At 42.3% G+C, this 105,545-nt stretch overlaps 1 protein-coding gene and 1 long non-coding RNA gene across 2 annotated transcripts; one reads left to right on the top strand and one right to left on the bottom strand.

The window, feature by feature from the left end:
• The first annotated feature begins 1,839 nt into the window (after positions 1 to 1,839).
• On the top strand, positions 1,840 to 76,790 carry pelp1 (proline, glutamate and leucine rich protein 1). Its single transcript, XM_060935907.1, has 17 exons — positions 1,840 to 1,995; positions 2,454 to 2,518; positions 6,163 to 6,268; positions 26,115 to 26,264; positions 26,784 to 26,855; positions 27,840 to 27,899; positions 27,994 to 28,150; positions 30,744 to 30,876; positions 31,145 to 31,232; positions 40,974 to 41,062; positions 41,190 to 41,303; positions 45,232 to 45,382; positions 69,833 to 69,995; positions 70,080 to 70,135; positions 73,041 to 73,268; positions 73,639 to 75,459; positions 76,107 to 76,790. The coding sequence occupies exons 1-17, from the start codon at positions 1,855 to 1,857 to the stop codon at positions 76,197 to 76,199; spliced, it is 3,687 nt and encodes a 1,228-aa protein (XP_060791890.1). The 5' UTR covers positions 1,840 to 1,854; the 3' UTR covers positions 76,200 to 76,790.
• LOC132895369 (uncharacterized) lies at positions 52,511 to 58,802 on the bottom strand. The gene is made up of 3 exons (XR_009655742.1): positions 58,731 to 58,802; positions 58,099 to 58,171; positions 52,511 to 52,642 (listed from the first exon to the last, which is right to left on the bottom strand). It is a non-coding gene; the product is annotated as an uncharacterized LOC132895369 (long non-coding RNA).
• Positions 76,791 to 105,545: the final 28,755 nt, after the last annotated feature.

Genomic DNA, 105,545 nt, shown 5'->3' with positions numbered 1-105,545 from the left:
TGCTTCTGTATTGGAAATCACAAAATGGGCTCAGGAATATTTCCAGAGAACATTATCTGTGAACACAATTCACCGTGCCATCCGCCGTTGCCAGCTAAAACTCTATAGTTCAAAGAAGAAGCCGCATCTAAACATGATCCAGAAGCGCAGACGTCTTCTCTGGGCCAAGGCTCATTTAAAATGGACTGTGGCAAAGTGGAAAACTGTTCTGTGGTCAGATGAATCAAAATTTGAAGTTCTTTATGGAAATCAGGGACGCCGTGTCATTCGGACTAAAGAGGAGAAGGACGACCCAAGTTGTTATCTGCGCTCAGTTCAGAAGCCTGCATCTCTGATGGTATGGGGTTGCATTAGTGCGTGTGGCATGGGCAGCTTACACATCTGGAAAGACACCATCAATGCTGAAAGGTATATCCAGGTTCTAGAGCAACATATGCTCCCATCCAGACGACATCTCTTTCAGGGAAGACCTTGCATTTTCCAACATGACAATGCCAAACCACATACTGCATCAATTACAGCATCATGGCTGCGTAGAAGAAGGGTCCGGGTACTGAACTGGCCAGGCTGCAGTCCAGATCTTTCACCCATAGAAAACATTTGGCGCATCATAAAACGGAAGATACGACAAAAAAGACCTAAGACAGTTGAGCAACTAGAATCCTACATTAGACAAGAATGGGTTAACATTCCTATCCCTAAACTTGAGCAACTTGTCTCCTCAGTCCCCAGACGTTTACAGACTGTTGTAAAGAGAAAAGGGGATGTCTCAGTGGTAAACATGGCCTTGTCCCAACTTTTTTGAGATGTGTTGTTGTCATGAAATTTAAAATCACCTAATTTTTCTCTTTAAATGATACATTTTCTCAGTTTAAACATTTGATATGTCATCGATGTTCTATTCTGAATAAAATATGGAATTTTGAAACTTCCACATCATTGCATTCCGTTTTTATTTACAATTTGTACTTTGTCCCATATATATATATATATATATATATATATATATATATATATATATATATATATATATATATATATATTCTCTTCTGAATCTCAAGAGAAGGTGGATCATGCAGCAAGACAACGACCCTAAGCACACAAGTCGTTCTACCAAAGAATGGTTAAAGAAGAATAAAGTGAATGTTTTGGAATGGCCAAGTCAAAGTCCTGACCTTAATCCAATGGAAATGTTGTGGAAGGACCTGAAGCGAGCAGTTCATGTGAGGAAACCCACCAACATCCCAGAGTTGAAGCTGTTCTGTACGGAGGAATGGGCTAAAATTCCTCCAAGCCGGTGTGCAGGACTGATCAACAGTTACCGCAAACGTTTAGTTGCAGTTATTGCTGCACAAGGGGGTCACACCAGATACTGAAAGCAAAGGTTCACATACTTTTGCCACTCACAGATATGTAATATTGGATCATTTAACTCAATAAATAAATGACCAAGTATTATAATTTTTTTTATATCTCATTTGTTTAACTGGGTTCTCTTTATCTACTTTTAGGACTTGTGTGAAAATCTGATGTTGTTTTAGGTCATATTTATGTGTGTGTGTATAAAATATAAGAAATAAACTACAAATTTAGAGATAAAAAATTAACAAATTTTCATAAATTAACAGGTTTGCAGATGCTCCCTAGTTTTTTTTTTTATACTATTGTACTATTTAAAAAAAGTCTGTGAAATATGGTTGGTTTTTTTTTCCTCTACGAGAGACTGTATTGTTGTGTTCTTGTATTAAAAAAATAAAATAAAAATAACTTGAGCGACTTTAGTCGCGGACTAAACACGTCACCAGCTCCGAACTGCTTTGTCGAGTGACAGTGACGTAATTCAGAGGAGGCAAGATGGCTACGGCGGCTTGGCTGCATGGCCCTAAGAATATGCGGCTGACTGAGGGTTTAGTGTCCGCGCTGAAAGAAGAGCGACCCGAATATTTACCTGCACTTTTAGCGAATTATCGAGAGCATGGTGTGGTCGGGACGCAGGTAAGTCGCGCACAGTGGTTACTATAGCGCTCCATCTGGAGGAGGATGGGGGGAGGAGGATGCCGATACCGTCTTTGTGTGTTCGCTGACATTTGCTTCATAAATGATGTGTGGTTGCAAAAATGTAGTGCATGTTTTTACATACTGTACATAACAACATGATGTTGACATTTTCATCACATAAATAAGTCCTGGGTCTACTCGAGACTGCTGTGTGGCTCAGGGTCCCAGCCCTGCTCCTGGAGTCCTACCTGTCCTGCACATGTCGTGTTCTTCCTGCTCCAACACGCTCACTTCAGCTGATCAGCTCAATCACAGACCTTGCAGGGCTGAGGTGGGTGTGCTAGAGCAGGGAGAACACTCACGTGTGGGACAGTGGGTATTCCAGGACCTGCAGATGTTTTCCAATCCCAACTAGTTATCATGTAACTGCTTTACACTGTTTCTCTGTACTGCAGAACTGTGGGACAGTGGGAGGACTTGTGGGCATCAGCAACTCGCGCCTCGGCTCCAGCAAAACACGGTGAGCAGCCAACATCGGTGTCGCGCCGCCTTTTTCTACTCCGAGTTAAGGCTCGTGGTAATTCTCATCTCATCTCATTATCTGTAGCCGCTTTATCCTGTCCTACAGGGTCGCAGGCAAGCTGGAGCCTATCCCAGCTGACTACGGGCGAAAGGCGGGGTACACCCTGGACAAGTCGCCAGGTCATCACAGGGCTGACACATACGGTACACTACGTTCAGACTGCAACCTGAAACGACCCATATCCGATTTGTTGTGAAATCCGATTTTTTTGTTAGGCCGTTCACATTACCAATTATATGAGACTTGTATGCGATCTCCAATATGAACGGAAAACGACCCAAAAGTGTCCCGCATGCGCAAATTGACACGTAATAAGCACATCTACGTAATACGTTAAAAAAAAAAAAGCGCACTCTTCATGTTTAATTATTTCTTTTTTGTTTGTTTGTTTAATTATCTGGTTAGTGTTAAAGTGTGAGGTCTCATGTGTGTTTTTGTTTCTGAACTGAAATGAAAACGTGTAGCCTGGTAACGAGGGTTGACTCCTAAATGTCTCTCTAATTTCTATATAAGTGCACTACATGTTACTAGGAAGTAATGGATTTTTAAACTCTGTATAGTGCACTCGAGCTTCAGTAGGCAGTCATTTGGGACACGGCCGCTGTATTACCAAACTCTTAATTCAGGCTTAATAATTTGCACATATTTATTTCGTCATATTAATAAACTTTTTCTACATTTTTATAAATATTTATTTAGATTGTTTATAGCCAGCTGAATTCTGCAACTTCTCTCAGCGCTGGCTCAAGGTGCAGAAACACCAGTGCAGTTTGCGATGGAGATGAGGCGAGACCTGGCGATGTGGTTTTTGTGGCGGCGGCGGAACTCACACAATAATCTGATTAATGTGGGCAGCAGACTAATGAGACCGAAGGTGTCAAATTACTGGAAATTTCCAGAACAATCTTATAATCTTGTAATACAGGATGGTTTAAGTTATAAATCAGTTATAGAAACTGTTTTATTTAATCAGGCTAACAGATCAACATCCAGGTCCCTACCAAATCCACAATTACCTTGATCAATTCTATAAAAGTCTATTTACGAGACTCGTAAATTCTGAAAACTGTACAAATGTTGTTGTTTTCCACCAAAGAGGCGGGATTAGCCAACGCAGAATAGTGACGTTTGTCTCTTGTTGATGACGTGTAAGTCGCATGAATGCGACCTGTCCGGTCAGACTGCAGTCGCATGTGAAAATATCAGATATGCATCGGATTTAGGACCACATATCCAAGCGGCCTGGGTCGCATGTGAAAAAAATCGGATCTGTGTCGTTCAGATTGTCAATAACAAATCGGATACAGGTCGCATATGGGCAAAAAAATTGGATATGGGTCGTTTCAGGGTGCAGTCTGAACGTAGTCATAGACACAGACAACCATTCACACTCACATTCACACCTACGGTCAATTTAGAGTCACCAGTTAACCTAACCTGCATGTCTTTGGACTGTGGGGGAAACCGGAGCACCCGGAGGAAACCCACGCGGACACGGGGAGAACATGCAAACTCCACACAGAAAGGCCCTCGCCGGCCACGGGGCTTGAACCCGGACCTTCTTGCTGTGAGGCGACAGCGCTAACCACTACACCACCGTGCCGCCCTTGTGGTAATTCATTTGAGTTATTCATTTTCATAACAGCATTCTCAGGTGGAATAGTGATCTTGAAATCCGTACTTTTTGTCACTTTTATTTTTTTTGGGTGGTGATCTCTTGTGGCAGATGTCAGTAAAATATCTGAGAGGAAATACTATTTTCATACAAAATTGTCTGTTTTGTGTACCAGACTTGGTGTAAATTGGTGGTGTAGTGGTTACCACTTTCGCCTCACAGCAAGAAGGTTCTGGGTTCAAATCCCAGAGCCGATAGGGGCCTTTCTGTATGGACTTTGTATGTTCTCGCCATGTCTCTGTGGGTTTCCTCAGGGTGCTCCATTTTCCCCACAGCTCAAAGACTTGCAGATTAGGTAAAATACCCAGGCACTGGGATTATACAAGTCAGTGCATAATTAGCGCTGGTCCCAAGCCCGGATAGATTGGCGAGGGTTGTGTCAGGAAGGGCATTCGGTGTGGCGACCCCTAACGTGAACAGCTGAAAGAAGACAACAATGACTTTGTAAACCGAACAAAAAACATCATGTGGCCCTCCAACATCCAGCTAATCAAAAGAACAAGGCCTTCTGTTCTCTTTCTGTTTGTTTTGGGTGCAAGTGTTCCTTTGTTGATATTGGCCCAGTGTTGTATTGGAAGGGCCTATATGGTTGACCCTAAACAGACAGGATGTGTGTGTTTTGTTTCTTAAGCCCCTTTCATATACGAAACCCACTAATGTATCAGGTAAAAACATGTCATGGATAACAAATTTTCATTCCCACTCCATCTTTCATAACAGTAAAGTAACGAGTGTTGTGTCTTCCCACCTGACTATATTTAACAGAATGCTACAGAGCACAAACATCTGCAAAATGTGTAAAACATACGAGACTGGATATAATGTATAATTCATGAGGCAGCAAGTCCATTTTGTTGCAAACAGCCGAAGCTGAGACATTAGTTTGCAACATGGCACCAATTTGAGCTGCATCACATCTCTGTTGAGAGAGTTCTCTTCCTGTTTTTGAATATCTATGTTGTTCAAGCAAAGGTTATATTTAGTTCTACGATACGAAGGAATTTGCATGCAGATCTGAAGGCATTAGATGAGACATATGAGGCCTTGGGGGGGTGTCATTCATCTCATTATTTCTAGCCGCTTTATCCTGTTCTACAGGGTCGCAGGCAAGCTGGAGCCTATCCCAGCTGACTACGGGCGAAAGGCGGGGTACACCCTGGACAAGTCGCCAGGTCATCACAGGGCTGACACATAGACACAGACAACCATTCACACTCACATTCACACCTACGGTCAATTTAGAGCCACCAGTTAACCTAACCTGCATGTCTTTGGACTGTGGGGGAAACCGGAGCACCCGGAGGAAACCCACGCGGACACGGGGAGAACATGCAAACTCTGCACAGAAAAGCCCTCGCCGGCCACGGGGCTCGAACCCGGACCTTCTTGCTGTGAGGCGACAGCGCTAACCACTACACCACCGTGCCGCCCGGGGGCGCGTCAGTTTATTAATAATTCAGTGAGAATTTATCATTCTAAAATCACAGCTTGTGTGTGTGGAGAGAGAGAACAATACATTTACTGATCGTAATATCACTGCATCATTTATTTCACCATCAACAACGTCACAACACGGTAATCTGATGGTTCCTATTCCCACTGGAGCCGCGTCACAAGAGTATTGTTAATGTTAATAGGTCGCCAGGGGATAGATTGTTTTATTCCCATTCCCATACTACAGCATAATAGCGATAAATAAACAGTTAAGTGTGAGTGTGAATGGGGTATCACTGTCACCAAAGATCACAGACACTATACCTTTAATTCACTACTCCAGGTACTCTTTCACCATGTAGCCTATACTAACATTCATATGTGCATCAAAACTACGATTGTTTTATTCGAGCGCTGGGGGGGGAAGCAAAATAGGTTCTGATATGTAATCAGGTTGTCTTGTATGCTTCAGGTTTGAGGGTTTGTGCCTGTTGTCTATGTTGGTGAAAGACAGCTCAAGTGAGGTGTTCCAGCAGCACTGTCTCTCATGGCTTCGCTCTCTTCAGCAGATCATCCAGGTGAGACACTTTACAGGCTTTCATCTAAACCGGGGAACAGGGGCGCTGCGCCCTCTTACTCTCGGCATGCGCCCCCTTACCGAAATGCTGATTGAACCCCAAGTCACACTTAGGCCATGCACTTGTATGCTACTGCACAACATGCAATCTCTCTCAAAACGATCTTTTCTCCGTGAAAACATTCCAGCAACATCACGTGACAATGTGTCTGATCATCAAATACATTATAATTACTCCAAAAATATTCCAGTCATAGTAGATACACCGCCAGACGGTGCAAAAACAATCCGAATTGGCGTTTTCCAGACTGAGGCGCCATGTTGTTTACTTGTCGCGGCTGCTCTCGCGAGATTTGACATGGGTTACATACAAGGTCAGCTGACTTGTAGAGCGAGATTTCTCAAGACTGAATGACCTTTCGCTCACCGGCGCGGGAGTTTTTGACAGAAGTAGTTCGCGAGTTGTTTTTGTTGACACTTGGGCATTTAAAGATGTCATCCCGCGGCACGAAGCGGAAGAAAGCCAAAGACTGTCCGGGGCAGAAGAAGATTACTTTTCTTTTTCAATGTTGACAATTTGTTACAATTTCCCTCTCAGATAGCCTCAGAATGTCCCATTGTAGCCTCAGTTTTTCAAAGGCTTCGCACGGCGGAGGGGAGGGGAGGGGAGGGGAGGGGAGGGGAGGGGGGGGGGGGGGGACGGACAACCCCCCCCCCCCCCCCCCCGTCGCTTCGCTTCCTCACCATGGTGAGCGCCCTCATACTAAATTTTTCTAGAAAAACCCCTGCTTTACACTTCTCACAGTAGGTCCCACAGCAGCGTTGCACCCAAAACAGTTTGGCTACTCTTTTGAGTGCAAAAGACCTTGGTTACTTTATTGAAAAGGGTGGTGTGTTTTTTTTTTTTTTTTTTTTTTGAGTGTGCATGAGAAATATATTTTCACCCATTAATGTTTGAGTTAGATTTTTTTTTTTCCTTGTCATTGCTTTTCCCATAATTGTAGATTAGTAGATTCATTTTTTGGTCACTTCATACTCTGATGCACTCGGGTCCAAACAGACAAAAAATCAAGCAAAGAAACATATTTATTTCCAAACATATTTATGTTTGGAGTTGTGTTTGTGTAAAGCCACATTATACTAATTTAATCCCCAACCTGCACAGCTCTTTAATTCCAAGAAACAGACACCCTTTTATTGCTTTTCCAGATTTATGGGTGTTGCGTCAAAACAAGAATAAAATGAGACTTAAAAAAAAAAAGGCGGAACCAAAATAGCGGAACTAAAGTTTCGCTAGTTCGTTTCTACTCTGACTGCTTATGACGACGCATCGCGGCCAAGACGAAGTGATAAAAGTTTTGACAACCAAGCAGATCACTCTCCTGGCACGCTGGCAGATGGCGGAGGAAAGACCATCAGTGCGATCCACTTTGAAGATGCAACTGCTATGAATCGCGTATGGACGGACACTTAATTAACGATCTGTTTTTTTAATGAACATTTATATTCACATTTATGTAATTTAAACAAAGTTTAATTTATGCATATAATCTGAATTCCGTTCTGAAAAGTCCATTTAATTGATTAAAAATTACTATCCAAGTTGAATGCATGTGAAATAATATTATGAAGTCTATATTGTGTTTAGGTTATCAACCTATTAAGCTGAAGTGATCAGTCCTCTTGTTTCAAAATAAAGAAAGATAAACGAGAACTGGAGGCAAAGAGTTGTTCCTTTGCACCATCATGGGTGGATCAGGCCGTTTTCAAGTTTGGGCAGGAGCTGATGGTTAAAACAAAACTCAGAAGAACTTGACAGTTGATAACCAGCGTAACAGTTAAGACAAGAGGATCAAGGGCCTGAAGTCAGGAAAGCTGTTCTCGCAGGTATCATCTCAATCCTTCTCAAAATGGCAGTTGAAGCTCTTGGGAAAACAGTGAAGTAGCTGAAGCATGAAAGGACTTTGGCTAACAGTGCTTTCACTAAGCAAGCCAACTTCCTGAGCAGAGGAGCAGCAAAAATGATTCGGAGTGAACTACAAGAGGAGTTCAAAAAGCTCACAGCTGAAGCCAGGAATGTCGGTGATGCAAATGAAGAATACAGGGTTGGTCTACTGGCAGACATTGAAGCTGGTACAACTGACGGTGAAGAAGTTGAACTTGATAAGCAACAGCAGGCTGACCTGGAAAAAGCAGTTCATGACTGTGAGACAAGATTGGAGGAGGTCAGAGAAATAATCCAGGCTAACCTGTGGTCTAGGTATGGACAAGATGAGCTGGAAACGGCAATCCAGGAAGCAGAGAGAGCCTGTGATGGAGCTGCAGCGACATCGGTTTCTGCTGTGAACCGCGATGGGTTTGAGCTGCAGGTGGCTGTTATGAAAAAGCTGACTGAGGATGCAATCACAAGCCTTGCAGCATGGGAGAAGTGGGTTCCAGCAGCAGAGAAGGATAATCTGGAAGGCAGAGTAAAGGACCTCAAAATACTCAACAATAAGGATGTGAGGGGAGCAGAATTTCTACAGCACAAAAACTTGCTGATGGAATTAATGCTGAGAGGCTCCAGATATCCCCAGCTGCACAGCCAATTGTGAGGATAAAGCCAATGAGTTTGCCCAAATTCAGAGGTTGTAAAAGAGAATTGTATCGATGGAAGAAAGACTGGGAGAGTCTACAAAAGCAGGGAGAGCCAACTGGCTCAGTAGAGGTGAAGAGTCAACTCTTGGACAGCATAGATGAGAGAATCCTTAGAGACCTTGACCTGTCTACATACAGCACAGCTGATGACATGTTCAGAGTTTTGGAGAACAGATATGGAAATAAATCCACAATTACTTTGGAGATAATTGAACTAGATAAGTTTCCTGCATTAAAGGCAAACCAGCCAAGGAAAGTAATCGATTTAATACAGACTGTAGAAAAAGCCCTTGATGACCTAACAGAGCTTGGCAACACAGGAGCTATCAAAAATCCACTCGTGATCAAGTCAATAGAGAGTAAACTTCCTGACCTTGTGAAGAGAGACTGGCTTGTCTATATGGTTAACCCCAGTAATGGTGTTACAACTGATATTCACTTCAACAGCCTCCTTAAATTCCTGAATACTCAAGAGGAGACTCTAGAAAAATTAGAGCAACTTGGGGTAAGTGAGAAGCCAGAGAGAAGATATGACAAAAAGTATGCATTACAAAGTATACAAGGAAAGATGGAGGATGTGTTATTTGTGGAGATGAAAGGCATAAAGACAAAATCATCTTCTGCAAACGGTTCAAGGAATTGACACCTGGTGAAAAGATGAATGCTGTGGAAAAGTTGGGAGCATGCAAAAAGTGCTTGGGGTGTCATGGAGAGGATGATGACTGTAACCTGTGTAGAAACTGTAAGAAGGGGAACTCCTCAGACCACCATTTCTTTCTTTGCCTAAAGGGAGACTTCAGAAGAGGTGTGGCAGAAAAGGGAGGAAAATGCAGGATGAAAGGGCACAAGTCGACAGAGGAACAAGAGAAGTTTGTGTCCGAGCTCTCACCAGACATGGCAGAAAAGTTTAAGAAAGCTTTCACCAACACCAACATCACTGCAAAAGCAAACTGTGTTGAAGAGAATGAGCCTAGAGTGATGGGTTCAAGTGGACTGAAAGAGCTGCCAGTTATATTGATGCTGTTAGAGGTAACCACAAATGCAGGACAGAAAATTGGGACACTAATACCCCTTTTCCACCAAATCAGTTCCAGGGCTGATTCGGGGCCAGTGCTGGTGCTGGTTCACAACTTGTTCAACTTGCGAACCAGCTGAGAACCAGTTTGCTTTTCCATAGCTCGGGGTGCTAAGGGGAGCCACGTCATTACGTCACTGTATACGTCAGTTACGTCGCTGCGTTTGCATAAACCTTGGTGCGAACATTGAAGCAACAACAACACGGAGAAGAAGCAGCAACAACAATAATAATGGATGACTGCTGCTTTACTGCATCCATGATATCTCGTCGCTTATTTAAAAATGGTGCCCTCTCGCGGTCTTGCTATTGTTGTTGGTCTTAACAACTCCGCCCCTCCGCTGACGTAAGCAGTTCTTTCCTCTAGCCCAGCAAAGAGCTGGTGCTACCCTGGAACCATTTTTTCTGGCCCAGAGCCAGTTCTTTGTCAGTGGAAACAGAAAACCTGGTTCCAAACTAAGCACTGGCCCTGAACCAGCCTTGGAACTGATTTGGTGGAAAAGGGGTATAATTGACTTGGCATCAGACACCAACTACATCACCCATAGAGCTGCCAAAAAGTTGAATCTGCGGAGTGAAAAGATTACCTTAGTTGTCCACGGAGTTGGGGGGATGGCTATGAAGGTCAAAACTAGAAGATATCTTCTCAGTGTGAGTGAAGACACCCAGAGGGACAGAAAGAGCGCACAAACTTATGGCTTAAAAGAAATAGCCAAAGTAAACAAAGCCATTAAACCTGAGCAACTCCAGAAATTCTTTCCTGAAGCTGAGCTGGAAGAGCTAAGAAGACCAGAAAGCGTTGAATTGCTTATCAGTCACAGAGAAGGAAGACTTGCTCCACAAAGAGTAAAAGTTGTTGGAGATCTTGTCTTGTGGGAGAGCCCTCTTGGAAAGACTTGGTGGAGCACATCCAGATCTCTTTGAGGAAGTTGACATGGCAGCATATAGGTCTGAGACACACTTTGCCAGATCCATGAGAGCCAGCGTGACAAAATATGAAGAGGTAACTGAATTCCAGGAGGCCAGAGCTAAAACTGGAAGGGTGGGTGCTGGCAAAGAGTTCCTTGACTGGTGGAAATGGGACAGCATCGGAGCAGCTTGTGAACCAAAGTGTGGGGGATGCCGGTGTGGAAATTGTCAGCTGGGAGGTAAGGAGATGTCACTGAGTGAAGAAAGAGGGCTTGAAATAATAAAGAAAGGTCTGACCTATGTAAAGGCAGATGCCCACAGTGATCAGCCACACTGGGACACAAAATACCCATGGATTGAAGATCCGTCTTCTCTACCCAATAACAAGAGTGGGGTTGAGGCCACCTTTTCGAGGACGGAAAAGCAACTCCGAAAGGAACATGAATGGCAGGCAGCATACACAGCTCAAGTTCATGAGATGGTGGAAAGGAAAGCAGTCATAAAACTCAGCAAGGAGATTGTCAGCAACTGGAAAGGACCTGTATGGTATGTGAGCCACTTGGTGGCGCCAAACCCACACTCTGTCACAACTCCTGTATGTCTTGTATGGAACAGCAGCCAGAAGTTTAAGGGCCTCAGCATGAATGACATCTTGCTCAAGGGGCCTGATGTACTTAATCCAATCCATGCAGTTCTGCTTAGATTCCGGAAAGGTGTGCATGCAGCCCTAGGTGACATCAAGAAAATGTACAATTCTGTGTGGTTAGAAGACCTGGAGATGCACCTCCACAGATTTCTCTGGAGAGACTCTCAGGACATGGAAATTGAGGAGTATGCTATCACCAGGGTCAACACTGGTGATCGACCAGCAGGATGCATCGCACAGCTGGCCATGAGGGAGACGGCAAAGCCGCCAATGTTCACACACCTGGAGGAGGAGCGTAGAATCTTAGAAGAGGATACCTACGTAGATGACATCTTAACATCCCACAATGACCTAAAAAGGCTAGATGAGATCATTAGCGGAGTCGGGGAGATCCTAAAAGCTGGCGGTTTCTTCCTCAAACCATGGATCCGGCCAGGCCAAAATGGGAGGCAGGAGGATGTGATGGGTAAAACAGGAGTGTTGACCGAGAGAGTCCTCATTCTCCCTAATCAAATGAAGGAAGGAGACAGTAAGGCCCTGGGAGTTGGTTACTTGGTTGAAGAGGACAAACTCTATCCAATGACTTCAATCAATTTCTCAAAAAGGAAAAAGAAAATGAGAATGGGCCAAAACCTGCTTGAAGGAGAGGTGGAAGAAAAAACTCCTAACCCCCTGACTAGAAGAGAGCTACTGAGCCAAGTAGCTAGCCTTTATGACCCAGTAGGTCTTGTCACACCTGCTAAACAAAAGGGTGCCATACTGGTCAGAAAAGCATTTCAGGAGACTGAGGACAGAAGCCTGACCCAAGAAACTTGGGATAAACCCCTCTCTGACAGACTCAGGAAGGAAGCCATCCAACTGTTTCAAGAGTATATTCGCCTTACATACCTGCAAACTAGTCACCTTTCGGCGAAATTCGCCGTTTTGATCCCAAAATAGGTCACTTGTGTGAATCGTGTAGATCCGAAGAGTTTTTTTTGGGGGGGGTGCGCGAGGCTACGTTGCCGAACATTTGGTTTCAATGTACTACTACTTCAAAATACTACTACTACCACTTTTCTCCTCACACCCACATTCAGACCATTTCCGCCTTCTTCATACTTCAAACGTCTCTCTGATTGGATGACATTCCAACGAGCCAATAGTCTTACAGAACGCTGGACAGTATCCGCGAATTGTAACTGAATAGAGGCGGGGTTTTCTTGAATACGGGTGTGTATAGGAGGATGGCAGAGATCATCCAAATGCAATGCAGAACGGGACACTGAGTCTTGAAAACAGCTCACGGAATCATATTTTCTGATTTTTTCCGGAACTCTATATTACATCTGGAGACGGAAAAACATTTTTAGTATGCGGAGAAAGCTGTGTTACGATGAGTGCGATTTAAAGAGGCTTTAGGGTGTTTTTTTTTTTTTTTTGGTACCTGTGATTTGGTGGTCTGTGAGTCGCGTTTTTATGACGTAAGACACAAGGGTCGGGGTTGTTACGTTTGAACCGAACGCGCGACACGGAAGATGTTTCTGTGGGCTGAAACAAAACAGAAAAAAATGTCAAATCAGTTTGAATAAAGTCATTTTTTGTTGAACATAAGGATCTATAAACGTGTGTTTTGGGTAAGAGAAATCATTTTTATGTGAAACTATTGGTGGGATTGTCAAAATTATAACGTAATATGTGTTGATCTCGGTTGTATTCAGAGAACCAGTTAGTTGTGAGTGAGAGAGAGAGATATTCTCTCTCTCTCTCACACACACATACACTCTCACACCATGAATTTGGCAGCACTGAAGGAAAGGAGGGCTGAATTTGGTGTCCAGCCATCTACCAGTGCTGCTGGTAATAGGGCAGAGGTGGTGAAGAAGGATAGCATGGCGCGAAAGAGGCACATGGCAGAGCAGCATAAACATGCCCTTGAACGGCTTGTTCGGGCCAAAAGGTCTAAAAAATGATAAACTGGTCTGCTGAAGAAAGTTTCCAGTGTCACACTTCAAAAATTACTTTTTTAAATTCAAATTTTACTTTTTATACTTTTCGTTCCTTAATGGTAATGTAATGAGGTGTCAGATGCAAAACTGAAAATTGCAAAGCTAAAAATGAATAAATCTTGTCTTTGTTTTAAATGTTGTCTTTTCCCTTTATTTTCCTTGATCACGCACTGTTTAAGGGGGCCGGGGGGTTACCGATAGTTTGTCACCTTTTTCAACCCTCATGAGTTTGCAGGTGTGGCCTTAGCCAGCTCACTTTCCACAGAAGCCTCACACCAATCGACTGGATTGGAAAACCTATGGGAATAACATTTTCTGATGGAAGTGACTAGAGCTATGGAGCTGTGGTGTACCTCAGGTGGGAGACAGAGCAGGGTGTTCAAGTCAGACTAGTTGAGTCCAAGGCAAAACTAACACCACTGGATCAGAAAGGAGAACCAGTCAAAGCTGAAATCTGTGCTGCAGTCTTTGTGGTATGGCTGAGGAGATGCATTGAAAAACACAGTCGGATGGAGCTTGAGCGTTGGCTCCACCTACTGGACAGCCAAACTGTATTAGGAGCTATCCAGCGGGACAGCTATGGATACCAGACCTTCTTTGCAAACAGAGTTGGTGAAATCCAGAAGGTTGGATCTGTTGTGGATACCAGGGCACCTGAACATTGCAGACATCATAACAAGAGGAGCAACTCCAGAGGACTTGAATGAAAATTCCATGTGGCAGAATGGACCAGACTTTATAAAGCAACCTGTGGAAGAGTGGCCAACAAAGTCAGCCAAAGAAGTTGCTGCAAACGCCAAAGAGGGCATAGATAAAATTCAGAGAAAATCTTTCTCAGCGATACTGACCTGAGCTCAGGTGAGAAGAGGCCTATGTGATGTCCCATAAAACATCCCTTGCAGTAAAGAACCCATGATTCCAGTCAAAAGGCGACCAGCAGGGTCCGCAGTTGGAAAGCTGATTTGACCAGAGGAAGTTCAGCAGTTTAACCAAGCTAGTAAGAGTAACTGCCTGGGTATGGAGAGCAATTACAAAGTGGAAGATGCTGGTGGCAAAGACCTCAAACAAACCAAAGTGGGAGGAGATTTCTTCAATAGAAAACGTAAAGTTCAAAGCAAAGAGAGCTGTTCTCACTGCTGGAGAATGTGAGGATGCGCTCAGAGATCTCTTCCTTGCTGCTCAAGATGGTGTAACCTTTCCAGACACTACTGTCAGCAGACTTGCTGTTTATAGGGAAGGGGAAAATGGACTACTGTTATGTGGAGGGAGAATCCAAATTTTTGAGGAGGAAAATGCTGCAGTACCCATCTTACCATATGATGCATGGATAGCCACCCTCCTTGCTCTAGAAGCCCACAACGCAAACCATGAGGAAATTGCAGGTACACTCTTATGGATGAGAAAGAAAGCCTGGGTGGTAAAAGGACGGAAACTGGCTAAAAAGGTTGTTGACCGCGGTATAACATGCAGAAAGGCCAGAGCAATAAGGTGTCAGCAAATAATGGTTGACCTTCCACCAGAGCGGACAAATCCAACCAGACCATTCCAGTTCACAACAGTGGGTCTATTTGGACCATATAAGATAAAGGATGAAGTAAGGAAGAAAGTAAAGCTCAAAGTGTGGGGAATTGTCTTCTGCTGCACAGCATCCAGAGCTGTACACGCAGACATTGTTCGTGACCAGTCAGCTGAACGATTCCTACTGCAGGGTTTCCCGCAGAAAATCAGTTAGTCAAGGTGGTGACCAGGGGGAGGGGGCATTGCCCAGCGGGCAGTGGCGGCGGCGACAGTCGAGCCGGGGGGGGTTGGGCGGGTGGTGTCCTGTTAGGGCCAACAACTTCTTTAAGGGCAACAGCCTCCTTTTATTTACTGAACTCTTTATAAATAAACAAAACAGTTAGTGCAATAACAAGATAACAACATACAATCAAAGTGCAATAACAAAATAACAAACAATAACAAGATAACAGCATACAATCACACAACATGTGCAAGTATTCTAGTGTGGTACAACTTCACATAGTTGTCTCTAAACTCTGAAGGGGCACTGTTGAGTCTTGTTTGTGATTGGGGTCAGTGTTGCCAGATTGGGCGGTTTTGAATTCTACTTTGCGGGCAAAAAATGGCTTGGGCTGGTTGACAAAAATTGGGCGGGTTTGACGTTAGTTCGGCGGGTTTTTATCAGATGTTTATAAATATTTCGCACCAACGTTCTGTGTGAGAATGCAGCCAGAGACACTTGTATAGCCTTAGAAGGACTTTGATGCAGCACATTCTATGTACTATCTACGTCCACTAGTCTACATCCAATCCATATTAAACACTTCTGTGACCCAATCAGAGATCGTGGGCATCACACGACACAGAGTGCAGTTAGTGAACGACGGCTAGTCAAGATGCCAAAGTGGGCAAAATACAAAAAAAAAAAGTACAGTATCAGGATAACAGATGAAGAAAATACATGGATGTAGACAAAAATAAATTAAGCAGAATAACTAGGCCTATAAAATTAATAAAACAAACAGGATAAATAAAAAGATAAATAAATAAGACAAATAAATAAATAACCTCAGCAATGCAGATGTTAGCTATGCATCATAGCCTAACATAGCCTACATAATAATATGCATGTGCGTCACCTACTGGTGCATGTAGGATTCAGAACACAGCAGATGATTGCAAAGTTATAATCTGATTCAACCATACGGAGCCGAGTACCAGACAGCAGATTTTTCACCTCCAGCACTGACAGTCTCATGTTGCCATTTAGAAGTTGTTTGCATTGTTGTTCGATTTACAAATGGTATACTGGTCTTTAGATGCATATTTTTACTTTACAAGATAGGCATCAAGTACATTTTACATTTTGGGCGGTTTTAAGTGCATTTTGGCGGTTTTTGAACATATTTTGGGCTGGAAAACGTCAGCAGTATCTGGCAACACTGATTGGGGTGGAAGTACAGGTAGGTGTTTACAGGATCATAAAGGAAACATCTTATTTACTCTTTATAAATAAAGAAAGCAGCAACTAAGTGCAAGGTACAGCATACAATTGCACAACGTGCAAAAACTAACTTCTAGTCTGACACAACTTCAGATAGTTGTGTTCAGGTAGTTGTTCTGACTACTTATGGCACAGTCGGCAAGTGATGTCACTACAGGCCATCCTATCTAACAGAATGCATGGGCACTACAAAGCCTATCTAACAATGCATGGGCAAGCAGTTGATAGGACATTCTAAATATGTTTAGATTAGATGAATAATTATCTTGCCTCCACATGTCCTTCCCACGACGACAACAGTTTGTATGATGTCCAGTTGTCGGATAATTAGCCTCTTCCCGTTAAAAAAAAAATAATGTTGGCGTAGCAACAGGTGATAGATGGCGCAGTAACATATTTAACCAGCAGATGCTGCTATGCGGCCGTATTTTAATTGTCTATGCATGTGTGGATGCGTCAGATTTTTTTTTTTTTCGCTGGGGGAACATAGTCAAGGCGGGGGGCAGTTGTTGTCAAGGCGGCCGCCCTAACTATAAAGCGCTGCGGGAAACCCTGCTACTGGCTTACGAATGATTCACAGCATTGAGAGGACAACCAACAGAGGTCAGATGCTGGGAAGAATTTTGTGGGAGCCAGACCTGCCCTCAAGGAGCTCTACCTTTTCTTGGACCAACTGGAGAAGTCAGGCCTTGAGAATGAGGCAGCCAAACAAGGGACTGTATGGGCCTGGAAAATACATCCAGCAGACTCACCTCACAGGAATGGAGCTGCTGAAGCAGCTGTACGAACAGTGAAAAGAGCCTTGCATAACCTAGGAGGAGATGGAGGTTTTACCTGGGGAGAATTTCAAACCCCCTCCTTGAACTGCCACCTTATTGTGGTGGAGGGGTTTGTGTGCTTGAATGATCCTAGGAGCTATGTTGTCGGGGGCATTATGCCCCTGTCAGGGTTTCCCAAGGCAGACAGGTCCTAGGTGACAGGCCAGACTAAGAGCAGTTCACCAAAACCCCTATGGAGAAAAATCCGAGGACCGTGACGTCGCCCGGGATGACGCAGCCGGGGCCCCACCCTGGAGCCAGGCCCGGGGTTGGGGCTCGTATGCGAGCGCTTGGTGGCCGGGCCTTTGCCCATGGGGCCCGGCCGGGCTCAGCCCGAAGAGCTGACGTGGGCCCGACCTCCTGTGGGTTCACCACCCACAGAGGTAGCAGTAGGGGACTGGTGCAATGTGGATTGGGTGGCAGTCGAAGGCAGGGGCCTCGACGACCTGATCCCCGGACACAGCGGCTGGCTGTTGGGACATGGAATGTCACTTCGCTGGGGGGGAAAGAGCCTGAGCTTGTGCGGGAGGTTGAGAGGTACCGGCTAGAGATAGTCGGGCTCACCTCCACGCACAGCTTGGGCTCTGGAACCCAGCTCCTCGAGAGGGGCTGGACTCTCCACTTCTCTGGAGTCGCCCGTGGTGAGCGGCGGCGGGCTGGTGTGGGCTTGCTTATAGCTCCCCAGCTCAGCCGCCATGTGTTGGAGTTTACCCCAGTGAACGAGAGGGTCGCCTCGCTGCGCCTTCGGATTGGGGAGAGGGCTCTTGCTGTTGTTTGTGCCTATGGCCCAAATAGCAGTATAGAGTATCCGGCCTTCTTGGAGTCCCTGGGAGAGGTACTGAGGAGTGCTCAGACTGGGGACTCCATTGTGTTACTGGGGGACTTCAATGCTCACGTGGGAGATGACAGTGACACCTGGAGGGGCGTGGTTGGGAGGAACGGCCTCCCCGATCTGAACCCGAGTGGTGTTTTGTTATTGGACTTCTGTGCTAGTCATGGTTTGTCCATAACGAACACCATGTTCGAGCATAGGGGTGTCCATAAGTGCACGTGGCACCAGGACACCTTAGGTCGGAGGTCAATGATAGACCTTGTAGTCGTTTCATCTGATCTCCGGCCCTATGTCTTGGACACTCGGGTGAAGAGAGGGGCTGAGCTGTCAACTGATCACCACCTGGTGGTGAGTTGGATCCGCTGGCGGAGGAGGAAGCTGGACAGACCTGGCAGGCCCAAACGTATGGTGAGGGTCTGCTGGGAACGTCTGGCCGAGCACTCTGTCGGGGAGGTCTTTAACTCCCACCTCCGGGAGAGCTTTTCCCAGCTTCCGAGGGAGGCGGGGGACATTGAGTCTGAGTGGACCATGTTCTCTACCTCCATTGTGGACGCAGCTGTTCAGAGCTGTGGCCGCAAGGTCTCCGGTGCCTGTCGTGGCGGCAATCCCCGAACCCGGTGGTGGACACCAGAAGTAAGGGATGCCGTCAAGCTGAAGAAGGAGTCCTATCGGGCCATGTTAACCTCCAGGACTCCCGAGGCAGCTGACGGGTATCGGCAGGCCAGGCGTGCTGCAGCTCGGGCAGTTGCGGAGGCAAAAACTCGGAACTGGGAGGAGTTCGGGGAGGCCATGGAGAAGGACTATCGGTCGGCCTCGAAGAAATTCTGGCAAACCGTCCGGCGCCTCAGGAGGGGGAAGCAGTACTCTGCCAACACTGTTTACAGTGCGGGTGGGGAGCTGTTGACCTCGACTGGGGACATTGTCGGGCGGTGGAAGGAATACTTTGAGGATCTCCTCAATCCCACCGTCATGTCTTCCACTGAGGAGACTGAGGCTGATGACTCAGAGGTGGACTCGTCCATTACCCAAGCCGAAGTCACTGAGGTGGTTTGCAAGCTCCTCGGTGGCAAGGCACCGGGGGTGGATGAGATCCGCCCTGAGTATCTCAAGTCTCTGGATGTTGTGGGGCTGTCTTGGTTGACACGCCTCTGCAACATCGCGTGGCGGTCAGGGACAGTGCCTCTGGAGTGGCAGACTGGGGTGGTGGTCCCTCTTTTTAAGAAAGGGGACCGGAGAGTGTGCCCCAATTATAGGGGAATCACACTTCTCAGCCTCCCAGGGAAGGTTTACTCCAGGGTACTGGAGAGGAGAATTCGACCAATAGTCGAACCTCGGATCCAGGAGGAACAATGCGGTTTTCGTCCTGGTCGCGGAACACTGGACCAGCTCTATACCCTTCATAGGGTGCTCGAGGGTTCATGGGAGTTTGCCCAACCAGTCCACATGTGCTTTGTGGATCTGGAGAAGGCATTCGACCGTGTCCCCCGTAGTATTCTGTGGGGGGTGCTTCGGGAGTATGGGGTTCGGGGCTCTTTGCTAAGGGCTGTCCGGTCCCTGTACGAACGGAGCAGGAGTCTGGTTCGCATTGCCGGCAGTAAGTCAGACCTGTTCCCAGTGCATGTTGGACTCCGGCAGGGCTGCCCTTTGTCACCGGTTCTGTTCATAATTTTTATGGACAGAATTTCTAGGCGCAGCCAGGGGCCAGAAGGAATCCTGTTTGGGAACCACAGGATTTCATCTCTGCTTTTTGCGGATGATGTTGTCCTGTTGGCTTCTTCAAACCAGGACCTTCAGCATGCACTGGGGCGGTTTGCAGTCGAGTGTGAAGCGGCTGGGATGAGAATCAGCACCTCCAAGTCCGAGGCCATGGTTCTCGACCGGAAAAGGGTGGCTTGCCCTCTCCAGGTTGGTGGAGAAGTTCTGCCTCAAGTGGAGGAGTTTAAGTATCTCGGGATCTTGTTCACGAGTGAGGGAAGGATGGAGCGTGAGATCGACAGGCGGATCGGTGCAGCCTCCGCAGTGATGCGGTCGCTTTACCGGTCCGTTGTGGTGAAGAAGGAGCTGAGCCAAAAGGCGAAGCTCTCAATTTACCGGTCGATCTACGTTCCGACTCTCACCTATGGTCATGAGCTTTGGGTAATGACCGAAAGGACAAGATCGCGGATACAAGCGGCCGAAATGAGTTTCCTTCGCAGGGTGGCTGGGCGCTCCCTTAGAGATAGGGTGAGAAGCACAGTCACTCGGGAGGAGCTCGGAGTAGAGCCGCTGCTGCTCCACATCGAGAGGAATCAGCTGAGGTGGCTCGGGCATCTTTTTCGGATGCCTCCTGGACGCCTCCCTGGGGAGGTGTTCCAGGCATGTCCCCCCGGGAGGAGGCCCCGGGGAAGACCCAGGACACGCTGGAGGGACTATGTCTCTCGGCTGGCCTGGGAACGCCTCGGTGTTCTTCCCGAGGAGCTGGCCGAGGTGTCTGGGGAAAGGGAAGTTTGGGCTTCCCTGCTTAGACTGCTGCCTCCGCGACCCGGTCCCGGATAAAGCGGAAGAAGACGAGACGAGACGAGACGAGAATTTCAAACCTTCCTGTACATGGCTGCTAATCTTGCCAACTAAAGGCCCACAGATGCCCGGACTCGGAGCCAAGAGGACTGCATTGATTACATCAGCCCAAATTCTCTGCTGCTGGGAAGGACTGGCCCTAAAGGTGACCCAGGAAGCTTTGAGTTTGAAAAATACCCTTACAAAAGGTTGAGAGCAATCCAAGCAGAAGTAAACAGATTCTGGAGGAAATGGAGTTGGCTAGCTGGACCTAATCTCTTTGTAAGGAGTAAATGGCACACAAAACAGCGAAATGTAGCTGTTGGAGATGTTGTGTGGGTGGCAGACCAAAATGCCTTAAGAGGTCAGTATAGACTTTCCAGAGTTGTTGGTGTCAACATGGACAAGAAAGGCATTGTGAGAGATGTGGACGTGAGGACTTTCCCAAGCTACCCTGTCTCATCAGTACAACCTGTTCAAAAGGATAAGACAAAGAGGCCCCAAACAAAAATCCCTGCCACAATCCTACATAGAGATGTTAGACGCCTGGTTGTTTTGCTGCCTGTGGAGGAGCAAGTCAACAGTAAAACAACAGCTGAAAATCAAGCAGAACAACCAGAGGCAAATCCAACTCTGCCTAACCAACCACGATCAGAAGACTGAGGTGACCTCCTTGGGTTGACAACCAGGAGCTCAAGTGGGAGGTGTTGCATCAAAACAAGAATAAAATGAGTAAAAAAAAAAGCGGAACCAAAATAGTGGAACTAAAGTTTGGCTAGTTCGTTTTTACTCAGACTGCTTATGACGACGCACCGCGGCTGAGACGAAGTGATAAAAGTTTTGACAACCAAGCAGATCACTCTCTTGGCACGCTGGCAGACGGCAGAGGAAAGACCATCAGTGCGATCCACTCTGAAGATGCAACTGGTGTGAATCACGTATGGATGGACACTTAATTAACGATCTGGTTTTTTAATGAATGTTTAGGCCACACCAATTTAATTAGTTGGTTCTCGGATTTTTTCAGGAAAAATATGAAGCGAGTGCGCGAAATAAAAATAAAAAAATGCTCTGATGGTAAAATTAGCGGTGGAAATAGAGGGATTTCATAATAGAGAAACAAAACAAAGACGATACATTCTTGTTACACATTTCATATGGCTCTTTTAATAGCTTATCTTATTTCCACCCATATGCATTAAGGGCTAGCTCTGGCTGCACGTCTTTTATCAGGCAAACCAGTAAACAGATAGGCTAAATAAATGATTGAATTACAGTCAATTGAACATCTACAATGCACAGGAAAAAAAGATTTGACCAGGAGTAGGCTACTTCTGATGGCTAAATACTTCGAATGATTTTTTTTGTTTGCCCCTCACATCAATCAATGAAAAATATAAATCAAACCCACCTCCACAGAGTTGTTGTCCAAGTTGGCACATCGCAGGGTAACAAGCTCACGGCATCTTGAGTACAACTGCAAAGTTTTCCCCCTCTTGAATTTTGACACACCTGTCAAAGATTTTACGCTTCTGTTCGCTGAATATCCTAACAGTCACAAACACAGGCTTTGCAGGATTCCCCTCCACGGGCATGTTTCTTCCACAAGTCTATCGAAAGTGAAAGGGGCGATTTGATTGGTTTTCAATGTCACGTGACCTCAACCTGCAGTCGATTTTTGATTTTATTTTTTTTCATTTTGCATTTTCTTCAAGCGGCGATTCCGAGAACCAACTAATCGAATTGGCGTGGCCTTATATTCACATATAATTTAAACAAAGTTTAATTTATGCATATAATCTGAATTCCGTTCTGAAAAGTCCGTTTAATTGATTAAAAATTACTATCTACTGTAAGTTGAATGCATGTGAAATAATATTATGAAGTCTATATTGTGTTTAGGTTATCAACCTATTAAGCTGAAGTGATCAGTCATCTTGTTTCAAAATAAAGAAAAATGAACGAGAACTGGAGGCAAAGAGTTGTTCCTTTGCACCATCATGGGTGGATCAGGCCGTTTTCAAGTTTGGGCAGGAGCTGATGGTTAAAACAAAACTCAGAAGAACTTGACAATGGGTTTCTTATCTCAGAGGGTTTTAATGCATTGAGCAAGTTCTTATAATGTTATTTTCACTTTGCCAAATAAGTTAAAGTTGGGTTAATCGTGTTGTTATGCTCACAAAATTTAAGACGATTGATGCTGCTGTTTTTGTTATTACTGAGACTATCCACTGGAAGTGCACCCGTGTGTTTTAACACAGAGCTGTAGGTGGCTAATGGCAAAAATTATTATAAGTTTGGAAGCTACTTTTATTTGATTAGGATTAATTCTTTAGTTTTGCCCTTTCACACAGCAGCGTTCCCCCCGGGTTATGAAAAATATTCTCCACTTTTTTCCTTGAAAAATAAAGTCAAAGAAGTATTCTTCTCTTAGTTTTGTATTTTTTTTTTAAAGTTATCAACTTATCAAAGTGGACTTAATACAGGTTTATACCAACCAAACTGGCACAATTCAAATATTTGTACAGATACAGCTAGGCCTCTCCATTACATATAAAATTGGGGCTCCACTCCAGCCTCTAATAAGAAAGACCTGATTTTGGGGAACCTGTGCACCATCAAGCTAAAATAAACCTCTTTAGCTTGAGCTTACTTAAGGATAATTTAGCATGGAATTATTCAAAAGAGGTATTAGGACTCCCTTTGGCCTTTACGTCAACACACAACTTGATTTACAATTGAAGAGAGTTGAGAAGAATCTGGGAACAACCAGCAGTGAAAGAATCCGATTTTTCTGTCAATTTACGAACCGAACACAGAATGACACCGCGTTAAACATTATACGTTGGCCCCAGGAACTCAACACACCACTCTGCCCAAAACATAGCTCCCTTCAGTTGCTTGCTGTGGCTGACAGCACTTTCACTTTGGTTGTGTTTTTTTTTTTTTTTTAATTAAACTGACCCCTGTATTACTGACACTGTCCGATGTGCTTGGGGACGGTTGGAGCTCTGAGTGTGCCTCCCCTGTGGCTGTTTCAGCCCATACATCATCTTCAGTGCTTGAAGAAGCCCGCCTGAAAACTTTGTCACCTTAGAATGTGCCATTGTTTGGTTCACGCAGAAATAATTATACCACCACACTTGGCTGATTTAAAACTCCTTGTGATTGGTCAAAAGCTTGGTGCTCATTTGGTCATTATGTGTAGTCGACTTTTATTGGTCACAAGCATGTGTTCATTGTTTACAGTCTGGGGAAGTTGCCTCACTGCGGTTGGATTTTGGCAAAGGGAGGGATTTGTGGAGGGATTTCTATAAAAAATGACTCACAATAATGATAAAGATGACAAAAACATTTGTCACTGTGACGACTGCTTGTATTTTTTCGTTATGAAGTTTATTTGACATGGACAGTACACATTAATAAACATAAAATGTAAATGTGCCAGAATTAGCCAAAATGGCTATTTTACAGTGGTGCTTGAAAGTTTATGAACCCTTTAGAATGTTCTATATTTCTGCATAAATATGACCTAAAACATCAGATTTTCACACAAGTCCTAAAAGTAGATAAAGAGAACCCAGTTAAACAAATGAGACAAAAATATTATACTTGGTCATTTATTTATTGAGGAAAATGATCCAATATTACATATCTGTGAGTGGCAAAAGTATGTGAACCTTTGCTATCAGTATCTGGTGTGACCCCCTTGTGCAGCAATAACTGCAACTAAACGTTTCCGGTAACTGTTGATCAGTCCTGCACACCGGCTTGGAGGAATTTTAGCCCATTCCTCCGTACAGAACAGCTTCAACTCTGGGATGTTGTTGGGTTTCCTCACATGAACTGCTCGCTTCAGGTCCTTCCACAACATTTCCATTGGATTAAGGTCAGGACTTTGACTTGGCCATTCCAAAACATTCACTTTATTCTTCTTTAACCATTCTTTGGTAGAACGACTTGTGTGCTTAGGGTCGTTGTCTTGCTGCATGATCCACCTTCTCTCGAGATTCAGTTCATGGACAGATGTCCTTTAGAATTCGCTGCTATAATTCAGAATTCATTGTTCCATCAATGATGACAAGCCGTCCTGGCCCAGATGCAGCAAAACAGGCCCATACCATGATACTACCACCACCATGTTTCACAGATGGGATAAGGTTCTTATGCTGGAATGCAGTGTTTTCCTTTCTCCAAACATAACGCTTCTCATTTAAACCAAAAAGTTCTATTTTGGTCTCATTCGTCCACAAAACATTTTTCCAATAGCCTTCTGGCTTGTCCATGTGATCTTTAGCAAACTGCAGATGAGCAGCAATGTTCTTTTTGGAGAGCAGTGGCTTTCTCCTTGCAACCCTGCCATGCACACCATTGTTGTTCAGTGTTCTCCTGATGGTGGACTCATGAACATTAACATTAGCCAATGTCTCAGGCCTTCAGTTGCTTAGAAGTTACCCTGGGGTCCTTTGTGACCTCGCCGACTATTACACGCCTTGCTCTTGGAGTGATCTTTGTTGGTCGACCACTCCTGGGGAGGGTAACAATGGTCTTGAATTTCCTCCATTTGTACACAATCTGTCTGACTGTGGATTGGTGGAGTCCAAACTCTTTAGAGATGGTTTTGTAACCTTTTCCAGCCTGATGAGCATCAACAACGCTTTTTCTGAGGTCCTCAGAAATCTCCTTTGTTCGTGCCATGATACACTTCCACAAACATGTGTTGTGAAGATCAGACTTTGATAGATCCCTGTTCTTTAAATAAAACAGGGTGCCCACTCACACCTGATTGTCATCCCATTGATTGAAAACACCTGACTCTAATTTCACCTTCAAATTAACTGCTAATCCTAGAGGTTCACATACTTTTGCCACTCACAGATATGTAATATTGGATCATTTTCCTCAATAAATAAATGACCAAGTATAATATTTTTGTCTCATTTGTTTAACTGGGTTCTCTTTATCTACTTTTAGGACTTGTATGAAAATCTGATGATGTTTTAGGTCATATTTGTGCAGAAGTATAGAATATTCTAAAGGGTTCACAAACTTTCAAGCACCACTGTACATCTGTTGTCCATGGACCGGTGTTAAAAGGTCAGATGCATATTAAAAGAATCAATATACATAAACTACACATACATTATGGTAAAAGTAATAGGTAAAAAGACACTTACCACATAAAACATACAATTATAGTAGGGACAGTAAAGATAGGGGGAAGAAAGAGAAGGTTAAAAAAAAAATTCTTCATCACTGATGGATTATGTTCGTTAATGACAAGCGCCACTGGGAACCCTGACAGAGTTTCTCTGTATATCCTGCTTTGCCAGATTAATGCAAATAAAATGTAAATTTATCTATAAATGAAATATTTTTCCCTGCCCTTGTGATCACACACAGTCGCAGGCCCCTCTGCCTTCTGTCCAGTTGGCAGTGAATGTGCTACAGGATGTGCTGCAGTACTCCTCTCAGCTGCCTGAGCTGGCCAGAGAAGTGGGCCTTAACTCCATCCTGGGCATTCTCACCTCTCTGCTGGGCCTCAAGTCTGAGGTGAGTCTGTTACACTGCTCTCTCCTAAGATTAGGCTTACGATAATCGAAATTAGTCTTGGTTGAAAATTGGGCCACGCTTTAGTTTTGTAGTCATTATACAGTCAAATTGCACAGCATACTGTGCAATAATTACAAAACCTTCTGGATGATTTTACTCGCTTCCTGTGTCGTCAGATGTAGATGTATCCTGCTCTCTGTCATCTCTGTCCTGCTCGTAACTGGCTTTTAGTGTTTTAGTATCTCATACCATGTTATGAATTGCATTGACATTATACATTTTAGAAATATTTCCACCCCAGTGTAAAAGATGTTTTTGTCTGTTTTGTGTATGTACATTTTATGCTACCTTATTTTTTTCTTTAATGTGCTTTCCTTCACTTTTCTATCAAATACATGCTACAATACTTGTTTTTTGCATGGCTAGAAACTGTACAAACTAATGACGGAGGTAACGTGGTCAAATATACAGTTTATACAGTTGTGCAGCCTCTGTGTTAAACAGCTGCTGTTGTTGTAGTGCCACCTGGCTGCCATGGAGGGGATGATGGCGTGTATGGCATATTACCCTCGGGCATGTGGATCGCTAAAGGTGAGGCAGGGTTCTCCACTTTTCAAAAATAAAAGGTGGTGGTGGGGGTTTGGGGGCCACCTAGGCCCCCAACAGAGTCCAGGGGCGGAGCCCTAGTGGGGGGGCTGACGGACTTTGGTCTTTTTTGACAGTGAAACTGGCCAATAAATGGATAGGAAATGCTAAATCATTGTTAGTCATTTTACAAAATTTAACCCATTCTTACTGTACATATCATTTTTAATGTCAATGTGAGACTCATAACTGTGACATTTCAGTTGAGACTGATGCATCTGTTGCGCATCCCTGCCCACATGATTGATAAATGAACTTCCATGCAAATACATACGACAGTGATAATCTTCATAAAAAAATTTCATGGACATGCTTTCGCTCAAAACTGTGTTTTGCTTTGTCGATTAACCGGAAGTAATGAAATTTGTATACCCAATTTCGTGGGAAATTTGACTGGATATTTTTGTTACTTTGGCATTTCATGATAATGTTATCGTTTTTCATAAACTGTTCCTGTCTATGAAATTCAACAATATTTGGTCATGTTAGTCTGAAATTATTGATTTAAAAGAGCAAAGTTACTTCTTCCAGCTACTGCAAGTTCTCTGCTGCTGAATACTCGTGCGAATTTCGATCATTTTAACTGTAGAATGCCCTCGTATATCTGTATGCAGCCGGCCGGATGTTTTTCTATTGCATTCGCATGGCCACTTCAGGTAGCCCTGTATTCATTTGTTTAATGGTCTTCTGCGTGTTAAATAGTTACAAAATTATAATAAAGCAAATACTTTGATTTATTTGGTGTATACTGATGGTTACTTTTTTTTTTTTGGCCACGGGAAGGGTGGTGGGCCAGAATTATAATGTGGCGGTGCGCCACTTTAAAAGGGCCCATGGAGAACAATGTGAGGGTTATGGTAATAAGATTTAAGGAATGATTTGGTTTTAATACAGCACCTAATTTTATCTTGTAACCACTTTCATGTGTAGGAGAAGCTGGGGGTTTATTTCCTCTCGAAGATGGATTCTGACAACCCTAAAGTGCAGGATGTAAGTGAAATTTTTGTGAGGTATGAAATATGTTCTTAACAAAATTCAGTTGAGTAAATTGACTGTCTTGAAATTTGGATTTCTGGGTTTCTAGGTGGCTTGCGAGTGTTATGGGCGACTACCTTGCCTGGGAGGTGTGCTCGAGCGTGGAGGAGGTGGGCGCCGGGCTGAGGGATGGACCAGTCAAGTGCACTGTCTTCTGGCATCAGCCAATAGCATTCTGGGACAGTTATACCAGGGCTTAGAAACCGGTGAGACAATCAGTTTGCAGTTCGTCTGTTTTATCTTATTTGGTAATTTATTTACTTGAAGTCTGTACAAACTGTTCAGCTTTGCACGTTATCTGCCATATGACGTGCATTGTTAACTTGACTGTGGACTTAATTACTGACTGTTTGTCTCTGGTGGGAAGAGGAGTGTATGGCTCAGCGTGGCGTGTATGTTTTTTTTTTTTTTAAAAGACTGCATATAAAGTTTGGGGGCATGAACTTAGTTTTTTTTATATCCGAAAGTTTGTAGTAAAAGTGTTTATAGTGGGGATGCAGTTCGTTGTTTTTTTTTTTTGTGCAATGCTTCCATCTTCGTAATCCTGGATTTGTGTAATGTGTTGTACAACTGCAATTTTGAGCAATAGTTTGATGCAGAAACCAGCACCGGTGTTTAATTTAGAAATGTACATGAAGGGGAAAAAAAAAAGGTGTTTTGAGCGGGCAGTTTTCATTTTCATGAAAAATCTGCAGAACAAAGAAGAGAACACATTTCCAACTTCCAGCACAACTTGGTTGAAAGTCTTAAATGACAGTGCACACATCAGTTACCTCAGGTTTACAGTTAAACTCATTTTTCAGCATGTAAGGCACAGGAGGCATATCCTTGGTAACATGCATCTCATCTTATTTATGATATACAGTTAGGTCCATAAATATTTGGACAGAGACAACATTTTTCTAATTTTGGTTCTGTACATTACCACAATGAATTTTGAACAAAACAATTCAGATGCAGTTGAAGTTCAGACTTTCAGCTTTAATTCAGTGGGTTGAACAAAATGATTGCATAAAAATGTGAGGAACGAAAGCATTTTTTAAACACAATCCCTTCATTTCAGGGGCTCAAAAGTAATTGGACAAATTAAATAATTGAAAATAAAATGTTCATTTCTAATACTTGGTTGAAAACTCTTTGTTGGCAATGACTGCCTGAAGTCTTGAACTCATGGACATCACCAGACGCTGTGTTTCCTCCTTTTTAATGCTCTGCCAGGCCTTTACTGCAGCGGTTTTCAGTTGCTGTTTGTTTGTGGGCCTTTCTGTCTGAAGTTTAGTCTTTAACAAGTGAAATGCATGCTTAATTGGGTTGAGATCAGGTGACTGACTTGGCCATTCAAGAATATTCCACTTCTTTGCTTTAATAAACTCCTGGGTTGCTTTGGCTTTATGTTTTGGGTCATTGTCCATCTGTATTATGAAACGCCGACCAATCAGTTTGGCTGCATTTGAGCACACAGTATGTCTCTGAATACCTCAGAATTCATCCGGCTGCTTCTGTCCTGTGTCACATCATCAGTAAACACTAGTGACCCAGTGCCACTGGCAGCCATGCATGCCCAAGCCATCACACTGCCTCCACCGTGTTTTACAGATGATGTGGTATGCTTTGGATCATGAGCTGTACCACGCCTTCGCCATACTTTTTTCTTTACATCATTCTGGTAGAGGTTGATCTTGGTTTCATCTGTCCAAAGAATGTTCTTCCAGAACTGTGCTGGCTTTTTTAGATGTTTTTTAGCAAAGTCCAATCTAGCCTTTTTATTCTTGAGGCTTATGAGTGGCTTGCACTGTGCAGTGAACCCTCTGTATTTACTTTCATGCAGTCTTCTCTTTATGGTAGATTTGGATATTGATACGCCTACCTCCTGGAGAGTGTTGTTCACTCGGTTGGCTGTTGTGAAGGGGTTTCTCTTCACCATGGAAATTATTCTGCGATCATCCACCACTGTTGTCTTCTGTGGGCGTCCAGGTCTTTTTGCATTGATGAGTTCACCAGTGCTTGCTTTCTTTCTCAGGATGTACTAAACTGTAGATTTTGCCACTCCTAATATTGTAGCAATTTCTCGGATGGGTTTTTTCTGTTTTCGCAGCTTAAGGATGGCTTGTTTCACCTGCATGGAGAGCTCCTTTGACCGCATGTTTTCTTCACAGCAAAATCTTCCAAATACAAGCGCCACACCTCAAATCAACTCCAGGCCTTTTATCTGCTTAATTGAGAATGACATAATGAAGGAATTGCCCACACCTGCCCATGAAATAGCCTTTGAGTCAATTGTCCAATTGCTTTTGGTCCCTTTAAAAACAGGGTGGCACATGTTAAGGAGCCGAAACTCCTAAACCCTTCATCCAATTTTAATGTGGATACCCTCAAATGAAAGCTGAAAGTCTGGACCTTATGTCCATGTCCATTATATAACTATAACTTGAATATGTTTCAGTAAACAGGTAAAAAAACAAAATTTGTCTCATTGTCCAAATATATATGGACCTAACTGTACGCGTACATATCATGCGTGTATATGCATGTGTTCAGCATGTACACTTAAAATTGCACAAAGTGGAAAGTGAACACAGCAGAATACATTACAAGTTAATAGGCCTGTAGTCGCTGAAGCGTGCTTCTGAGCAGTAAGATACAGAAAACCTACAGATAAAAATCCTGTCAGAAACCTGTCTCGTTGACAGTTGCCTGTTAAATGCTGTGCAGTTGATGGCAGTTTGAGAACGCTAGGCTTTATTAGTTTACCCTTTACCCTTATTTCTTTCATATGGTATTCTGTCTTTTGCTCTTCAGAAGAGACCATACACTATGAGGGTCCAGGAGTAGAGCTGCCCTTTCCTCCACTGGACGATGTTGATCCACTGTTGATTCTTCAGCTTCGCCATCGCTACAGAGCCGTGTGCCTGGCTCTTAAACATACACTGAGGTTGTGTGTGCGCGCGCGCACTAATAATTTGCCTATAAAATCCTCTGAGTAGCTTAGCTATGAATATTGTCATTGCACAAAGGTTGGCCGGGTTTCTTCTTTTGGGAATAAATATAAATGTTAAGAACATAATGAATCTAGTTTAGTAATGAGCAGTGTTTTTAGGAATGATGACCTTCATGAAAATTTTGTCATAACAAAACTGCTTGATTTTTGTCTATGAAAGTTTGTATCCAATCATAAATCTTTGTGTTTCTCTTAATTGTAGTCTTGATCCAGCCACCTCAGTACGTCTTCCCGTTCAGCATGTCCTTAACATAGTGTGCCGTGCCCTGGCTGTCAGCATTAAGAACATTGTAAGTTTTCAAGATCACTTTTTACACGTATAGTCAGGGGAAAAATAAGTGTTTCTGGTTTATATACACTGATCAGCCAGAACATTTATGACCACTGACAGGTGAAGTGAATAACATTTTGATTATCTCATTACAATGGCACCTATCAAGGGGTGGGATATATTAGTCAGCAAGAGAACAGTCAGTTCTTGAAGTTGATGTGTTGGAAGCAGGAAAAATGGGCAAGCGTAAGGATCTGAGCGACTTCAACAAATTGGTATGGCTAGATGACTGGGTCTGAGCATCTCCAAAATGGCACATGGTGTTTCCGGTATGCAGTGGTTAGTACCTACCAAAAGTCTTCCATGGAAGGCAAACCCGTATGGTCCAATCCCATAGAAGAGCTAATGTACCCAGGGCTCCTGCCGGTCCTTAAAAAGCCTTAAATACAACTTTCGGTTTTCAAGGCCTAAAAATGTCTTAAATTGTTTGGAATGACTGGAATTTTCGAAAGGGAGGTATTAAATTTAATATTGGACCGAATGAGTGAAATGTCTCCATCCAGTTTGGGGTATTTTTTTAACCATAATTTTAAAAGTGACCAGCGTACCTTTTGGGGGCAGCATTGGTTCTGTGCGTTCTGTGCGTTCTGTGCATTCCGTAGAACAAGAACTAACGTTAGGAGGCTACTGGAGGAAGTGCGGTGTGGTGCGGTGGTTGTGAAGAGTGAGAGATGCGCAGGTAGCTTATGCGGGCGCTAGAAAGCGTTGATAATTATGGGAAGATGTCTGTTTAACGACAAGTGGTTGGGGGATGACAAATACCCCCCAAATAAGAAGAAGAATCGTTTGCGATAAAAAGCGCTGGATCGCACAAATGTGTTTAAAGACGGTAACGCAGCGCTGGGGACATGGCGGACTGGGAAACTGGGTTTTCACGGACACGAGGCGCGCGCATGTTAGAGGTCAAGCGCTCCGGAGTGAAACACAGGGGGGTTCGCGCATGCACACAAGAGTCAGGTGGAAAATGGGACTTATAGGACATAATACTAATAATAATCAGGCTTTCGTCTAAACGGGGGAACAGGGGCGCTGCGCCCTCTTACTCTCGGCGTGCGCCCCCTTACCGACTCCGTGAAAACATCCCAGCAACACTACGTGACAATGTGTCTGATCATCAAATACATTATAATTGCTCCAAAAATATTCCAATCATAGTAGATACACCGCCAGACGGTGCAAAAACAATCCGAATTGGCGTTTTCCAGACTGAGGCGCCATGTTGTTTACTTGTCGCGGCTGCTCTCGCGAGATTTGACACGGGTTGCATACAAGGTCAGCTGACTTGTAGAGCAAGATTTCTCGAGACTGAATGACCTTTCACTCACCGGCGCGGGAGCTTTTGACAGAAGTAGTTCACGAGTTGTTTTTGTTGACACTTGGGCATTTAAAGATGTCATCCCGCGGCACGAAACGGAAGAAAGCCAAAGACTGTCCGGGGCAGAAGAAGATTAGGCCAAATAAAAAAAATAGTGTGTTTCCGGTAACCCGACCGATCGAGAATTTCCGCGTCGAAATTGCCGACCGTAAAGTTTTTATGACAAATTTCCCTCGATATTTTAGTGTAAGCGGCGTTAGTTTGTCATAATTTTTTGTTTCAACACATTCAAGTTGTGAAAGAAACGATAAAAAGTAAAATGTTTCGCCACTTCTATCAGCCCTCCTGCATAAACTGAGCCATTTTGAATCCTCATTCAAGGCTGTAATGCAAATTGCTTCCTCTTCAGTATATAAGTGCACTTCCATGGCAGGGAAAAACACTACATTTTGCCGCCTATGTAGTCCCCCATTTATACAAATAGGAGTCATTCAGGATTCAGCCATGTTTTTGCTCAACCCAAGTTCTACGGTAGGCTAGGCTAGGCCGTCTGCTTTTAATGGAAGTAGCCTAGGACGTTATTTTCACGTTATTTCATGATAAGGTGTTTTCACGTTATTACATGAAAATATCATGAAATATCGCTTCCGTAGATCATAACTCGAACTCTCGCAATATTTTTTTTATTCGTTTAAAGATTTAAAACACTTATTTTATTATGATGTGTGGTATAAAGGATTCTGTGCCAAAATACTATTTTGTAAGATGTTTACTTGTGTTAATTTTTTCGAACAAAATAAAAAAAAATTAAGAAAAAAAAACTTTCCTACCTACCGACCTTATTTTAGTATTTCATGTTACCGGAAACACACTTTTTTTTTTTTTTGGCCTTACTTTTTTCTTTTTCAATGTTGACAGACAATTTGTTACAATTTCCCTCTCAGATAGCCTCAGAATGTCCCATTGGAGCATTTTTCAAAGGCTTTGCACGGCGGGCGGGGGGGTGGGACAACCGGCACACCCCCCCCCCCCCCCCCCCCCCCGCTCCCTCGCCATGGTGAGCGCCCTCATACTAAATTTTTCTAGAAAAAACCCTGATAATGATTAGCATCATTTTTTACATAATTAACATTGTTTATTGTACTAAGTTTAATATAAATATATAAACAACCTTTAATTTAAAACTCAATTAAAAAGAACTCCAGAAAATTCAATAATTCTAAATATAGAACAATATAAATAATTTGTACAAAAAGTTTAGTTTTATTACTTATCGTCTACAACAGTGTTTTTAATATAATAATAACAATAATATTAACAACCACTAATAATAATTAGTAGTAATAGTAATTATTATTGATTATTAATCATTACTACTTATGAATTAGTGATTAATAAGTACTACGGATTACTAAATGTTATAAAATTAAGTTATTAAAATTATTACAAATAATTATTAAAAAGTAGTAATTGGTAGAATACAAACAAATGCTCATGGATTATAGATAATTTTTTTAAATAGTGAACATTGATATAAAATAACTGTACTAATAATAAACAATAATACTACTAGTAATACTTGTTAATGTTATTATCAGTTCAATTGTTATATCAATGTTCACTATGAAAAACAAATTATCTATAATCCATGAATAATTGTATCACTACTACTACTACTAATAATAATAATAATTACTACTTTTTTAATAATAATTTTAACTAATCTTATACCTAAATTTTATAGGATTTTAATAATCACTACTTATTATTAGTATAATTTAGTTAATAATTACTACTTATTATTAAATTACATTTTGATAATCACTGCTTATTAATTAAGTAGTAATTAATAATAATGAATTATTATAATTGCTACTTAATTATTAATTAATATAGCTAATAAGTAGTGGTGATTAAAATGCTATAAAATTGAGTTAATTTTTTAAAATTATTATTAAAAAAGTAGTTGTTGTTGTTATTATTATTATTATTAGTAGTAGTAGTAGTAGTAGTAGTAATACAATTATTCATGGATTATAGATAATTAATGATTATTTTTGAATAATGAACATTGATATAACAATTGCACTAATGATAATTAGTTTAGTTATTACAACACATTGATTAATATTGATAATAGAATAGAATGCCTTTATTGTCACTATCCACATGTACAATGAGATTAAAGCATCTCCAATAACAGTACAAAACAGCATGTAGAGTGAGAGAGGGGAAGGGGGGAGAAGAAAAAAAGGGGGGGTAGTGTGTCAGGGGTAAGGTGGTGTATGTGTTGTGTTACACATTATGGAGTGAGGTATTGCTCATTGCGCACATAAATTATTCCACAGAGAGAATCACATTATAAAATAAAATGTTATACATTTATGAAGTATTGCAAGGTAAGGTAGGTGCACAGACTTGAGGTGTGTGTAAGGTGCACAGTCCTGAGGTGTATGTGTTGTGTGTAAGGTGCACAGTCCTGAGGTGCATGTGCTGTGTGTAAGGTGCACAGTCCTGAGGTGAGGTGAATGTGTTGTGTTTCACATTATGGAGTGAGGTATTGCACATTATAAAAGTATTGCACATAGAGAGTCTCTTATAAAGTACTGCACATTATAAATTATTGCATGAGGAGAGTCACATAGTAAGATAACTAGATTATCAAGTCAGAGCATATCCAAGTTCAGGGTGGTTATGGCTTTTGGAAAGAAGCTGTTTTTGAATCGGTTTGTCTTTGTCCTGATGCACCTGTAGTGCCTCCCTGAGGGCAACAGTTTGAACAGATCAAAGCCAGGGTGGGAGCGGTCCTTGATAATGTTTTGAGCTCTGCTAAGGCAGCGGGAGGTGTAAATGTCCATCAGGGAGGGGAGAGGGCAGCCAATGATCATCTGTGCTGCCTTAACTACCCTCTGGAGCCTCTCCCTGTCTACAGCAGTGCAGCTGCCATACCATACTGTAATACAGTACGTCAATAGGCTCTCGATGGATGAGTGGTAGAAGGTCAGCAGCAGGTTGGAGTTTAGGTTGTACTTCCTGAGGACTCTCAGGAAGTGTAGCCGCTGCTGAGCCTTCTTAATAACTGCTGTGATGTTTACTGACCAGGAAATGTTGGTGGAGATGAGGACGCCGAGAAACCGGAAGGTGTGGACCCTCTCCACATACACGTTGTTGATGTAGAGGGGGGCTAGGTCGGTGCTGTGCTTCCTGAAGTCAACAATGAGCTCTTTGGTTTTCTTGGTGTTCAGAGCGAGGTTATTTTCTGAACACCAGGCTGCCAACTTCAGGACCTCCTCTCTGTAGGCTGCCTCGTCTCCCTTTGAGATGAGTCCGACCACTGTGGTGACGTCAGCAAACTTGATGATGAGGTTGTTGTTGTGGGTCGAACTACAGTCGTGGGTGTAGAGGCAGTACAGGAGGGGGCTCAGCACACAGCCCTGTGGAGAGCCGGTGCTCAACGTGCGGGTGGAGGAGAAGTGGGGGCCAAGTCTCACAGTCTGGGGCCGGTTAGTAAGAAAGTCCTTTAACCAGGCACATGTGAGGTGGGGAGGCCGAGAGTGTCCAGTTTTCTAATAAGGATGTCCGGGATTATTGTATTAAAAGCTGAACTGTAATCCACAAAGAGTATGCAGACGTAGCTCTGCTGCTGCTCCAGGTGATTCAGTACAGAGTGTAGAGCTACGGCGATGGCATCCTCTGTGGGGAGGTGGTCCTTGATGTACTGAAGAACTAGTCTCTCGAAGCACTTCATGATTAATCAAGCGGTAATCATTCAGGCTGGTGACGGGAGACGACTTCGGCACTGGGATTATTGTTGCAGGTTTTAGGCAGGGTGGGATGACTGCCTGAGCCAGGGAGAGGTTAAAGATCCTGGTGAAGGTAGGGGTGAGCTGGTGGGCACACGCTCTGAGCACCTTACCAGGTACACCATCTGGGCTGGCAGCTTTCTTGGGGTTCACTGCCAGGAGCACCCGTCTGACATCGTGCTCCTGTACAGTGAAAGGAGTGGTGTGGGAACTGTGTGGTGGTGGGGGCAGGGCAGGAGCAGTTTCATAATGGTTATGAAAGGTGACAGTTGTTTTTCTGTGTTTAATGTAACGCTCTGATGATTGTATGACTGCATAAACAGGTTTATGCTGTTACCTGCTATAATGCAGAAGGTACTCGAGAATTTCCTCAGCCAGCTGTATACTGTACGACACTCAGACTGATTTTGCTGTCGGACACAAAATCACACATCATCAAAGATAATCTTTGGGGATTGAAATAATGCCGGCTAAGGTTGTTCAGCTGGTTCTACTTGCCGTTTATTGTTTTCGTTTATGGTGTTTTCTCCAGTAAACACCAGTCTTCTCCTCACTGCTACAGTAGTTCTGCAGGCCCAAAACACACGACTTTGCTTCAGCTGTTTGCATGTCTAACAGTTGCCATTGATGCACCCTGTTGTTCACCAATTGTGTGCATTCTTCTTAAAGATAGTAAAAAAAAAAAAACTATTGCCGAAAACAGTTTTAAGTTGTCGTATTTATCATTTTCTTTGCCATGGTACAGTCTTAATTTTTCCATTTAGAGGTCTTGAAAAGGTCTTAAAAGTCTTTAAATTTGTACTTGAAAAATGTGCAGATACCCTGGTACCACAAACTGCTGAAAACGTTAATGCTCACACCTTTCTGTTTTAGTCAGCATTAACTTTTTGAGCAGTTTGTGCTCCCAATCTGTGGGATTGGACCATATGGGCTAGCCTTCGTGCCCCATATGAGAATCAGTGAGACTTCAACATCCATGACTGTGTCGCCGGTTCATCAGTTGTCCTTCCTTGGACCACTTTTGGTTGGTACTAACCACTGCATACTGGGAACACCCCACAAGATATGCCATTTTGGAAATGCTCAGACCCAGTCATCTAGCCATCACAATTTGTTGAAGTCGCTCAGATCCTATTTTTCCTGCTTCAAGAACTGACTGTTCTCTTGCTGCCTAATATATCCCACCCCTTAACAGGTGCCATTATAATGAGATAGGTGAAGTGAATAACACTTGATTATTAGTGGACAGCCACTGGTGTATTTTCCAGTGAGGATATCTCATCTCATCTCATCTCATTATCTCTAGCCGCTTTATCCTGTTCTACAGGGTCGCAGGCAAGCTGGAGCCTATCCCAGCTGACTACGGGTGAAAGGCGGGGTACACCCTGGACAAGTCGCCAGGTCATCACAGGGCTGACACATAGACACAGACAACCATTCACACTCACATTCACACCTACGGTCAATTTAGAGTCACCAGTTAACCTAACCTGCATGCCTTTGGACTGTGGGGGAAACCGGAGGAAACCCACGCAACACGGGGAGAACATGCAAACTCCGCACAGAAAGGCCCTCGCCGGCCACGGGGCTCGAACCCGGACCTTCTTGCTGTGAGGCGACAGCGCTAACCACTACACCACCGTGCCGCCCATGTTTTCCATGTGATTGATATAATATAAACATGAATGTTGTCTTGGGCTTTCATTGATTTCTTTGAACTGTTCTTTTTCTGTGGCAGAATGATTGTACAACGGCCATATATAGTAGAAAAAAAACAAGAATTTAATGTAGTTGTAATTTTTATTTTTTGGGTTTTCTGAAATCAGCACAGGATGGGGGAAAAATAAATTTTTTTTTAATATATATATATATATATATATATATATATATATATATATATATATATATACTGTGTGTGTGTATGTGTATATATATATATATATATATATATGTGTGTGTATGTGTATGTACAACCCCGATTCCAAAAAAGTTGGGACAAAGTACAAATTGTAAATAAAAACGGAATGCAATGATGTGGAAGTTTCAAAATTCCATATTTTATTCAGAATAGAACATAGATGACATATCAAATGTTTAAACTGAGAAAATGTATCATTTAAAGAGAAAAATTAGGTGATTTTAAATTTCATGACAACAACACATCTCAAAAAAGTTGGGACAAGGCCATGTTTACCACTGTGAGACATCCCCTTTTCTCTTTACAACAGTCTGTAAACGTCTGGGGACTGAGGAGACAAGTTGCTCAAGTTTAGGGATAGGAATGTTAACCCATTCTTGTCTGATGTAGGATTCTAGTTGCTCAACTGTCTTAGGTCTTTTTTGTCGTATCTTCCGTTTTATGATGCGCCAAATGTTTTCTATGGGTGAAAGATCTGGACTGCAGGCTGGCCAGTTCAGTACCCGGACCCTTCTTCTACGCAGCCATGATGCTGTAATTGATGCAGTATGTGGTTTGGCATTGTCATGTTGGAAAATGCAAGGTCTTCCCTGAAAGAGACGTCGTCTGGATGGGAGTATATGTTGCTCTAGAACCTGGATATACCTTTCAGCATTGATGGTGTCTTTCCAGATGTGTAAGCTGCCCATGCCACACGCACTAATGCAACCCCATACCATCAGAGATGCAGGCTTCTGAACTGAGCGCTGATAACTTGGGTTGTCCTTCTCATCTTTAGTCCGAATGACACGGCGTCCCTGATTTCCATAAAGAACTTCAAATTTTGATTCGTCTGACCACAGAACAGTTTTCCACTTTGCCACAGTCCATTTTAAAGGAACCTTGGCCCAGAGAAGACATCTATGCATCTGGATCATGTTTAGATGCGACTTCTTTGAACTATAGAGTTTTAGCTGGCAACGGCGGATGGCACAGTGAATTGTGTTCACAGATAATGTTCTCTGGAAATATTCCTGAGCTCATTTTGTGATTTCCAATACAGAAGCATGCCTGCATGTGATGCAGTGCCGTCTAAAGGCCCGAAGATCATGGGCACCCAGTATGGTTTTCCGGCCTTGACCCTTACGCACAGAGATTCTTCCAGATTCTCTGAATCTTTTGATGATATGATGCACTGTAGATGATGATATGTTCAAACTCTTCGCAATTTTACACCGTCGAACTCCTTTCTGATATTGCTCCACTATTTGTCGGTGCAGAATTGGGGGGATTGGTGATCCTCTTCCCATCTTTACTTCTGAGAGCCGCTGCCACTCCAAGATGCTCTTTTTATACCCAGTCATGTTAATGACCTATTGCCAATTGACCTAATGAGTTGCAATTTGGTCCTCCAGCTGTTCCTTTTTTTGTACCTTTAACTTTTCCAGCCTCTTATTGCCCCGTCCCAACTTTTTTGAGATGTGTTGCTGTCATGAAATTTCAAATGAGCCAATATTTGGTATCAAATTTCAAAATGTCTCACTTTCAACATTTGATATGTTGTCTATGTTCTATTGTGAATACGATATCAGTTTTTGAGATTTGTAAATTATTGCATTCCGTTTTTATTTACAATTTGTACTTTGTCCCAACTTTTTTTTGGGGAAAAAAAAATAATTTATATATATATATATATATATATATATATATATATATATATATATATATATATATATATATAAATAAAAAGCACTGAAGGCCCAATATTGCCATGACACTTATGTCCATGTGTGCACGCACAGTCATATTGATGTAAAAAAAATCTGCATTTGAATGTTCTTAGTTCCATCTTCGATAGTGGCTATTGAAGCAAATTTTATTACATTTTTGGCTAAATGGCACCCTGCTTGATGTATAAAATAAAATATTTTAAATTAAATTAGTCAGTTATGTATTTTCACATATTTTCATGTGTGTATACATATAATTATTACATTTTTCTATATAGTAAAACAACACCTACATTTCTATCCTAAAACATGCACTGCAAAAAATTTAAAACTGAATTTGAGAAGAAAATGACTTAACACTAGTGAAATTATCTTGCTGCATAGACAGATATTTTTACTTGATAAGACATTTTAGAATAAGTTGGTTGCAATCTAGAACCAAGTTTAATAATCTCAGAATTGGCATCTTGTATTCTTCTAATAGGAAATGCTAGATCATTTCAACTATTTTCAAGATATTTTCATTTGCTCAGACTTTCTGCAGTGTGCAGGCACTAGTTGGAGCCATGCATAAATGGTGGGATTCTTGAGTGGGTTCAACAATATCAGTTGCTTTAAAAAAAAAAAAAGTTAAAACATGACCGTTTGTGATGAAATTATAACATTGCCCTTTGTGAGTTTCTTTCCCTAATAATACACATTGTTCCTGAAGGTGGACATAATTTTCACCTTTTTGTATTTGTGTAACGTGTGTTCCTGAACTGAATACGGTGTAGCGTAGTTTGCTGTGTATCAGTATAAAGTTGTAGGCTTTATGTAATATTTAAATTAATTTGAATTCTTACTTGTGAAAATAATTTTTGAAGAAACCGACACAGGCTTCATACACACTAATACTTTTGTTTACTGTTGTGTAATGTTAAAAATGTGTTCATTGCGTGTGTGTTTTTTACAGAACATCACAAGTGAAGGGTGCTTGAAGCTGTTGGTTTTGCCATCACTACACAGTGACTCTTTGGAAGTGCTCTCTGCACTAATTAAAGCGTGAGTAAACACAAACCAGTTAAACATGTCACTTCTCTGAACACACTATGTACTGCATCACAGAACCGAATGAAATTGTTTGTTGACTAAATGGATGTGCTTGACACTTCTGTCTTGTGTGTTTCAGTGTGGGTGCTGGCCTAGTGCAGTATTGTAACGTGCTGTCCAGGCTTTTCTCGCAGGCACTCTCTGCATGGACACCTCTGCCCGAGGCCAGCCTTGGTCAACAGAGAGCTTACAGGTAACAGATCTGGTGAAAGTGTTGGGAACCATAACATGAAAATGAAATTTTGTTTTGTCTTTCCTGCATGTCTGTTGTACACAAGCATACAGTGACGCTTGAAAATTTGTGAATCTTTATATAATTTTCTATATTTCTGCATAAATATGACGTAAAAGTAAATAAACATAACTCAGTTAAATGAGACAAATATTATACTTGGTCATTTATTTATTGAGGAAAATGATCCAATCTTAGTGAGTCAAACGTGAGTCAGTGAGTGGCAAAAGTATGTGAAACTCCAGGACTAGGAGTTAATTTGAAGGTGAAATTAGTGTCCGATGTTTTCAATCGATGGGATGACAATCAAGTGTGAGTGAGAAGACTTTAAAGAATAGTGATCTATCACAGTCTGATCTTCACAACATGTTTCTGGAAGAGTATTATTGCACAAACAAAGGAGAATTCTGAGGACTGCAGAAAAAGAGTTGTTGACACTCAAGAGGCTGGAGAATGTTACAAAACATTTTCTAAAGAGTTTGGACTCTACCAGTCCACAGTCAGACAGATGAAGGAAATTCAAGATCATTGTTGCTGTCAGATTTAAAGCCATGATTTAAGTTAGTTTTATAGCTTTAGAATGCAGAATGTAATTTAGGATTGTTAAGACTTTATGATTTTAATATTTTAGAGCTTTTTAAGATCCTTTATTATAACAGTGATTTTAAACTATCCCTGTGTAACCTGACCTTCCTCCAGTGGAGAAGACACACACTTCTTTGCTAAGACTAAACATAGTAGAATTGTCGTAAAAACATTTCGCGCTTTGACGTGCATAAATGCTGAAATTGCTGAAACATCCGTTGATATGAAATATTATTTTGCTTATGATTGAAGGTTTCATTTCCACACACACATTAATGGAATTAAGGAACTCCGTGATTGCTGACTTAGCACAAGATATCCACATTTACATACGCACACACATAACACACACACACACACACACCCTACACCCACCCCTCTACACGCACGTACATAGCCAAGGCGCCACACACACACCCACAATACACACACACACACACACACACACACACACACACACACACACACACACACACCTCTCATACATACACACACATTCTACACACACACACACACACACGTATTCGACAGACACAATACATAAACACAGCTGCCGTTTAGAGAGATTATAATTTGTTATAAAAGGTTGTTTGTAATATTTCATCTTTGGCGGGAAAACTGTGAATAAACAGCAGTGAAACCGATCTCTGGTTCTCTGTTTTTTTTTTTTTCGCGGTGTTTTCGCTCCAGAATTCTGCAGGTGGCACGAGGGCATTGGTCTCGAGAAGAAGCCGTTCCAGCTGGGGGAACCTTAACAGTTGCCCTCCCCATGAGTGGTCAACCAACGAGGATCACTCCAAAAGCAAGGCGTATAATAGTCTGCATTGTGGGAAACAAGGAATTTTAAGCAGACTGTCACAGGACAGACAAGTCTGAAAAGTTGTCTGTCCGTCCAAATTTTGGCCTGTCCAAATAATGGACCAAAGGACTGGAACAATGCAGCCAGGGAAGCTGAAGGGCTTTAGATACCTGGAGATGGCTTCTCAGCTATTTCCAGGCACGTTTTTGTGTCAGAAGATTTAAGAAAAACATGCTTAAAGTTATATCCAAGAAAACAGTCGTCCACGCAGGTCGGTTCCATGTTTAGAAAAAAGTGGGGGGGCAACGATGTTCCAGTTGGTCACAACTTACTGGTAGTCTCGTATACGTGCTATAATAACACTCATGAAACATTGTCAACAATGACTATTTTTTTATACTATGTTTATAATAAGTCTATAAGAAATTTCGTGATTAACAATACAACTATTCTTACATAAGAGTTAAAATTTTGAGTACGAGATTCCAAGAAACTTTGTAACAAAATGACTCTTAAAATGACTCGGAACTAGACATGATCATATCATTTGGCATTCAGACTAAAATCTGCTGGACAAGAACTTAGAAAATAGAAGAAAACGCAGTGAAAGAGAAACCAATCGAAAGTGAAAGTGATTATCATGCCATTACCGTGGGAATAGTCTTTTATGAATGCCGAAGTGGGAGCTTAGCACTCTGACTCTGGTGTGACTGAGTAAGGTGACAAGTTTTATGTTTCATCTAATTTAGGTAATTTAAAAACTATAATATTATTTGACAGTGGGCAGAGAGGAAATTATAAAGTTTCTGCCAATATGTTTATCATGCGTGTATGATGATGATGATAACTCGCAAAGATATTTATCTAAATACGTGACCTGCTCATTCTAAACCTACCGAGCTTTGCCGGAGAAGCTCTCGACCCCAGATGGTTAAAATACGATGGAAAAAACACTTTGTCAGGGTCCAAAACCTGTAGTAGTCTATTTTCTTTTAACGTTAGTGGTATACCTACCCAGCTGAAAACAGCATCGCATGGTGTCATGCCAGAATGCACTCCTACTCTCTGATGAGAGGCGACTTGTCATTCATCGAGAGCGTCCGCGATTGGCGAATCACAGGCTGTGTTACGACATAATGTAACCCACTGCCCAGTGTAATGCTTGAAAGAAAATTAGAAGTAGATTAGACTCATATAGTATCTTTACAATTTTTCTTTGCTTTTGAAATACAGATGGACACATTCAAATAATTTTTTTTGTCAGCCATCTGGCCCAATGCTTTTGAAATACAGACAGACAAATGCGAAAATTACTGGTCGATGTTTGCCGGTCTGGCCTTATTTCCCACACTGGTCTGCGACATCACAAAGGAACCCAGAGTAACTTCCAGGCAACTAAAGGCCTCTCTCACATTGGAGGATGTTAATGAATAGAATGGAATAGTTTTTATTGCCATTTGCACAAGTGCACTGCAGTATAGGTACATGGGAATTCTTGAGCATTTTTCATGAGTCAGCTTCATAGACATGAAAAAAATAAATTTTCATGTTGTCCATCATCAAGAGAAGACCGAACAAGAATGCGATGCATGGCATGGTTTGCAAGAGGAAAGCTACTGTTCTCCAAAAAAAACCATTGTTGGCTGAATACATTTTATAAAAGTTCATGTGGACATTACATGTGCATTATGCTTGCCGAAAGGAAAACACTGCATTCCACTATAAGAACCTTATCCCATCTGTGAAACATGGTGGTGGTAGCATCATGGTTTGGGCCTGTTTTGCTGCATCTGGGCCAGGATGGCTTGCCATCTTTGATGGAACAATGAATTCTGAATTATACCAGCAAATTCTAAAGGAAAACGTCAGGACATCTGTCCATGAACTAAATCTCAAGAGAAGGTGGGTCATGCAGCAAGACAACGACCCTAAGCACACAAGTCGTTCTACCAAAGAATGGTTAAAGAAGAATAAAGTGAATGTTTTGGAATGGCCAAGTCAAAGTCCTGACCTTAAGCCAATCGAAATGTTGTGGAAGGACCTGAAGCGAGCAGTTCATGTGAGGAAACCCACCAACATCCCAGAGTTGAAGCTGTTCTGTACGGAGGAATGGGCTAAAATTCCTCCAAGCCGGTGTGCAGGACTGGTCAACAGTTACTGGAAACATTTAGTTGCAGTTATTGCTGCATAAGGGGGTCACACCAGATACTGAAAGCAAAGGTTCACATACTTTTGCCACTCACTGATGTGTAATATTGGATAATTTTCCTTAATTAATAAATGACCAAGTATAACTTTTTTTTTTTGTTTAATTTGTGTAACTGGGTTCTTTTTATCTACTTTTTGGTCTTGTGTGAAAATGTAATGTTTTGGGTCATAATTATGCAGAAATATAGAAAATTCTAAGGGTTTCACAAATTTTCAAGTGCCACTGTTATAATCACTTCAAAGTTAAGGAGTATTATAGATTCTTGTCCTCGTTATAGTGTCTTGTCTTATCCACAGTGCTGTGCGGGTGGCCCTGTATCACACACTAGAATTGTGGGTGCGTGTAGGCAGGGCTTCTTCTTCAGTACTGCAGGGAAGCTCCTCCCACTCAGAGATGCTCTTTGCTCATCTCATTGGTGACATTACACCAGGAACTGAGGCTGTTAAAGTGAGTCAAATGCACATTGTTGTTACTTCTCCATGTAACGTATGATCACATTCAGGCATCTCCAGAATTGGTATCTTGCAAAAGTATTGTGTTTGTCCTGTTTTGTCTCATGACAAGCTGAAGTTAAAATGGATTTTTTTTTTGGGGGGGTTAGCACCATTTGATTTTACACAACATGCCTATCACATTGGAGGTTCAATATTTATTTATTTATTTATTTATTTATTTATTTATTTATTTATTTATTGTGACAAACAATAAGATGAAAAAACAGAAATCTGGAGTGTGCATAGGCATTTGCCCCACCAAAGTCAGTACTCTTGTAGAGCTACCTTTTTGCTGCAGTTACAGCTGCAAGTCTCTTGGGGTATGTCTCTATTATCTTAGCACATCTAGCCATTGGGATTTTTGTCCATTCCTCAAGGCAAAACTGCTCCAACTCCTTCAAGTTAGATGGGTTGCGTTGGTGTACAGCAGTCTTCAGGTTATGCCACAGATTCTCAATTGGATTGAGGTCTGGGCTTTGATTAGGCCATTCCAAGACGTATTTAAATTTTTCCCTTTAAACCACTCCAGTGTAGCTTTAGCACTGTGTTTAGGGTCACTGTCCTGCTGGAATGTAAACCTTCGTCCCAGTCTCAAACCTCTGGCTGACTCAAAACAGGTTTTCCTCCAGAATTGCCCTGTATTTAGTGCCATCCATCTTTCCTTCAGTCCTGACCAGCTTTCCTGTCCCTGCAGATGAAAAATCTCCCCACAGCATGATGCTGCCACCACCATGCTTCACTGTAGGAATGGTGTTCTCAGGGTTTGCGCCACATATGGCATTTCCCATGATGGCCAAAAAGTTCAATTTTAGTCTCATTTGACTCGAGTCTCTTCTTCCATGTGTTTGGGAAGTCTGCCACATGCTGTTGGGGAAACTCCAACCATGTTTTCTTATTATTATTTTTTTAATTTTGAGCAATGGCTTTTTTCTGGCCACTCTTCCATAAAGCCCCACTCTGTGGAGTGTATGGCTTAAAGTGGTCCTATGGACAGATACTCCCATCTCCACTGTGGATCTTTGCAGCTCCCTCAGTGTTATCTTTGGTGTCTTTGTTGCATCTCTGATTAATGCCCTCCTTGCCCGGCCTGTGAGTTTTGATAGACAGCCTTCTCTTGTCAGGTTTGTAGTGGTGCCATATTCTTTCCATTTTGCTATAATGGATTTAATGGTGCTCCCTGGGATATTCAAAGTTTGGGATATTTTTTATGACCCAACCCTGATCTATACTTCTCCACAACTTTGTCTCTGACCTGTTTGGAGGCTCCTTGGTTTTCATGTTGCTTGCTTAGTAGTGCTGCAGAGTCAGGGTCCTTCCAGAACAGGTTGATTTTATACAGACGTCATGTGACTGCTCATGTGATACTTTGATTGTACACAAGTGGATCTTAATCAACTAATTATGTGACTTATGATGTGAACTGGTCAGACCAGCTCTTACACCACTGTGTCGTGGGCAGCACGGTGGTGTAGTGGTTCGCACGGTCGCCTCACAGCAAGAAAGTTCTGGGTTCAAGCCCAGCAGCCGGTGGGGGCCTTTCTGTGTGGAGTTTGCATGTTCTACCCGTGTCTGCGTGGGTTTCTTCTGGGTGCTCCGGTTTCCCCCACAGTTCAGAGACATGCGGTTTTTTCATCACACGCTTGTAAAATTCCTCTCTGCATTTAACCCATCTAAAGTAGTGAAGGCACACACATGAGTAATGAGCGCGCACACATACCCAGAGCAGTGGGCAGCCATGAATATGGGACGGCCTTGGGCTGAGGCAGCTCTCTCAATATATTTCTGAGAAAGGGGCAAGTAAGAAAGAGTAGTAGGCAGAGGTTAAGCCAGGGATCCCAGCAGTAATTGAAAAAAATAGAGGAATGTAAGAAACTATCAGCATGGGTCAAGGGGGCTGCAAGCCCTTTGCGGGGTGCAGGGGCAGCACCCCTGCTGGGGGTACAGGGGGCGAAGCCCCCTGAAGCTGTTGAGATTTTAGCATTTAAAGATGCTATAGAACACATTTTTTACATAGATTTAACATAGAAAAGCAACAGAATTTAACAATAATGTGTATCTATTTGATGCCATATTTTGTAATCTATGACATAAGTGGCAAAAAAAAATTATTTATAAAAATTAGATGAAAATGTAGCTTTGAAGAATATACTTGCCTAAATATTCCACTGATTTTATAATATAACAATAGTATCCATAGTTCATCTCATTTTATTTTTTTTTGTTTCGAGTTAATGTCAATACTAGTCTAATATAAGCCACATTCATTTTTCAAAAATCATGAATAAATCAATGATTCAGTAATATTAGATATATACATATGTACAGCAAATATTGGAGATATTTGATTTAAACCTTTCTTTTTTTTGAAAGGTTTCACTGCAGAGGAATTTAATGCTCTTTTCTGGGGTGCATTCTGTGAGCTTTCCTCCAGTTTTCTCTGCTTTTGTTTCTCTGATCTTTCCTTCTGCTCTTTCTGATGTTCCTGCAGTGCTCTTTTGGATAGTTTCTTGGCTACTCTGTTCGCATGAGCTTTTGTTTCAAGTTCTGTATTCACCACATTCATTAATCTCTTCTTGGATTCAACTTCCTCTCTGGCTAAGCGCAACTACGCTTTCCACGACATATTGAATTAAGTTCAACGCATTAGAAACAAAAGCACGAACGGAGTTAAAGCACGTTTTCTAGCAAATGGGCGCAGCCATATTGTTTTCTCGTTCTATCGTGTACAGTCTCGCCGTATTTACATCAATTTAAAGGAACAGTCCACCGTACTTCCATAATGAAATATGCTCTTATCTGAATTGAGACGAGCTGCTCCGTACCTCTCCGAGCTTTGCGCGACCTCCCAGTCAGTCAGACGCAGTCAGACACGCTGTCACTCCTGTTAGCAATGTAGCTAGGCTCAGTATGGCCAATGGTATTTTTTGGGGCTGTAGTTAGATGCGACCAAACTCTTCCGTGTTTTTCCTGTTTACATAGGTTTATATGACCAGTGACATGAAACGAGTTCAGTTACACAAATTGAAATGTAGTGATTTTCTATGCTATGGAAAGTCCGCACTATAATGACAGGCGTACTAACACCTTCTGCGCGCTTCACCAGCACATTGATACGGAGCTCAGATATCAATGCGCTGCCGAAGCGCGCAGAAGGTGTTAGTACGCCTGTCATTATAGTGCGGACTTTCCATAGCATAGAAAATCGCCACGTTTCAATTTGTGTAACTGAACTTGTTTCATATCACTGCTCATATAAACCTATGTAAACAGGAAAAACGCGGAAGAGTTTGGTCGCATCTAACTACAGCCCCAAAAAATACCATTGGCCATACTGAGCCTAGCTACATTGCTAACAGGAGTGACAGCGCGTCTGACTGCGTCTGACTGACTGGGAGGTCGCGCAAAGCTCGGAGAGGTACGGAGCAGCTTGTCTCAATTCAGATAAGAGCATATTTCATTATGGAAGTACGGTGGACTGTTCCTTTAACTTCTGAGTGTTCCCGAATGTCAACGAGAACAAACGAAGCCGACGAAAACATCGCTAAACATGCAAACCAAATCAGAACGTATTCTGCTGGTCATTTTACTTAAACATATTTTTAATGGATATACAAGAGGTTTAAAAAACAACACCACTTTGGCTAGAAAAATAGCGGAATTCCACTAAATAGCGGCCATCTGGGATCCATGTTAATTGTAAGCTGAGCGGAGCCTGCGTTAGCCGCCGCCGCAATGTATAAAAAAGAGGGGGGCCCGGGGGTCCTCCCCCGGAAAATTTGGAAAATGTAGATGTTAAATGGTGAATTCTGAGTGATCCTGAATGCAAAATTTTATTTTTATGAAGTACGGTGGGGCAAAAAAGTATTTAGTCAGTCACCAATTGTGCAAGTACTCCCACTTAAAAAGATGAGAGAGGCCTGTAATTTTCATCATAGGTACACTTCAACTATGAGAGACAAAATGAGAAAAAAAAATCCAGAAAATCACATTGTCTGATTTTTAAAGAATTTATTTGCAAATTATGGTGGAAAATAAGTATTTGGTCAATAACAAAAGTTCATCTCAATACTTTGTTATATACCCTTTGTTGGCAATGACAGAGGTCAAACGGTTTCTGTAAGTCTTCACAAGGTTTTCACACACTGTTGCTGGTATTCTGGCCCATTCCTCCATGCAGATCTCCTCTAGAGCAGTGATGTTTTGGGGCTGTCGCTGGGTAACACGGACTTTCAACTCCCTCCAAAGATTTTCTATGGGGTTGAGATCTGGAGACTGGCTAGGCCACTCCAGGACCTTGAAATGCTTCTTACGAAGCCACTCCTTCGTTGCCCGGGCAGTGTGTTTGGGATCATTGTAATGCTGAAAGACCCAGCCACGTTACATCTTCAATGCCCTTGCTGATGGAAGGAGGTTTTCACTCAAAATCTCACGATACATGGCCCCATTCATTCTTTCCTTTACATGGATCAGTCGTCCTGGTCCCTTTGCAGAAAAACAGCCCCAAAGCATGATGTTTCCACCCCCATGCTTCACAGTAGGTATGGTGTTCTTTGGATGCAGCTCAGCATTCTTTCTCCTCCAAACACGACAAGTTGAGTTTTTACCAAAAAGTTCTATTTTGGTTTCATCTGACCATATGACATTCTCCCAATCCTCTTCTGGATCATCCAAATGCTCTCTAGCAAACTTCAGATGGGCCTGGACATGTACTGGCTTAAGCAGGGGGACACGTCTGGCACTGCAGGATTTGAGTCCCTGGCGGCGTAGTGTGTTACTGACGGTAGCCTTTGTTACTTTGGTCCCAGCTCTCTGCAGGTCATTCACTAGGTCCCCCCGTGTGGTTCTGGGATTTTTGCTCACCGTTCTTGTGATCATTTTGACCCCACGGGGTGAGATCTTGCGTGGAGCCCCAGATCGAGGGAGATTCTCAGTGGTCTTGTATGTCTTCCATTTTCTAATAATTGTTCCCACAGTTGATTTCTTCACACCAAGCTGCTTACCTATTGCAGATTCAGTCTTCCCAGCCTGGTGCAGGTCTACAATTTTGTTTCTGGTGTCCTTTGACAGCTCTTTGGTCTTGGCCATAGTGGAGTTTGGAGTGTGACTGTGAGGTTGTGGACAGGTGTCTTTTATACTGATAACGAGTTCAAACAGGTGCCATTAATACAGGTAATGAGTGGAGGACAGAGGAGCCTCTTAAAGAAGTAGTTACAGGTCTGTGAGAGCCAGAAATCTTGCTTGTTTGTAGGTGACCAAATACTTATTTTACCGAGGAATTTACCAATTAATTCATTAAAAATCTACAATGTGATTTCCTGGATTCTTTCCCCCCATTCTGTCTCTCATAGTTGAAGTGGACCTATGATGAAAATTACAGGCCTCTCTCATCTTTTTAAGTGGGAGAACTTGCACAATTGGTGGCTGACTAAATACTTTTTTGCCCCACTGTAAATTAATTAATTTTGTAAATTAATTTGCTTTTATGATGTGCATGTAGCATAAAAAAGTGCTTATTGCTTTCAGGTTATTCAATGCAACCACTTATGAATTAAAGATGCATAGGAGAGACTCAGGCGGCAAGTTGGTCCAGTGTTTAGTACTGTCGCCTCAGGCAGCTGGGCCATAGAAGGTTCACGCTGCACGCTGCATGCTGCACGCTACACGTTCACGTGAAGAACCGGACCCTGGGCCATTAAACTTCATGCTTGGATGTTCACGTGTTGCGTCTGTTCTACTTTGACCGAGTAACCAACAATATGGACTCTTCGGATGACGACGATTGCCTCATTCTGCTTTTACTGAGACAGAGGAAGAGAAAAAGGAACAGAATTTGGAGCCGAGAACACTTCCTTCTGAGAGAAACCCGTGGTGAATTTCACCGAACATTCTATAATCTGCTTGACAATCCCGATGAACTATTTTTCAATTATACCATTCAATTATATTTTTTCTGAAGTTTTCCCCTGAAAGCATAGAGTTATCTCCCTAGACCCGTTCTGATTGGCTGGCGCGGCGGTGACCGCATGCATTGACTGGAATTTCCATCTTCACGCCTAGAAAAAAGTGTGCATGTTCATTTCTCGCTTCACGCGTGAAGTGTGCAGCGTGCAACGTGAACGCCGTTCTATGGCCCAGAGCAAGTCATGCTACGTTTGTCCACTTTTCTTTACACGCGTGTAGCGTGCAGCGTGCAGCGTGAACCTTCTATGGCCCAGCTGCCTCACAGCAAGAAGGTTCTGGGTTCAAGCCCAGTGGCCGACAGGGGCCTTTCTGTGTTGAGTTTGATGTTCTTCCCCTATCTGCGGGGGTTTCCTCCGGGTGCTCCGGTTTCCCCCACAGTCCAAAAGACATGCAGGTTAGGTTAACTGGTGGCTCTAAATTGACCGTAGGTGTGAATGGTTGAGAGAAAAATACCTCAATAATAATTCAGTAGAAGGTGACAGGAAACCACTAGCACAAATTCCTCTAGAAGCACTGACAGAAGACAGAGCGGCCACATCACGGCAGGGACATGCCAAATAGTGAGTGCGTGAGTAGAGTAATGATCATGTACATTTGTAAAGCCATTTAAGGCTCATTTAGGACAGAATTAAAACTTAGTTTAAAAAAAAAAATCTAAAAACATAAAACTTGCTCTCCTTTATTATCCTTGACTAAAAGTATTTATCTTACTAATATTACTGTAGGTTTATCATCAATTACATCCAACCTAAAAGCACCAGTAACCAAATGACTAAACTGTGACTGAAACTGTTTTTTGTTTGTGTGCGTGTAACGCTGTTTTAAAAGCAGCAAGGGGTCATAGTGGGGAGGAATCATAACACAGGCTATAGACATCAAAAAATCTTTTAAAACATGTCTAGGCTGTTTTAGAACAGTATCTTGCTACTCTGAATCAAAATGTATTCAAATCATGCGACACCTGGAGAGTCCCACCAGTTTTAAACAATAATCCATTAAGTTTGTCTTTACTGCTGTTTCCAAAAGCTCGAAGCAGTGCTCTAGAGTTGATGAAGTAGGGAGAGTGTTACTGTGCATTTGACATGTGGATGATGTGTGAGAGACGAGTGCTCACATAGTGCTGGAGGCCAGGTTGGTGTCCTCGTGTTTGAGTTTGCCGTCCAGTGCTAGACCTCTCTTCTCTCGGTTGTTGTTCAGTGTCGGGGTGAGCGTGTACACCTTACAGAACGTGGAGCTGGATGACACCTGATCACTGAAGACGAGTAAGATGGACATTAAACAAAACAGTGATGAGATGCTCTCTGATCATATTGTTATTGTTCTATTGGATGCACGCAAATAGCTTGCTCCTAAATGCACACAAAGGTTTCAATAGTATACATCTTATGTGTAGAAATGAACAACAGTGTTTATGATGCAACAAACAACCTGTTTTCAGACCTGGATTAACCACAGCATATTCAGAGCATATAAAGTTATAAGACCAATGAAGAAAGGGGGGGGGAGAGAACAAAAGCTCTTTCACTGAGGCCGTCACTTAATTGTGTAAACATGATGCTGTAAGTAAGCCAAGAGAAACTAATCATGGTTTTATTTCTACAGGGAGTACACAGAATGGGAGAGACAGTATGTGTCTGAAGGGCCTCATATCCATTTAGCCTGTGACAAATATGGTGTTAACAAACAGGGCCACCTTTCAGTGTATTGAGGTATTTCACTCACGTGACCAAGTCATGTGACACTGCCATTTTGGACGGCACGGCTCGAATCAGTTTGAATGCGAGGAAGGCGACAAACGAAAAACAAAAGAAAAAGGAGCGAGATGCAGAAAACACCTTCACTATCCAGCGACGTAGGGCATTTACAGGGCGAGCAGAGGGAGAGGTATTTGCAAAAATTGAGGTTAGCAGGCTTAGAGAACGTCGTTTACCTGCTTCCATCAGGATTGCTCACTGACGTACGGAAGTACACGAAGCCCTCGTCTTTACCTGACTTCGGCCCACATGATCTGTATACCTATGTCGTTAAAAACCCATCGCCATACACAGGTATTGATCTGAAAGCGTATAAGAGTTTGGATGCCTACAAATATTTTGTGTCAGGCTGGGTAACATGCCTACATCAGTGGGTCGTCCCTGGAGCCGGTGGTCGCCATCTGATTACAGCTAAGGTTTGTTCACATTTTCATTTACTTTCTGTCCTCAGGATAAACAAAATGTTATTAAATGGCATTGAAATAACTTCTTAGTCTGTTGAGACATGGCCCGTTATAAATTTGCTGTTACCAGGCAATGACCAAGAACTGTATTATTAGGGTCGGTGTCTGTGTTGTAGCAGTGTACTAGCAGCTAGCTGTTAGCACTAGCTAATGTCAACAACAGTAGCTAGTATGTTACTGTAGCAATATTTACGTTGTCATTTGGATGACTGTTAAAACCTTTCAGTCTCAAGTTTTTCCTTTACTGGATTTACTAGTTTACTGAGCTAGCGCGCTCGGCCAAACCGGGAGCCATCGCGCGCTCTCCGGCCTGGCCGCGAGCCATCGCGCGCTCTCCGGCCTGGCCGCGAGCCATCGCGCGCTCTCCGGCCTGGCCGCGAGCCATCGCGCGCTCTCCGGCCTGGCCGCGAGCCATCGCGCGCTCTCCGGCCTGGCCGCGAGCCATCGCGCGCTCTCCGGCCTGGCCGCGAGCCATCGCGCGCTCTCCGGCCTGGCCGCGAGCCATCGCGCGCTCTCCGGCCTGGCCGCGAGCCATCGCGCGCTCTCCGGCCTGGCCGCGAGCCATCGCGCGCTCTCCGGCCGAGCCGCGAGCCATCGTGCGCTCTCCGGCCGAGCCGCGAGCCATCGCGCGCTAGCTCAGTAAACTAGTAAATCCAGTAAAGGAAAAACTTGAGACTGAAAGGTTTTAACAGTCATCCAAATGACTGAACGTAAATATTGCTACAGTAACATACTAGCTACTGTTGTTGACATTAGCTAGCTTGCCGTCCAAAATGGTGGACACCGGGGCGTCACGTGACCCTGTGACGTCAGGTGAAATACCTCAATACCGACTTGCACGAGAAATTCACTGCATCAGTCATCCATTTTAATTCAAGGCGTACGCTAGCATTTTTCTACATAATCTCTGCCTGGTGCATCTGTAGTTGAATGTGATTACAGGGTCTCCGCGGATCCTTAAAAAGTCTTAAAAAGTCTTATTTTTAATATGTGTTTTTTAAGGTCTTAAAAAGCATTATATTTCGCTATTTTTTGAGCTATGGTATTAAATTTCACATGGGAGTTATTAAATTTCATCCGGGTAGCCTACGGTAAATGAAAAAAAAAAACATATGTCTGGATTTTTTTTTCCGCGCTAACGTTATTTATTCAACCAGCGTCGTTTGTTATCAAGATGCTGAACAAGTAGCACAAGAGCCGTTGTGTGTCTAGCACTAGTTCTAATAGCGCAGGAACCACGCCACAGGGGGCAGTGTGTTCTTTTATCCATGTAGTAGACAGTGATGGGAATAACGGCGTTAGAAATAAACGGCGTTACTAACGGCGTTACTTTTTTTTAGTAACGAGTAATCTAACTAATTACTTTTTACATCGTTATAACGCCGTTCCCGTTACTTACAATAAAATACTATGCGTTACTTTATTAAAGCTGTTCTCATCTGGCACGCTGCTCGTTCAGCCTTTCTTTACTCTGCTTTAGTGTGGGGCGGGGAGACACGAGACAACAGCACAGTAAGCCAATCAGAGTAGATTTGGACAACATACGTAGGTAGGCCACGCCTACTGCACTACTGCGCGCTCTTTCAATCGGAAGAGCCAGCGATGGCGAGCGGTCAGCCCAGCACTGCGCTTTCACACTGGAAATACAGCCATTACTTTTCATTACTTGAAATAAAAGGCAAGAGTGTTTACGTGCAGTGCACATTATGTCGAGGAACAAAGCGTTTGTCCTCGTCAGTGGCCAGTAATTAGTAACAATTTTAATAACTACAGAAATATATTACATTTGATAGATGTCTTATCTCACATTGTCCCACAAAAATATTAATATAGTGTAGATAACGTTACTAATTGGTTCTGTTAAGTGTCCATTTCAGTCATTAAACACATTTAACATTCACTTTTATTATGATTACACTAATTGAATTTGATTTTTTTTTTGAGGGGGAACAAAATGTAACGGAATAATTACTTTCTCTGGTAATTAGTTACTTTTATGACAAAGTAACTCCGTTACTAACTCAGTTACTTTTTGGGAAAAGTAACTAGTAACTATAACTAATTACTTTTTGAAAGTAACGTGCCCAACACTGGTAGTAGAACCATTGAGAGTAGAGCAGACGAGGAAGAAGTGGTTGAACTTGAACATGAACGGAGATGGGGAAGTGTAAGTTTAGTAACAAGTGGCTTGAGGAGCCAAAATACAAAAGTTGGCTAACAACAGCAACTTCAGAATATGAAGCGAGATGTAAGGTATGTCGGAAAGACATCAAGTTAACAACAATGGGCTGTAAAGCCCTTGACGCTCACTCGAAAGGGGAAAAGCATATGCGCTATGCTGCTAGTCGGGCAACAACAGTCCCCAGAGGCAGTTCGATCAGTAGTCAAACTTCCTTGCTTCCTCACTGTTTGTTCATGGCAGTACCCTACTATTAAAATATTGAGAAAGCAGTTAATGTTCTGTTTTGTTAACTGAAGATCAATTTGTTTCCTCACTGTTTGTTTACAGCAGTACCCTACTATTAAAATATCGAGAAGGCAGCTAATGTTCTGTTTTGTAAACTGAAGATGCACATTTTTTATAAAAAAAAAATGCTTTGAACTTAACCTAGAGTGTGCTTTTTTTTTTTTTTACTGTACGTATTTGTTCCGCAGTAGTGGTCTTATTTTTTATACTCAGTGGTCTTAAAATGGTCTTAAAAAGTATTATTTTTGCTGGTCAGAAATGTGCAGAGACCCTGGATTACCACAGACAACAATTTGGACACTGAGAAAAGACATATCTAATGATCTCTTGGGATTTTCACACACAACAGTCTTAAAAGTTTCACAGAATGGTGGTGGTGGTGGGGGGCAAAAAAAAAAAACAAAAACACACATTTCCAGTGAGTGGCAGTTCTACAGACGAACACATCGTCAGTGAAAGAGGTTAGAGGACAATAGCCAGACTCGAGCTGACAAGTCGTCCATAGTAACTCAAATAACCACCCTTTACAAATGCGGTGTGCAGAAAAGCATCTCAAAATGCACAACATGTCAAATCTTGACTCGTACACCACATTGGGTTCCTCTTCTGTCAGCCAAGAAGAGTGTGGGGGGGAGGCCTGGCAATATCAATAATAATACATTTATCAAACTAATTTATATAAATAATACTTTCTCAAAAAAGCTATTCTTGTGAAATGCAGTTTGTAAATAAAGCTTTAGATCCGTGTAATCTTTTCAGAGCTAGGACTTCTTTTCCAGAATGAAGAATCTGTGGTTATGTATTACTAATATAAATCAGTTTTCATCTGATTGAAACATTGCTACCATAAAACCTCAAGGAAAGCGTGAGAAACCGTTCAGCAAGAGGAGCTGTTTACTGTACTGCTCTAGTGTTTGAAAGTTGGATAAAACCACATAAGAACATCTTTGGGTAAACATCCCATTATTTCTGTTTGAGCCTATGATTGGTTTTCCTGTGAAAAACTTGTCTGTGGTAAATTCACATACTGCACTGTGATTGAGCTGAAAAAGCCTGGATCGTTCCTTTAAATATGCGGAGGAAAAGTCCAAAAATCATAGTGACTCAGGGGAGAGGGGGCCAACCCACAGACGTCCTGTAGTCACTGGAGCGCCGAAACAAGGTTCAAAACGAGCTAGATGTAATAAGAGTATTTTCCAGGTTTTGTTCAAGTTTTATTATTGCCACTACAATATTTGTAGCCTTTTCATGATCATCTTTCATTTGATCCTGTGCCGTTTGTTTGTAACAGCAAAATCAGGCTGAGCTATCATACATCATACAGTATAAAACTAGCTTAATTTAACCTGGCCCTGCCGTTTTTCGTTGTTACCGTAACAACCAAAATGTCGAGAAGTGAGAAAATGCGACTACAGTTCAATCAAACCATTTTAACATTTACCTTCTTGTAAAAAAGTTTAGAATTAAGTAAAACATGCTCTGCTGTGTAAACAAAGCCGGCGTATCTGCTCTGATTCTGCAACAGAATGGAAAGGGCGCAAGGTTTGGTACAGAGGCAACGGAGCTGTGGGTCTTGCTTCAAGTGAAAGGTGTTAGGCTCGAGCTGCGAGCTGGTTGCCAGGGGTTTTGGGTCAGTGACAGAGTACTGACTGGCCTTTTGGAGGCACCAACACAAAAGCAATCAGAGCAAAAGCTGGGGACGGTCTGTTAGGCCCAGAGTCACAGAATGAACCTGATTTAATTCATCGCCGCTTCTCTAAACTTCTGTATGCTAATATATGAAAGCTGTAAACATCCAGTTCTGTGTGGGGTACACAAAGGACATGTACAACCTCAAAGCACAAACACACAGAGGATGAGGAAATGAAAAATATTACAGAGACAGGGGGGATGTTGAGTCAGATGTAATGTTTATCAGCTCATAAGCAGAGGAATATGAGGTCAGGAAATAAAAGTATGGGGTGAGAGAGAAGAGAGGGTCTGAGATGAAAGGAGGGAGAAAAGGAGATGAGGGGATACTCACTCGGCTTCTACCTGAGCCACGGGGCATTTGTACTGTGCAGTGCTGAACAAACAGATATCAGCATACTGTCGCACTGTAGGGAGAGAACAGGGACATGCAGCGGGGTTAGCAACACTGGACACACACACACGCACACGCAGTAAAAGTCACTGAAGTCCATAAAACAAATTCTATAACCCATACATAAACAGCAATGTACATCCATATAACAAGTTCTCAGTATCCCTCTCTGCTAACACCTGAATGCCTGGAGATTTCCATCAACACTGAAGCTGGCAAACAGACTTATCTAAAATATTGCCATGGTGCCATCAATAACGGAAGCAAACGCCTCTTTAAGTACTTTAAAAAAACCTCAATAACATCCTCAATAACACTGACCAACAGCTGTTTCTGTTTTCACACACACAATTATTAACTCAAGACCGCCCCTGAGCAGATACAACAACATTCCAGTTGTTAGGAGGGAAACAGAGAACGCAGTGGACAAGGATAAAAAGGGTGGAGGTGCAAAGCAAGAAAGCAATGAGCTGTAAAACCGAGCAACTGATACTCAGTAGACAGTTTCACACATTTAACAAAATAGATTTGATGTCATGAAACAAAGAAATCTGGTTTAGATTGCGTTTTACCTGAGATTTTGATTCATTTGACAGTTTTGGTGGAGTTGTTGGTGACGTGGACGTTGACACTGATGGGTTCTCCATGGTAATAAAGCTGAGAGAGAGAGAGAGAGAGAGAGAGAAAGGGGCTTAGAAAAACTCACAGAAAGCAAACAACATAACATACACAGCGCTGGATGTTAATCAAAGAGGTAGCACTGGTGCTAGTAAAGTTGCAAGCAGAGGGGACGGTCAGGGCCTTCTAGGCCTTCAGAGAAGGCCCAAACATATCAGCATTTCAAATATCTCATCTCATTATCTCTAGCTGCTTTATCCTGTTCTACAGGGTCGCAGGCAAGCTGGAGCCTATCCCAGCTGACTACGGGTGAAAGGCGGGGTACACCCTGGACAAGTCGCCAGGTCATCACAGGGCCGACACATAGACACAGACAACCATTCACACTCACATTCACACCTACGCTCAATTTAGAGTCACCAGTTAACCTAACCTGCATGTCTTTGGACTGTGGGGGAAACCGGAGCACCCGGAGGAAACCCACGCGGACACGGGGAGAACATGCAAACTCCACACAGAAAGGCCCTCGCCGGCCACGGGGCTCGAACCCGGACCTTCTTGCTGTGAGGCAACAGTGCTAACCACTACACCACCGTGCCACCCGTTATGTAAATCAAATGGTGCTAATCCTCCAAAAATCCATTTTAACTCCAGCTTGTAATGTGAGAAAACAGGACATGTACCAAGAAGGGGAGGGGTAAATACTTTTGCAAGACACTATATTGCCATTGTTGGTAAAGATGGGGTTTAAAAAAAAAGCTCCATGCCAACAGAGGGTTTGGACGAATAAAGCTAGGATAAAGCATTTTCTCTCAAATCTAGCCTCAAATGTAAGTATCTTGACTTTCTAGACGTTACTACAGCCAGGTTCATAAATATCTGGATATTGACTAGTTATTTTAGCTGTTGACCACAGTATATGAAATCATGAATCGTACATGCATGTAGCATGGAAATGTGTTATTACTACATGAAGTGCAAGATCTAAACAGCAAATGCATGAACATGGGCTCTTTGTTCGCTAAATATTAGCGAAGCTTGTTTGTGGAGCGGAACCCCATACTTAAGAGAATGTGTTGACCTGATTTTTGATGGCTTCACTGTACGACATCTGTACGAATGTGTACCGTCACAGGGAACCTGGTTGGAAGTGGAAGGCAACATATGATGGAAGTGGTGGTCAACGCATTTGACCACCGAACAATGAAATTTGTATCTTTATTTACATAAGACAAATGGGTTTATATCCAGCACTCATTTTTAATTTGCTTTTTAAAAAGTAATGTGGGATTATTTACTCTCACATTTTATGGAAAATAGTCAGGACAGTTTCATATAAAGCTAGTTAAAACCGTTTTATTAGTCCATTAGCTTGTGTGACAGTTGACGGTTTCTGTCATGTAAGGGAAATAGACGGCTGTAAGTGCAGGAAATGAAAACACTGTCGCAAGACAATGCAGCAGTTTCATGACCTGAAATATACTACACCATTTGATGGTTCACATGCTATCGTATTATTTTATTCAGGTTGATTTTGTGCTCTTGTAAATATTTTGCTTATAGACTCATTGGGTGCTTCACTTTTAAATAGTGCCTAAATATCTATTATTATAGAATTATTCTTCTAGAAATATAACTGCTACTTTAATATTTACTAATGGTTATTTTGGGTACTTTTTTGGAATTTCTATTCAGTGATTCCCATTCTATTCCCAGCCTCTGTCATGGCAGGCTACAGATTTGAGTCAGTATTCTGGAACCTGCACATGAGCAATGTTAAAGAGGATGAGCAGAATGACTGCCTAAAAGAAACCATGGACTCTTTAGTGTGAAGCCCTTCAGGAAGCAACTCTTAAGCCCCTTTCACATATGAAATCCATTATTGTACGAAGTAAAAACAACATGGGATAGATGATATTTTCATTTCCACTCAGTCTTCCATCATGGGAAAGTAACAGATACCGGGTATTCCCTGACTGTATTGAATAGAATGCTACAGAGCGCAGCCCTCCACAAGATGTATAAAACACGCAGATATGAGCCCAGATATGATGTGTAATTCATGAGGCGACAAGTCCATATTGTTGTGAAAATCCCAAGCTGAGACATTAGCTAGTTAACAATACCACAGCATCACGAACAGTACCAGATATCTGACAAGCGATTTTTGTCTTTGGCACAGCCAGCGTTGTTCTAGTTTCCAGCCAGATCTGTAATGTTTTCTTTGCTTGTTATTTTGCGTTTGTTGCTGGTTGTTTTAAATTGAGGCACTGTGAGTAGTTCCATTGCATTATCATTTACATCACCGCCAGCAACATCACTGCCATTCACAATAAATTTTTCTAATTGTTCTGATTCCCACTAGACCCATGGCAAAAGATTTGCTTGGCAAAAGATTTGCTTGTTTGTGGAGTGGAACCCCATACTTAAGAGAATGTGTTGACCTGATTTTTGATGGCTTCGCTGTACGACATCTGTACGAATGTGTACCGCCACAGGGAACCTGGTTGGAAGTGGAAGGCAACATATGATGGAAGTTGTTACTCGGTCACTAGGGGATAGATTAACATGTTGACTTTGCTGTTTTGCTCCCAGTCCCACACAACACCATTGCAGCATAAAAACAGAAAATATAAAATGGTGGTTTTCACACTTGTCCAGGGTGTACCCCGCCTTTCACCCATAGTCAGCTGGGATAGGCTCCAGCTTGCCTGCGACCCTGTAGAACAGGATAAGTGGCTACAGAGGATGGGTGGATGGGTTTTCCATGAGTGGGAATGGGGTATTGTTGACATGCATCATACTACCAGCCTCACCAGAACCTGACCATCAGTAAAAGTGGTAGCTGCAAGGTCTAGAACTGTGAATTTTTGGAGTGATGGAGCCACAAGTTCAGAGTGTCTGAGCCAGTGGAAGCTGCAGCTGTCTGTGAAGTGTCCAGCTGGAGTGCCAAGTAGAGCCCTGCACTCCTGCGGGAGTCCCGCGGGACCCGACGCAAAGCAGTGCGGCGCGGGACAAATTTTGAAAGCTCATTGCGGGCGCGGGCGGGAGGGGGAGGTGATAAGCTGCAGTCCCGCTAACTAAAAACGTGTTTAAAATAAAATTTATAAATTATTAATTTATGTCTATCGTATATAATTTGTGCTGGATATTTTATTTGGCATTAATAAAAACATTTTAAGATGCCTAAATTTGCGGATGTGGTCTAATCTCGCGTACGTTTCCGATTCCTTTCCGCTCTTCCGTGTTTGAGATCTCCGATCATGGCAGAAGAGCAGAGCTCCTCTAGTGAAGCTCACAGTGCTTCAGAGTAAGTGCTGCTTTAAAAAGAGGTACATTTTACCGTTAAAAAGTCAAGAGTATTAGTCCTAAGTATTAAAAAGTATTTTAAAAAGTATTAACTAGTATTAAAAAGGACCGTGTATCGCACAGATTGTTCAATTTAAAGCTAGAAATACAGTGTATAATCTGAGGAGCTGGTTGTGGTTGCGCAGCACTCCATATGAGAGGAGAATGAAATCGCGGTTGGAATCATAATGCCACAGAGTCGGAAGTGGGAGTGCGAGTGCGCAAAGCGAGAGCTGTCAATCACAGCGAGAGCTGTCAATCATGAGCGCATGCAGCGCTCAACTTGGAATGTGTCAGCAGAATGTCAGAGTCTAAACAATAAACTTACAATAAATGAAGGATCGGTCAGTGGAGAGCTCAGCTAAGCTCAGCATGTTTAATTCCCCAAGCCAATGACCAGAACTTTCGTGAGAAATAACGCGAACGTCTGCATCATGCGGGATTTGCGGGCGGGAGCGGGACTGAAAATCATAATTCTTTGCGGGAGCGGGACTGCACAGCGCGGGCGGGAGCGGGACTGAAAATTCTGTCCCGCGCAGACCTCTAGTGACAAGCTGTCTATCCACTGACCCCCTTTCCACTAATGCGAACTAGGTGCTAGTTCTGGGCTTGTGTTAGTGCCAGTTCAGAGTTGGCTCATCTTTGAAGAAATTGTTTGCTTTTCCATGGGATAGAGTCACCATAAAGCCACATCAATATGTGTCCACTTTCCCAGCAACACTAGTGCCAAGGGCAAGTGTTTCCTACACAGAGACTTTACTTTGGTTGGTCACCCAGATATATTAATGGCCACCAAAGTATATAAGTTGGGACATTATGGAAAATGCAAATAAATAAATAAAGCAGTCATTTCTAAATTTACTTTGACTTATTTCATTACAGACAGTATGAACCCAAGATATTTCATGTTTTGTCTGGTCAACTTCATTTCATTTGTGGGGGGGGGGTTATCCAGTCCTGTGTGAATATACTGTATATCCAGGCCTGCAACGCATTCCAGAAAAAGTTGGGACAGAGGGAATTTCGGGCTAGTAATGAGGTAAAACAATTGAATAATAATGTGATTTGAAATGGGTGATGTCAACAGATGATTTTGTAGTCATGATTTGGTACAAAATCAGTATGCGGGAAAAGCCTAGTCTTTGAGGTCCAAAGATACATTGAGGATCTCTAGTTTAAACCTAGGTCACAACCGGACGTACGAATTTTTGGCCGTGCGATTTTTGGCGTTTCCCAAATCGCTGCGTTTTTTTTTGTTCATGGAGAAAGATGCACGTTGGCCGTAAGTTTGTCTTGCAACCTGAAAAAATGTAAGCGCCCGTAGAGTTTGTTTGACATGACAAAGAACCTCTGCGGCCAGTCTACGGCTCGAAAATCAGCACGTCACACGCGTGCCCTCCGTGCGTTTCTTGCACGTAGACCGGCCGTAGGAGCACATACGGCCGGTTGTGATCGAGGCTTTATCAAGAAATGTGTGAGAAAATTATTTAAATGTTTAAGATTGATGTTCATCAAAGAAAGATATGAAGAGATTTGGTCATTTCACCCTCTGTGGTGCATAATATTATTAAATGATTCAAGGAATCTGGATGAATTTTGGTGCATAAAGGGCACAAGCCTAAGCTGAACACCCATGATCTTCAGGCAGCACTGCATCAAGAGCCATCACTCATCTTCAAGCACTACAATACAGAGTTAGAGCCACAAATTCCAATTAAAACTTAACTGTGCAAAAAAGGAAGCTTTATGTTAACTGTGTGCAGAAGCACCATCGACTTCTCTGGGCTTGGAGGCATCTGAGATGGACCATCACACAGTGGAAATGTATATTGTGGTCAGATGAATCAGTATTCCAGGATTTATTTATTTTTTATTTTTTTGGAAGAAATGGACCCCGTGTTCTTCAGATCAAAAACGTAAAGGACCATCCAGATTGTTAGCAGCAACAAGTCCAAATGCCAGGGTCTGTCATGGTATGGAGTTGTGCCTTTGGCAAAGGTAACTTGCACTTCTGTGATGGTGGCATTAATGCATTAAAGTACATTTGCAATTTTGAATTTCTTTAATGCAACACACAGTCCCGAGTTTGACTTTAATGACATTCATAGGATGCATTGTGTGATGCTTCTCGAAAGGTCTTTCCTGCAACTTCCAAACAGGTTGTTACGAAATGGATAAGGGGAAGCCATGGCCTAATGGTTAGAGAAGCAGCTTTGGGACCAAAAGGTCACCAGTTTGATTCCCTGGACCAGCAGGAATGGCTGAAGTGCCGTTGAGCAAGGCACCTAACCCCCAACTGCTCCCCAGGGTGCATTGTACGTCGCTCTGGATAAGGGCATCTGCTAAATGCTGTTAACGTAATGTTAATGGATACAAAGCCTGTGAACCTGACAAGACTTAACCAAAGTGCAATTTTAAATGGATCTTTGGAGTCTCTGTGTATTTATTCACTGTCATCACAATGTATTTATGGGTCCAATTCCTGGCAGATTTACAACTGATTGAGACATATGAAACTTGTTTTTATGGATTTAATTGTGTTTAATGTTCTTTTTAACCGCTTTTATATTTTTACTCCCATTCCTTGATTTGTGAGGTTCAGCAACAATCTGACAACCTTTTGTGTTAAAAGTCCCCCCCCCCAATAGTAATGGGTGACATTGATGTTCTTTGGACTTGGAGCCCAATAAAAATAATATAGTCTAAGGTATCAATCTATCTATCTAGCTGTCATATTTTTTAAAAATAATTTTTCAAATAATGCAGTTCAACTTTGTCATATGTACTCAGGACAGTGTCACACAGTACAATGAAATTCTTATTCTGTGAGTCCTCCAGCAATATTACCTAAACATGAATAAAGACATTAAAAAAGTAAATAAAATGAAATAATAAAGTAATTAAAATAAAGAATTTAAATAGATATCAAGTAATTAAAAACAAGGACATAGTGGCTTGCAAAAGTTTGGGCACCCTTACTGAAAATGTCTGTTACTGTGAATAGTTAAGTGAGCAGAAGATGAACTGATCACCAAAAGGCATAAAGGTAAAGACGACATATTTCTTTTCAGCGTTTTCTGCAAGATTTGTGTATTATTTTTGTTTTGTACAATTGGAGAGTGAAAAAAGAAAAGGAACACCATGCGAAAGTTTGGGCACCCCAATACATTTGAGTTCTCGGGTAACGTTTACCAAGGTTCCAGACCTTAATTAGCTTATTGAGCTATGGCTTGTTCAAATTCTTCGTTAGGAAAGGTCAGATGATGCAGATTTCAAAGCTGTATAAATTGACTCCTCAAACTTGTCCCTAAAATCAACAGCCATGGGCTCCTCTAAGCAACTCCCTCGCATTCTGAATAATAAAATAATTGATGCTCACAAAGCAGGAGAAGGCTACAGGAACATAGCAAAGTGTTTTCAGGTAGCTGTTTCCTCAGATTGTAATGTTATTAAGAAATGGCAGTTAACAGAAACAGTGGAGATCAAGGTGAGGTCTGGAAGATGAAGAAAACTTTCTGAAAGAACTGCTCGTTGGATTGCTAGAAAGGCAAATAAAAACCCCTGTTTGACTGCAAAAGACCTTCAGAAAGATTTAGCAGACCCTGGAGTGGTGGTGCACTGTTCTACTATGCAGCGACACCTGAACAAATATGACCTTCATGGGAGAGTCATCAGAAGAAAACCTTTTCTGCGTCCTAGTCACAAAATTCAGCGTCTGAAGTTTGCAAATGAACATTTAAATAAGCCTGATGCATTTTGGAAACAAGTCCTGTGGACTGATGAAATCAAAATGGAACTTTTTGGCCACAATGTGCAAAGGTATGTTTGGAGAAAAAAGGGTGCCAAATTCCAGGAAAAGAACACCTCTCCAACTCTGAAACATGGGTGTGGATCGATCATGCTTTGGGGTTGTGTTGCAGTCAGTGGCACAGGGCACATTTCATTGGTCGAGGGAAGCATGGATTCGAATAAATACCAGCAAATTCTGGAAGCAAACATCACACCATCTTTAAAAAAAATGTTGAAGTTAAAAAGAGGACGGGGCCTACAATAAGACGATGATCCAAAACACACCTCAAAATCTACAATGGAATACCTCAAGAGGCCCAAGCTGAAGGTTTTGCCCTGACCCTCACAGTCCCCTGACCTAAACATCATTGAAAATCTGTGGATAGATCTCAAAAGAGCAGTGCATGCAAGACAGCCCAAGAAACTTGTAGAACTGGCAGCCTTTTGCAAAGATGAATGTGTGAAAATCCCCCAGGTAAGAACTGAAGGATTTATTAGCTGGCTACAAATAGTGTTTACAAGCTGCGATACTTGCCAAAGGGGGTGTTACTAGGTACTAACCATGCAGGGTGCCCAAACTTTTGCTTCGGGACCTTTTCCTTTTTTGTCATTTTGAAAATGTAAAAGATGAAAATAAATTGTTTTTTGCTTAAAATATCAAGGAAATGAGTCCTCTTTATGCCTTTTGGAGATCATTTCATCTTCAACTTGCTTAATTGTTCACAGTAACAGTAATTTTGACCAGGGGTGCCCAAACTTTTGCATACCACTGTAAATGGCAAAAAAGATGCAGTAAAGTGTCAGTGCAAATAAATAGGTAGTAGTGCAAATGCTACAGGACTGGAGGGAGAGGCAGTGGCTGGGTTTTGTTCACGAGCCTGATGGCGGTGGGGGTGTGTGGAACTGTCTTTCAGCCTAGTTGTTTTGGCTGCAATACTCCTGTAGTGTCTCCCTGATGGCAGCAGCATGAACAGTTTGTGTTGTGGGTGGGTAGTGTCCTTGATAATGTTAAAGGCCCTCCTGAGCGCTCTGGTTTTATAAATGTCCTCCAGTACAGGGAGTGCTGTTCCAGTGATGCTTTCTGCTGATTTTACCACCTGCTGTAGAGACTTGCAGTCCTGTGCTGTACTGCTCCCATACCAGACTGTGATAGAGTGGGTGAGGATGCTCTCAATTGTGCATCTGTAGAAGTCGCTGAGAATAGTGCTTGGCATTTGAAACTTCCTCAGCCTTCTCAGGAAGTACAGACGCTGTCAGACTTTCCCCACCAGGTGTTTGATGTGGGTCCAAGTGAGCTCCTTATGCCGCTTTTCCACTACCAACGCGGCTGAGTTGGGCTGAGTCGAGCTGAGCGGGGCTGTTGGAGTTGCATTTCGACTACAACTGCGCTGAACCGTGCTGGCTGGAAGTGGGTGGACACATTGGGTGGAGTTAGCGAAAGTGGGTGGACGTCACGTGATGATGTTAGGCGGCGCAAACAGTGACATCAGTGATCTTTTAAGCGGTAGTCTCACAACCCGGATGGTAAACAATAAGCATGGAGTCGTTAGTGTTGCTGGTCTTGGTTCTGTGGCTTGTTGTCACCGACAACGCCAACAGATACTGGCAAGAGCGTATAGATGAGGCGAGGCGCATAACGCTTCAGAAATTCTCGTAATTCGTAATTATTCTTCTTCCGGGTTTACGGTGTTTACAGATCCCAGCGTGCTCGCGGGACGTGTGTGGGCATGTGAGGACACTCCTCCTCACCAATCAGTGCACAGGGGAGTGTCTGCTCACGCCCCTCGCCCCACTCGGCTCGGTTTGGCTCGCTTCAGCCCTACTCCAAAACCGTGCGAGTTTTGGGTGCTAAGAGGGCTGAAGCGAGCGGAGTCGTGCTGCTCTAAGGTAGTCGAAACGCGAGCCGTGTCGGGCTGAAGTGAGCTGAAGCGAGCTGAAAAGGGGTAGTGGAAAAGGGCCATTAGTGATGTTAATGCCTAGGAATTTAAATGTGGTAATTCTCTCCACTTCAGTCTCTCCAATATACAGTGGTGGGTGCTGTACTCTCTTCCTCCGTGTATCAGTGATCATCTCCTTTGTTTTGCTGATGTTAAGAGGGAGATTACTGTCCTGACACCACTTCACAAGGCTTGCCACCTCCCTCCTGTATGCTGTCTCATCTTCCCCAGAAATCAGTCCAATGACTGTGGTGTCATCCGCAAAATTGATAATGATGGTGTTACGTTGGGCAGTGACACAGTCATTAGTGAGGAGTGTATACAGCATGGGACTCGGAACATAGCCTTGTGGCATTCCTGTATTTATGGTTATTATTTTGGAAATGATGTTCCCCAGCCTGACTGACTGACTGGGGTCTGCCTGTTAAAAAGTCCAGGACCCAATTGCGGAGAATTGGTGGCACACCTAGAGTGGAGCTTGCTGGTGAGCCTAGCAGGTATCACAGTGTTGAAAGTCGAGCTTTAGGCTACGTTTACATTAGACCGTATCTGTCTCGTTTTCTTCGCGGATGCACTGTCCGTTTACATTAAACCGCCTGGAAACGCCGGGAAACGGGAATCCGCCAGCGTCCACGTATTCAGTCCAGATCGTGTCAGCTCCGGTGCTGTGTAAACATTCAGAATACGCGGATACGCTGTGCTGAGCTCTAACTGGCGTCTCATTGGACAACGTCACTGTGACATCCACCTTCCTGATTCGCTGGCGTTGGTCATGTGACATGACTGCTGAAAAACGGCGCGGACTTCCGCCTTGTATCACCTTTCATTAAAGAGTATAAAAGTATGAAAATACTGCAAATACTGATGCAAATACTGCCCATTGTGTAGTTATGATTGTCTTTAGGCTTGCCATCCTTCCACTTGCAAGTGGTAAGTGATGTGCGCTGGGATCACACACACAGCGGCTCAGTCCCGAAAACACTGCTAGTGTGCTTCACTCGCACGCTCTGTGAGCTGCGCAGGGCCGGAGTGCGCACCCTCCAGAGGGCACTCGCTGTTCAGGGCGGAGTGATTTGGAGCGCAGGATGCCTGCGGAGCCGAGCGTATCCGTGTATTGGTATTGTTGTGTGCACACAAATTGTGTATTGGCGTTGCTGTGTGCATGCTAATCGTTTTAAAAACGTTAATCTGATGATCCGCTGATACGGTCTAATGTAAACATGGGCATAGTCAATGAACAGTAATCAGGCATAGCAGTCCTTGTTCTCTAGGTATGTGAGAACTATATGCAGTGCTGTGCTGACTGCGTCCTTGGTCGACCTGTTTGGTCTGTATGCAAACTGTTTATTGTGTCAGGTATGAATGTCTGAGTGTGGCTCAAGATGATTCTCTCAAAGCATTTCATTACTCGAGGAGTCAACGCAATGGGCCAGTAATCATTCAGACAGTTAGTTTTGCCCATTTTCGGCAGTGGAACGATGGTGGTGATTTTGTTGCAGGTGGGGATTGTGGCTCGTGAACGGGATAAGTTAAACATGTCAGCCAGAACATCAGCATGTTCTGGAGCACAGATTTTGAGTGCACATCCCACAATGTTATCTGGGCCGACTGCCTTCCAGGGGTTTATCCTCCTCAGAGACTTTTCCACATCAGCAAATGATATTGTGAACTGTGGATAATAATCCTTTGGGGTCGAAGGGTGTGTTTGCAGTTATATATTTGAAAGAAAATACTCTTAGAAAAATATAATTTAATGAGTGGTCTTTTTTTATTAGAATAAAGCTGAGTAGTTTGTGCTGTTTGCATGGAAAATATATATATATTTTTGGTCAACTTTATTTTAAACAATTTTTGCTGATTTTTACAGCAATTCTGGAGAGCATTTTAAAATCCAGATCTAAAATCAATAAGGCATAGTCTGACATGTACCTTAAATCTGCTTGTTCCTGCTTTACTTCGTCTGCGTTGCTCCTCTCATCTAGCTTCGTGCAGGACAGACGGCCATATCAGATCTGGTTGCTGCAGCTGGAAAGACGGGACCTCGGCGGACAAAAGGAATGGGTATAGGAGATCCAGGTGGAGTCTCCCTGCAAAGAAAGGGTGATGCATTAGCCAATCAGGACACATGTTTTGCAGCTTTACGAGGTGAGGTGTGAGAAATCTGGGGATCTATTATTTTTAATTACTTTATATTTAAAGCACTTAATGCTTGTTCTTGTTTAATTACAGTTCTTAGACAGATCATTTTGACTAGCGGCACACTCTTGAAAGAGGATGTACATAAGGTAAATTAGTTTTTATGTAATTGTGATCCAGTTACAGTAATTAGATTTCCATTTGCAGAAGTCTTGTATGTTTTACTGATACAGTGTTCCCACCCATTTTCGTGCAAATTTTAACAAATCCTGATTGAAAACGCCAGTGATTTGGAATATTGTGCATCATTTGAGGCTTAAAAGTTGGTGAAATATGGGAAAAATTATGACTTGGTACAAATTTCAGCTAACCTGTGACTACAGTGCCTTGAAAAAGTATTCATACCCCTTGAACTTTTGCACATTTTTCCACCTTACAACCACGAACTTTAAAAGTTTATTTTTTATTGAGATTTTATGTGATAGACCAACACAGAGTAGCACATAATTGTGAAGTGAAACGAAAATGATAAATGGTTTTCAAAATTTTAAACAAATAAAAATCTGAAAAATGTGGTGTGCATTAGTATTCAGCCCCCCTGCGTCAATACTTTGTAGAGCCACCTTTTGCTGCAATTACAGCTGCAAGTCTTTTGTGGCATGTCTCTACCAGCTTTGCACATCTAGACACTGAAATTTTTGCCCATTCTTCTTTGCAAAATAGCTCAAGCTCAGCCAGATTGGATGGAGAGCGTCTGTGAACAGCAATTTTCAAGTCTTGCCACAGATGCTCAATGGGATTTAGGTCTGGACTTTGACTGGGCCATTCTAACACATGAATATTCTTTGATCTAAACCATTCCATTGTAGCTCTGGCTGTATGTTTAGGGTCATTGTCTTGCTGGAAGGTGACTCTCCTTCCCAGTCTCAGATCTTTTGCAGCCTCCAACAGGTTTTCTTCCAGGATTGCCCTGTATTTAGCTCCATCCATCTTCCCATCAACTCTGACCAGCTTCCCTGTCCCTGCTGAAGAAAAACATCCCCATAGCATGATGCTGCCACCACCATGTTTCACAGTGGGGATGGTGTGTGCAGGGTGATGAGCAGTGTTAGTTTTCCGCCACACATAGCGCTTTGCATTTAGGCCAAAAAGTTCAACTTTGGTCTCATCTGACCAAAGCACCTTCTTCCACATGTTTGCTGTGTCCCCTACATGGCTTCTGGCAAACTGCAAACGGGACTTCTTATGCCTGTCTTTCAACAATGGCTTTCTTCTTGCCACTCTTCCAAAAAGGCCAGATTTGTGGAGTGTACGACTTATAGTTGTCCTGTGCACAGATTCTCCCACCTGAGCTGTGGATTTCTGCAGCTCCTCCAGAGTGATCATGGGCCTCTTGGCTGCTTCTCTGACCAGTGCTCTCCTTGCTCGCTCTGTCAGTTTAGGTGGACGGCCATGTCTTGGTAGGTTTGCAGTTGTGCCATACTTTTTCCATTTTTGAATGATGGATTGAACAGTGCTTCTTGAGATGTTCAGAGCTTGGGATATTTTTTTATAACCTAAGGCCACACCAATTCGATTAGTTGGTTCTCGGAATTGCTGCTTGAAGAAAATGGAAAAAAAACCCGAAATCGACTGCAGGTTGAGGTCACGTGATGTCGAAAACCAATCAAATCGCCCCTTTCACTTTCGATAAAGACTTGTGGAAGAAACATGCCTGTGGAGGGGAATCCTGCAAAGCCTGTGTTTGTGACTGTTAGGATATTCAGCGAACAGAAGCGTAAAATCTTTGACAGGTGTGTCGAAATTCAAGAGGGGGAAAACTTTGCAGTTGTACTCAAGATGCTGTGAGCTTGTTACCCTGCGATGTGCCAACTTGGACAACAACTCTGTGGAGGTGGGTTTGATTTATATTTTTCATTGATTGATGTGAGGGGCAAACAAAAAATCATTCGCAGTATTTAGCCATCAGAAGTAGCCTACTCCTGGTCAAATCTTTTTTTCCTGTGCATTGTAGATGTTCAGTTGACTGTAATTCAATCGTTTATTTAGCCTATCTGTTTACTGGTTTGCCTGATAAAAGACGTGCAGCCAGAGCTAGTCCTTAATGCATATGGGTGGAAATAAGCTATTAAAAGAGCCATATGAAATATGTAACAATAATGTATTGTATTTGTTTTGTTTCTCTATTATGAAATCCCTCTATTTCCACCGCTAATTTTACCATCAGAGCATTTTTTTATTTTTATTTCACGCGCTCGCGTCATATTTTTCCTGAAAAAATCCAAAAACCAACTAATTAAATTGGTGTGGCCTAACCCTGCTTTAAACTTCTCCAGAACTTTATCCCTGACCTGTCTGGTGAGTTCTTTGGTCTTCATGATGCTGTTTGTTCTTCAGTGTTCTCTAACAAACCACTGAGGCCTTCACAGAACAAGTGTATTTATGCTGAGAGTAAATTACACACAGTAGGACTCTATTAACTAATTAGATGACTTCTGAAGGCAATTGATTGCACTGGATTGTATTTAGAGGTATCAGAGTACAGGGGGCTGAATACTAATGCACACCACATTTTTCAGATTTTTATTTGTTTAAAATTTTGAAGACCATTTATCATTTTCGTTTCACTTCACAATTATGTGCTACTCTGTGTTGGTCTATCACATAAAATCTCAATAAAAAACTTTTAAGTTCGTGGTTGTAAGGTGGAAAAATGTGAAAAAGTTCAAGGGGTATGAATACTTTTGCAAGGCACTGTACATGCAAAATATACCTTTATTTTATTTTATTTATTTTTTTGGTGTGTGCAATATTTAGTAGTGTAGTATGCAGGTGTGCATGTCGCCACAGCTAGTGGCCAACCATCAGGATGGTTACGAAAGCTTTTTTCGGCTGCTTAGTTTTAGCCAAGCGTTTGCTAGCTAACACTACTTAAATATGGTGGCATTTGTGTTTGTCACTTGTAAAATACTTGGATGTAAACCTCAAATTAAAACAGTGACATTATTGGCAATGTGTGTGTTCATATCCTTGTAATATGCTTCTGCCTCTCAGAAACTGCAGGAGCTGGTCGTACCACTCTGTGTGAGACTCCAGCAGCAGGCTCAGTGCAGTAACTGGGATGTGGGCAGTGTTAGTGGTCAGTATGGTAGTGCTGCCCCGCGCTGTGAGCTCTATGCCCTACTGCTGGCTTTGGTGCTGGTCCCATCCCCACGTTGGCCTGCTCCACTCTCCTGCGCTGTGTGTGTTTTCAGCCAAGGACGTAGAGATCGTAACATCACTGTGAGTGTTATTGGTTATGTAATATTCATTGTAATATATTTGGGTCTCCAAAACTTAGATTTTCAGCATTATTTGTGAGTAATCACACAGATATTTCTCAGTGTGTGTGAGAATTCATTTCGATATAACACCCATGAGTATAAACTACAACCCCAAATCAGAAAAAGATGTGGGGTTTACTAAACAGTTGGTCAGGTGGTTTTTGTTGTTGTTGTTGTTATTATTATTATTATTATTATTATTATTATTATTGTTGTTGTGGTTGGCTTCCATTATGAGTTTGGTACATTTCAGGCTTGTGCTCATTTTTTTTTTTTCACATTTTTTTCATTTTAGCTCTGTCATTATTGTTCCGTCTTGCTCTCATTAGGTTTCTTCATTCTGTGCCGAGGCACTGACTATATGCAATGCTTTGCTTCACCCACGTACCCCGTCAATCTCCCTCTCTCTACCTCCACTGACTCCGAAGCCAACCCCAGCTGCTTCTGTCCTTGCCCCTACTCAGAATCCTTCTCTCTCCCTCCCTACACTCCTGGGGCCACCTGCAGCAGGACCTTCTTTTGCCCCCAGACATCCTCTGAGCTTAGGCCCTGCTTCACTTCTGGGCTCCCTGGAGAACCATCTACCCTTGGGTCCTCCTGTCCTCCCCACATCAGCAAGTGCCACTGGAGCCCAAGGTGAGTTGCTACTCTCCTCCCCTGCCCAGGCAGCTGAGCTGGCAGGATTGGCAGCACCCCCTGAGACCCAGCGGCAGGTGTTTGTACGCTACGACAAGGAAGAGCCTGAAGATGTGGAGATCTCTCTGGAAAGCGATTCCGATGACAGTGTGGTTATCATGCCCCAAGGTATGATGCTGGAGGTGCAGGAAGGAGCTACTAACACGCAGTCTCTTCCTCCACCACCAGGCAGTTCCATGCCTGTACCGAATGCTGGGCTGGGAAGTGAAACAGGCCCTGTTGAAGCCACTCTCTCTAGTGATCTCCCCACATCCATTGGGCATCAGATGCTGCCAGCCGATGCCAACAACATCAACTCTTTCCCAGGCTCTAGTCAGACAGAGCAGCTGGTGTCTCTGGTGCCACCTCTGAACTCTAATGCTGTGCCTCTTGCAGCATCCTCTGGTGTACTGGGTAATTCATTGCCTGCTGGTGCACAGCTTCAGCAGATGTTGATGCAGCCTTCACCAGGTGGACAGCCAAGTCAGCTTGGACTGTCTTTACACATGCAGCTCCAGAACCAACTAGTACAGTCCAGTCGCCAGCCCGCCACCAGTGATCAGGACCAGAACGTCATCAACATCAACAGCACGGATGAAGAGGACGAGGATGAGGAGATGGAGGATGAAGATGAATTGGGAGAGGAGGAGGAAGAAGAAGAAGGCCTGGAAGAGGATGAAGAGGAAGAAGATGGCAGCGATTTTCATGAAGATGGGTTCTACCAAGGAGAGGAATTTGAGGGCTTTGATGATGATGATGATGATGAGGCAGAGGACATAGAGGAAGAGGAGGAGGAGGAGGATGAAGAGGAAGAGGTCGAGACCTTGGAGGCTGAAAACCGGAGGGATGTGATTGGTGCAGAGGAGGGAGAAGTAATGATCAAAGGGCAAGAAGAGAGGGGGGTGGGCACATTCCCCATGGAAGGTGAAAGACCAGTAGAAGGGGGAATTGAGGAAATGAAGGCAGTGCAGAGCATTTATGAGGAGGAGGAAATAAAGGACAAAGGGGGTATAGAAGAGATCGAGAACATTGGTGCTGTAGAGAGAAATGAAAGCATAGTGGGAGAGCAGCAAATAGAGACGCACGTGATTGGTGCAGAGGGAGAGCAAAGCGAAGAAAATGCCTCTGTCGAAGCAGCTGATCAGGAACTGCAGCCACAAGAACAGGAAGGATCCAGACCAGAGTCAGTGGTAATCCCAGAGGATTCTGGGATACCTCCAGAGGGTCAGGCGCAGGAGGTGGCCATAGAGGTCAGAAATAATGAGCCAAATGTAGAGGCAGAACAAGAGGAGATGCATAATCCAAGCACAGCAACCACATCAGAGGACACTGCACCAGAGCAAGTAGTGGAGACAGCAGAGAAAGTAGTAGTTGAAGGGACACAGGTGGAGGAGGAAGAGACACGAGGGACAAAGAGGAAAATAGAAGACCGAGAAGAAGGAGAGGTATCTGAACAGACCAGTGAGAAGAAAAAGGTAAATCTCCTTAATTTCAGCAAAGCACCATTATTGAACAGAAGGCGGTACCATAAGATTTGCCTTATGTTTAAGGGGGAAAAAAACCATTAAGTTCAAGTAAAGCAAATACAAACACCAGAAGTTCTGTGGTAGTAAAACAAGATAAATAATTGTTTTATCCATTGACTGAGTGTTGATACTCTGCGCAAAATATGTAAACACTGTGTAGCGCGCATAAAGTGTGGGTGGAGCACAGAGGACGGCAGGACAACGTTTAGATGCAGAGAAGGATATTTATTAATCAACTTTTCAGTCGGGAGGCAGCGTAAGCCCACATACGCGCGCGCGCGCACACACTCTGCTTCCGGTCCCAGGTCGCGCTCCCTCTGCTCTCTCTCTGCCTCCTTAAATAGGGAGCGGTTACTGGGAAAAAACACACAAAACACAGGTTAACTACCGTCAGGTGTAGCGATTCTGCCACTCACCTTCCCTGGCTTCGCCCTCCTGTCACAGACCGGCGCTTGACCACGCCCCCGCTGCCACACACTGGTTACAGGCTCAGGCAGTTCTGGCACTATTAGTTTTGTAATGCACTGTTGCTTTAATGCTAATTCATCTTACTGATTTGTTTAGTAAAACCTTTTCTCTCCTACTCTATCTCCCAGCTGGATGATGAGGCCATGGCTTCCATGTTGGCTGACTTTGTGGACTGCCCCCCAGACGATGAGGACCACAGTGTGTCTCACTCACATTCTTAAAGTTAAACCATTTCCAAGAGCTATAATTCATTTGTTGATGTCATGGATTCCAGACCTTTCCCTCCTAAGGTCCTTGCATCAGTAATTACATTCAGATATAATTAATTTCAACACAAAACCTTTTAGCAACTGTAATTGTAAAGTTAACGGTTTGTATCTGTGATGCAGTCATTATGTACCTTGTGATATCATTTAAGATGCACTCTTTAATGGTATCATAAGTGTTTTTCTGACTTCAGTTTTGGAACTGATTGTGTGACCATCCAAAGAGCTGATCGGTATTTCATGTAAATTACTTCACAGAGCAATGAGCAATCTTCCTTGTGTGAGGGAAGATGTACAGACAGACCTCTTTTGTGTTCTGAACATGGGTTGCATGCCTTCAGGCTTCTTATTTAACCTTACGATTGAAGTACTTTCCTTCTCTGTAAAATTTACACTAAAGAACTTGGGGGGGTCTTTGTGTGGGCGATGATATGGTTATTGTAGATCTTATGGGTTGTTTTTCCTCATATTTCAGTTTTTTGTACCATTTGTTACACATGTGCTTACTTTCAGTTATTTGGTCTCAAAAGACAATTAAAAGCAAAAAAAAAAAATCCAAATGCCTTGGTGCCCTTTATTAAAATTAAATGTGTGTGTAGATGTATGTAGATCCCATCAGGGCTGGGATCCCTCTGGACCCAACAAAGTAGTAGCAATCAGCTGTTCTTACTTTTGGTCAGATATCAAGCTTATACCCTGGAAGGTACTGGACAAGCAGGTTGCTCATTCATGCGTCTACATAAAGGAGGCATAGAGAAACCTCCTTTGTGTCCCAAGATATTTATTTATTTATTCTTTAGATATATCTGATACTCCCTATTAGTCAGACAGAACTGAGGAAGCCTTTTGGACGAGAGGTGAAACGTTTTCAAGAATTTTCAAGCAAGTCCAGTTGCCCATTTCTACCACCCTCAGTACACAGTGGCACCACACAGCGACTGTGGAATTGCTACCCGAGGCTGGCATGCCAATCACATTCTTAAACACGCTGAAACTCGGTTAAACATGCACATACAGACAGGTGCCTCTAAGCTTCAGCCAAAGGCTGAGCCCAAAAGGCTCGCATGACATATTCACCATGGCTCAGACCCCATTTCTTCCACTCATATTTGTTCATACACTATATGGATACCTGCCGATCACACCCATGTGTTTGGTGAATGTCTCATTTCAAAACAACGGACATTATTATGGAGTAGGTCCCCTCTTAGCTACTGTAAGAGCCTCCACTCTTCTGGGAAGGCTTTTCATTAGATTTTGGAGCATGGCCATGTGGATTTGCCCCAAGATCATAAGTGAGGTTGGGCATTGATGATGTGTAGAGAGGCCTGGGGTGCAGTTGGCTTTCCAGTTCATCCCAATGGGGTTGAGATCCCCTGTGCAGGACATTTTGAGTTTTTCCATTCCAATCTTGGCAAACCATAAGTTTATGGAGCTTGCTTTGTGCACAGGGGCATTGTCATACTGAAACATGTTTGGGTCCCTTAGTTCCAGCGAAGGGAAATCTTAAATTGGACATGCCATACACTTTTCAGCTATTTTTTTTGTTTTTGTAGAACACCTTAGTTCTTCTTTCTCACCCCATTTTAACATTGTTTGAAAACCCTATTGAATAAGTCAAGTTTATTTGTATAGCACTTTTAACAACAGACATCATCACAAAGCAGCTTTACAGAGAATTAGAGACTTTAAACATGAGCTAATTTTATCCCTAATTTATCCCTGATGAGCAAGCCTGTGGTGATGATGGCAAGGAAAAATTCCCTCAGATGACACGAGGAAGAAACCTCGAGAGAAACTAGACTCAAAAGGGAACCCATCCTCATTTGGGTGATAACAGATAGCGTGATTATAAATAACTTGCTTCTATAACTGTCCTCTATATATTCCCAAAGTATAACTGTGAAACCAGCAAATTCATTATAGTTTTAACATGAAGTCTGTTTGGTTGAAGTTTTAAACTGTTCATTGATGGAAACTTGAGTGGAAAACTGTTCATGACAACTGTGTGGCAGTCTGATAAACCTTGACATTTTTAAGTATTTCATCTAACTAAAAACATCCATGCAAAAGTGACACACATGGTTATATTCTGGACACCCTCAGCAAACCCACCACCACAATGATTAATTTCTCATCCATTATACTTGGGAATGGTTTGAAAGGAACCAAAACGTAGACAACTGTGTTCTCTAGTATTCTTTCCAGCAGAGCACTTCTAAATACCAATTGGTTACCTGCCTGCAGTCCAGACCTGTCACCCATTTAAAAATTTGGCACAGTTTGAAATGAAAAATACTATGAAGAAACTACAGCAACTTATTTCCTGAATTCCTAAACTTTTACAGAATGTTCTTAAAAGAAGACGTGATGTAACACGGTGGTAAACATCCATCCGTTCTCTGTAGCTGCTTATCCTGTTCTACAGGGTCACAGGCAAGCTGGAGCCTATCCCAGCTGACTACGGGCGAAAGGCGGGGTACACCCTGGACAAGTCGCCAGGTCATCACAGGGCTGACATATAGACACAGACAACCATTCACACTCACATTCACACCTACGGTCAATTTAGTGTCACCAGTTAACCTAACCTGCATGTCTTTGGACTGTGGGGGAAACCGGAGCACCCGGAGGAAACCCACGCGGACACGGGGAGAACATGCAAACTCCGCACAGAAAGGCCCTCGCTGGCCGCTGGGCTTAAACCCAGGACCTTCTTGCTGTGAGGCGACGGTGCTAACCACTACACCACCGTGCTGCCCCAGTGATAAGCATGCCTCAGTTTATCTGAAAATATGTTAATGGTAAAATGAGCATATTTTTCAAACAATAAAATTTCTCAGCTTCAGCATTTGATATGTTGCCTTTGTACTATTTTAAATCAAAGATAAGGTTTCCATGATTTGCAAATTCTTGCATTCTGCTTTTATCCATATTTTACACAGTGTCCCAAATGGGGTTGTATGTAGTTTCGAGAACATTTGTTTCATGTATACACAAGCATCTGGATCTCATCTCATCTCATCTCATCATCTCTAGCCGCTTTATCCTTCTACAGGGTCGCAGGCAAGCTGGAGCCTATCCCAGCTGACTACGGGCGAGAGGCGGGGTACACCCTGGACAAGTCGCCAGGTCATCACAGGGCTGACACATAGACACAGACAACCATTCACACTCACATTCACACCTACGGTCAATTTAGAGTCACCAGTTAACCTAACCTGCATGTCTTTGGACTGTGGGGGAAACCGGAGCACCCGGAGGAAACCCACGCGGACACGGGGAGAACATGCAAACTCCACACAGAAAGGCCCTCGCCGGCCCCGGGGCTCGAACCCAGGACCTTCTTGCTGTGAGGCGACAGCGCTAACCACTACACCGCCGTGCCGCCCCAAGCATCTGGATGTGGTCATAAAAACAGCAAGAAGATCATAGCAAAACAATTCCGTGGGTGTGGATGACAGTGTTCTCATTTAAAGATGTTAACCAACAGAGTGAAGCTATTTACATATTTAATATTTAAAGGCAAATATTGTATCATATAATATATGATACAATATCAAATATAATCAACCCGTCTTATCCTAATCGCCTAATCCATCCTGATGCCCTACGTCTGGCTGGAGTCTAATCACATCGCTCCTGTGGAGGACGGCCCCACATGGACAGTCGAAAGTCGCACTTGGAAGATGCTCTGGACCATTACAATAATACATTTATGTCTGAGGATTACAGTTGACTTGCTAAATTTAGGACTGCAGTTGTCATGAACAGTTTTGCACTCAAGTTTCCATCAGTGAAGAGTTTAAAACTTCAACCAAACAAACTTCATGTTAAAACTATAATGAATTTGCTGGTTTCACAGTTATACTTTGTGAATATTGTTATCTGAGGTCCTGGGCCTGTCAGACACACTGTGGCAGTCTGATAAACCATGACATTTTTAAGTATTTCATCTAACTAAAAACATCCATGCAGAAGTGACACACATGGTTATATTCTGGACACCCTCAGCAAACCCACCACCACAATGATTAATTTCTCATCCATTATACTTGGGAATGGTTTGAAAGGAACCAAAACGTAGACAACTGTGTTCTCTAGTATTCTTTCCAGCAGAGCACTTCTAAATACCAATTGGTTACCTGCCTGCAGTCCAGACCTGTCACCCATTTAAAAATTTGGCACATTTTGAAATGAAAAATACTATGAAGAAACTACAGCAACTGATTTCCTGAATTCCTAAACTTTTACAGAATGTTCTTAAAAGAAGACGTGATGTAACACGGTGGTAAACATCCATCTGTTATCTGTAGCTGCTTATCCTGTTCTACAGGGTCACAGGCAAGCTGGAGCCTATCCCAGCTGACTACGGGCGAAAGGCGGGGTACACCCTGGACAAGTCACCAGGTTATCACAGGGCTGACACATAGACAACCATTCACACTCACACCTACGGTCAATTTAGAGTCACCAGTTAACCTAACCTGCATGTCTTTGGACTGTGGGGGAAACCGGAGCACCCGGAGGAAACCCACGCGGACACGGGGAGAACATGCAAACTCCGCACAGAAAGGCCCTCGCTGGCCGCTGGGCTTAAACCCAGGACCTTCTTGCTGTGAGGCGACGGTGCTAACCACTACACCACCGTGCTGCCCCAGTGATAAGCATGCCTCAGTTTATCTGAAAATATGTTAATGGTAAAATGAGCATATTTTTCAAACAATAAAATTTCTCAGCTTCAGCATTTGATATGTTGCCTTTGTACTATTTTAAATCAAAGATAAGGTTTCCATGATTTGCAAATTCTTGCATTCTGCTTTTATCCATATTTTACACAGTGTCCCAAATGGGGTTGTATGTAGTTTCGAGAACATTTGTTTCATGTATACACAAGCATCTGGATGTGGTCATAAAAACAGCAAGAAGATCATAGCAAAACAATTCCGTGGGTGTGGATGACAGTGTTCTCATTTAAAGATGTTAACCAACAGAGTGAAGCTATTTACATATTTAATATTTAAAGGCAAATATTGTATCATATAATATATGATACAATATCAAATATAATCAACCCGTCTTATCCTAATCGCCTAATCCATCCTGATGCCCTACGTCTGGCTGGAGTCTAATCACATCGCTCCTGTGGAGGACGGCCCCACATGGACAGTCGAAAGTCGCACTTGGAAGATGCTCTGGACCATTACAATAATACATTTATGTCTGAGGATTACAGTTGACTTGCTAAATTTAGGACTGCAGTTGTCATGAACAGTTTTGCACTCAAGTTTCCATCAGTGAAGAGTTTAAAACTTCAACCAAACAAACTTCATGTTAAAACTATAATGAATTTGCTGGTTTCACAGTTATACTTTGTGAATATTGTTATCTGAGGTCCTGGGCCTGTCAGACACACTGTGGCAGTCTGATAAACCATGACATTTTTAAGTATTTCATCTAACTAAAAACATCCATGCAGAAGTGACACACATGGTTATATTCTGGACACCCTCAGCAAACCCACCACCACAATGATTAATTTCTCATCCATTATACTTGGGAATGGTTTGAAAGGAACCAAAACGTAGACAACTGTGTTCTCTAGTATTCTTTCCAGCAGAGCACTTCTAAATACCAATTGGTTACCTGCCTGCAGTCCAGACCTGTCACCCATTTAAAAATTTGCCACATTTTGAAATGAAAAATACTATGAAGAAACTACAGCAACTGATTTCCTGAATTCCTAAACTTTTACAGAATGTTCTTAAAAGAAGACGTGATGTAACACGGTGGTAAACATCCATCTGTTATCTGTAGCTGCTTATCCTGTTCTACAGGGTCACAGGCAAGCTGGAGCCTATCCCAGCTGACTACGGGCGAAAGGCGGGGTACACCCTGGACAAGTCACCAGGTTATCACAGGGCTGACACATAGACAACCATTCACACTCACACCTACGGTCAATTTAGAGTCACCAGTTAACCTAACCTGCATGTCTTTGGACTGTGGGGGAAACCGGAGCACCCGGAGGAAACCCACGCGGACACGGGGAGAACATGCAAACTCCGCACAGAAAGGCCCTCGCTGGCCGCTGGGCTTAAACCCAGGACCTTCTTGCTGTGAGGCGACGGTGCTAACCACTACACCACCGTGCTGCCCCAGTGATAAGCATGCCTCAGTTTATCTGAAAATATGTTAATGGTAAAATGAGCATATTTTTCAAACAATAAAATTTCTCAGCTTCAGCATTTGATATGTTGCCTTTGTACTATTTTAAATCAAAGATAAGGTTTCCATGATTTGCAAATTCTTGCATTCTGCTTTTATCCATATTTTACACAGTGTCCCAAATGGGGTTGTATGTAGTTTCGAGAACATTTGTTTCATGTATACACAAGCATCTGGATGTGGTCATAAAAACAGCAAGAAGATCATATCAATCAATCAAGTTTATTTGTATAGCGCTTTTAACAATAAACATTGTCGCAAAGCAGCTTTACAGAATTTGAACGACTTAAAACATGAGCTAATTTTATCCCTAATCTATCCCCAATGAGCAAGCCTGTGGCGACGGTGGCAAGGAAAAACTCCCTCAGACGACATGAGGAAGAAACCTCGAGAGGAACCAGACTCAAAAGGGAACCCATCCTCATTTGGGCAACAACAGACAGCCTGACTATAATATTAACAGTTTTAACAGGTATAACCCTCAACTGTCCTCATGGGGCCGTCCTTCACAGGAGTGGGGCGATAAAACTCCGACCAGACACAGGGCACCAGGATGGATCAAGCAGGTCCGAGGGGCAGAAGAGGCCAGCATCTCAATCCCAGGATCAACATGTAACTCAGAGGGACAGATTGGGGGGGGAAGAGAGAGAGAGAAAGAAAACATGTTGTTAGGTATGCCCTAAAAATGACAAGTATTAAATCTGTGTGGTAGGCTCGCAGAGACAAGAGTCTTTACATCAGGCATGACACACAATGGCATGTTAATATGGTAAAAAAATATAGCATGACCTGCTCTGGCTGGATGCTAGATTGGGTGATGGGAGCACACTCCTCAGCAATGATGAGATGCAGATGGGACCCTTAGGCCTGGCCAAGACAATTCAGTTACATTTCACCGGGTCTGGGACATGCGACAGAATGTCTGACGGCCGATTCCCTGCAGGCTACGATAGCCAGTCGAGGTCCCCACCGTCTCCACCAAAAGATTTCCTGTTGACTCCATGTAACTCAGAGGGACAGATTTGGAGTGGGGGGGGGGGGGGAGAAAGAAAACACAGGTGGTTAGGTATGCCCAATGTCACCTGAATAAGTAGGAACAGTATACATATTGCACCGAGTACAAGCAGGGACTCCGGCAACTAACTATGACAGCATAACTAAAAGGAGAGAGCCAGAAGGTAACACAGGCATGAGGGAGCCCCGGGACATAAAGCAGCCAGCCACTGCACCGTCAACAAACTCGAGTGAGCAAGCGAGTGGGGACTGACAGCATCCATACATCCCAGTTTACCAAAACACTCTATGTCTGAGGACCCTCCAGATCTACACCTTTACCTCATAAACACCATTAACAAAAGGCTTGACTAAACAGATATGTTTTCAGCCTAGACTTAAATGCTGAGACTGTGTCTGATTCCCGAACATTACTTGGAAGGCTGTTCCATAACAGTGGGGCTTTGTAAGAAAAGGCTCTGCCCCCTGATGTAGCCTTCACTATACGAGGTACCAGCAGATAGCCTGCACCTTTTGATCTAAGTAGGCGTGGCGGGTCATAGAGGAGCAGAAGTTCACTCAGGTACTGTGGTGCGAGACCATTTAGTGCTTTAAAGGTCAATAGTAGTATTTTATAATCAATACGAAATTTGATTGGGAGCCAATGCAGTGTGGATAAGACAGGCGTGATGTGGTCATATTTTCTAGTTCTAGTAAGGACTCTTGCTGCGGCATTTTGAACTAACTGGAGCTTGTTTATGCACTTATTGGAACATCCAGACAGTAAGGCATTACAATAATCCAACCTGGAGGTAACGAAAGCATGGACTAGTTTTTCTGCATCATGCAATGACATTAAATTTCTTATCTTTGCAATATTTCTGAGATGAAAGAAAGCTATCCGGGTGATGTTATCAATGTGAGTTTCGAATGAAAGACTGGGGTCAATAATCACTCCGAGGTCTTTTACTGCTGCACGTGAAGAAACAGAAAGGCCATCCAGAGTTACTGTGTAATCAGAAAACTTACTTCTAGCTGTATGTGGTCCTAGCACAAGTACTTCAGTCTTGTCAGAGTTAAGCAGAAGGAAATTTATAAGCATCCAGTGTCTAATGTCCTTAACACATTCCTCAATTTTATTAAGCTGGTGTGTCTCATCAGGTTTTGCAGAGACATACAACTGTGTGTCATCAGCATAACAGTGGAAACTAATACAATGTTTACGAATAATATCGCCCAGAGGTAACATATATAGAGAAAAAAGCAGTGGACCCAAGACAGAACCTTGTGGAACACCAAACTTTACCTCGGTACGTCTAGAAATATCACCATTTATATCAACATACTGATAACGATCAGTTAGATAAGACCTGAGCCAGGAGAGGGCCATTCCCTTAACTCCCACAACATTTTCTAGTCTATCCAGAAGAATGGAATGATCAATGGTATCAAATGCTGCACTAAGGTCAAGCAACACAAGTAGCGAGACACAGCCCTGATCAGACGCCAACAGTAGGTCGTTTACTACTTTAACCAGTGCTGTCTCTGTGCTATGATGAGGTCTAAATCCTGACTGATACATTTCATGGATGTTATTCCTATGTAAATATGAGCATAACTGCTGTGCCACAGCTTTTTCAAGGATCTTGGAGATAAAGGGGAGGTTTGATATTGGCCGATAATTGGACAGCTGACAGGGATCAAGGTCAGGTTTTTTAATCAGGGGTTTGATAACTGCTAGTTTAAAGGATTTGGGTACATAGCCAATCATAAGAGAAGAATTTATTATTTTTAGAAGCGGTTCAATTACTCCAGGCATTATCTGTTTGAATAGATGTGTCGGTAAGGGATCTAGTACGCAAGTTGAGGCTTTTGATGTAGAGATTAATGAAAGTAATTCAGTTTCTTTTAGGGGAGTAAAACATTCTAACTGATGATCTGATACAGTTATATTGTTAACTACAAGGCCACTTTCATTGTCTAACCTTAAATTAGTAGTTTGAATTTTTTGTCGGATATTCTCAATTTTGTCATTAAAAAAATTCATGAAGTCGTTGCTACTACATACTGCAGGTGTGCATGTGTTGATAGTGGACTTATTCCTGGTTAATTTTGCTACAGTATTAAATAGGAATCTAGGATTATTTTTGTTATCTTCTATTAGGGAGGAGAGATATGTTGATCTCGCAGCACTAAGAGCTTTTCTATACTTCAGGAAGCTCTCCTTCCACGCCAATTTGAACACTACCAATTTTGTTTGACGCCATTTACGTTCCAATTTTCGAGTGGTCTGTTTTAATGTGCGAGTGTCATCATTATACCAGGGTGCTAATTTTTTGTCTCTGACCATTTTCCTTTTTAGAGGAGCTACATTATCTAAAGTATGGCGGAATGTTGACTCTAAGCATTCAGTTGCCTGATCGAGTTCTGCAGGGGCTGACAGTGACCCAATCAAAGTTGACAGCTCTGGGAGATCATTTATAAAGCTCTGTGCAGTAGTTGACGTGAAAGTACGTTTAATACAGTAGCGTGGTGAGGTGCATATATTATTACTCAGACATATTTTGAATGAGATGAGACAATGATCTGAGATAACTTCAGACTGTGGAAGTATGACTATATTGTCTACGTTTAATCTGAATGTTAGTATTAGATCAAGGGTGTGACCACCATTATGGGTCGGTCCTATGACATTCTGCTTAATCCCGACTGAATCTAAGATGGACACAAACGCTGTTTTTAAAGGGTCTTCTGGGTTATCAAAGTGAATATTAAAATCTCCGACAACTAAAGCTTTGTCTAAGGAAATAACCAAATCTGAGATAAAATCTGCAAATTCAGAAAGAAACTCAGAATATGGCCCCGGGGGCCTGTAAATAATAAGCAATGGAATTAACTGGGTAGACTTATTTTTCGAGGCTACATACATTATATGAGTATGAAGAACTTCAAATGTATTAAATTTATAACCAGGTTTGTGTGTTACACCTAGATAATCGTTATAAATAACCGCGACGCCTCCTCCTCTGCCAGTTAGACGAGGCTGGTGTATATAACTGTATCCAGGAGGACTCGCTTCATTTAATGCTATATATTCATTTGGCTTAATCCATGTTTCTGTTAAACACAGTACATTAAACTCCTGATCAGTAATGAGTTCATTAACCATTAGCACTTTAGATGTAAGAGATCTAAGATCATAGCAAAACAATTCCGTGGGTGTGGATGACAGTGTTCTCATTTAAAGATGTTAACCAACAGAGTGAAGCTATTTACATATTTAATATTTAAAGGCAAATATTGTATCATATAATATATGATACAATATCAAATATAATCAACCCGTCTTATCCTAATCGCCTAATCCATCCTGATGCCCTACGTCTGGCTGGAGTCTAATCACATCGCTCCTGTGGAGGACGGCCCCACATGGACAGTCGAAAGTCGCACTTGGAAGATGCTCTGGACCATTACAATAATACATTTATGTCTGAGGATTACAGTTGACTTGCTAAATTTAGGACTGCAGTTGTCATGAACAGTTTTGCACTCAAGTTTCCATCAGTGAAGAGTTTAAAACTTCAACCAAACAAACTTCATGTTAAAACTATAATGAATTTGCTGGTTTCACAGTTATACTTTGTGAATATTGTTATCTGAGGTCCTGGGCCTGTCAGACACACTGTGGCAGTCTGATAAACCATGACATTTTTAAGTATTTCATCTAACTAAAAACATCCATGCAGAAGTGACACACATGGTTATATTCTGGACACCCTCAGCAAACCCACCACCACAATGATTAATTTCTCATCCATTATACTTGGGAATGGTTTGAAAGGAACCAAAACGTAGACAACTGTGTTCTCTAGTATTCTTTCCAGCAGAGCACTTCTAAATACCAATTGGTTACCTGCCTGCAGTCCAGACCTGTCACCCATTTAAAAATTTGGCACATTTTGAAATGAAAAATACTATGAAGAAACTACAGCAACTGATTTCCTGAATTCCTAAACTTTTACAGAATGTTCTTAAAAGAAGACGTGATGTAACACGGTGGTAAACATCCATCTGTTCTCTGTAGCTGCTTATCCTGTTCTACAGGGTCACAGGCAAGCTGGAGCCTATCCCAGCTGACTACGGGCGAAAGGCGGGGTACACCCTGGACAAGTCACCAGGTTATCACAGGGCTGACACATAGACAACCATTCACACTCACACCTACGGTCAATTTAGAGTCACCAGTTAACCTAACCTGCATGTCTTTGGACTGTGGGGGAAACCGGAGCACCCGGAGGAAACCCACGCGGACACGGGGAGAACATGCAAACTCCGCACAGAAAGGCCCTCGCTGGCCGCTGGGCTTAAACCCAGGACCTTCTTGCTGTGAGGCGACGGTGCTAACCACTACACCACCGTGCTGCCCCAGTGATAAGCATGCCTCAGTTTATCTGAAAATATGTTAATGGTAAAATGAGCATATTTTTCAAACAATAAAATTTCTCAGCTTCAGCATTTGATATGTTGCCTTTGTACTATTTTAAATCAAAGATAAGGTTTCCATGATTTGCAAATTCTTGCATTCTGCTTTTATCCATATTTTACACAGTGTCCCAAATGGGGTTGTATGTAGTTTCGAGAACATTTGTTTCATGTATACACAAGCATCTGGATGTGGTCATAAAAACAGCAAGAAGATCATAGCAAAACAATTCCGTGGGTGTGGATGACAGTGTTCTCATTTAAAGATGTTAACCAACAGAGTGAAGCTATTTACATATTTAATATTTAAAGGCAAATATTGTATCATATAATATATGATACAATATCAAATATAATCAACCCGTCTTATCCTAATCGCCTAATCCATCCTGATGCCCTACGTCTGGCTGGAGTCTAATCACATCGCTCCTGTGGAGGACGGCCCCACATGGACAGTCGAAAGTCGCACTTGGAAGATGCTCTGGACCATTACAATAATACATTTATGTCTGAGGATTACAGTTGACTTGCTAAATTTAGGACTGCAGTTGTCATGAACAGTTTTGCACTCAAGTTTCCATCAGTGAAGAGTTTAAAACTTCAACCAAACAAACTTCATGTTAAAACTATAATGAATTTGCTGGTTTCACAGTTATACTTTGTGAATATTGTTATCTGAGGTCCTGGGCCTGTCAGACACACTGTGGCAGTCTGATAAACCATGACATTTTTAAGTATTTCATCTAACTAAAAACATCCATGCAGAAGTGACACACATGGTTATATTCTGGACACCCTCAGCAAACCCACCACCACAATTATTAATTTCTCATCCATTATACTTGGGAATGGTTTGAAAGGAACCAAAACGTAGACAACTGTGTTCTCTAGTATTCTTTCCAGCAGAGCACTTCTAAATACCAATTGGTTACCTGCCTGCAGTCCAGACCTGTCACCCATTTAAAAATTTGCCACATTTTGAAATGAAAAATACTATGAAGAAACTACAGCAACTGATTTCCTGAATTCCTAAACTTTTACAGAATGTTCTTAAAAGAAGACGTGATGTAACACGGTGGTAAACATCCATCTGTTATCTGTAGCTGCTTATCCTGTTCTACAGGGTCACAGGCAAGCTGGAGCCTATCCCAGCTGACTACGGGCGAAAGGCGGGGTACACCCTGGACAAGTCACCAGGTTATCACAGGGCTGACACATAGACAACCATTCACACTCACACCTACGGTCAATTTAGAGTCACCAGTTAACCTAACCTGCATGTCTTTGGACTGTGGGGGAAACCGGAGCACCCGGAGGAAACCCACGCGGACACGGGGAGAACATGCAAACTCCGCACAGAAAGGCCCTCGCTGGCCGCTGGGCTTAAACCCAGGACCTTCTTGCTGTGAGGCGACGGTGCTAACCACTACACCACCGTGCTGCCCCAGTGATAAGCATGCCTCAGTTTATCTGAAAATATGTTAATGGTAAAATGAGCATATTTTTCAAACAATAAAATTTCTCAGCTTCAGCATTTGATATGTTGCCTTTGTACTATTTTAAATCAAAGATAAGGTTTCCATGATTTGCAAATTCTTGCATTCTGCTTTTATCCATATTTTACACAGTGTCCCAAATGGGGTTGTATGTAGTTTCGAGAACATTTGTTTCATGTATACACAAGCATCTGGATGTGGTCATAAAAACAGCAAGAAGATCATAGCAAAACAATTCCGTGGGTGTGGATGACAGTGTTCTCATTTAAAGATGTTAACCAACAGAGTGAAGCTATTTACATATTTAATATTTAAAGGCAAATATTGTATCATATATGATACAATATCAAATATAATCAACCCGTCTTATCCTAATCGCCTAATCCATCCTGATGCCCTACGTCTGGCTGGAGTCTAATCACATCGCTCCTGTGGAGGACGGCCCCACATGGACAGTCGAAAGTCGCACTTGGAAGATGCTCTGGACCATTACAATAATACATTTATGTCTGAGGATTACAGTTGACTTGCTAAATTTAGGACTGCAGTTGTCATGAACAGTTTTGCACTCAAGTTTCCATCAGTGAAGAGTTTAAAACTTCAACCAAACAAACTTCATGTTAAAACTATAATGAATTTGCTGGTTTCACAATTATACTTTGTGAATATTGTTATCTGAGGTCCTGGGCCTGTCAGACACACTGTGGCAGTCTGATAAACCATGACATTTTTAAGTATTTCATCTAACTAAAAACATCCATGCAGAAGTGACACACATGGTTATATTCTGGACACCCTCAGCAGTAATAATATGAGAGTAAAGTGAATGTAATGAAATTTGTTTTTATTTACATTAAGTGCAAACAACTATTTTCAGAGTCTTCAAACCTTGTAAAAAAACACGCTATAAATATATCTGCACAAGACTTTTGAAGTCTGAACTTTGTAAACATAGGTGTTGGCTACATAAAAGTAAGAACAGCATTCAGAAACGTTATGTAGTTTTTTGATTGATTGATTGATTGATTGATTGATTGATTGATTGATTGATTACTTTATTCTGAACAATAAAGAAGAAAGATATAAAAATAAAAAAATTTAAATAAAAAAATGCAATAATCAAAGCATCGTCATAAACAAACAGAATAGCATAGCCACAAGGCAGTAACATAATAATGTTCAGAAAGGATTAGGAAGAAGTAATAACTTATCCAATCCTAACCCTCTATACCACCGCTAATCAAACGTCACTTTCCACCATAATAAACTATATATACAAAAGAAAACAAAAGCAACAAACAAAAAGAAAACATACCAAGACATACCGACATGGTATAATATCGACCAAATCAAATCATATTATACAGATACTTATGTTATGCATATATACACACATACAATACATCTATACAGTACATACATATACACATACCTATAACTATACACAAAATACAAGAAGAGCAGTCACAGACTTACTCTCAATTTCATCATCACCTATATAGTCTGCCTGTCCTCATTCTCATATATTTTTAGTAACATGTTTTTATATAATTTTTTAAACAGTTTTATGTTGGTGCAATTTTTGAGTTCATTATCCAGACCATTCCACAATTGCACCCTGCAGACTGTTATGCACATACTTTTCATAGTTGTTCTAACATTTACTCTCTTAAAATTCATTTCCCCTCTCAGGTTATACCCACCCTGCCTTTCCATAAACATATTTTGTACCTCACCCGGAAGAAGGCTATGTCTTGCTTTATACATAATTTGTGCAGTCTTGTGTTTAACCAGATCAGTGAATTTCAGAGTGTGTGCTTTTACGAATAATGCGTTTGTATGCTCAAGATATCCCGTATTATTGACGATTCTTATTGCTCTTTCTTGTAATGTGCATAACAGCTACAGGTTAGATTTGTAGGTATTACCCCATATCTCCACACAGTAGCTCAGATATGGAAGTATGAGTGCATTATACAAAGTATGTAGTGATTTATAGTCCAGAATGTGTCTTGATTTCCCCAAAATTGCAGTAATCTTTGCTATTTTTGCTTTAACATGATTAATATGTGGTTTCCAGCAGATTTTATGATCAACAATCACACCCAGAAATTTTATTTCATAAACTCTTTCTATGGTTATGTTGTCAATTTTCAATTCAACTTGAGGGTTCGACTTATATTTTCCAAATAACATAATCTTTGTTTTACTCAAATTCAATGACAATTTGTTTACATTAAACCACCTTTTTAATTTATTAATTTTGGTTGTGATTGTTTCCATAAGCTGCTGTGCATTGTCCCTGGCACAAAAGATGTTTGTATCATCGGCAAATAAAATGCATTTCATTATGCATGATATATTACATAAGTCATTAATGTATAATATAAACAGTTTAGGACCTAAGACAGACCCTTGCGGTACTCCACATGTTATGGGCAAATAATCAGATGTGTGATCTACAATTTTTACAAATTGCTGCCTGTTGCTTAAGTAGCTCCTCACCCAGTCCAAACCAACCCCTCTGATACCATACCTCTCTACTTTGTTGAATAGAATGTCGTGATTTATTGTGTCAAATGCTTTCTTTAGATCTATGAAAATTCCCATAACATGTTTTTTATTGTCTATACCATTTGTGATTTTCTCGATAAGTTCCATTAATGCCAGGGTTGTTGATCTGTCTTTCCGGAATCCGTATTGACTGTCAGCTAAAAGTTTGTGGTTTTCAATGAAGTTGTCTAGTTTTGCTGTGAACAGTTTTTCGAGGATCTTGGAGAACTGAGAGGGTAAAGAAACTGGCCTGTAATTTGTGTAATGGTGTCTATCCCCACATTTATATAAAGGTATAACTTTAGCTATTTTCATGTTGTTTGGAAATTTACCAGATTGAAAAGACATATTACATATGTGAGTAAATGGTTCTGAAATTTCTTCAATAACTTTTTTTATTAAACTCATATCAATATCATTCCAGTCAGTGGAGGTTTTACTTTCACTTCTTACAATGTCTATGACCTCTTTTATGCCAACTGCACCAATGTCTATAGATTTAGGATTTCTCTCACATCGAGCAGCCTCCGCCCTTCCAGGTGTGTCTGTATCCTGAATCTTTTCTGCCAGATCTGATCCCACATTTACAAAGAATCTATTAAAACCATTTACCACTTCTTCCATATTATTTATTGATCTGTCATCCTGAATATAATGATCAGGGTAGCTTGTGTTTTTGTTTTTAGCTCCATTCCTAATAATACTATTCAGTACATTCCATAGCCCCTTCATGTTATTTTTATTAGTATCTAATAATTTATTATAATATTCCTTCTTACATGTCCTCATAATGCTGGTTAATTTATTCTTGTATTTTTTATATTTAATTTCTGCCTCTAAAGTTCTTTTTTTATGAATTGTCTATACAGTGTGTTCTTTTTTTTTACAGGCATTTTTTAATCCTTTGGTGATCCATGGACCATTTGCCTGTTTATGTCCATCACTGTATTTCCTTACAGGACAGGTTTTATCATATAGTGTTTTAAAGATATTTAGAAATCCACTGTATGCTTTGTCAATATCTTCTTCCTCATATACTACTTTCCAGTTCTGTTTAAGTAATTCACTCTTAAATGTCCTTATGTTTTCTTCGGTTCTTACCCGTTTGTATTTCAGCTGAATCATATCCTTAGGTTTCCAGTAATTACAGTGATAGACAATAAATACAGGCAAATGGTCACTGATGTCATTATATAAAAGCCCACTTTCTGTATTATTTTCCATACTGTTTGTAAATATGTTATCTATTAATGTGACACAATGAGAAGTAATTCTACTAGGTTTGGTGATTTTTGGGTATAAACCCATACTGTACATTGTATTTATGAAATCTTCTGTCATTTTATGCTTTTTTGGATTTAACAGATCAATATTATAATCCCCACAGATAAACACAGTCTTCTGCACTGAGTTAGAAAACATGTTTTCCATCCAGTTTTCAAATATATCAATACTTGATGCTGGAGTTCTGTACAAACAGCTCACAATTATATTTTTTGCTTTTTCCATACAAATTTCCACTGTGATACATTCCACCAGATTATCAACAGCTGCTGTCATACTCTCCACCACCTTATACTTCAATCCTTTGTCCACATATATTGCCACACCTCCTCCTCTCTTTTTCACTCTGCTTATATGATTTAGATCATAACCCTCCATCTCAAAGTCCACACCTCTGTCAGTGCTGATCCATGTCTCTGAAATTGCTATGATGTTGAATGGGTTCTTAAAGGAACAGTCCACCGTACTTCCATAATGAAATCTGAGATCTGGTAAAATGAGATCTGATATCTGAGCTCCGTATCAATGCGCTGCCGAAGCGCGCAGAAGGTGTTAGTACGCCTGTCATTATAGTGCGGACTTTCCATAGCATAGAAAATCGCTATGTTTCAATTTGTGTAACTGAACTTGTTTCATATCACTGGTCATATAAACCTATGTAAACAGGAAAAACGTGGAAGAGTTTGGTCGCATCTAACTACAGCCCCAAAAAATACCATTGGCCATGCTGAGCCTAGCTACATTGCTAACAGGAGTGACAGCACGTCTGACTGCGTCTGACTGACTGGGAGGTCGTGCAAAGCTCGGAGAGGTACGGAGCAGCTCGTCTCAATTCAGGTAAGAGCATATTTCATTATGGAAGTACGGTGGACTGTTCCTTTAAACTGTTTCAAATATTCTTTAATATTGTGGAAATTGGCATATAGGCTTCTGCTATTGAAGTGGATGATTGATATGTTATGCTTTGATTGGAATTTTGCGTTGTAGTGCTCATCTGTGTAATAACTGCAGCTGTTTCCTATATCATTGAGTAAGTTGTTATCCGGATCAATATCATGTTCTATGTCCTGTATTTTATGTTCTGTATATACAAAGTTTTCTAGTCCTAATGTGTGTTTATTATCAGGAGTTGTCATGGCTGTAGTTTAAGGATATGAGTTTAGATCATAACCCATGGCTTGTTGTTGTACGTTTCGTTAATATTTGCTCAGCTCCTCCAGCTCCCTGATGACTAGAACTTTGGCTTGTTCTGGTGTTCCATTTAACTTCTCATCTCATCTCATTATCTGTAGCCGCTTTATCCTGTTCTACAGGGTCGCAGGCAAGCTGGAGCCTATCCCAGCTGACTACGGGTGAAAGGCGGGGTACACCCTGGACAAGTCGCCAGGTCATCACAGGGCTGACACATAGACACAGACAACCATTCACACTCTCATTCACACCTACGCTCAATTTAGAGTCACCAGTTAACCTAACCTGCATGTCTTTGGACTGTGGGGGAAACCGGAGCACCCGGAGGAAACCCAAGCGGACACGGGGAGAACATGCAAACTCCACACAGAAAGGCCCTTGTTGGCCACAGGGCTCGAACCCGGACCTTCTTGCTGTGAGGCAACAGCGCTAACCACTACATCACCGTGCCGCCTCCATTTAACTTAATGTATATTTTGCAGTTTGAAGTCCATGTAGATTGTATTCTCTTCTGTTTTCTAAGTAGACGGGCCATTCTGGCAATGTCCGCATTTTTCTTTGTCAGGTGCTCATTGAGGTACACATCTGATCCCTTCAGCAGTCTTCCCTGTTTCAGCAGTTCATTTTTGTGTTTTCTATTTGCAAACCGAACTATTATTGCCGGTTTTGTCTTCTCGTTTCTCCTTGGGAGCGGGTGACAGGCCTCGATGTTCTCCCTGTCTAACTCAACTCCCTTTGAGCGGAGAAACGCCGCCACCTGTTGCTCCACCGATGCTTCGTCCTCCTCGCTCGGCTCCTCTCCGTTCCGCATCGTCACTGCCCGTGCATATGAACAAGGTTTCGTTTCCAAGCCGGTGATTATGATGTCGTTCATTCTGGTATATTGCTCCAGATCGGCCACCCGGTTCTCCAGCAAGTTAATCCGCTTGTCCTTCTCAGTGTTTTGTAGCCTCAAGGCTTTAACTTCCTCCACCAGGCTCATGATGGTTTTCTGCTGTTGTCTAACAGCAGAAACCTCCTCCGTCAACATGTCGAGCGATCTTTTAATATGGTCGACCTCCTCAACCTGTGCTGTATTCTTTTTTGGTGGCATGGCGTCCCGTTATCATAACAACACACCCACTGGTAGCTTCTTAGCCCCTTTCAGCTTCTGAGCGATGCGAAGCGAGGAGCGAAGCGCAGGAAGAACAAGCGGGGCAGCGGCAGCAGCGCTGCAGGAAAGTCTGAGGCTTCAGCCGTGACCCGGGCCCGCTCTCGCTCTCGCGCAGCCTCTCAGCCCGCTCTCGCTCTCAGCCCGCTCTCGCTCTCGCGCAGCCTCTCAATACTCAATACTCTCAATACAGTTTCAATACTAATTGTAGAAACTTCAGACTACCTTTGTTTTCTCCAAAGCTAGTTGCCCTTTTAAATGAATATTGATGAGGTAGGTGTAATTCACCTGTAATCTCCTCTGTCACTGTCAATAGTCCATTTGTCAAAGACAAAGACCCTGGCCCCTGTACCTCCCTGCCCCCACACCTCTCTGCTTGGAAAGTTACTGCAAAGAAAAGAAGCCCTAAAAGCCAAAGCTATCACAGTCACAGATTAAATATTCTGGCTTCTTCTAAATCTTGTAATAAATATGCCCTCTTCAACTGCAAGATAATCAATAAAATGTTCAATAGCTAATGATCATTCCTGGATTGTGGCTCTCTGCTGTCAGTCCTCATCTGGATGCCAAGCATCATAACAGTTCCTGTTAGGTTGAAGGCAAAGGAAAACATCACACGTTTTGCACTTCCACAGGGTTTTTGGTTTCCTTCCCTGCAACCTGCAGTACACACAGGATCTGCGACCATCACCGGCCCTATTCCCATTTGTGTTCAGCTCAGTCCCACAAACTGGCTTGTGAGCCTTGCCAACTTTCTTCAGAGGAGCCTTTGGGGCCTCAAAATGCAGTGGTACACCACACAGTTGTGCAGTGAGCTCCTCCATGAAATCCCTGTGGCTCAGGCTTTTCTTCTGCATGTTTTGCATGAGTTCTTTGTGGAGGATGAAGGCATTTGTTGCAGCAATGTCCAGGAAGTGAAGAAAAAGCTTCTTGTACCACTTCACAGTTTTGTGCTGTGCTGTGTAGTACTGGATCAACTGGTCAGATAAGTCCACACCACCACGAACAACTTGTATTCTACCAGACTGTCCTGACCAGGCACCCTATCTGCTTTTCACTCTTTGCTGCACTGCATCCCCAGTGTAGGCAGCATACTAATTATCAAAACAACAGTATTCTGATGCCATTTCTTTGTCATTACTTCACCTGCAGCCTATATGCCTACATTTCATAATCTTATGCATAGACTTATGCACGGACTATAATAAATCTAAAGTTAGCAATGAAGATAAACTATGACTATGCAGGGCATGCTGACTTAGGTAACTAATTACTGTAAATCAGTAAATCAGTGAAACATAGTTTGGCAACAGAAAAATGTTTTCAAAACTTAATGAAAATGTTTCTAGCACAAAAACTCGCGGAACTTTAGATGTGTGTTTACTAACAGTCCTAAAAGTCCCCTGTGGGGGGTCGGCGACCTGAGAGTGTTAATTGTTGGTACTGCACCCTCTTTCAATACGGGCTTATAGCCAACACTCCTCAACAGACCAGAGGTCTCGTACGAGTCTTCAGTAAAATGTGCAGAGCAGAGGACAGACCACTTCGTAGGTGCCCAATGCGCCCGTGAACTTCTCGCAAAACACGTCCAAATCTTTGCAGTTTGAACATTCTTGGGCCATGAATTCAGCATAAATTCATCTTCTGTTGTGTTGCTGCACCCGCCAGCAACACATCTACGTGGCATGGTGATAAATTAGCTCAAAATGGAGGATCTGAGTTGCAGTCAGCTCTGTGTTTTAGTATAGCCAGGGGCATCAGAAGCATTTTTAATGTGGGGGGGACACACTGGCAGGGAGTCTGGGGGTCATCCCCCAGAAAAATTTTTATTAATTAGATGCCATTTCCTGCATTCTGGTGTATTTTTAACAGGTTGTTAAACACCTAATTTTACCTACAAAAGTCACTTAATTCAATGACTATTTTAGAGACTCAACAATAAGTCCTCATTCAACTAGTCCATATATTCATCAGCCTGTTTTTAAACCCACTGCTATGCCTAAGATAATGAGATGAATGTGACACAATTTATCACCAACAATGACTTTATGGGTGCATTTTACTTTTTATTTTGTGTTTCCTTTTTTATTTAGTTTTAGATGCAACACAACATGCCACTGTGCCAAGCAATAGTGACACTCAACTGTATGTTTAAAAATAAGAATATTCATAATTTCACACTGGGGCGGCACGGTGGTGTAGTGGTTAGCGCTGTCGCCTCACAGCAAGAAGGTCCGGGTTCGAGCCCCGTGGCCAGCGAGGGCCTTTCTGTGCGGAGTTTGCATGTTCTCCCCGTGTCCGCGTGGGTTTCCTCCGGGTGCTCCGGTTTCCCCCACAGTCCAAAGACATGCAGGTTAGGTTAACTGGTGACTCTAAATTGACCGTAGGTGTGAATGTGAGTGTGAATGGTTGTCTGTGTCTATGTGTCGGCCCTGTGATGACCTGGCGACTTGTCCAGGGTGTACCCCGCCTTTCGCCCGTAGTCAGCTGGGATAGGCTCCAGCTTGCCTACGACTCTGTAGAACAGGATAAAGTAGCTAGAGATAACGAGATGAGATGAATGAGAGAATTTTACACAATGAACAGGCATGACATGGCATCATGCAAACTTTATAACACAATCACACTGTGTCAAGCAACGGTGACACATAAAAAATAACTTCATACAATGAACAGGTGCAATTTTGTTAACTACCAGCAGTGACTTTAGTGGGTGCATTTTACTTTTTTCCGATTTAGTGATACTCATAACAAAAATGACATGGCATCATGCAGTCTTCATAACACAAAATTACACTGTGTCAAGCAATGACGCATAAAAGAGAACTTCACACAATGAACAAGTGTCAGTTTTGTCAACCTACATGCAATGGTGGTACTACAGTAACATTTATAGATTAGTATAACAAATAGATTTATAGATATACAGTTTTCTATCGCTGTTCTGACACACAGACACCAAGACACACACACACACACACAGACACACGCGCGCGCACACAATGGATGTTCACATTTTTCTATCGCTGTTCTGTTCTATTGCTGTTCATTTTCTTTTTCAAAAATGTTAAAAAGTGAAAAATAAAGATATTTCAAACATGAAATCATTTTTGTGTGGTCCTAAATATAATACTAAATATTATACAAGTGATTATTCGTAACCAAAATGACAAAAATGGCATAAAAACGCACTGATTCTAATATGGGTCATTTTTGACCCACTTATGGAAGAGTGTAGGGTCCAGTCACTCATCCATCTAAGGGTTAGGCTAAACTTATTTCATTGTTTAGTTGAATATTAATTTAACGTGGCCTAGGGTTAATTTTGAGGGCATATAACAAAAGAATAAGGTTTTAGCAAAAGCTAGACATCGTGAGGTGGCAATGGAGCTGGCGTTACCTCCTCCACTTTCGAGCAGCTGCACCAACATTTCTCTGCTTGCACTGAGATTCACTTCACTTGCGTGTGGTGAGCTGTTGTAGGTAACACCCGGAAAACCCAGAGTGGATTTTCAGTGGTATGTGTATTCTCTTATCGATCAAGTGGAATGGATTCTTTCACGAAGCAATAGAAACGGCGCTGGGTGAACTAATATTTTATGTTAAATGTAGGGGGGTCCAAACGAAGTATTATGAAATGTGAAGGGCACACGTCCCCTTCACATTCAATGGTGGCGACACCCATGAATATAGCGGAAATGGCGATGAGACTGATAGACTTCCTGCGGTGATGCCACAGATGTCAAGGTCATTCACTCAGACTGCTACCTACAATGCCTTGAAAAAGTATTCATACCCCTTGAACTTTTTCACATTTTTCCACTTTACAACCACAAACTTAAAAGTTTTTTATTTAGATTTTATGTGATAGACCAACACAGAGTAGCACATAATTGTGAAGTGAAATGAAAATGATAAATGGTCTTCACATTTTTAAACAAATAAAAATCTGAAAAATGTGATGTACATTAGTATTCAGCCCCCCTGCGTCAATACTTTGTAGAGCCACCTTTTGCTGCAATTACAGCTGCAAGTCTTTTGTGGTATGTCTCTACCAGCTTTGCACATCTAGACACTGAAATTTTTGCCCATTCTTCGAGAGCGTCTGTGAACAGCAATTTTCAAGTCTTGCCACAGATGCTCAATGGGATTTAGGTCTGGACTTTGACTGGGCCATTCTAACACATGAATATTCATCTCATCTCATCTCATTATCTCTAGCCGCTTTATCCTTCTACAGGGTCGCAGGCAAGCTGGAGCCTATCCCAGCTGACTACGGGCGAAAGGCGGGGTACACCCTGGACAAGTCACCAGGTCATCACATGAATATTCTTTGATCTAAACCATTCCATTGTAGCTCTGGGTGTATGTTTAGGGTCATTGTCTTGCTGGAAGGTGACTCTCCTTCCCAGTCTCAAGTCTTTTGCAGCCTCCAACAGGTTTTCTTCCAGGATTGCCCTGGATTTAGCTCCATCCATCTTCCCATCAACTCTGACCAGCTTCCCTGTCCCTGCTGAAGAAAAGCATCCCCATAGCATGATGCTGCCACCACCATGTTTCGCAGTGGGGATGGTGTGTGCAGGATGATGAGCAGTGTTAGTTTTCCGTCACACATAACGCTTTGCATTTAGGCCAAAAAGTTCAACTTTGGTCTCATCTGACCAAAGCACCTTCTTCCACATGTTTGCTGTGTCCCCTACATGGCTTCTGGCAAACTGCAAATGGGACTTCTTATGCCTGTCTTTCAACAATGGCTTTCTTCTTGCCACTCTTCCAAAAAGGCCAGATTTGTGGAGTGTACGACTTATAGTTGTCCTGTGCACAGATTCTCCCACCTGAGCTGTGGATTTCTGCAGCTCCTCCACAGTGATCATGGGCCTCTTGGCTGCTTCTCTGACCAGTGCTCTCCTTGCTCGCTCTGTCAGTTTAGGTGGACGGCCATGTCTTGGTAGGTTTGCAGTTGTGCCATACTTTTTCCATTTTTGAATGATGGATTGAACAGTGCTTCTTGAGATGTTCAGAGCTTGGGATATTTTTTTATAACCTAACCCTGCTTTAAACTTCTCCAGAACTTTATCCCTGACCTGTCTGGTGAGTTCTTTGGTCTTCATGATGCTGTTTGTTCTTCAGTGTTCTCTAACAAACCACTGAGGCCTTCACAGAACAAGTGTATTTATGCTGAGAGTAAATTACACACAGTAGGACTCTATTAACTAATTAGATGACTTCTGAAGGCAATTGATTGCACTGGATTGTATTTAGCGGTATCAGAGTACAGGGGGCTGAATACTAATGCACACCACATTTTTCAGATTTTTATTTGTTTAAAATTTTGAAGACCATTTATCATTTTCGTTTCACTTCACAATTATGTGCTACTCTGTGTTGGTCTATCACATAAAATCTCAAAAAAAAAACCTATTAAAGAGCTGATGACACGAACATGACTCTATGCAATTTCTTAAATAAACTATACAACATGGCAAACATGTTAGATTTCTGTTATAATTATGTGAAAAGAAGCTGTTGTTACATGAATATCCAACTTTTAATTGCACAGCGCAAGAAAACTGGGTCCGTGGCTCGCGGCCATGCTGTGACGTCAGCGGAAGAACACGCTGCGGTTCACTGGCTGTTCTACTCAATGGAAATGGCGCATGAAAACGCTGGTGAACTCTCTAGTGCTAGCTCTTCCTCTGAACAAAAGAACAACCAAATACTGGTACTTTAAGCAGTGATCATGATGGCATGATTTTATCTGATTTTAAATAAATGAGATTGATAATAATGTGAATGTTCACAACTAGTACATACAAACTCTGCAGCTTCTGATTCAGCAGCTGCGTCATACTCCGCAAAAACATCAGCAAGAACCTACAATATAAATGGTAATGCAATACACTAAGCTCAAATGACTTTTGGAAAGTATAATTTCTAAATTTTTTCTACATATTCTTGAAGTCGGTCATCGGGGTACTTGCTACCGTTCCCTAACAACGCATGGCAAAGGGTAAAGTGTAGTGTTGCTACGAGTACTTGCTAAAGCCTCCGGTGGAAGATCCTCGATGTGCTGATAAGACATACAGTTCTATATAACACACAAGTGTCACGATAATAACAAAACAGATGCAAATTGTTAAAATACCTAATTTTTAAGCAATCATGTATTGATCTCTTCCGAATAGAATCTATGATAGCCTACCCTCTTTACCCTTTGCCTCTCGTTGCTAGGCGGCAGTTACATGAAAGCCGCAAGCTTTCACAAGCAAATACATGACTGATATCACGCCGACTTTATGATTACATTTATGATTATCATGAATGTGTATGTGGCAGCGGGGGCGTGGTCAAGCGCCGGTCTGTGACAGGAGGGCGGAGTCAGGGAAGGTAAGTGGCAGAATCACTACACCTGATGGCAATTAACCTGTGTTTGTGTGTCTTCCCAGTGACCGCGCCCTACTTAAGGAGGGAGAGCGAGAGCAGAGGGAAGCATCTCCGGACTAGACGCTGGCTGTGTGTGTGTGTCTAGCCAGTATAGAATCGTTCACTGAAAAGTGTGGCAATAAAGCCGTTTGCAAACCTGATCTCTGTCGTGCCGTCCTTTGTGCTCCACCCACGCCTAGTGAACCGTTACAGTGTACTCTATGATGTGTACTCTATGAGCGCTCTGGAGCGAGTCACTTCCAAGATGGCCGCGCAGACCGCATGGTTACTATTTTTAGCATCATGTCGGAGCACTCTATAGCTCTACGTACCTTTATCTTATGTCGTTTCTCAACACATGTTCTGACAGGAGGACTGTCTTTGGAGGAGTCGCCTTGTCCCAGGCGACTGCTGGATCCGGCATAGCTACTAGTAGACCCCCTCCGGAATACTGTACTGCTGATGGTAGCAACACACGTTTGTGCTGAACTGAACACCCAAGAGATTCTTTTAAGCTGGGAAGGGTGTCAAAACAATCCAAATCGAAGTGTTCAGAGCACAGGACGGATGTTGGTGAGAGCTCCCACTTGTCACGAGTGCGCCTGACTTGCTTCACCCACCTCGCATGCAGCTCGGGATCTCTGGGAAACTTGAATAAACTTACCCCATCCTTGTGGGTTTATATATATATATATATATATATATATATATATATATATATATATATATATATATATATATATATAAAATGTATAATAATGTATAATAAAAATACTAATAATGATAAACTGAACACCTGTCGCATCAACAACAAACTGGTAAGTGAGGAGGAAGATTCTTTCGCTGACGTCATATAGCCCCTCCTCCTCATTCGTCTGCTGGGTGCTGCAGCCCCGTCAAATTTGCCCAAATAGCCACGTTTTTTATCATAACTTGTAAAATAGGCCCCTTCGTGAATTAATATATGGATCATCGGGAATTACTTTTTATGTTATAAAACATCGCCAAAGATGTCAAAAACGTGTCATCAGCCCTTTAATGTTCGTGGTTGTAAGGTGGAAAAATGTGAAAAAGTTCAAGGGGTATGAATACTTTTTCAAGGCACTGTATATGAATCATTTTAATCTTTAAAATGACTATTTTTAGATTTATTGTTAACACTTAACTATTCCTATGCCATTCTTGAAGTCTCAAGGCATTTATAAACAAAAAGTGAGGCCATGGTTCTGCGTATCTCCTTTAAAGTAAACAGCCATCTTCATTGCTTCATTGTATTCCTCTTCATCTTACTTTGTCCAAAGTTCTACAAAAGCACTCGTGATTTAGCTGTAGGAGGAGAAAGGGTTGGACCTTGCTCATCTTACAACCACTGTGAGATTTTACAATGAAGTGTTTCTATCTATTATGTGTGCCTTTTTGCATAACTGAAGTTTTGTTCCGTATCCAGTTTCTGTTGGGACTAAAGAGCCTTGGCAAAGCTGCAGGTGTGTTAAGATGTTCCTGTGCTATCTAAATGTGCAGGTTGCACACCCATATTTGTGATTTAACAAAAATCCACTTTAGAAAATTACATTGTTTTCATTTTCATAAAAAAAACATATTAGCCTTTAACATTTTCCAGCTTATTGTATATTTGTAACCATTTATATCAATGAATTTGTATGTAATGATAAGCAAACGGTTTAGCCTTGTATCTCAGATCTGGTGGTTTCTCTCGATAATTAGAAGACATTTTGCTTAATTATTTAATCTCATTAATGGATGAAGGGGAATTGCTCTGATTTAGATTTTAAGAGTGAACACACATAACTGTGAATTTCTGGTAATATGTAAGGAATTCCAAATGCTCTAGTGCAGTGTTTCTCAACCACTGGGCCATGGGCTGCAAATTTTTTTTCAAGTTGAAGTTCATTTTTAGCAGGGTACAATTGCTGGGTTGCATCCGACGTCACATCTACCTCATTAGATATGCAAGACATGAAGTGGTCGTCAGCTAAGCTCACTGTTCACAAATGCCGCTTTTCCACTACAAACGCGGCTGAGCCGTGCCGTGCTGAGTCGAGCTGAGCGGGGCTGTTGGAGTTGCATTTCGACTACAACCGCGCTGAACCGTGCTGGCTGGAAGTGGGTGGACACATTGGGTGGAGTTAGCGAAAGTGGACGTGGACATCACGTGATGTCGTTAAGCGGCACAAACAGTGACATCAGTGAGCTTTTAAGCGGTAGTCTCACGACCCGAATAGTAAACAATAAACATGGAGGACATGGAGTCGTTAGTGTTGCTGGTCTTGGTGCTGTGGCTTGTTGTCACCGACAACGCCAACAGATACTGGCAAGAGCGTATAGATGAGGCGAGGCGCATAAGGCTTCAGAAATTCTCGTAATTCGTAATTATTCTTCTTCCGGGTTTGCGGTGTTTACAGATCCCAGCGTGCTCACGGGGCGTGTGTGGGCATGTGAGGACACTCCTCCTCACCAATCAGTGCACAGGGGAGTGTCTGCTCACGCCCCCAGCCTCACTCGGCTCGGTTTGGCTCGCTTCAGCCCCACTCCAAAACCGTGCGAGTTTTAGGGGCTAAGCAGGGCTGAAGCGAGCCGAGTCGTGCTGTTTTTTGGTAGTCGAAACGCGAGCCGTGTCGGGCTGAAGTGAGCTGAAGCGAGCTGAAGTGAGCTGAAAAAGGGTAGTGGAAAAGGGCCAGAAGTGTTACTATCGCTGGAGCGCCTTGCTAGTCATTAAAGTGCCCTTCACTTGCGTTGTTTTGCACTGTTTGAATCGAGCAAACCATAAAACTGATAAAAGTTTCTTCTGGGTTCTCCGTGAAGTGATTAAGGGTGAAATAGCAAAGGATTTTACCAAAAGACGATGAGAAAGGTGGCTCTTGAACCTTTCGCTGCAATGGAAGGGAGTGGAGTCGAAGAACGCTCGAGTTTGCATCGATCACTTCATGAAAGGTTTGTAAATTCCTCTGATTTATTTTGTTTGTATTCGCAAATCACTTTTCTCACCATTTTCTATTTTGTGATGTTTTGAAGTTCAAGAGACACTTAAGTCCTCAGATGTGTTTTTGTTTACTGTTTGACTGTGATTGCCATATTGTAAACAAACACTATATAATGCACATAATACCCAGGTCTTTAAAGGGGTTTCTGTGGATCTTTGTGAATGATTTACCTAGAAGAGAAGAGCAGGGAGGATTGAGAATTGAGTAGCTGTGGTTTGTTTACACCCAATACTAAAACTTGTAGCATCCTAGCAACCACCCCAAAGATGCGTACAAAAAGCCCAGAAATTCCTACTTACCCAGGTGTAAATGATACAGGATTTATCTTGTAGTGTCCTGATCCCTAGATCTTTAACCCAGCCACATATAAATAGTTATACACCTCCATGCTCTTCCAGGTTTTCATCTGTTTGTCTGTGTAGAACAATGTCTGCAGCACCAGGTAGTTTGAGATGTCAGGGAATTCAACAAATGGATAAATTTTCCAACTCATAGGAAA

The sequence above is a fragment of the Neoarius graeffei genome, chromosome 1 (assembly GCF_027579695.1).
Source record: "Neoarius graeffei isolate fNeoGra1 chromosome 1, fNeoGra1.pri, whole genome shotgun sequence".
Taxonomy (NCBI): domain Eukaryota; kingdom Metazoa; phylum Chordata; class Actinopteri; order Siluriformes; family Ariidae; genus Neoarius; species Neoarius graeffei.
This window is presented reverse-complemented; position numbering and strand designations above follow the sequence as displayed.

Bases quoted from the DNA above. Each gene is read 5' to 3' on its own strand.
- pelp1 (XM_060935907.1), top strand. From the start codon at position 1,855: ATGGCTACGGCGGCTTGGCTGCATGGCCCTAAGAATATGCGGCTGACT. The intron at 6,269-26,114 runs GTGAGACACTTT...GATCACACACAG, and splicing joins CTCTTCAGCAGATCATCCAG to TCGCAGGCCCCTCTGCCTTC. The intron at 28,151-30,743 runs GTGAGACAATCA...TTTGCTCTTCAG, and splicing joins ATACCAGGGCTTAGAAACCG to AAGAGACCATACACTATGAG.